This window comes from Bubalus kerabau, chromosome 1, assembly GCF_029407905.1.
Source record: "Bubalus kerabau isolate K-KA32 ecotype Philippines breed swamp buffalo chromosome 1, PCC_UOA_SB_1v2, whole genome shotgun sequence".
NCBI lineage: Eukaryota > Metazoa > Chordata > Mammalia > Artiodactyla > Bovidae > Bubalus > Bubalus kerabau.
This window is the reverse complement of record NC_073624.1, coordinates 102,603,008-102,724,903: the sequence shown is the minus strand read 5'-3', so window position 1 is coordinate 102,724,903 and position 121,896 is coordinate 102,603,008. Positions and strand designations below refer to the sequence as shown.

General features: G+C 39.5%; 1 long non-coding RNA gene across 1 annotated transcript; it reads left to right on the top strand.

The window, feature by feature from the left end:
- The first annotated feature begins 3,261 nt into the window (after positions 1–3,261).
- On the top strand, positions 3,262–70,494 carry LOC129641764 (uncharacterized). The gene is made up of 4 exons (XR_008709419.1): positions 3,262–3,292; positions 62,656–62,773; positions 68,736–68,859; positions 69,606–70,494. It is a non-coding gene; the product is annotated as an uncharacterized LOC129641764 (long non-coding RNA).
- The last annotated feature ends 51,402 nt before the right edge of the window (positions 70,495–121,896 follow it).

The window sequence follows — 121,896 nt, the reverse complement described above, 5'->3', positions numbered from 1 at the left end:
GACAAATAAAAAACTCATTTACCGATGTCTGATATGTAATACAGAGTGTAAAAGACCAGTGACTCCAGCTTGTCACTAAGAGCTGAGTAAAAATTACCTGTCATCGGATTTAAAGCTGTGTTGCTGCTGCTGCTAAGTCACTTCAGTCGTATCCGACTCTGTGCAGCCCCATAGACTGCAGCCCAACAGGCTCTGCCGTCTCTGGGATTCTCCAGGCAAGAACTCTGGAGTGGGTTGCCATTTCCTTCTCCAATGTTTGAAAGTGAAAAGTGAAAGTGAAGTCACTCAGTTGTGTCCGACTCTTTGCGACCCTATGGACTTCAGCCTACCAGGCTCCTCTGTCCATGGGATTTTCCAGGCAAGAGTACTGGAGTGGGGTGCCATTGCCTTCTCCTTAAAGCTGTGTTAGTGTCCAGCTAAATTTATAACCAAGCTATTAAAGCATATGAAAAATGACAACATGCTTGATATTCTTTTATCCCAAACATTCTCCCAGGATTCTTTCATTCTCTTTGTTTCAAAAATGTGCTTACACTGAGAGAACTTTATTCCTTTGTCACTTCTCTATCAATGAGATTCCTGTTTAACAATGTATTGGAATTATAATAGAGTTAATACAAGCTGTCCTGTATATGAGTTACATAATATGCTGAGTAGATCCCTACAAAGCCATATTTATCTAATTATAATGAGACCAACTCCTTGAAGAACACGTTTGTGTCTCATATAACTAATTAATGAAGACTGAAATAATTGATGGCAAATGTAACAGAAGTATACCAGTAGATACTGAAGTTTATCTCCTTTTTCACCATTGGCTCTTTATTGGTAGTGCTAATATTAATTGAATAATGTGACGAAACTATAGCTTCGTTTATATTGTTTATCTAAACGGTGCAACATTCCTACAGGACACAGTATATAAGATTGAATATTTTAAAAAGTAATGAATGGTGGATTACTGTAGAAAATTAAAACTAATATCAAATAGTCATTTTTGAATCAGTTTCTTAAGTTTCCAAATCATGGTGGTCTCTTTTCATGGGTAAGTAGGTGTTGTCTAAGAGTCTAAGCTCAGTTTATTCATTTTTAAATGACTGGACCTTTCACTTTCATTAAGCTTGACACAAAAAGACTGCACTGATTGATCCTTCCAGAAGGGAAACAATCTTCATTTCCACGAAATAAATTCTAAGACCTCCCTTTTGCAGCAACACAATAGCATCAGCTGGTTAACTAGGCCTGTGGATATCTTTGTAAATACAATGTTGGATGAATGAATTTTTAATAAAGTTGAGAATAAGAGATAAAGATAAAAATAAGAAGAATTGAAAAGAATGATACGTTTCATGAATTATGGACCCACCAATGGTAAATAATAAAGCCGAGTTAGCTGAGAGGCAAAATAGGATGGAGATTCCCATAGCTGTAAGGAAATTTTATAAGAATGACATTACAGTTTATGTTCTGAAAAGCAGTGAGAGATAAATATGAATAGTACCAGTATCCAGATCCCCTAGGAAACCACATACAGGTCAAGGGTTTTTGAATGAAATGAGTGTTTGTCCCGCCACATTTTTAATCTTTCCTTTCCCATTCAGTATTGGGATTCCTTTCCAAGTAAATACTCAGCTAATTGAAGTCAAAAAGCTTTTAGCAAAGGTACAACTCTGTTACTGGAAAAAAAATCTAAGAACTTTCCTCAAATAGTTACATATACATCAAGATCTTATATCTTTTTAACTGTGTTAGATTGAGTTTTCGAAATTTGCCCATTTCTTGGAAAAATCTTATTGGATTTATGCAGATAGTTTTCAAAAATAATATACTCCATAGTTCTTTTGTAGTTGTTGGAAGTAATAGGAATTTACCTTTTTCTCATTTTAAGCTACTGTGTATTTTTCCTTCTGAGGGAGATAGAACAGGCTATAGTTATCAATCTTCTTCCTTTTTTTTTTTTTTTTTTTTGCCTCTTTTTGGATGGGTGAAGGGAGAGTTATGTGAGTTTCTGTATATGTCTTTGGCTTATAGCACAGAGATAATGGATCGCCTTTTCTGAGGGCCTGACTCCCACATACATATACATATGTATAGCTTCATCAATACCTGCTTTATTGAGAAGGAGATCTTAATTCATCTCTTAAACTTTTATCAGAATGGCTATGACCCTAGGGAAGATGATTATTGCCAAATACTCATTGTTCAAACAGAAATACTTTCACAATAATATAAGGTAGGAATGAAAAACTTGAACGGTATATAGTTCTTAAAGGAAAACTAGTTTGTAAGCAATGAACAATTTAAACTTACATTTTCAGATTTTATTAAATAGTTTAATAAGAACATTGAAAAGTCACAAGGTATTGCAATTTTTTTCTCTTATTGACGGGTTAAAATAATGCCTCTCTGTGGAGGGAGGCTCAAGAGGGAGGTGATGTGTGTATAATCATGGCTGATTTGCATTGTTGTATGGCAGAAACCAACACAACATTGTAAAGCAATTGTCCTGCAATTAAAAAATAAAGTAAAAAAAAAAGAAAAAAGAAGAAAAAAAATGCAACTCTGAAAACTTGACCTATTTACTTTACAGTCTGAGATGTAGATAACAAACTTCATGAACTTTTGACTCTCTGTCTTTCTCAAATAAGCCACAATTTAATTATGAGTAATTACAAAATTCACACACTCGTGCTGAGTACGAATTATATAAGATTTCTAGAACTAAGTGAATGAACACAAGTACTGTGCACAATCTCATGGTAGGTAAACCGTTAAATTTTCTTTTTTCCAGATCAGTTTACGTAGTGTAACTATAGCTTTGCTTTATCTACCTTTAAACTCAATTCTCCCAACAGTAGAGGATCTGAATTGGTAATACAGTCTAGACAACAGATAAGATCGTGTCACGTGGTACAAATGGAGGCTTCCATTCTCTTTTTTAAAGAAACCTCTTAAGACAGGCACTTGACTTGAAGACATTTTTGCACACCACAAGCCCAAGGCATCGTTTGTAACCTGTGGTGGCAAATCAGATTATTTCAAGCTGAGAAACATTTTCTCCTATAGGATAAAGACAATTTTATTTGTGGACAAAATGCCCTATGGAGAGGCTGTTAATCAGATCACCCATTATCACAATCATCAAATGCATGCAACATCTAAGTCCAATTAGTGGAAGATGGGACCATATGGACGTCTGTCAGAATGGCATGCTAAGAAGATAACGCTTTGTGTCTTCAGTTCAAGTGCTTTGAGTTCAAGCATTAAGCTTCTCAGTACCTTTGTGAACTAGGTAAGCAATTTCCTATGCTCCATTTTCCCTTCGTGCCTCAATATATCCAAGGTAAGGCTGCTGCTGCTGATTATCTTTGAATGTGTAATGATAACTATGAATTTAAAATGTCTAAGTTTCCTCAGGAGGGACCATAGCTCATTCTACGTTTTACGTGATGTCTTAATGAGGAAAAGACCCACATCTCTTCATTATATCACTTCTACTGTGCTTGTTAAAGTGACCTCATTCACACAGCAAGTGCTCAGGCAAAGGCAGCTTTTATCACAGACATACGTGAGGATGCTTTCTGTGAGCTCTCTGCTGAATGTGGGGGAGGTGAAGCACTTTTGACACAAAAGGTCAACTCAGGTGACTTTGCCCTCTCACTTTCTTTCTAGCTGCCTGTCTCTGCCTATCTACTGCTTAGGGAGGAGCTGGGAGCCAGCAAGAACCAGTGGCCATGTGGCCATGATGGTTTTGTACCTGTATGCTCAGGGGTGTCAGCTATATGAAGGGAATATGTTGTAGGGCAGCAAAAGAATGCTTTGCTTAGATGTGTGGCTCAGGTAGTAAAGAATCTGCCTGCAATGCAAGAGACATGGATTCAATCCCTGGGTTGGGAAGAGCCCCTGGAAAAGGGAATGGCTACCCACTCTGGTATTCTCACCTGGAGAATTCCATGGACAGAAGAGCCTGGTGGGCTACAGTCCATGGGGTCTCAAAGAGTCAGAAGTGACTGAGCAGCTAACACGTTCACTTTTTCTCTCATAAATAGGTGAAAATGTTTTTGAGCTTAAAGGGAAGATGCAGGGCACAATGTTGTATAATTCTGTATAGTATCATACAAGTCAGAGAATGCTGAGCCAATGTGGACAGTAGGCATCATGGAATACATTATTTTATGTCTTGATGGCACTGATATGATGTTTATACAACTTATACACATAGTGTCAGTGTTAGTTAAATGAAAGTTTGATTCCTATAGAACATTTGTAGATATTGACTGTGATAATTCTGAAAAATATTACTAGTTTTGAATTATCCTTTACTATTGCCCTATTGACTTCCATAGACACACAATCCAAAAGTTGGGCACATAATATCACTTCTTTTTTGTTGTGAAAATGATATTTAAAACATTGTTGATTCTGTTTCCTCATAAATCTGCTACAATATATGGGTTTTAGAATTTGATACTAGAAAAAATGTTTTTCTCAAAGTCTTGATATAAGAATTATGCAGCTTATCATATTTGCTTTGTTGCCTTGGCTCCCATGCAGCTTAAAGATAAATAATAACTGTGATGATACAGTCTTTACATAATGATAGAATTTATTTTCTCATTTATATAAAAAGTAGTCACTTCAGACAGACTAGAAAGACTTCCAGTTTTTCTTGAATTTAACAAATTGGTTGGCAAATCTTTTGGCATTAATTTGGCTAACCTCCACTTGAAGAAAAATGTAATGACAAAAATATTGAAATTATAGTCTCCTTGTTACTAATAGAAGGCAGCAAAGTGTGTTCATTGGTAGAGAGATTTGAATTCAGAGTCAGACTGACTTGGATTTGAATCACAATTCTACCTTTATTGGTAGGATTGGAGCATATCATTATCATTCCTGAGTTTCAGGATTCTATTTGTGGAATATGTGAAACTCTTAAAATAATGCCTGCTGCTAAGTCGCTTCAGTCGTGCCTGACTCTGTGCGACCCCATAGATGGCAGCCCACCAGGCTCCCCTGTCCCTGGGATTCTCCAGGCAAGAACACTGGAGTGGGTTGCCATTTCCTTCTCCAATGCATGAAAGTAAAAAGTGAAAGTGAAGTCGTTCAGTCGTGTCTGACTCTTTGCGACCCCATGGACTGCAGCCCACCAGGCTCCTCCATCCATGGGATTTTCCAGGCAAGAGTACTGGAGTGGGGTGCCATTGCCTTCTCCAAAATGATGCCTAGCACATGATAAATGATCAATAAATATTGACTACTCTTATCTTTCATGGGGTCACAAAGAGTTGGAAACGACTTAGCGACAGAACAACTGTTCTTTTTAATAATAATTATTGATTAAAATTTTAACTAGATAATACTGATTAAAGTTTAAACAGGATGTTTTTAGATGATTTTGTAAGAGGTGCAAAAGAAATATTGATGAACTAATGAGCATTTTCTATTTGAATATAGAAGTTTCATAAGTAGAGTAGACCCTTGAACAAAAGTTTGAGCTGTGTAATTCCACTTATATACAGATTTTTTTCAATAAATACAGTACTTGAATTTTTATTTTGTTGTTGTTGTTCAGTTGCTAAGTCATGTCCGACTCTTTGTGACCCCATGAATGGCAAGTTTCCCTGTCCTTCACCATCTCCCAGAGTTTGCTCAAATTCATGTCCATTGAGGTGGTGATGCCATCCAACCATCGAATGCTCTGCCACCCCCTTCTCCTTTTGCCTTCAATCCTTCCCAGAATCAGGGTCTCTACAATGAGTTGGCTCTTCCCATCAGGTGGGCAAAGTACTGGAGCTTCAACTTCAACATCAGTCCTTCCAACGAATATTCAGGGTTGATTTCCTTTAGGATCGACTGGTTTGATCTCCTTACAGTCTGAAGGACTCTTAAAAATCTTCTCCAGGACCACAATTTGAAAGCATCAATTCTTTGGCTCTCAGCCTCCTTTATGGTCCATTTCTCACGTCTGTACATGATTACTGGAAAAACCATAGCTTTGATGATATTGACTTTGTCGGCAAAGTGATGTTTTTAATACGCTGTCTAGGTTTGTCATAGCTTTCCTTCCAAGGAGAAAGTGTCTTTTAATTTCATGCTGCAGTCACTGTTTGCAGCGATTTTGGAGCTCAAGAAAATACAGTCTGTCACTGCTTCCATTTCTTCCCTTTCTATTTGCCATGAAGTGATGGGATTGGATGCCATCTTAAATTTTTGATGTTGATGTGATGATCTTAACTTTTTGAATGTTGAGTTTAAGCCAGCTTTTTCACTCTCCTCTCAATAGGCTATTTAGTTCCTCTTCACTTTCTGCCATTAGACTGGTATCATCTGCATATCTGAGGTTGTTGGTATTTCTCCCCCCAATTTTGATTCCAGCTTGTGCTTCATCTAGCCTGGCAGCTGCATGATGTACTCTGCATATAAATTAAATAAGCAGGGTGACAATAGACAGCTTTGACGTACTCCTTTCCTAGTTTTGAACCACTCAGTTTTTCCATGGCCAGTTCTAACTGTTGCTTCTTGACCCACATACAGGTTTCTTAGGAGACAGGTAGGGTGGTCTGGTACTCCCATCTTTTTAAGAATTCTCCACAGTTTGTTGTGATCCACACAGTCAAAGGCTTTAGTATAGTCAATGAAGCAGAAGTAGATGTTTTTCTGGAATTCTCTTGCTTTCTCTATGATCAGTCGAATGTTGGCAATTTCATTTTTATTTTATAGATCTTTTTTTAAATTTTATTTTATTTTTAAACTTTACATAACTGTATTAGATTTGCCAAATATCAAAATGAATCCGCCACAGGTTTACATGTGTTCCCCATCCTGAACCCTCCTCCCTCCTCCCTCCCCATTCCATCCCTCTGGGTCGTCCCAGTGTACCAGCCCCAAGCATCCAGTATCGTGCATCGAACCTGGCGGCAACTCATTTCATACATGATATTTTACATGTTTCAATGCCATTCTCCCAAATCTTCCCACCCTCTCCCTCTCCCACAGAGTCCATAAGACTGTTCTATACATCAGTGTCTCTTTTGCTGTCTCGTACACAGGGTTATTGTTACCATCTTTCTAAATTCCATATATATGCGTTAGTATACTGTATTGGTGTTTTTCTTTCTGGCTTACTTCACTCTGTATAATAGGCTCCAGTTTCATCCACCTCATTAGAACTGATTCAAATGTATTCTTTTTAATGGCTGAATAATACTCCATTGTGTATATGTACCACAGCTTTCTTATCCATTCATCTGCTGATGGACATCTTTAAATTAACTAAGTGTGAGGAAAAGTTTGTGTTTGATTAGAGATGATAATATGTGGAATCAAAAGAACTAGGGTTTGAGTCTTGACTGTATCCACACTGTTTCAGCTTCTTGTCCTTGGGTAAGTCATTTATCAATTACTTTGTTTTTGAGGCTGAGGTGGCAGTATGTGGATTTTCCACAGCTTTGCTTCGTGTCCAAACTCCTGTGTTGTTCATAGGGCAGCTATATTCCATTACATATATTTAAACATTATATGGAATGACTTGATAATATTCTTTATTTTACTTGTATGATATAGTTCACAGACTCACAGATTTAGAGAACAAACTAGTGGTTATGGGTAGGAAGAGAAAAGTGGGAGGGGAAAGATAGGAGGAGGGGATTAAGAGGTAGAAACTATTAGTACTGTGTATAAAATAAATAAGTTACAAGGAGTTATTGTATAGCATAGAACATATAGTCAATATTTTATAATAATGATAAGTGGACTATAAGCTTTAAAAATTGTGAATCACTATGTTGTACACCTGAAAATTATATATTATTGTAAATCTACTATACCTCAATATAAAAAAAGAAAAACTGAGTGCTAAAACTATAGTCATTATTTTAATAGGATGAAATCTAATAAGTTATGATTAAAGAATATCCTAAGGTTTTATAGTTTCCAAAATCCAGAAACTATAGTACTGATATTTGGAGTTTACACGTCTATATGTAGCCCCTACTCACCAATTTACAAATATGTTATTTTCTAAAAGCTTCCTTGTAACTTACTAGTTTAAAACTCAAGATAATTATTGAGCCTTATATAACATTGTTAATATGATATACAATATACATTATATTATCTTAACAGAAAATACATTGTAATACTAACTTGTTTTCAGTTTAGTTCTTCTTTTTAAAGCTGTTTTAATCCCTAATAATAAAGCTAAAGTTTTATGTTTTCAATAAAAGGCAGAAAACAATACTTTGGTCACCTTTTATTCAAAAGCTAATAAAATATATTTAAGCATATGGAATATTCATAAAGCATTTTATTTAAATATTTTCCTATTATGAAACCTCTGATCAAGAAAGACTGAAAAGAAACAATTATAAATTTTATTTGGAATGAATTTAATTAGATGTAGACAATAAGACCAGGGGAACTTTGGTGTATGCCTCAATGGAGAATTCTGAGCCCTTCCAGTGGTTTTTGAAGTTCAATTCAATAAATATATTTTTCAATTGAACCTGCTGTATTGAGACTGTGAAACATATTTTCAATAAAGGGTGACTAAAACATCATCTCTGTACTTCTATACCACTGAAGATCAAGTTCAGCTGCATATTACAGGGAAATGCAAAATGACCTCAGATTAAATGAAAGAGAAGCGTATTTCCCTCCCACTAATAAAGCAGTCTGGAGTGACACAGTTGGAGCTGGTGAAGGACTTTGTTTCTTTCCCCTTCCTTTTCTGGTACAGGTGGCTTATATTACCAAGGCCATCCCATGGTCCATGACGGGCTTAGGAATTTAGCCTTCTTATCTCTGCCTACAGCAGCAGGAAAGAGAAAGGAGGCAGAGACAGGCACAGCCCTCATTAGAAAAAAAAAAAATTAGACTTTTTTCCTTTTTTTGTAAGAGCACGTTTAGGTCCACAGAACAATTGAGTAGAAGGTACAGAGATTTAGCATATATCTCCTGTGCTCACACATGCGTTATCAACATGCTCCGTTGTCTCCTCATTTTTAAGGACATTTTCTGGAAGTCTCAGTCAGCATTTCTGCTTACCTCTCATTTGGTGAGAGCTTAGTTGTATGGGACACTCATATATCTATGGTAGATTGAGAGGTGGTGTGTTTTAGCTGCTGGGTAATGCACCGAGCTAAAGTGGAAGATTCTATAGTAAAAGAAGGGGAGAGTGGCTGCTGAGGGCAACAAGCAGTCTGTACAGAACTCTCAAGGCAGTTTCAACATAGAAGTTGGTTGGCCAGTATAAAGAGAATGATAATAGTAGTCATCATGAGTGAAGGATAATAAGAGAGGTACATACAAAAGACAATGGGCTTCAGAGAGCAAATGCAGTTGGGAGTCCTGAGATGTTTCGGTGACAGGAGCCATATCTGAAGACAACCTGATGGGTGGGCAGTGGGTCAGACCCTATTGCCCACCACAGTTCCTTGTGCTCTCTCATTTCTGGTTGGTAGGCCCTGAATTTGAGGCCCCTGCTAACATGAAGCCCCTCTTAACAAACAGCTTTTCCAAAGAATGGGAAAACTATGTCAGTTGTAACCTAAGCTTCACTAAAGTTGAGAACTGGGGCTTCCCAGTGTTTCCCTGGTGGCTCAGATGGTAAAGAATCAGCCTGCAATGCAGGAGACCTGGGTTCCATCCCTGGGTTGGGAAGATCCCCTGGAGAAGGGCATGGCAACCCACTCCAGTATTCCTGCCTGGAGAATCCCCATCCACAGAGGAGCCTGGCTGCGGCAGTCTATGGGGTTGCAAAGAGCCAGACACAATTGAGTGACTAAGCATGCATGGGGCTTCCCAGGTGGTGCTAGAGGTAAAGAACCCACATGCTAATGCAGGGGAATTAAGAGTTGTGGGTTGGATCCCTGGGTCAGGGAGATCCCCTGGAAGAGGGCATGGCATCCTACTCCAGTATTCTTGCCTGGAGAATCCCATGGACAGAGGAGCCTGGTGGGCTATAGTCCATGGGGTCGCAAAGAGATGGACACGACTGATGTGACTTGGTAACACATGCTGCAGAGCAAGCTGAGAACTAAACATAAAATGAAAATCTTGAAGAGAACCCCAGAGCCTTTTAAAAAACATCTGAAGGATCCAGGGAATCTTGAACTCCAGGTTGAGAAACAGTGGTCTAAGCCCATAAGAAGGAACAAAATATTTTCCTAACTATCAGGGGCAGCATGTTATGGTGCTGAAGAGCTCAGTCTAAGGCCAAACTGTCTACATTTAAATCTTAATCTTGTCTTGACTAACAGCAGGTTTCTGGGCCCAGAGGTAAATGTTTTTATATTTCGTTTTCTTCATCTTTGAAATGAGGATAGTAATAGTACCCATTTCATAGGTTAGTATAAGGATTGAATGAGCTGATATTTATGAACTACCTAGAACAGTGTCTGAGATACATTTTGTGCTACATTATATGTGCTTAGTCGCTAAGCTGTGTCTGACTCTTTGTGACTCCATAAGACTATGGAGGCTCCTTTGTCCATGGGGTTTCCCAGGCAAGAATACTGGAGTAGGTAGCCATTCCCTTCTCCAGGGGATCTTCTGGATCAGGAATTGAACCCACATCTCCAGCATTGCAAGGAGATACTTTGCCCCCTGAGCCATTGGGGAATAAGTGTTAATTAAATATATTAAAAAAAACTTCAGATTGTTTCTCCATCCACAAAATCAGTAATCCTCAACATTTTGTAAAGTCTGGTTTCTTTAATTCATTTCTTATCCTCTTCTCCCTTTGTGTTTTCTGAGAATAGAAGAAGGGACCTTTTGCTGCCTCATTTCCCTTAAGGCCTCACTTCCTCAGTCATACGAAGAGATACTTAGAGACTCTGAGTTTAGCAAAGATTCGACTCAATGCTGAACCACTGCCTCTTGTTCTTCTCAGATTCTGCATTGGGGAAGAGAGGGAGTGGTTCGTTCCTTTTCTTTGAAAAATGAGCAGACCTGGGTTTGAATCCAGGCTCTGCAACTTCTATCTGCAGGTTCCCTGAACCTTCTATATTTTATTTATTTATTTATTTTTTTGAACCTTCTATATTTTAGTTTCTTCGTATGTCAAAGGGAATAGCCAGAACTCATAGGATTTGTGCTGAGAGTTAAATTAAAAATGATTCAAAGGGTGAATAGATAAATAAAATGTGGCACCATCCACAGCATGGAATATTAGTAGGTACTAAACCTAGATAGCATATTGAAAAGCAGAGGCATTACTTTGCCAACAAAGGTCCATCCAGTCAAGGCTATGGTTTTTCCAGTGGTCATGTATGGATGTGAGAGTTGGACTGTGAAGAAAGCTGAGCGCTGAAGAATTGATGTTTTTGAACTGTGGTGTTGGAGAAGACTCTTGAGAGTCCCTTGGACTGCAAGGAGATCCAACTAGTCCATTCTGAAGGAGATCAGCCCTGGGATTTCTTTGGAAGAAACTATGCTAAAGCTGAAACCCCAGTACTTTGGCCACCTCATGTGAAGAGTTGACTCATTGGAAAAGACTCTGATGCTGGGCGGGATTGGGGGCAGGAGGAGAAGGGGACGACAGAGGATGAGATGGCTGGATGGCATCACTTACTCGATGGACGTGAGTCTGAGTGAACTCTGGGAGTTGGTGATGGACAGGGAGGCCTGGTGTGCTGTGAATCGTGGGGTCGCAAAGAGTCGGACACAACTGAGTGACTGAACAGAACTGAACTGAACTGAAAAACAAACAAGCTATCAAGACACAAAAATGTGGAAGAACCTTAAAAGCATATTGCTACGGTTAATTCATGTTGATGTATGACAGAAATCAAACAAAATTGCAAAACAATCATCAGTCTATTTAAAAAAAAACTATGGAGTGATGTCAATTAATTTGTCCTTCCAAATGCTAAGCATACAGTAATGAGTGGGAGCTGGGAAATCACTGAGACGTCAAAGAGAAATCACGGTAGCTGAGAAGATGAGACATTGAGGGAAATCCTGATGACAGGGAGGTGAGTTCTTGGTCAGGGCCTTACAAATCTGCCTTACAAATTGTACACTCTTAACTTGAATACTAAATGTAAAAGGAAAACCAACTGCTATATTTTTTTCCAAAGAGAAGTTTTGAAATTATGCAAAGATCAAAACTGAAATTTGGGAAAAGTGAATTTCTGATCATTTCACGAAGTGGAAACAATTGTCATGATGCATAATATGAGACCTCCATGCAGAAATAACGGACTTTAACAACATATGAAAGTAACGTTTCAACTTCTATCTTGAAATTTCTGGGCAGAAGTGAGAATACCCTCAACATAATAAATTATGTAAGGAAATTAAAAAGGGCAAAACTGTTTTGTGCATAGCTAACGAATTCCTATAATAAACAGATAACTCCGTAATGTGCTTTAGCTTTCTTTCATTATTTTGGATTCACAGATCCTTGTGATATACAAGCAGATACTATTCTCCTTAGTTGAAACCAAATATTGGTCTGCTATTAGATTCAAGCTTTCTTAGATGGCATAGAAGAATTAAAAGTGACACAGTACACCATACTATCTAATTAATATTTTCTTTCTTAAGTTCAGAGGGACTTTTATAGAACCGTATCTTTGGAAACACCTATTGCTGTGATGAAAGGCTGTCACCATGGGATTTCCATCATTCAGGGAAACTGTGCACACAGTAGCCTGAGGTCGAGGCCCATTATTTTCTTTTCTGCTTTTTGATCCATGCCAGAAATTTCTTGAGGGAGGTTTAAATAATATTCAAATTCATTTTGTTGGCAAAGACAAGATGTAATGATTGATACAGAAATGTAGTATATAATTTCTAAAATTTTTTTCCATATTATCTCCTTGAGTTGTTTTTGACAAAGGAAAATTAATACAAAATTTTATTTTCTTATTATTTTATAAAGAGGTGACTCCTAAAACATTACATATTTTTGGTGCAAAAAAGCACATGTGAATTTGCTCTGAGTAGGTGTTGGAGAAGACTCTTGAGAGTCCCTTGGACTGCAAGGAGATCCAACCAGTCCATTCTAAAGGAGATCAGCCCTGGGATTTCTTTGGAAGGAATGATGCTAAAGCTGAAACTCCAGTACTTTGGCCACCTCATGCGAAGAGTTGACTCATTGGAAAAGACTCTGATGCTGGGAGGGATTGGGGGCAGGAGAAGAAGGGGACGACAGAGGATGAGATGGCTGGATGGCATCACTGACTCGATGGACATGAGTTTGGGTAAACTTCGGGAGTTGGTGATGGACAGGGAGGCCTGGCGTGCTGCAGTTCATGGGGTCACAAAGAGTCGGACACGACTGAGCGACTGAACTGAACTGAACTGAACTGAGTACATCTGAACTTATGATGGCATTTGCCCTGCAGAGCACAAAATGCCTAAACTATTCTTAGATCTTTTATTATGCAGCAGACAGACAATGTTAGTGTAAAACACATGGTTAAAGCTGAACAGAAACAGTCAGAATGAACTGTTGTAAACCTTCAATGAACTAAGAAGTAACAATTTCCACCAAGAAATTGCTCTGTTTGGGGCCAAAATGATAGTTTTGTTAAGGAAGAAAGAGTTCACCAGATGGGAGGCTGCTAGAATTTACAACCATATATATCTTTTTCTTCTGAAAGAAAGAGGCATTTGTTTCCTGACACATTATCAGAAAAATTGTTCATTTTTATTCTTCATCTGTCACTCAAAGTTGTCACTACATTTAGTGGCTATTTATTCTGCACATCATGCCTACCTCTAATAGTGCTGTCAGCCTGACTGGTATTCATATGCCAGTAACACATTTCTTTCTACTTCAAACACAACTTCTGGAGAGTAACTTCCTCCTTCTGTTATAAATCCTAAACAAGTCATTGCAAGAAGTTCCAGTCTGTTCACCCTCCTTTCTGTTCCTCATTTTTAATCAAAATAGGAACTAGTGACATTTTCCATGATTAGTGGGGCTTTGTTTTAAATCGTTCTTTGAGTTGAAGTGCTTGATTCAAGCTAATCTTTCCATGCATTTCCACTGAGTCTTCTTTGGGACAAATGACACAAACTCAAATTTGAGTAGTGGAGGCTAAAGGTGCAAACTGATCTGTAATCTTCATATCATAAATGTTTAAATCAACTTAGCCCAATAGAAAATATTAAGAAATGGTAATATCAGCTTTTTTTACTCATTTCTTTCACGTTATCTGAGAGCTCAGAAGCATGCCCTCCTAGGGTGGATGTAGGCTGAACAACAAACTTGGCATTAAAACTAATGCATAGTTTAAAAGCATTTGCTTTGCAAAATAAAAGCAAACAAAACCAAATTCAAACAAAACAAAAAAAAACTGAGTACTGGAATCCTTTCTTTACCACTAGTGTACTGCATGATTACAAATAAGTTAATTAAACTCTCCATTCCAGTAATTCTTTTGTCAATGAAGGGAACACCAAAGTTACTGCATAGAACAAAAATACTTATTAAGATTATTCTTGAGAGAGTTTAAGATTTCCTCATCTAAATGTCTATTATAATAATCTGTTTACCAAGACAAAGTCTTAACATAATTATTTGAAGCAACAATGATAATATTCTGAAATGTATTATCTAAAAGAACTTAAGAGTAAAAAATGCCAGGTGGCTTTAGAATTCCCGTTTCCAAAACGGAATTTTAGTGTTTGATCTTGTCTGCCTCAGAGGACAAGTGTTTCATCATATATTACTGTAGCAATTATTTTCTACCTTATGATTTAGTGAAACTGGTTAGCACAGTCGCTAGATATAGAAAGGCTGAAGTTTGTCCTTAGAAAGACTCTGCCAAAGATGAATTGAGTCCTTCTTATTTACATAATGGTTGCATTGTGTGATGCTGTAAAGAAGCACTGGAATACCAGTCAGGAGATGTAGGATCCAGTCTACTCTTGTCATTACAAAGTCCCTGGACCACTTTAGGTCTCACTTTCTTCATGTGTAAAATGAAAAGGTTGGGCCAGGTAATCCCTAACATCTCTTCTAATCTAGCTGCTGCTGCTAAGTCGCTTCAGTTGTGTCCGACTCTGTGTGACCCCATAGACGGCAGCCCACTGGGCTCCACCGTCCCTGGGATTCTCCAGGCAAGAGTACTGGAGTGGGTTGCCATTTCCTTCTCCAATGCATGAAGGTGAAAAGTGAAAGTGAAGTCGCTCAGTCGAGTCCCGACTCTTAGCGACCCCATGAACTGCAGCCCACCAGGCTCCTCCGTCCATGGGATTTTCCAGGCAAGAGTACTGGAGTGGGGTGCCATTGCCTTCTCCCATCCAATCTAGAGATTTTATGGAAATGGATTTATATTGCATACAAAAATGGAAAATAATAGTAATAATTAATAATACTGTAAAATAGTTAAAATAATAATTTAAATAATTAAGATTATTTAAATAATAATTTTAAAAGTTGAGATGGTAATTTTGAATGTAAGGTGAAGCAAACTGTGTTACAGTGTATTTAGCTAATATGACCGGTATGTAAATGATGGTATTCTCAATCTTAAAAATAAAATCTATACTTTGCCTCAGATAATAAATTGGCAAAAAAAAACCAACCACAAATAACGCAGGCAATGCTGATAATCTGACCTCAGAATAACTTTTTTCCTGAACCAGGATTTCTCAACTTTAGTGCGACTAACATTTTGAAATGGGTACTTCTTTGCTGTGGTTGTCGGGGGAACTCTCCTGTGTTTGGGTGTGTAAGGTGTTTAGGTAGCCTTCCTGGCATCTGTCCAGTACATACCAGTAACATTCCTGACCCCTCAAATTGTGATAACCAAATCTGTCTCCAGATATGTGTCTCTACTCGATAATCACCGCTATAAAGTGAACTAACCTTCTCTGGCTTCCTGTCTCGTCATGTGCTCAAGGTACGAGAGTTGTCAGGATATTTCAAGACCTTAAATAGGTATACATATTTCTATGAACCAGAGCACCAAACACAAGAATTATTACTATTAGTATGGGAGTTATAATACATGGATGCTTACTTGTGCCAGGCACCAATCTTTACTTCTTCAAGCCAGTATCCATTCAGTTAACTCCTCTACTAGATGAAAAATAGAAGCTTTATCCCCAGAGACCTTACTTTATGGCACGGGAGACACACAATCCATGAATATAAAATGGGCCTCAGACCATTTACAAAGTAGGACACTGATGAAGTAAGTGTGACTACAGAGGGTGCTGAGTGAAGGGCTGATAAGAATGGGTGGGAAGGGAGGCGGCCGAGAGCAGTAGAGTGACCCTTCACAGGGAGGTTCCGCTGGAGGCGAGCCTTGCATTTTATTTTCCACGATGGCAGTCCCAGCGTGATTGTGTAGTTTTTCCTTTCTACTCCCACCTCAAAAGGTGATCAGTATGGAAATTTATGAGTCTAACAAGCCTTATACACAACCGTTTCAGAGCAGTTAAATGATTCTGTGACCAAGACTGTGCAGTAACTATGTCTTTGTTGCAGGATGGTGGAAAGTGCCACACTTCTTGCCAAGTAAATGCCAAAGACAGCAAGGCCAGAATTATTCAAAGCAAGAAACCATGCAGAATACTGACCAGAGAACGAATGGTGTGGTCATATGGATTTGGTCTTGAGTCCCGACTCCCATCACGTGCTGTCTGTGATCCTCTATTTTTTCTTCTGTAAAATGGAAATAAGAGGTACACTGAAAGGACTCACAGTATGTTGAAAATATTAGATAAATCAGTTATATATAATTTATAATATAAACCACTTAGCAGAATCTCTGGTGCCTACTAAGGAAACAATAATATAAGCTATATTATTATTCATTTTAAAATGTAAATACTTCTCTTTCAGGGCTCTACATATGTGCCAGAATCCCCTTGAGGCTGCTTTTCACATGTGAATATGTGAATCCACAAAATGAGAAATTTTTAGTATATGTTCTGCTGAAGAGAGCACGAGAAATTTTTAAATAAAAAGAAATTGTATGAGAAGGAAGGTTTCAATTATGCCTGGAGAATAGAAAGTGATCAAAAGGGCTTTCTGGCATAAAGAAAAGGTTAGAGAAAGAATGAGCAGATCAGGTTCTGAGTTCCTGAGAAAGGGTTACCTAGAGAGGACAGGCTGAGGAAAAGCTGATGCATTGGATGTGAGCCCAGGGCACATGTGGGATGGTGCAGTCGTGCTGTGGGGGCCATCTTTTGGAAGGAGTGTTAGCTGAATTCAGGTTCAACTTTTTGCTGCTTGTAAGCCCATCCTCTAGAGACAAGTGTGAGGAGGAAAGGAAAGTCTGCTTTGTTCTGGGGGCCAGCAACCTGGGGAAAGGTGGACTCCTGTACAAGGTCAACTCCCAACTGCTTTTTAAGGGGAATTTCAAGGATTTCCCTGGTAGTCAAGTGGTTAAGACTTCGTGCTTTCAAGGCAAGATGGTGGGGGTTTGATCCCTGGTTGGGGAACTAATATCCCACATGCTGCCTGGTGTGACCAAAAAAAAAAAAAAAAAAAAAAATTAGTAAAGAGGAATTTCAGGGTCAGGGGTGTATAAGTGGAGGGAGAGTGCAACATGAAGAATAGCACAGTCAGCTCCAACAATCATCTTGGTTATGTGGTGGTCTAATCAGCATTATCTTGACTGTTTTAAGTTCAGTTCATCTTTAGTTCTGGGGCTGGTTTGTTTGCATTTCTTTGAGGACAGTTCTTGACATTGTGTAAGATGGAGCACTTGCCATGGCTATAATCTGGTCATCATGTGGTTAACTTCCATCTGGTGGTGCATGCGTGCTAAGCTGCTCCAGTTCTGCCCAACTCTTTGTAACACTATAGATTGTAGCCTGCCAGGCTCCTCTATCCATGGGATTTCCCAGGCAAGAATACTGCAGTGGGTTGCCATGCTGTCCTCCAGGGGATCTTCCTGACCCAGGGATGGAACCCACGTCTCTTACGTCTTCTGTATTGACAGGCAGGTTCTTTACCACTAGCACCACCTGGGAAGTCCCCTCTACTTAGTGGGAATTTCAGTATTTGTAAAACAGCTCAAAGGATATGGCTTAGAATATTATCTATAGCCCTTGACGAGGAACCAAAAGGTCCCTGACTTTGTTTAATGCTAAATGATTATGATTTTCGTTGCTTGACTATTTTCCTTTGTTTCTGCATTTTTTCACTTCTTTGATTAAATTTACTCTTTAAGGTTTTTCTACAGACAAGAGGCAGGTAGAGCAAATGGGGAGTGGGGAGTGTGCCCTGTCCTGGGAAGGCCCCTTAGGGTTCTACTCTGTTACAGGAGCTTTCAGTACTTCTGGGCGTCCCTGAGGGTACTGTTTTCTCCATATTGTTTTCTGAATCCCCTTCTTCCTCAACTCCAAAGGAAACAGAAAGGATTTTGAGCTGCTCAAACATATCTTGCCACTTTCAAACCTGGGAAAGAATGTTCTTGTTTAAAATGAGCTGAGGACATATAAGATGGAAAGGAGTGAGATATCTCTTGCATAAGTGAGGAGGTGGCCTTGGATATGGTAGTTTCAACCAGAAATCCAAGGATTCTATGAAGAATATAACGTAAGTCAAACTTATTAACCAAAAGGGCATCTGACTTGCTGTGAAACTAGAGAATGGGAGGTAGAGTAGATAGGAGAGAAAGAACCAACTCCAAGATCAGAAAAGTTGCTGGTTTCTCAGGGAGTTGAATGAGACGTGCTGTTTTACCAAATCCAGTGCCTTCATCTTTTTAAAAAACTTTTTATTTTGTATTGGGGTATAGCCAATTAACAATGTTGTGGTAGTTTCAGGTGTGAGTTTCAGACTCAGCCATACATATACATGCATCCATTCCCCACGCCCACACCCCCCCACCCCCACCCCCACCCAAACTCCCCTCCCACCTAATGCATTCATCTTAATCTCTTGGATCTATGTCCAAGATGCCAATCTGTGGATCTTGAGTCATCAGGAGGAATAAGCAGTATCCTTCCATTTGAGGCAGGTCTCGTTTCTTCAGTAGTGTCTTATCCTGACCTGATCTCTCGGGTTTCAGGTTCTTTGTCTGACTTTGACTCCACAGTTACTTCTATCTTTTGGTTTTTATATATCTCTGTCTCCAGAATGTCTGTTCAGTGTGTTCTTATAATCTGGTTCCAGCTTCTTCCTTGGTTCCTTTTCTGCTATAGTTTTCCTGGCCCTGGTTTATAATCCTTCATTTCACAATCCGCTGTTGCTCAAGTGTCAGTGAACGAAGAAGGAGGGTCTATGGAACCTCGGAACAGACTCTTCAGTGTTGGACAAAAGAGGAACACAGGCTGATCATCCTGAATACTGAATTTCTTCTATGTGTCCTTAACACTGCTATGACTTAGTTGAGTCCATGAACTGACAGTGTGTGTAGAACTTGTGATGGGGGGAGGCAGTGGAAAAGGGGATCATTCAGGAAAGACCTGATGAGACAGAATTGTGTGGTTCTGAAGGGAAGAAATCTTCCCTACTGTCCTTGCCCTTTCTGCCCACCTTCCTTGCGCTCTTTGATGGTTATGCCGGAGCTCACTTGAGCTCAACCTGGGAATGAGATGGACTCCTTATCTGCTTTATTACTCAGATGTCATCCTGCCATTTGATGTTTATTAAGTATGGCATCTTGTTATTATAGAGGACACTTTCCAGAGACCAAGTGTGACAGCAAAAGTTGGTTCAGGTCTCACATACATCACTATTTTGGAAAGAATATAACCTTTTTCACTGTTTAATTCCTGTCCATTCCTTCAAATGAGTAAACACTCTCTGACTTCCTTAAGATGTTTTTAACTTACTTAGAAGTACAACTGCATTGTTATATTGTCTGACAGCATATAGAGATAACACGATTCCATGCTGGCCCTGTATTCTGAGCTGTTTCCCTTCATCTCTTTCTCCTCATTATCCAGTCTGTAAGTTTATGTCATGTTGGTCAAAATGTTACTTTTCACTAAAATACATCATTCTCATTGGCTAAAGTTCTTCTAAAAGTGAAAAACTATGAGTATAAATATAAAGGAGTAAGAATAGGTAAGGGGTGAAATTCAGTTATTATGCATGTATCTTATGGATAACAGACAACCATTAAAAATCACGATTTCAGAAAATGTTTAGTAGCATGGAAAATGCTTATTACATAATCTAAGAGGAAGAAAACCCAAGGTGCAAAACCACACAAATTGTATAATTTAAAATAGGCAAAAACATAGATTACATATGAAGAAAAACATGGGGAGGAAACACCAAAAGTTAACAGTGTTTATATCTGATAAAACATGAACTGACTGACTTTGTGGCTGAGTTTATGTTTTTAAAAAATTTTTTCAAATTTTAAAATGTGCATTGTATCATAAAAAGCAAGCACAATAAAATTTTCCTTGATCAGGTCTTACTTATAACACCCTTTCAAGTGACAGTTTCTTGCTCTACAATATTCCTGGAAATCTCCTCTCCTTTATATTAATTGCCCTTTATATATTTTAAATAGCCAAGCATTTATGTATATCTAAACAACTTTCACAGTAATATATTTAATGCTATTTCTTTGTGTAAATAGTCTCATGCTTCTTTCGTAGTAAACATTTGCTTGGTATACAGTCATCAGAAGGGCACTTCTGGTTTTTTGTTTGTTTAATCTTGGTGTCTACAAAGCAGAACTGCTAAGGAGGTGCAGGTTTTACCCCGAGTTAGTAGTCAGAAATCAAAATAAAATGCCATGTGGAGAGAGAATGGGTGGTTGTGGGGTGCTCTACACTAGGCCCTTCCATGAGTGACCTCATTTTCTCTTTAGACCTCACTCAATAGGTAGATGTTCGCTCCTAATCACATATGAAGCTCTAAGACTTACACAGGGCACACAGCTAGCAAGGGCTTCCTCTTCCAAGCTTGTTTTCCCGATTGGGCTCTTCCACTTTACCTGGTCATAAACACATCTGTCTAGCAACGTGTGGATACTGAGAGAGCAACCACATAACCGACAATGTAAGTTTGTGAATGCATGACAGGAAAGTATGTGTACATATATTTTTTAAAGCTTGTCATTTCACATCACAGAAATTTATTTTGTGTATGTTGTATATAAGTTCCTTGTTGTCAGAGGACAAATATTTTTGTTCCTTTTTAACTCCCTACAGTTAACAGTATACAATGCCTTCAATCTAGATTCTCAATGGGTGCTTCCACCTAGCTATTAAATACTCATACTCATGGCACACTGCAATTGTGGATCCAGAGATGGTTTGATGAATTTCATTATGTTTGGACTTTATGCAGGTGGATAATAGCTAATGAGACAACAAAGACTTGCAGACAATCAAAACAATTAGTGTGGGAGCAATAGCTACGATCTCACGTGTACCTTCACAAAATTGAGAGAATTAAAACTGGCCAATTTTGTAGCTCATTTTTAGACAAGAATGGTGGAAAAGACATGTGTTATTAATACTACTTATATAACTACTTCCTAGCAAAATGGTTTCTTAAATTAGTGATATTTTTTGAAGTGTTAAAAGGTAGCAATAACCGTTGAGTTTCAGATGTATTGCTGAGATGAGAAGGTTTTGGTAAGGTCCGTAAGCAAAGTTGTAGTAATTAAATCACCACTGACTAATGTACATGATAGCTCTTAGATTCCAATATATTGATGAATCAGAATATGTCAAAGATCAACAAACATGGTAATGTTTAAAATACCACCAACAAAACCAAAGCTACTTGGCTTTCTCTTCCTGAATTTTTACTCCTTTTATTTTTCAACCCTTTATGTGTATCCTAGAATGAATTGATTGATTAGTTAACTAACTGAATGTATGATCATGTCCCGGGTGTTCTGTCAGATATAACTCAAAAATACCAAGATAAAAAAGACAGAGTTCCTGGCATCAAGGATGTTAAAGTCTAGCACATTATTTGTATATCAACGAGGACACAAATAACAGTAAGTGAAGATGGGGAAAGGAGAAGAGGCGATGTGCTCTGAGTATAGAATGTGTCAGTCTAAATGGGTTTTATCAGTTCATCTAGGGGCAGCAAATCATGCTGGCCAGATGATGGTGAAGGTGGTTTTCATAATATTTCACCTTAAGGTGTGTGATGTTTATAAAGCTATGAACCATGCAGTTCTGTCCTGGGGCAGGACTGTACCCTGACAAACTCAGTTACCAAAAGTAATCTCAGAGCGTCTCAAACACTGCACTTGTGTTCCTCAAGTCCTACGAAGGGTACAAATATCTCTCAGAAAAATTTCCTCAAATTTCCCCTTTTCTCTTTCCCACAAGCTGCCATCACACCCCACAGCTATTCTCACTCCTTGCTTCTTTTCTGAGCCATTTCCTCTGCCCCCAGTTTGGGCTGTTTTTATTTTTCTCTCCCCACCCTCTCTGGCTCTTTATCATCATTGACTCAGTTATGTCTTCCTCTCTTCCTACCACCTCACAGACACTGCTCTCTGTTCGTTCTCTGATGATTCTCCATTACCAATGCCCAAAGCATTACTTTCTTTTCACATCTCTTCTCAGAAGATGAAGAAGGGAAAGAAGCAGCACAAAGTCAGAATCTTCTTTAGTGGCCTGAAAAGACTCTTAAACAAGTAGTTTTTGCATTCTTATGGAAGGTCAAAATCTTCTCTAAACCTACCCCATCCGAGGTCCTACACGAGTCCTTTAATCCCTTGCCTATAGAATGGGTTTGTCAGACTGCTGTTGTCGATATCCTTTCATACCTCTGAAGCTGCACATTTCATTGCAGCTGTGATTCACTCAGGAAACAGCCTTCAACTGTAGAAATGTAGGTCAGGATCATACATATGTAGGATGTCATTCATATGGAAGATAAAAGACAAAAATGCCTATTGTAAACTTCCTCTTTCCTTAATTCATGCTGGTATTTTCCAATACTGGATGCCTTGGTACTTTCATTGAACTTTTTCCATTTTTTCAAATGGAAAAAAGAGTGGATTCTTCCATATTAATATTCATAGAACTAAGTGCATGTTATGAAACAATCAATAAACCATCATTAAAAAGATTATTTGTGAAGAAATGACTCATTGGAAAAGACCCTGATACTGGGGAAGATTGAAGGCAGGAGAAGGGGATGACAGAGGATGAGATGGTTGGATGGTATCACCAACTCGATGGACATGAGTTTGAGCAAGCTCCAGGATTTGTGATGGACAGGGAAGCCTGGTGTGCTGCAGTCCATGGGGTGGCAAGGAGCCGGACATGACTGAGCGACTGAACTTAACTGAATTAAAGAGATTATTTACCAAAATGTATTATTTTCCAAAGTTGATCCAATAAGTACTGAATAGTTATGATTTCAGCATATGTATTATAGGAATGAACCTGATAAAGCATTCATGGGTTATGGACGGAGGGATAAATTTACAGTAGTAGAAGGCTCTACTAATGTGCTGATTGACAGATTACTTATATATATATACACATATATATATATATATAAAACACTATATACACACCCAATTGTTTTAATAATGACATGAGGCTGAATAGAAAAATAATTACACATGTATTATAAAGTATTTTATCCAAGTCCTTTTCCATTAAACTCGTCTCCAAACCAGAAACGGAGATATGAGCTTTCCCCAGCTCTTTGTTCCTCTTTTTCTTGCAGGAAGTGTTAATGAACTGAGGGCTTACACAAAATCTAGCACATCGTTGTCACTCAAATTTTTACTGAATGAAAAATGAAAACCCCCAAATCAGAGCACAGAGAATATCAGGTAGGAGGGGGCTGAGTGCATCCTGCTCATGTGTATACTGCATGTGTTCCCTGCATGATCACAGAGTGGCTGAAGATGATTCATCTGAAAGACCTATTTAAGGAAGGAAGTGAAAGTCAGAGGCTAAAAAATGACCCATAATCAGGTGCTGACAGTTGTGTGCTGAAAGGTTCTATGTAAAGCCAAACTTTCCAACCACAAAAAGGGTCCTGTTTTGTTCAACATTTTGGAGTGAGGAAATTAAGGGGAAAGTTGAGGTAAGGTGAAAGGCCTAGAGATCGTTTTAATGTTCTTGCCTGATACAGAGAAAAAAAAGAAATCTACTGAGTAGATTAAACAAATAGATGTTCAATCATGCATTTAATTTGAGGCCTCATGAAAATCTGTAGAATTTGTCAGAAGACTCCAAAGTTTATTTTTGATACAAGGTAGGCCATCTCGTCTGCCTCAAATTGAAAAGCCTTCTAAAACTGTGTACAGATGACTTGACGATTCAGGGCAGAATGTTCAGATCATCTGTCGTTCCCTGCTGCTTCTTTATAAGTTAATGTATGCATTTTTTCACTCATTCATTTATTTCTTTTTTAAAAAAACTCAACAGATAGTTCATACTTCATGCTGAGCATTGCTAGGTTTGGGGGATACAAAAAAATGTGTTTCCCTCTGTTAAAGAACTTACAGTCTGATTTGTAAAACAAGAAAATAGACTGTATAGCTGTACAGTGCTATGAGAGCAGTGACAAAAAATAAGCCCAGAATGTTAATTCAGACTAGGGGATTGAAGAAGCCTTCCAGGAAGTATTAATGCATGAGCTGCGCTTTGAATAAAAATGATTTTAATCAGATGAAGGCAAGGCACTAAAGCATGGGTGCTAAATGCACAGGTTCTACAGCCAAGCTGTCTGGGTTCAAGTCTTAGTTTTGCCAAAAACTAACATGACTTCAGGCAAATGTCCCTCACTTTTCTCCATGAGTGGGGATAACAACTGTATCCACCATCTACTTATCCATCCCAGAGTTGTAAGGATGACTGTATGACTTAACATTCCAAAGCACTCAGAACAGAGCCTGTGTCTCACCGAAGTGTTATGTAAGTGTGTGATGAATAAAGGTGTTAAGTGCCCTAGGTAGTAGGAGAGCTGGTGCAGTGGCCTGAAAGGGCATGCATGCTGCTTTTAGGAAAGAGTTAAGAATAGAGTGTAGGCTCCATACCGAAAAGAGTTGAAAGATAAGGCCAGAGAGATACAAAGAGTCTCTTATTAAAGAATGTGTATATTTATCCTAGACACCATGAAGAATCATGGGATGTACTGATAAGATGAGATTTCTGTTTTAAACAGGTCACTCTGGCAATGCTGTGGAGAGTGGATGGTAAAGTAGGTGGCAACTCTGGTGTATGAGAGGCAGAAAAATGTTTTCCCATATTTCCTGGGGTGCTTTTAAAACATGCCTATTTCCAGGCTGCTTTCTGGGATATTACTACGCAGAAGATCTGGGGCAGGTCTGGTAATCTATATTTTTAACAAGCATAAAAGCATATGCTTCCTGTCTTCAAATGATTTTTGTCTTCACAGAGATTTTGCAGACACTGCATTGGGTAGTAGTTGGAGACTTATAGATGAGGACTAGGGAGGATCTAAACAAAAGTAGTAGAAACAACATCGTTGGAAACCAGCGGGCTGATTTCAAAAGGAAGATGTAATAGGACTTAGTGACTGACAGGATGGAGCCAAGGATGACACTCAGATTTCTGGCTTGGGTGACTGGGCAGATTGTGGAAGAAAAGTAAGTCTGGCAGTGAGGTTAATGGGATCAGATTTGAACAGGTTGAGTATGAGTGTCAGTGGGGAGAAAGTTCAGCCAGAGATTCCATATGTATATGCCTGAAGTAGAGGAGAGAGATTTGGGCTGGAGACAAAACCGGAAGTCATCTGTGCACAGGTAGTAACCAAAGCTTGGCAAAAATCCAACATTTAATTGGTGGGTAGGGGAACAAAATCCTGTTCTATTTGTTCATTCATTCATGGATTCAAGAATTCATTCAAAAAACCATTTAAATGCTTATTTTACACAAGACACCATGCTACACACTTTTTCCACAAAGGAGACTGTGAAGAAATAGCTAAAAAGAGGGCTGTAAGGAAAACAGTAGTGTTATCAAAGCCAGCGGAGAAGATTGTATCAAATGATGCCAAGATGTCAAATGAAATGATGAGTGAAACGGGCTTCCCAGATTTAACAAGAAACAAGTTCATTGGTAACTTAGGAGAGAATAGACTGCTGAGTGATGGGGAAGGAAACTGAACTTCAGGTATGGTTTGAGGCATGAATGGGTAGTGAGGAAGTGGAGGCAATGAAGGAAGAAAAGAGGTGGATGTGCTGGACTGCAGAAACATGGTTACACAATCTTCCCCTACCTGAATGCATGTCCCTTTGCAGTATTTCTTTATCGTTAATCCCATCAGGAGGTGGAGTCTGTTTTTTCACCCCTTCATCTGGGCTTAGTTATGTGACTTGCTATGACTAGCAAACGTGATGCAAATAGAAGCTCAAAAAGTCCTTAAACACTGGGGCTTGCCTCTCTTGCTGCTCGTAAGTACCCTGTGGCTGCAACCAGGTAAATATAAACCTGGAGTGATTCGCTGGAGACCTGTGGCCTGTCATCTTCATCACCCAACTGGGAGCCAACATCAACTGACAACTGGCACCAGCCATCAGATGCTGAGTGAGACACTGAATCAGCCCTTAGCCAATCTACCCACTAACGTTAGCACCAGAGTGAGCCTAGCCAAGCCTAGCAGAATGACCAGCAAATGCTAACTTAAATCACTGATTCACAGAGAAGTGATACTGTTTTAAATCAATTCGTTTTGGGAGTGGTTTCTTACATAGCAGAAACTAACGGATAGAGTAGAATAGTGTCTGAGTATCAGAGATTTCGGAGAAGGCAATGGCAACCCACTCCAGTACTCTTGCCTGGAGAATCCCATGGGCGGAGGAGCCTGGTGAGCTGCAGTCCATGGGGTCATGAAGAGTCGGACATGACTGAGCAACTTCACTTTCACTTTTCACTTTTCATGCATTGGAGGAGGAAATGGCAGCCCACTCCAGTGTTCTTGCCTGGAGAATCCCAGGGACGGGGAAGCCTGGTGGGCTGCCGTCTATGGGGTCGCACAGAGTCGGACATGACTGAAGAGACTTAGCAGCAGCAGCAGCAGCAGCATCAAAGATTTCATGTGTCTGAGCTGGACGGGAGATTAGAAAAGCTCTGATTTTTCTCAGTCACTTTTTTCTCTTCTTAACACACTGTACCAGGCAGAAATAATAAAAGTAGTATATAGGAGCAGAATGGCTAGGTCATGCAGTATTATTGATTCATGCCAAAATATAGACAAATCTTAAAATCATCACACTGAATGAAAAAAGGCAGACCACTGCCTGCCCCCAAGTACATACTGTGTAATTCCATTTTTATAAAATTCTAGAAAATATACACACATCTATAACAACAGAAAGCAGATCAGTGGTTGCCTGGGATGAGATGAGGAGGGAGGGATGGGTTACAAAGGGGCACAAGGAAACTTTTAGGGATAATGGGTATATTAATATTGATTACAGTGATAGATTTATGGCTGTATACTGTATGCCAATGTCAAAACTCATAAAATTGTACACTTTAAAGATGTACAGTTCAATGTACATAAATTATACCGCAATACAGCTGTTAAAGAGAAAAAGAGGAACAAACAAAACCTTCTGTGCTTTCTATTCCTAAAGGAAATTGCAGAATAATGTCCTCCAAAGGTGTTACTTGCTTTATCTCAGGACCTGGGGATGTGAGCATGTGGAAGCGGGTAAGACTATGAATGTTTTACTTTACTTGGCAAGGGAGCTTTGCAGGTGTAATCAAAGGTATGGACCTTGAGGTCAGGAGATTATCTTTGGTTAATCACACAGACACAGTGAATCACGTGAGTCCTAAAAAGGGAAGAAACTTTCCTGGATGAGTCAGAAATATGAAATGGAAGGGGAAGGAGGTGAGATTTGAAGGACTCAACTTGTCCTCGCTGGCTCTGAAGGTCAGGGAGGGGGCCATGATCCGAGGAATGTGGTGGCCTCTAGAAGTTGGGAATGGGCCTCAGTTTACAGGAAGCAAGAAGGCAAGACTTCAGTCCTCCTTCCATCACAGAGAACTAAATTCTGCAAGTAACCCAAATGAGCAAGGAACAGATTTTCCCTTAAAATGTCCAGAAGAGAAATACAGCCTGCAGATACCTGGTTTGTAGTCTGGTAAGACCTACACTGGAATGCTGACTTACTAAACTATGAGATACTTAATTTGTGTTGTTTTATGCTACCAAATTTGTGGTTATTTGTTATAGCAGTAATAAAAACTGAAGGTTTTCATGGGCAGAAAGTCAAACTTATCAGCTAAAGTAGCTGTTTGAATGACCTGTATTTCCCAGCCATAAATCACAATCAAGAGATGATTGTATTTTTGCTTCCATTTACTTCCATTTTACTAACTTTAGACTTATTCCTCTTTTAAAATGCTGCTCTGGACACAAAAGTTTGGGGCCATAGGCTGGTTGTGGAAGCCTAGTTCTCCTGATCCCTGACTCAAGACCATAGCCAGGTGACATTTTAAAACTGTAGTTATATCTTCTCAGTAAACACTGGTCCCATCCAACAACACTGTTGTAAATTGTCATTTTTGTGTGCAGACTTTAAAAGGCAACAGGCTCTAAGGGGAGCTATTATAGATGTTTCCAGACACCTATTTTGCTCTTGAGGCTTTAAAACTTGAAAACAGATTGCCTGGATTTACGTACTGGCGCCACTCTACATCTTACGACTTGGGCAATGGGGGACAGTAGTCGTCTACTGAAAATGAGGCTTAGAGGAGCCTATCCACGTAAGACCCTCTAAACAATGCCTGATATATATAAGCACTCAGGGGGTGTTGGGTTGCTGATATGATGATGATGACCACAATGTCTTTGGGGCCAAAAGGAAAATTTCTGTCTCCGTAGTGGATTTGTATGTCTTGATTTCATAGGTCCTAGGAGAAGAGCGCTCCATTTGTCTTGCTTGTTTGCTTGTCCTGCTAAGAGGCACATCATTTCCTCTGGCTTTCTTGCCCTAAAACTTCCTGTGTCCTTTTTCTTTTGAAGTAGAAGCAGGAAGAAAAAGTCACACAGTGACGTTTGCTGATCACAGTAGAATTCGGTCCCATGGCTTTCCGCCCGCCCCCACCGCCAATTGAAAGGGTGTGCTGCCAGTACAGGGATTATTTTCACGTTCCTTGTCTTTTCAGCCTTTTCCTGGATGGCTTTGATGTCCATATTGAGCCTTTCCTCATCGCTACATGATAACGAGCCAAAAGATTCCTGAAATTCTGTTGTCTCTGAACACAACACAGAACATTCTGACCAAACCGTTTGCAATCTTATTACATACCAGCTTTCCTGTGTGATATTTATTTGAGGAGAGGCCCTCTCTGATATGAGGGGCTTGGTTTTATATAATTAAATCAGACATTAAAATGACGATCTGAGTCAGGAGAAGAAAAAGATACACTATGTGATGGAAGCTATTTTTAATGAGCTTATTTTCATGGCACCAAGCACACAGAGGAGAAAACATATGGATGATATTGCTAATTTAGTTCTGTGTGTGCTTCAGGCTTTCTGCGCAGTTTTCTAGGTGGGCAGCCAACTTTCTCCATTTTTTAATGGAGTGCTGCAAGAGATGCTCCCTGATGTATGGAACAGTCATCTACAAATAAAGTAGCAGGGTTAATGCAGGCAGTTTTTTTCACTGTGGTTACAAGATGACAGGGGCTTCCAAATTTGCACACTGTACATTGAAGTGGAAATGGGTGTTAGATCTCAGCTCTGTGTGGGCACCCCGGACTGTGGGTATTTCAGTTTGAAAATTTTGTTAGTTGCCATAGTAATTGTCATAATCATGTGGTTTCTGTGGTCTTTGTGATACCGAACACCTATTAGGAGCACCCAGCAAGCAGAAGTGGTTTACTTTTTTTTTTCCCTCTTGTGTATACTTATAGAGAAAAATAATGTGTAGTCAGATTTTAAGTTGAATTAAAAGCATAACAAAAAAAAGATCACTTGCGTATCTTTATGTATGTTCATTTCCCAATTATTCTTTTAATTAGTTTTTTCTTCAACAGAGAATTTATCAGGAAGTGATTTTTGTTTTTTCCAAAACAAGGAGTCCCAGAAACCAAGGTTATAAATCTTCATAAAAAGAACAGGAAACTCCTCTCTTGTTATGAATGTGTTGTGTCAGCATGATGCTGCTCAAGTTCAGACTGAAATTTAAGCAGAATCGAAAGTAGCTGGGGGTATGTTACTAATCCCTTTGCAAATGGTGCTCACCATTTGTCGTTCAGTCGCTAAGTCGTGTCCGATTTTTTGCGACCCCATGGACTGCAGCACACCAGGCTTCAGTATATGCTCACCATGGCCATGTATCACTTAGTCCCTGGATGCTAGTCTCAAAGCTAGATTTTGCAGGTGGTTTTTGAAACATTGACAGGCATTATTTGGCTAAACAAAGTATTGAATATTTATATCGTATTGCTATAAAAACTTGAATGCCATGGCTTAATCTTCACAGCCCTTCTCATCTTTACCATAGAATTATTATTTTTATCTATTTGAATATTGATTCTGAAGTTAAAGTACAGATATAATAATGATAAAAATAGGAATGCCTTCTTTTGGTTATTGTATTTTTAAATTTTTTCTTCTAGTTTTGAGATATAATTAACATATAGCACTGTATAAGTCTAAGGTATACAGCATAATGGTTTGACATACATCATGAAATGATAATCACAATAATTTTAGTGAACCCCCATTATCACATATAGATCCATCATCACAATTAAACAAATACAAAATTTGTTTTCCTTGTGATGAGACTACTTAGAATTTATTCTTTTGACAACTTTCATGTATTAAGTATAGCAATGTTAATTAATTTATCATATCATACTTACATCCTAGTACTTATTTACCTTTTAATTGGAAACTTGTACATTTTCACTGCCTTCATCCACTTTCTTCTTGCTCCACCCACCTCCTGCCTCTCGTGATTGCTTTTTTATGAGTTTGTTTGGTTTTGAAGTATAATTGACCTACAATACTATCTTTGTTTGGTACAGATGGAAACTAGACTTATCATGGTGATCATTTTGAAATGTACAGAAATATCAAATCACTATGTTGTGATTTGACTATATATTCTTATTTTAATCAGAAGGGGATAGAACTGGCTCCAGCCTTTGGTTGAGCCATAGGACGTAGGAACTGAAGTGTCTCCACTGACTTGCAGAACTTGTGAGAGGAGAAGGTGGTGCCAGTGGTTTGTTAGGAGCTGGGAAGACAGTGCATGCATGAATGGGGCAGTAGGAATTGACCACCTCTGACTATTTACAACGAAATTTCCTGAACACATTTGGGATGAATGATAAAAATACCATTTCTTACATTTAATACACTAGACATATACACTGAGTAATTAAAAACTGGCAACATATCACAACACGGGAATCTTTGCACAGCTATAGATTTCACTGCCTTTGAACTTTATTGTCAATAGATGTGTTCTAAGTGAGCTTTTATTTATTATTAAAGATACGTTGATCATAAGAATTCTGCCAATCAGAAAAAATGACAAGGAAACTATATATTCAGCAAACCCCTCGAGGGGGGTGAAACATTTACAGTTGAAAAATTATCAGTTTTATAGCCTGGCTCTACTAAGTCCCTTCCTAATGGGAATATTTAGGATTATGGAAATGCTAAAATTTTATTAAAAAGGAAATAGTGTACAGTTAGATGACAATTAGTGCCTTCGAAATTTTATCAATAATTCAAAAAATTAAGAAAATGAATTAAATTTAAAAATTAAGAAATTAAATGAATTAAATTTTGAAAATTAAGTAAAACATAGGACAGTATTAGCTTCGTAACATTTTTTTCCTTTTTTATTTACGTCCTTTACATTTAATTTTGAATAGATAATGCTTCCTTGTGCTTCAGAAAAACGTAAGAAGTTATAAAGTGAAAAGTACCCTTTAGATCTATGTCTTTAATTTTTCAGTTTGCCCTCTAGGTCTAATTCTCTGTATAACAGTTGTTATTAAACCTAGAGTATTCATTTGTTGTTGTTCAGTCCCAAGTCATATCTGATTCTTTGCAACCCCAGGGACTGCAGGAAGCCAGGTTTCCCTGTACTTCACTGTCTCAGAGTTTGCTCAGACTCATGTCCATTGAGTCGGTGATGCTATCCAACCATCTCATTCTCTTTGGCCCCCTTCTCCTCCTGCCCTCAATCTTTCCTAGCATCAGGGTCTTTTCCAATGTGTTGGCTCTTCTCATTAGGTGGCCAAAGTATTGGAGATTCAGCTTCAGCATCAGTCCTTCCAATAAATATTCAAGACTGATTTCTTTTAGGATTGACTGGTTGGATTTCCTTGTAGTCCAAGGGACTCTCAAGAGTCTTCTCCAGCACCATTATTTGAAAGCATCAATTCTTCAGCGCTCAGCCTTCTTTATGGTCCTACTCTCACATCCATACATGACTATTGGAAAAACCATTGCCTTGACTATACTTTGTTGGCAAAGTGATGCCTCTGTTTTTTAATATGCTGTCTAGGTTTGTCATAGCTTTTCTTCCAAGAAGCAACCATCTTTTAACTTCGTGGTTGCAGTTACTGCCGACAGTTATTTTGGAGCCCAAGAAAATAAAATCTATCACTGTTTTGAAACTTTTTCTCCTTCTATTTGCCATGAAGTGATGGGGCTGGATGCCATGATCTTAATTTGAGTTTTAAGCCAGCTTTTCACTCTCCTCTTTCACCCTCATCAAGAGACTCTTTAGCTTCTCTTTGCTTTCTGCCTAATATTAGAGTGGTATTATCTGCATATCAGGCTGTTGATATTTCTGGCAATCTTGATTCCAGCTTGTGATTCATCTAGCCCAGCATTTCGCATGATGTATTCTGCATAGAAGTTAAATAAGCAGGTTGACAATATAAGCCTTGACATACTCCTTTCCCAGTTTTGAACCAGTCCATTGTTCCATGACTGGTTCTAAATGTTGCTTCTTGACCTGCATACATGTTTCTCAGGAGGCAGGTAAGATGGTCTGGTATTCCCATCTCTTTAGGAATTTGCCATAGTTTGTTGTGATCCACATACCAAAGGCTTTAGCATAGTCAATGTAGCAGAAGTAGATGTTTTTCTGGAATTCCTTTGCTTCTTCTATGAGCTAACAGATGTTGGCAATTTGATCTCTGGTTCCTCTGCTTTTTCTAAATCCAGCTTGTATATCTCGAAGTTCTCAATTCATGTACTGTTGAAGACTATCTTGAAGTATTTTGAGCATCATCTTGCCAGCATGTGAAATGAATGCAATTGTATATTAGTTTGAACATTCTTTGGGATTGGGATTAAAGCTGACCTTTTCCAGTCCTGTGGCCACTGCTGAGTTTTCCAAATTTGACTGCAGCACTTTAAAAGCATCATCTTTTAGGATTTGAAATAGCTCAAGTGGGATTCCAACACCTCTACTAGCTTTGTAGTAATGTTACAAATATTTCATTTAAAATTACCTTATGCATATACAAGAAAATATAAATACATTATTTCTCTCCTTTTTACCCAAAAGATGACATACTACACACTCTATTCTCTTTTCACTTAATGAACACTATTCAACTTTTGCTTAATTACACTATTTTCTCCTAATATACCTTGGATAAGACTTGATATTAGTACACAGAGAGTTTTGTTTTCAGTTTTTAATAGCTACCTATCTGGTCCCATCACTTCATGGCAAATAGATGGGGAAACAGGGGAAACAGTGTCAGACTTTATTTTTTTGGGCTCCAAAATCACTGCAGATGGTGACTGCAGCCATGAAATTAAAAGATGCTTACTCCTTGGAAGGAAAGTTATGACCAGCCTAGATAGCATATTCAAAAGCAGAGACATTACTTTGCCAACAAAGGTCCGTCTAGTCAAGGCTATGGTTTTTCCAGTAGTCATGTATGGATGTGAGAGTTGGACCATGAAGAAAGCTGAGCACTGAAGAATTGATGCTTTTGATCTGTGGTGTTGGAGAAGACTTTTGAGAATCCCTTGGACTGCAAGGAGATCCAACCAGTCCATTGGGAAGGAGATCAGTCCTGGGTGTTCTTTGGAAGGAATGATGCTAAAGCTGAAACTCCAGTACTTTGGCCACCTCATGCGAAGAGTTGACTCATTGAAAAAGACTCTGATGCTGGGAGGGATTAGGGGCAGGAGGAGAAGGGGATGACAGAGGATGAGATGGCTGGATGGCATCACCGACTCGATGGATTTGAGTTTGAGTGAACTCCAGGAGTTGGTGATGGACAGGGAGGCTTGGCATGCTGAGATTCATGGGGTTGCAAAAGGTTGGACACGACTGAGCAACTGAACTGAACTGAACTGATAATTCAATTGTATGAACATATCACTATTTAGCTGATTATGTATTAATAGATATTAGTATATTTCCAAAATTTTTGTTGCAAAGACTAATCTTGTACAGGTAGCATTCTATACATCACTAGCAGTATCTGGGTTTTCCTAGCAGTGAAAATGTAAGTTGAATAGATATTAGCACATTGCCCAGTTTATACTCCCATCAGCCAGGCATGAGAAAATGCTTTTCTTCCCCTCAGAGTCTTTGAACAGATTATGTTACCTAACTTTGGATTTTTGCCAACAGAGAGGTAGAAAATGATATTCTGCGTGGTTTTAATTTACATTCTTTTTTACAGGGGAGGTTGATTACCTTGTCACCTAGTTAAGAGCAAATTTCATTTCTTTTTCTATATTTGAAGTGGGTAATGATCTTATCAAATTGTACATTAGAGAATCTAGCCCTTTGTCTGTGACAAGTTATAACTTTTTGCCATAATTCGTTTATTTTTAAACTTTGTTCATACTTTTTTCCTTCTAATTAAAAAAAAATTCTTGTATGTCCAAATTTACCAATAAAATAATTTATGACTTGGGGATTTTGAGTCACAAAAGTTTAGACAGATCTTCCTAACCCTAAACTTAAAAGTAATTGTTCCAACTTTCCTTCTTACTGTTTTATGGTTATGTTAAAAAATTTAAATCTCTGGTACCTTTGGGATATGTTCTGCCATATGAAGCAATATATGGATATTATTTAATTTATCCCTAAGCCATTATTGACCAGTTGCTTTTCTTCCTAAAGACTTGATACAGCATCTTTTTTATACACTTAATTCCTGTATGTATCTGATACTTCTGGAATTTCTGTTTTGCTAATAAACCACTACACTGCTCAATTATTTGGGCTATTAAAAATGTTTTAATGTCTTTGAGGGCTGTTCTCTTCTATGTTTATTTTTCTTATGAAATTTAGCTTCAAACTTTTGGGGTTTCATTGAGATCATGTTACATTTACAGATTAATTTGAAAAAAATTAACACATCTATGATATTGGGGCTTCTTACCCAACACCATGGTCTTCCTATTTATAGAAAGGCTATTTTGTGGCCTTCAGTATTATTTTTAAATTTTTAACAGGTTTCACATTTATGCTGATATTATGTTTATGTATTTTATCTTTTCTGTTGCTGTTATATATGAACTCTTTTCTCCAATTAAATCTTCTAACTGGCTGTTTGAATATATAAAAACGACTGATTTTGCACTTCATTATTGCTGAATTCTCGTATTGCTTGTTACAGCTTTTAATAAAAGTTCTTAAATCTTCTAATCATACTACCATGTCATCTACAATTAGTAATATTTTTAACTCATCTCTTTCAGTTTTTATATTTATGATCTTTTTCTCTTGGATAATGGTATTGACTAAAAGTTCCAGCACAATGTTACGTAGCAGTGATGTTAGTGGATACTAGCCGACACAGTGCAGACATCTCCATAAAAGTCAGAAGCATTATGATGCTTTGTTGTGAAGTAAATACATTTCGCTGTGACAAGATAGCCTCCTGCTTCTATTTCAATATTTTCTTGGTTGTTCTGTCTGTCTGTTGTGTCAGGAAAGGCTGATGAATTTTGTCCAATGCTTTTTCAGCATCTATGGAGATATCCTATAATTTTTTTCTATAGATTGGTCAGCAGAGTTTCTAGTATTGAACCATTCTGATCATTTTGGTAACAATTTTTTGTTTGTTTGTTTTTGCTTTTTAAAGTCAGCTCCTAGACTCGTTTGCTAATATATTACTTAGAGTATCTGCACCATTATCAATAGTGTGACTAGTTTCTAGTTAGTGTGATCAATAAATGTTATTTCTATGATTATATTTTTTAGATTTTATTAAATTTTTCTACTGGACATTTTGGGGAAAAGAACTGTATTCTCTATTTTCAGGTTATGATGCTTATAATATAGCAATCATTTGTATTATATCAATTGTGAAATTTAGGTCATTGTATCCTTAGTAACTTTTTTCCACCTGATTAATCATGCACTGGAGAGATGAATTGGGAGTCTCCCAATATTAGCATGTTTGTGTTTATCTGTCTTTAGAGCTCCTGTAATTTCTGCTCAATGGATGCTGTTATTTCTTGCATAGATATACTTAATTGTAGTATCTTTACTGGAAATTTAACACTTTGGCATTATTAAGTTCTTTTCCTTGTCTTAGTTAAAACTGTTTGTTCTGATTTTCATCTTGTTTGATATTAAGATTTTGATTTCTGCTTTATATTATTATTTTTGTTTGGGAGACCTTAGATTTCACTTTTAACAAAATTTAAGTTTTTTCCTTGTGTCTGGAATGGAGTAAATTAGATTAAATTGTGATTTAATCTGTAAAAATTGAATCAAGACAATTTACATTTATTGATTTGATGGAAGTGTTGGATCTTAGCTTTGTTATTATATCATGTTTTTCTTTTATACCTTTAAAAAAAGTCTATTACTGTGTGATTTTTTTTTGTCTGCTATGTATTTTCAATGTGAAATTTTACAGACATTTAAGGTCTATGTTTTTATCTTAATATTTTCATAATTATATCTTTATATAAAGTCATTGAACTTCCCTGATGGCTCAGATGGTAAAGTGTCTATCTACAATGTGAAAGACCTGGATTCAATCCCTGGGTTGGGAAGATTCCCTGGAGAAGGAAATGGCAACCCACTCCAGTACTCTTGCCTTGAAAATCCTATGGACGGAGGAGCTTGGTGCAGGCTACTATCCATGGGGTCGCAAAGAGTCGGGCACGACTGAGCAACTTCACTTTCACTTTCATAATGTCATTGGTCCTAATCTTCTTCAAATGGACTGCATTAGTTTCCTTTTTGGATGATAAAGATAGTTTTTTTTTTTTTTACTATTATTTTCTTGTTTCTCTCTCTTTCACTGTCTAATTTTAATCAATTATTTTTCTTAATATTCTGCTTTATAGGGTTACATATGCTTAAAAGTCAGTTTTAAATTATAGCATTTGGCTCTTGGCTATTGCAGATGGAAGAGTTTACAATTCTACTCATATTCTTTCCCTCTTCCCATCTATTAAAAAAAAAGTTATTATTTTATTGTCAGGCATATACAATTTGTACTATGTTCCTTCACCATAACCTGCAGCTTGTGTTAGTCTTAACTGTAGAGTTAAACACATTCAATGGTCACTACCGTATTCTCAACCTGCCTTTCGTCTGTGGGAAAACTTTAGCAAAACAGTAAGTTTAAGCAGGGAAGTGAGAAAATGCAGAAACAAAGGAAAACAGCCTAAGGAGATAAAATAATAGTAGTTTAGTCATTAAGCAAAGTCAAGGACCTTTTAGTTCCTCCTCAAGGGCCATAAATAACATTTTGAGCCATAACCTGGGAGCTGTCTTATAGGTACTGAAACCCCCAATAAGTGGAAGAAGCTAACTACATGATGACCAGACTGTAGCCATGACATAAGCTGCCATGATTCCAAGAATTGGCCTCAAAGAAATGGCCCAAAGACTGTTGGGAGAAATATCAATAACATCAGATATGCAGATGACATCACCCTTATGGCAGAAAGTGAAGAAGAACTAAAGAGCCTCTTGATGAAGGTGAAAGAGGAGAGTGAAAAAGGTGGCTTAAAGCTCAACATTCAGAAAACAAAGATCATGGCATTCAGTCCCATCACTTCATGGCAAATAGATGGAGAAACAGTGGAAATAGTGAAAGACTTTATTTTTGGGGGCTCCAAAATCACTGCAGATGGTGACTGAAGCCATGAAATAAAAAGACGCTTACTCCTTGGAAGGAAAGTTATGACCAGCCTAGACAGCATGTTAAAAAGCAGAGACATTACTTTGCCAACAAAGGTTTGTCTAGTCAAGGCTATGATTTTTCCAGTAGTCATGTATGGATGTGAGAGTTGGACTATAAAGAAAGCTGAGTGCTGAAGGATTAATGCTATGGTGTTGGAGAAGACTGTTCAGAGTCCCTTGGACTGCAAAGAGATCCAACCAGTCCATCCTAAAGGAAATCAGTCCTGAATGTTCATTGGAAGGACTGATGTTGAAGCTGATGCTCCAATAATTTGGCCACTTGATGTGAAGAGCTGACTCATTTGAAAAGACCCCGATGCTGGGAAAGATTGAAAGCGGGAGGAGAAGGGGACGGCAGACAATGAGATGGTTGGATGGCATCACCAACTCAATGGACATGAGTTTGAGTAAGCTCCAGGAGTTGGTGATGGACAGGGAGGCCTGGTGTGCTATAGTCCATGGGGTCACAAAGAGTTGGACATGACTGAACAACTTAACCTAACCGAACTGAGATAATCCCAGTGGCTTGGCCACAGTAGTAGTGGTGGAGCTGGTGAGAAGTTGTCAAAGAGCAATTTCTCTTGTCTTTCTTAACATCAGGTAGTTATTGCAGCTAATTAAGCATATTTAAACAGGGTCAGGGTTTCACTGGTGACTCAATTGGTAAAGAATCTGCCTTCAATGCAGGAGACTCTGTTTAGATCCCTGGGTTGGGAAGGAAGTCCCTGGAGAAGGAAATGGCAACCCACTCCAGTATTGTTGCTGGGAAATCCCATGGACAGAGGAGCTTTGTGGGCTATAGTTCACAGTGTTGGAAAGAGGTGGACAGGACTTAGCACCTAAACCACCAGCACCATTTCTACATGCATGTGTATTTATAAGAAACTCTTCTGCTGAAATGCATGTGCCCATTTAGGTAGCACTTATTTGTTTAGCAGACATTTACTGATGACTTAGTGCCAGCACAGCTCTAGGGACTAGCAAAGCAATGATGAAAAACAGATGCAGTCCCTGACCTCAAGGAACATATGTTCTTTCAGGTGAATATGATAATAAAAATAATGGATATAACCGATATTGAGAAAGTACATGTTCTAGGTAATGTTCAGAGCTTTTCTCACCCAATATCTCATTTATTCTTCATAGCTCTGTGAGATCGATCTGATTATTACCCTTATCTTACAGATGAAGATCCCAAGTCCATTGTCTAAGTTCTCAAGCGGGTAAGTGGTGGAGCCAGGTTTAGCCTAAGTTAAATCAGTGAACAAATAAAAATATGAAGAAATGTGTAGGGAAAAAGTGGTAAACAGGGAAAGCATCTCTGAAGAGGTGTGTTTGAGCGGGTGCATGTGCGGGAACTGCACAAGAGCCAGAGTGAAAGCACTCCCAGGCAGGATGAATAACAAGGATGAAGCCTGAGACCAGAAAGAGCTTGAAATGTGAGGAACAGAAAGGAAGTCTGGATGGTTGGAGCATGCGAAAGAGAGAAGAAAATAGCAAAGATGACACTTGAGATCCAGCTATGGATTGCAAGGGCACAGCAAAATGGGAAACACCAGTTAGAAGGTTTTTTATTGCAGGAGTTCATTTGGGTATTGCAGCTCAGATTAGATAATGACAGTGGAGGTGGACAAAAGTGGATGAATCTGTGACATATTCTGGAGGTTAAATTAATATTCCTATTAAAGTTAACAGGAATGATAATGATAACTCAGACTGTATGACCATCAAAATATAAAGTACATATTTCTGGCCCATTACAGAAAAAGTTCACCAAACCCTGATATAGAGAACTAAGGTTTGAGTGTAAACAACAAAGAGAAAAATTGAACTGTTAAAAAAAAGTGTTGTTTTGTATGCCTATCACAAAATAGTCTGAAGCAAAGAAACAAAAAATAAACCTGCTAATTAATTTATTAAGAGGAATATTAGAAAAGAAAGACTAAATTATAATTCTTAGTTTAAATCTGTAAGAATAGCTGAACATAAATTTATTATATGAATTGAATCAAAATAATTCAGACTTAAACATTTGAATTAGTATGATAGGAATGAAGATGGAGCCAGGTGGAGATGAATGAAAAAAAAAAACATTTATTAGTTAAATAGGGGACAGACTTTTCACATATAGAATCTCTTTTTTTGTGTGTGTTTAGTATTCATTCATTCAACAAGTATTTGAATGCTGGGCAATGTCTTAGGTACTGAAGAAGACATAGCAACTGGAGGGGGAGAAACCCAAAAACCTCAGATTATCTGCTCTCACGAAATATACAAACTGGTGGGAGCTTACATTTTCTAACTGTATTAGATATTACAATAATACCTACCTGTAGGTGTTCTTCTTCCTCATTTTTTAGGTGAGGACCCATGACTTCAAGTACATAAGTGATTCATCCAAGGTCATTTGAAGTGCTTTAGTGTCACAGGATCTAGATCTGACTCTGATCTTTATGATTCTAACATTCACATTATTCTTTTACTGTTGAAAATGCAATATCCATATATGGACCTAGATCACTACCCACATAAATCAATGCAGATAAATCTAGGAAATTGAAGTTCTTCTACCGAGTGTGTTTGTATTTTTCTTTCTTCATTCCTGTTTAATTTAAATTTATGTTTAAATTCGGCATTCGCAATTACAAGATGCTGATAACAACCCTCTCAATTAGGACTGAAGAAGTATGTCTAACACTCTGGAAAACACATCTCCCAACCCCCAGAGTGCCTGAGTTGATGTAAAACAGAATTTTTTCACTGTCAGGTTTCCTGCCTCTCACTTCACTCCCGCAGCTGTGCGTCGGAATATTCAAAGCAGGGTTGGAGGTAGGAGTCAATTATTTTAGGAGGGTTACTGTATCTGGACTGTTCACTTTGTGGTACAGGCAAAACATCGTGTAAGTAAAAAGAGTAATTTCGGAAATGTTTTGAGTTACTATTCTGAAACTTCGAGTATGAAATACATTTTTAATGAATTATCTGAGATTTTAAGGCCCCTAAATAATATAGAAAGTACCAGAAGTCATCTCTACAGGTAAATATGACTAGTGTGTAAGTAGAAAAGCTTCTTCAGCTTCTGTCTCCCTCCGGGTTTTCGAACAGCTCTGTGGACCCTTTCCCCCCTAATGTGAAAGCCCATGCGCTTCACTTTCTGACTTCCCCAGTGAGGCTCCTGTGATAAGAGCTGCATTTTGATTCGTCTCTCCTGATAAAAACAAGAGTGCTCCATTCTTTGCTGGCTGTGAAACCTTCCCTGCCATCTGCACATGCTCCTTCGACTCCTAGGAAACCCTTGGAGGAATGAAAAGGACAGGCCCACCACCACAGCAGAGCAAGTCCTGGCTGAATCACCACCGTGGGAGGACGGCTGACACGGATATTGACAGACGCTTCTGGGAATCAGCAGGCAGGTTGCTTGGAAGGCTGGCACGCCCCTACACTGGGTGGAATTTTCTCCTCAACTTGTTCTTCTAGCTGGAATGGAGGCCTCCCTCTCTCCAACCAACTTTTCTGGATGAAGTGGGGTGTGTGGAAGGAGTGGAAGAGAGCCCTCTTGGCCATCTGGGTTCTGAGAGGACCATTGCAGGAACCTGGCCCTGTGGTCTGCTAAGTGCAACCACCCACGCTGGTCTCAACGGCCACACCCGAAGTGGCCTAGTCCCAGGGCAGCTGTTGGAACTGCTTGTGTGGTCATACCAGCCCTTAGGAAGAGATGGCTTGCCAAACCCCGGGGAACTTGGAGCTGAGGTCAACTTAATGCTTTCCCATTAGGCGCTGGGAAGAAAGAAGGCTTCTAATGACACAAGTGCATGACAGTCTGTGTAACTCTGCTTCAAACATCTTCTGCTTAAGCCATATTGGTTTCTGACCAGCTGATTTTTATGAAGATGTATTTTTTGGTATTAAATCTTGGTTTTATCTCTATGACAAAATGAGGTATAAATAATAAGTAAAGAAAGCTTTCTATTGGACAAAGTCTAAAAATCATGTTGTTTATTTAACCAAATAAGGTTAGTATCACTTGACTTTCACATGTGTTTTATACGTGTAGGATGGTTGAAAATAACTAAGCACCTATTTTCTAGTTTGACATGGGTAAGTTAGAGGATGAAGGGTGTGGGTGTGGTCTTTAGATGTCAGACACACCTGCATGTTCAATGCTGGCACTGACCCTAAGATAGCAGACAAGCTACTGAATTTCTCTAAGCCTCAATTTCCTAATCTAAAGAATGGAAATAATCATTATGTAGCACTTGTCACACTGAATTGTTGAGAGGACTAACTGAGATCATGCCAATGAAATGCTTAGCATATTGTCAGCCACATAAAAGGCTGTGAGTGTCAGAAGTGATGTTGTTAATGATGCTGATAACACCACCTGTAATGGGTAATTTTATGTGTCCACTTTGCTAAGGAATGCCCAGTTAGCTGATAAAGCATTACTAGTGGGTGTATCTATGAGGGTGTTTTCAGAAGACATTGGCATTTGAATTGGTAGACTAGGTACACAGGATTGCCCTTAGCAATGTGGGTGGGTATCATACAATCTATTGAAGGTTTGAATAGAACAAAAAGATGAAGGATGGGAGAATCTGTTCTTTCCTTGAGCTTGGACACCTATTTTTCTCCCGCCCTCAGATGTCTTCACTCCTTGTTCTTGAACATATGAACTTAGACCAAAATACACCACAGGTTTTTCTGGGTCTCTTGCTTACTAATGGCAGATTGTGGTGCTTCTTAGGCTCCACAACTGTGTGAGCCACTTCATATGTGTAGGTATGCAGATGGTGACTGCAGCCATGAAATTAAAAGACGCTTACTCCTTGGAAGGAAAGTTATGACCAACCTAGATAGCATATTCAAAAGCAGAGACATTACTTTGCCAACAAAGGTTCGTCTAGTCAAGGCTATGGTTTTTCCTGTGGTCATGTATGGATGTGAGAGTTGGACTGTGAAGAAGGCTGAGCGCCGAAGAATTGATGCTTTTGAAATGTGGTGTTGGAGAAGACTCTTGAGAGTCCTTTGGACTGCAAGGAGACCCAACCAGTCCATTCTGAAGGAGATCAGCCCTGGGATTTCTTTGGAAGGAATAATGCTAAAGCTGAAACTCCAGTACTTTGGCCACCTCATGCGAAGAGTTGACTCATTGGAAAAGACTCTGATGCTGGGAGGGATTGGGGGCAGGAGGAGAAGGGGACGACTGAGGATGAGATGGTGGATGGCATCATTCACTTGATGGACGTGGGTTTGAGTGAACTCCGGGAGTTGGTGATGGACAGGGAGGCCTGGCGTGCTGCGATTCATGGGGTTGCAAAGAGTTGGACACGACTGAGCGACTGAACTGATACATCTATTTGTCTGTCTATCAATCTGTATCTGCTGTTGGTTCTGTTCCCCTGGAGAACCCTAATATACCACCACTATGCTGAGTGTTTCCTTTCTTATATATAGATCCATAACCCTTGAGAGGAGAAGGCAATGGCACCCCACTCCAGTACTCTTGCCTGGAAAATCCCATGGATGGAGGAGCCTAGTGGGCTGTGGTCCATGGGGTCGCTAGGAGTAGGACATGACTGAGCGATTTCACTTTCACTTTTCACTTTCATGCGTTGGAGAAGGCAATGGCAACCCACTCCAGTGTTCTTGCCTGGAGAATCCCAGGGACGGGGAAGCCTGTTGGGCTGCTATCTATGGGGTCGCACAGAGTCGGACACGACTGAAGTGACTTAGCAGCAGCAGCAGCAGCAACCCTTGAGAGAGCACAGACTATTCAATGATTGGGAATATGAGATTTTGGTCATTAGACAAAAAGAAAAAACTAGATCACTGAATACATAAAGTCCTTCACAGACACATTTCTAATGCAAGAAATGAATTTTACCAAAGGTTTGATTAGTGTGCAGGTATCTATTAGTGAAATATTCAAAAATATGAAAATTTCTTCTTTTGTCAGGGTCAACTTAATTTCAATAAACCAAGTGTGTATATGTGTGTGTGTGTGTGTGTGTATTTGCTTTACTCATACTGTGAATACTTTTTCTTGCAACTGATATGGACAAATGACTCTAAAGAAGAGATATGCTGCAAGGAAGGATGCAGTTTTCAGCTATGGGTACTGTATGCTCTGCTTAGTCTCTCAGTTGTGTCTAACTCTTTGCAACCCCATGGAGCCCGCCAGGCTCCTCTGTCCATGGGGGTTCTCCAGGCAAGAATATTGGAGATATTGGAGTGAGTAGCCTAGCCCTTCTCCAGGGGATCTTCCCAACCCATGGATCAAAACCAGGTCTCCTGCATTGCAGGTGGATTCTTCACCAGCTGAGCCACAGGAGAAGCCTCCATTATCAAGGAGTGCCCTCTCATTATTGCCATAATGAACACTGTTGGAACTCAAGAGGAATGTATTAATTTGTATATTGATCAGGGGAAACTCTACTTAGTGTTTACAAATTTAAAGCCATGGTAATTTACCACTTCTTGGGATATCAGATCAACTATTCACTTTTTAAAATTGTTGATATAGGATATTACACAAGTTATAGGGTGTATAGAATAGCGATTCCCAAATTTTAAAGGTCATACTCTATTTATAGTTATTACAGAATATTGTCTGTATTCCATGTGTTGTATGCTGTATCCTTGTAACTTATTTATTCTATACCTAGTAGTTTGTACCTCTTAATCTCCTACTCCTATCTTGCCCCTCCCTCCTTCCCTCTTCCAACTGGTAATCACTAGTTTGCTCTCTATATCTGTGAGTCTGCTTTTTGGCTGCTGCTGCTAAGTCGCTTCAGTTGTGTCCGACTCTGTGTGACCCCATAGATGGCAGCCCACCAGGCTCCCCCATCCCTGGGATTCTCCAGGCAAGAACACTGGAGTGGGTTGCCATTTCCTTCTCCAATGCATGAAAGTGAAAAGTCAAAGTGAAGTTGCTCAGTCATGTCCGACTCTTTGCGACCCCATGGACTGCAGCCCACCAGGCTCCTCTATCCATGGGATTTTCCAGGCAAGAGTACTGGAGTGGGGTGCCATCGCCTTCTCCAATGGTTTTTGCTATATTCACTAATTTGTTGTATTTTTTAGATTCCATGTTAAGTGATATCATACAGTATTTTTCTTTGCCTGACTTATTTCACTTAGCATAATACCCTCCAAATTCATCTATGTTTTTGTAAATAATGAAATTTCATTCTTTATATATATATATGTATGTATGTATGTGTGTATATATATATATATATATATATATATATATATATATATATAGAGAGAGAGAGAGAGAGAGAGAGAGAGCTGGGTATTCCATATAGTATTCCATTGAATATATATACCACATCTTTTTTATCCATTCATCTGTTGATGGACACTGAGGTTGCATCTATATCCTGGCAACTGTAAATAACACTTTATGAACATTGGGGTCCATGTTTTCAGATTAGTGTTTTTTTTTTTCCAGATATGTACCTAGGAGTGGAATTGCTAGGTCATATGATAGTTCTTGGGCTTCCTTGGTGGCTCAGATGGTAAAGATTCTGCTTGCAATGCAGGAGACCCAGGTTCGATCCCTGGGTTGGGAAGATGTCCTGGAGAAGGGAATGACTACCAACTTCAGTATTCTTGCCTGGAAGAGTTCCATGGACAGAGGAGTGTGGTAGGCTACAGTCCACAGGGTTGCAAAGAGTCAGACACAACTGAGCGACTAACACTTTCACTTTTTTCACTTCATGGTAGTTCTATTGTTAGGTTTTTGAGAAAACCTCATACTGTTTTCCATAATGGCTCACTAATTTATCTTCCCTCAAATTGCCTACTTATTAAACTTTACAAGAAAGACTTATCCTAGTCTTTTCTGGGTCCTTCTGTAGATAACGTGATTTCAAATCTTTTGTGAACTTTCAGAATTAGAAAATCAGCCAAAAGAGTAAAAAACTTGCCTCTGAAGGATGGAAAGCTTCTTTGGAAAAGAAATGAAATTAAAGTTATCCAGCATCATTCTTGGTACCACAATTTGCAAGAGCTGATGAAATTCTCTTTCCTTTGGCTGATAAAATTCTCTTTTCCTTTCATCTCTTACTGGTTGTACAATACCAAATTGGTATCTATGAACTATAAAAAAACAAAACCAAACCATCTTAGTTCCCAGTGCTTTACTGGTATCAATCCATTCTGACTTTGGCATGTTACCAACCAGTTTGACAGATGCACAAGTCTGAGTGAACATACTCCAAGAACATTGAGAGATGTTTAAATTGCCTACCATCCATGAGTGGGTATTTCAGAATATCTCCCAACTTTTGATTACTCAAGTATTGCTGACCAAGTCAGGATTAATCATCTGTCACTTTTCAGATACATCACTTACAAATTGAGGATTGTTATTTTATGCTAATACATTATTGGTAAACTTTGCCAGTCACTTTTCTTTCTAATAAATCAAATCTATCTTTTCACTGAAATGACTACTCATAGATGGGAACTACCAACCCACAAACTCTGCCCCCCTAGGAGCTAGTACTTTATCTTTGTCAATGATATCCGGAGCTCTATCTCCTCCCCAAAATTAAGACTTGTCAAGGTGTTTGTTGAGAAGGTTGTGATTCTTCTGGCTCAGTCTGCCCACAAGTACTAGTGTTCTAGTGAGAGTTTCCAGATTTGGGAAACACTAGCCATCAGGCAACAGGGCAAGGGGCCCTTCAAATGAGGGGGCCTTATTGAGTGGAAAGGAATGATCCAGAGAAAATGATATTTTATGACTCTTCTTGCTGTCTTCCATGAACTGAGATTTTTACACAGATGACATCAGATTAGACAATACCTTCAGGCAGCCCAAAACGGGGAGAAGGAGGAATAAATCACATATATGAATGAATGGGATTATTTGATTCTCTATACTCTCATTGGAGAAGGCAATGGCAACCCACTCCAGTACTCTTGCCAGGAAAATCCCATGGATGGAGGAGCCTGGTAGGCTACAGTCCATGGGGTTGGGAAGAGTCAGACATGACTGAACCACTTCACTTTCACTTTTCCCTTTCATGCATTGGAGAAGGAAATGGCAACCTACTCCAGTGTTCTTGCCTGGAGAATCCCAGGGATGGGGGAGCCTGGTGGGCTGCTGTCTATGGGGTTGCACAGAGTCAGACACAACTGAAGTGACTTAGCAGCAGCAGCAGCTATACTCTCATAACCATTTAAGAAACTTGTAGTTACTATAACATATTTGCCTTTATAACTGGGGATGTTTGGATGCTTACCTCTTCTGCTGAGCAGCACTTCAAATTCAAGAAGGTGGAACATGGCCTCTTTTGCTTTTTTATTCTGTATAGTATTCAGCCTTGAGGAGGACATGTCAACCCACTCCAGGATTCTTGCCTGGAGAATCCCTTGGACAGAGGAGCCTGGTGGTCTATAGTCCATAGGGTTGCAAAAAATCGTGACCAAAGTGACTTAGCAGACACGCAAGCATATGGTTCAGCACAGTATCTGGTCAGTGGTACTCAGTAAGGGTTTGTTGACTATGTAGCGGATGAGGGGGCAGTATTATCCTTTTGGCCTTTGCCTTGGTCATGGTAGAAATTAGATGGTTCATGTCAGAGTGACTATAAAAGCTACTACCACATATCTATGGCATCTTTGCATTCTTCATCAGATGTCTCCCCTCTCACTACCCTCTTGAAGTTACTGTCAAGCTGCCATGCCTGTCAAGGCATTTTGAACAATCAGACCAAATCTGTTCACTCAAGTCTGCAATATTTTAGTGAAGCAGAATCCAAGATTCAGGACAAGGAAGAAATCCATGGCTTGTACAAGATAAATTGGTAAAGACCACCTCAGAAGTACAAGGCAAGAGAAGGGGACATTAGCTTTACCAAGAATTGCTTGGTGAAGTGACTAAAAGAAATCAGGTAGAGAGGCACAGAACAGTGGACTCCTGAAACAGAGATGCAAAGACAGAAATGGACATCCAACTACATACACATGCAGACACACAGCAGCATCATAGTTCCAGGGCTGAGTCTGTAAGCATGTTCTTTGACTTGGCCTCTTCATATGCTTTCACACCCCCTCCTGACTTCCAGCCTTTTAAAAAAGAGATATTGCATTTGTGCTTTCTTTTGCAGTAGTTATTAAAAAAAAAAAAAAAAAGCCTTGTAAAACAGGATGAGCTCCTCAAGGACAAATAACAGCTCTCATCTATGAGGTACTCCCTTGAAATCATCCTAAGTGTTAGACAGTGGTAAGAGATAGATGTCTAGATAGAGTCTGGTCACCGATATGCTAAATAAGCAACCTTCAATGGCTAGATGAACTGCTTTTTTATTTTTTTGAGATAGCCCCGCAATTATTTCCTGTGACCCTTTTTCCTTAAAAATTTCTTTATGAAGGAAGTGAGGGTGGGAAAAGATCAGGTCAAGAAAGTAAAAGATTTTTTTTTATGATACAGATTTACACATACTACATCTTTTGATAAAGCTGTTTAAGGATAAAAGAGTCTATGAACATCTGTGAACGTGCGTCTTGCAAAAATGAATAAATAATGACATGTGGCTGCTCTGACTAGGAAATGTAATGGAAAAAGAAATACTATTGTTTGAAAATTGGTTCTTATATGTGATTTTAAAGATTTGTTACTTTTTTTTTTGTAGAAAGAATATGTAAAGTTTCATTTTAGAAATTTTAGTTTGATCAATTTTACAATTGATTAACTTTGTTACAATTAACACATTTTATTGGAATAAAGACAAAGGAATATGTGAGCATATATACAAAAAATAGTAAATTCTGTAGTACAAACTAATGAAAAAGTTACCACTTATTAGTCTTTTCTAGGTGATTTCCAAATAATTTAATCTTAAATGCTTTAAGACTAAATTTCTTTTCAAGTGAATGAGACACTCCTAAATTCTAATTTTGAGTGATCCTTTTACCACTATCAGAAGTAACAAACATCTTCTAAATATCCTCATCAAACATTTGGTGATGCAAGTCAAATGATTTGGGAAGGAGAGGAGCAAGTTGTTAATTTGTGTTAGTTAGAAGAATCTCAACTCTTTGCACGAGGTGGCCAAAGTACTGAAGTTTCAGCTTTAGCATCATTCCTTCCAAAGAAATCCCAGGGCTGATCTCCTTTAGAATGGACTGGTTGGATCTCCTTGCAGTCCAAGGGACTCTCAAGAGTCTTCTCCAACACCACAGTTCAAAAGCATCAATTCTTTGGTGCTCAGATTTCTTCACAGTCCAACTCTCACATCCATACCTGACCACTGGAAAAACCATAGCCTTGACTAGATGGACCTTTGTTGGCAAAGTAATGTCTCTGCTTTTGAATATGCTATTTAGGTTGGACATAACTTTCCTTCCAAGGAGTAAGCGTCTTTTAATGTCATGTCTGCAGTCACCATCTGCAGTGATTTTGGAGGCCCAAAAAATAAAGTCTCTCACTGTTCGCACTGTTTCCCCATCTATTTCCCATGAAGTGATGGGACCGGATGCCATGATCTTCATTTTCTGAATGTTGAGCTTTAAGCCAACTTTTTCACTATCCACTTTCACTTTCATCAAGAGGCTTTTTAGTTCCTCTTCACCTTCTGCCATAAGGGTGGTGTCACCTGCATATCTGAGGTTATTAATATTTCTCCCCGCAATCTTGATTCCAGCTTGTGTTTCTTCCAGTCCAGCGTTTCTCATGATGTACTCTGCATATAAGTTAAATAAGCAGGGTGACAACATACAGCCTTGACATACTCCTTTTCCTATTTGGGAGGGATTGGGGGCAGGAGGAGAAGGGGACGACAGAGGATGAGATGGCTGGATGGCATCATTGACTCGATGGACGTGAGTCTGGGTGAACTCCGGGAGTTGGTGATGGACAGGGAGGCCTGGCGTGCTATGATTTGTGGGGTCGCAAAGAGTCGGACACGACTGAGTGACTGAACTGAACTGAACTGAGAAGAATCTCAACTGGACCATAGGAACTCACAATTTTTAATCGGCTGGGTGTTCTTTGGAAGGAATGATGCTAAAGCTGAAACTCCAGTACTTTGGCCACCTCATGCGAAGAGTTGACTCATTGGAAAAGACTTTGATGCTGGGAGGCGTTGGGGGCAGGAGGAAAAGGGGACGACAGAGAATGAGATGGCTGGATGGCATCACCGACTTGATGAACGTGAGTCTGAGTGAACTCCGGGAGTTGGTGATGGACAGGGAGGCCTGGCGTGCTGCAATTCATGGGGTCACAAAGAGTTGGACACAACTGAGCAACTGAACTGAACTGAACTGATGATGTCTTTGATGAATGGGAAGAAGTAAAATAAGGGATTTTACTATCATCAACAGATGCATGGAACACTTCCTATTTGTTCTAAAAACAATTACAGATATCAGAGTATGTTCCTGAGAATTCATTTTCAGCTTGACTCTTGCTGTATCAACATTTTTGTTACTAATCCATTAATTCATCATAATGATCCAGGCACAGAGGCACTGAGAGGTCCTCAAACACACACACACCCTTATACACACACACCATTACACACACACAAACACACCAGAAGTCATAGGTTCAAGTATTACTAATCCAGCATCCTTTAATTTAGGGTCCAGAGTTTCTTATACGTGAAAATACCACATTATTCTCAGACTATACTTAAATGTATTAAAGACTAATGGTTCTTACAGCTTAGAAAGACTTAACAAACAAAGGTATTTAAATTAAAAAAAAATCCAGATATCCCTCAGTCAATCATAAGCACACAAATATACCAGGACATACCACTTTGCAAGAACTGAGGTTTTATTTGACCTCAATTCAATCTTCTGGTTTGGTTACAAAACAAAACACAAGCAGAAGTAGCAGCTGTATCGTGAGCTACCACTTTTTGGGTATCAGATCATCCTTGTACACGTGCCATGTAATTTTCATAATAGGCCTGTGAAGTTGAGATTATTATTCTGTTTCTAAAGATGGAGTCAGAGATTCAAGAAGGTACAGAGCTGGATTTGCACTGAGTCCATTTCACTGTAAGCCTGTGTTTTGTGGTTTCAGAACTGCGGTTCTAAAACAGCAGAGGCAGTCATGCCCTATTTACTGGGATATTTGCATTTCAGCCAAGTTTGTTATAAAATGCATTTTTTTTCTGAAGGGAACTCTATTTTGCCAATGATTTATATTACACTATTTGAGACTATTTACCAGTATACAAGTCTTATGAGGACTGAGACCATGTCTTTTTATTAATTTTATTGCAGACACAGTGCTTGGCAGATAGGAGATATTCAATAAATATTTGTTAAATAAACTAACCACGGGAAAAAATTTCTTGAATATATAATAAAAGCATAGTTATAAATTCATACATTTTAGTTTTAAAAAATGAATGTTACTCAAATAAGGTTACACATTCAAAGTAGTAGTAAAATTCTTTGCTATATTTTAAATAATAAAGTATTTCTGATAGTCAAATATAACATATATCAGGAATTTGGGTATTATGAATACATGCTTTATGATTTTCTCCCATTATAAAATAGTCAAGCCTTAGAAATTGAGCAGTTTCAATAAGTGATTGACATTGATCAGCCTCAATTTATTTGAACATATATAATTTCAACTTTAGAATAAATTTCTTTACTTTTTGCTATCACTGAAACTTGAATTTTTTTCCATTCTGATAAATTTTATAACCTGCTTTAATTTGCCTAGGTAATCAGTGACTTACACTCTGAATTCCATCTCTTTTTATGCTGTGTTTAAGACATTCTATCACCCCACTCCAGTACTCTTGTCTGGAAAATCCCATGGACAGAGGAGCCTGGTAGGCTGCAGTCCATGGGGTCGCTAGGAGTCAGACATGACTGAGCGACTTCACTTTTACTTTTCACTTTCATGCATTGGAGAAGGAAATGCAACCCACTCCAGTGTTCTTGCCTGGAGAATCCCAGGGACGGGGGAGCCTGGTGGGTTGCCGTCTACGGGGTCACACAGAGTCGGACACGACTGAAGTGACTTAGCTTAGCATAGCATAAGCATCTTAAATTTAGGGACACTATAGTATTCATCATTGTGTCTTTAAGATTCAACATGGATCTACTGTGGAGACTGAAGAAATTCTTGTGGAGAGAAGAGAAGGAGGAGTGTGAGAGATTGGGGTGGGGGGCGGGCGGTGGGGAAGGGCAAGAGAAGGGAGAGGAGACAGAGGAGGAAAAAAGAAAGTAAATTGGTTCTTGGATTAGAAGAGATAAAAAGCCAAGGATCAACAATGTGGAAACCTTGCTTAGAAACAGAGATCTCCTGCAACATCTACCAAGATGTTTATGTCTTAAAAAACCACCCAGAGTCTAACAAAGCCCATGAATAACTGCCACTTTTGAGTAAGACTTGTGTCTTTAAGGATACTTCAAATTGGATTTCTTTATTGAGCCTAAGGAAGTGCTGATCATCTTCTGACATTTCACTACCACCCATAAATTGCAGATTAGTAAAAATCATTCAGGTGACTGTTGCCACAAGAATACATTTATTAATTAGGAGCTATATGCCCTAGATTCTCCAGGTTTTAGGGGGTGTAGTGAATTTTTGACTAGTATTGTTTCACTAATTTTGACTCTCTATCATACACTCACACCACATGCCATTTGTAACACTTTTTTTTAATGTGCATCTTAAGGACTCATATTTCCAGACCTGAACTTGTGTTGCTTCTATTGCTGGTACTAGCAAATATAAGGAGGCTTTTCAGAAAAAAAGGGAATAAAAAGCAGAACACAAATTTTGTGACAACAAATTGTAGAATTTCTCACTAGTAAGAGAACATTTCTTCCCCTCAAAATCAATCAGGCAGCAAGCATTTATTGAAAACCCAAAGAATGAACTGCATACGGCTCTTAAATAACAATCTTCAGGACTATAAATGCCAGCCAAATATTTATTTTCTATGTCACTCAGAAGATGAGTCATATGATGCCTTTCTGAACAGCTGATTAAAACACTTAACATTGATTCACCTTTTATCTAAAGATAAAATGAATTGAATGGGGAATTATTGAAGAGTTCTCAAATTTAGATTATGTAAATGTCTAGTGTTCTTATTCTTACTCTCGGGATGCAAACAAATAAGAAATTATTGAAGGGTTTTTACCTCGAAAAAGTACAAGTACTAAGTAAATTATATATCATTTTAAAATTAGAGTCATATATTTAGTGCCGATTATGTTGAATAGGGATGTGGGACAGGGACACTGCAAATTTCGTAAAAGTATCTGAAGCTCCTGTGAATATGATTTTTACTTTAATAAAATTTTTTAAAAATATTTATTTGGCTGCTTTGAGACTGAGGCATGGCATGCAGATCTTCGATGCATCATGTGGGACCTTTTATTGCGGTGCATAGATTCTCTACTTGCCTTGTGTGGGCTTAGTTGCTCTGCGGCATGTGGGGTTTTAGTTCCCCGTGAAGGGATCGAACCTGCAACCCATGCACTGCAAGGTGGAAAATCCATAGCTTTGACTAGACAGAACTTTGCTGGTAAAGTAATGTTTCTGCTTTTAAATATGCTGTCTAGGTTGGTCAAAGCTTTTCTTGCAAGGAATAAGCATCTTTTAATTTCGTGGCTGCAATCACCATCTGCAGTGATTTTGGAGACCAAAAAAATTAAGTCTGACACTGTTTCCACTGTTTCCCCATCTATTTCCCATGAAGCGATGGGACCAGATGCCATGATCTTTGTTTTCTGAATGTTGAGCTTTAAGCCAACTTTTTCACTCTCCTCTTTCACTGTCATCAAGAGGCTCTTTAGTTCTTCTTCACTTTCTGCCATAAGGGTGGTGTCATCTGCATATCTGAGGTTATTGATATTTCTCCCGGCAATTGTGATTCCAGCTTCTGCTTCATCCAGCCCAGGGTTTATCAAGATGTACTCTGCATATAAGTTAAATAAGCAGGGTGACAATATACAACCTTGACATTTTCCTTTCCCTATTTGAAACCAGTCTGTTGATCCATGACCAGTTCTAACTGTTGCTTCCTGATTTGCATACAGACTTCTCCAGAGGCAGGTCAGGTGGTCTGGTATTTTCATCTCTTAAAGAATTTTCCACAGTGTGTTGTGATCCACACAGTCAAAGGCTTTGCTGTAGTCAATAATGCAGAAGTAGATGTTTTTCTGGAACCCTCTTGCTTTTTCAATGATCCAACTCATGTTGGCCATTTGATCTCTGGTTCCTCTGTATTTTCTAATCCAGCTTGAACATCTGGAAGTTCACAGTTCATGTACTGTTGAAGCCTGACTTGGAGAATTTTGAGCATTACTTTACCAGCATGAGAGATGAGTGCAATTGTCTGGTAGCTTGAGCATTCTTTGGCATTGCCTTTCTTTGGGATTGGAATGAAAACTGACCTTTTCCAGTCCTGTGCTGAGTTTTCCACATTTGTTGGCATATTGAGGGCAGCACTATCACAGCATCATCTTTCAGGATTTGAAATAGCTCAACTGGAATTCCATCACCTCCATTAGCTTTGTTCATAGTGATGCTTCCTAAGGTCCACTTGACTTCACATTCCAGCATATCTGGCTCTAGGTAAAGGATCACCCCATTGTGAGTATCTGGGTCATGAAGATCTTTTTTTGTATAGTTCTTCTGTGTATTCTTGCCACCTCTTCTGCTTCTGTTCAGTTCAGTTCAGTTCAGTCGCTCAGTCATGTCTGACTCTTTGCAACCCCATGAATCGCAGCACGCCAGGCCTCCCTGTCCATCACCAACTCCCGGAGTTCACTCAGACTAACGTCCATCGAGTTAGTGATGCCATCCAGCCATCTCATCCTCTGTTGTCCCTTTCTCCTCCTGCCCCCAATCCCTCCCAGCATCAGGGTCTTTTCCAATGAGTCAACTCTTCGCATGAGGTAGCCAAAGTACTGGAGTTTCAGCTTTAGCATCATTCCTTCCAAAGAAATCCCAGGGCTGATCTCCTTCAGAATGGACTGGTTGGATCTCCTTGCAGTCCAAGGGACTCTCAAGAGTCTTCTCCAACACCACAGTTCAAAAGCATCAATTCTTCGGCGCTCAGCCTTCTTCACAGTCCAACTCTCACATCCATACATGACCACAGGAAAAACCATAGCCTTGACTAGACGGACCTTTGTTGGCAAAGTAATGTCTCTGCTTTTCAATATGCTATCTAGGTTGGTCATAACTTTCCTTCCAAGGAGTAAATGTCTTTTAATTTCATGGCTGCAGTCACCATCTGCAGTGATTGTGAAGCCCAGAAAAATAAAGTCCGACACTGTTTCCACTGTTTCCCCTGTTTCCCCATCTATTTCCCATGAAGTGATGGTACCAGATGCCATGATCTTCGTTTTCTGAATGTTGAGCTTTAAGCCAACCTTTTCACTCTCCACTTTCACTTTCATCAAGAGGCTTTTGAGTTCCTCTTCACTTTCTGCCATAAGGGTGGTGTCATCTGCATATCTGAGGTTATTGATATTTCTCCCGGCAATCTTGATTCCAGCTTGTGTTTCTTCCAGTCCAGTGTTTCTCATGATGTACTCTGCACATAAGTTAAATAAGCAGGATGACAGTATACAGCCTTGACGAACTCCTTTTCCTATTTGGAACCAGTCTGTTGTTCCATGTCCAGTTCTAACTATTGCTTCCTGACCTGCATACAAATTTCTCAAGAGGCAGGTCAGGTGGTCTGGTATTCCCATCTCTTTCAGAATTTTCCACAGTTTATTGTGATCCACACAGTCAATACGATTTCTGTCCTTTATTGAGCTTATCTTTGCATGAAATGTTCCCTTGGTATCTCTAATTTTCTTGAAGAGATCTCTAGTCTTTCCCATTCTATTGTCTTCCTCTATTTCTTTGCATTGATCGCTGAGGAAGACTTTCTTCTCTCTCCTTGTTATTCTTTTGGAACTCTGCATTCAAATGGGTATATCTTTCCTTTTCTCCTTTGCCTTTCGCTTCTCTTCTATTCACAGCTATTTGTAAGGCCTCCTCAGACAACCATTTTGCCTTTTTGCATTTCTTTTCCTTGGGAATGGTCTTTATCCCTGCCTCCTGTACAATGTCATGAACCTCCATCCACAGTTCTTCAGATACTCTATCAGATCTAATCCCTTGAATCTATTTGTCACTTCCACTGTATAATCGTAAGGGATTTGACTTAGGTCTTACCTGAATGGTCTAGTGGTTTTCCCTACTTTCTTCAATTTAAGTCTGAATTTGGCAATAAGGAGTTCATGATCTGAGCCACAGTCAGCTCCTGGTCTTATTTTTGCTGACTGTATAGAACTTCTCCATCTTTGGCTGCAAAGAGTATAATCAATCTGATTTCGGTGTTGACCATCTGGTGATGTCCATGGGTAGAGTTTTCTCTTGTGTTGTTGGAAGAGGGTGTTTGCTGTGACCAGTGCATTCCTTTGGCAAAACTCTCTTAGCCTTTGCCCTGCTTCATTCTGTACTCCAAGGCCAAATTTGCCTGTTACTCCAGGTGTTTCTTGACTCCCTACTTTTGCATTCCAGTCCCTGATAATGAAAAGGACATCTTTTTTGGGTATTAGTTCTAGAAGGTCTTGTAGGTCTTCAGAGAACTATTCCACTTCAGTTTCTTCAGCCTTACGGGTCAGGGCATAGACTTGGATTACTGTGATATTGAATGGTTTGCCTTAGAAATGAACAGAGATCATTCTGTTGTTTTTGAGACTGCATACAAGTACTGCATTTTGGACTCTTTTGTTGACTATGATGGCTACTCCATTTCTTCTAAGGGATTCTTGCCCACAGTAGTAGATACAATGATCATCTGAGTTAAATTCACCCATTCCAGTCCACTTTAATTCACTGATTCCTAAAATGTCAACGTTCACTCTTGCCATCTCCTGTTTGATCACCTCCAATTTGCCTTGATTCATGTTCAGATATTTGGTTAAACATTATTCTAGGTACGTCTGTGAGGGTTTCTGAATGAGATTAGCTTGAGTCAATAGACTGAGCAAAGCAGACTGTGTTCCTCAATGTGAATGGGTTTTGTCCAATTCCTCAGAGGCCTGAGTAGAACAAGAGGGAGGGTACTGGAGAATTCTCTATTTTCAAGCTGAGACACTTGCTTTCTTCTGTACTTGAACTAGAAAACTTACACCGTCAGCTCTTCTGGTTCTCAGGTCTTCAGATTTGAATGGGGTTGTGGAAAAGATGGTCATTACCTGGCAGAAGTTAAGAGAGCTGAGACTCATTTCAGAAGTTGAAGCTGGCAAGTGCAGGGTTGGGAACTGTGATGGAAACCTGGAAAATGAGGATCGTTGCCACTTTAAATAAAGAAGTTCCAAATGGCCTAGCATGACTCATCTTACAGGTTCATTTCCACTTCATTCTGGAAATGAAGTGGAATTTACCAAAATGTTGGCAAATGGCAGAGGAAGGACCAGCAGTCACAGTGAGTACCTCATGATGTGCCATTTAAAGAGATGATGGAGGTCTCCATATCTCCACCCTGGTGCCACCCACTGAGACTTGCTCATCTATAAAGAGGCTCTTTCACTGAGTGGATTTCTTTTCAATGCATCTCTGGAGTACTGCTGAGGTCAAAGTAGTCCCTATACAGTTTTGACAATTCTCTTTCCTTTTTGCCCTAGGAGAGCATCATCTACCAAAATGTACTCAGTGGAATTCATAGTGAAGTGTGAAAGTCACTCAGTTGTGTCCAACTCTTTGTAACCCCATGGACTATACAGTCTATGGAATTCTCCAGGCCAGAATACTGGAGTGGGTAGTCTTTCCCTTCTCCAGGGGATCTTCCAAACCCAGGAATCAAACCCAAGTCTCCTGCATTGCAGGCAGATTCTTTACCAGCTGAGCCACAAGAGATATTCTGTTGGGTAAAAAGGGGTTTTACTGACAGCCAGGTTTAGAAACAGTAGGTTAACAAAGATAAATGAGTTTCTTTATACCAGGTTTTCTCATATCTTTCGATACATCAGTGCACATTGTGAATCTGCTAGAAACGGATATATCTGAAGCATCTTCCAAAAACTTTTGACCCTTGTATTAGTCAGGATACTGTTAGTTTTTAAGTTACAGAGGTCCAGCTTTGATAGGCATAAGCCATACTGGGAACTTATTGGCTCATAGAACCAAGGTTGAATCATAGACATGGTTGAATCTGGAGGCCTCAAATGATGTCACCAGTGTCTGTCTCTTTCCATCCCTTGGCTCAGCTCTTCTCTGGGTTAGCTTTGTTCTCATGAAGTCTGTCTCTGTGCAGCTCCAGGTTCAGTTCAGTTCAGTTCAGTCACTCAGTCGTGTCCGACTCTTTGCGACCCCATGAATTGCAGAACGCCAGGCCTCCCTGTCCACCACCAACTCCCGGAGTTCACTCAAACTCATGTCCATCGAGTCGGTGATGCCATCCACCCATCTCATCCTCTGTCATCCCCTTCTCGTCCTGCCCCTAATCCCTCCCAGCATCAGGGTCTTTTCTAATGAGTCAACTCTTCGCATAAGGTGGCCAAAGTACTGGAGCATCATTTAGCATCATTCCTTCCAAAGAACACCCAGGACTGATCTCCTTTAGAATGGACTGGTTGGATCTCCTTGCAGTCCAAGGGACTCTCAAGAGCCTTCTCCAACACCTAAAGTTACACATTCCACTTTGGAAAAAATTGCCATAGAGAATAGAACTTAAGTGAATTATTTTTTAATTGAGAAGTATTTATACCAGGAGCAATGAATTTATAATTATGAGATATAAAATATAATTTCTGAAGACCTTGTTTTTGCATAAAAATCTTCTTGATGACAGCCTATGGTATTGCTGCATGCTGATACTATGACAGTTCCTGATGGAAGCTGTCCCTCAGAGGAATGAATGTGCTTGTGAACTCAGCAATTGCTTACCAATTCCCTAACAGTCTCACATCCCCAAAATACTGCTTAATAATCTATACAGTGTTTTCTCATTGCTTCCAACATCATTTGGAAACACCTTGGTTTAACAAAGTAGGTTATCAACACATTAAGGTAATCATTTGTTGTTGTTGTGTGTGTGCTGTCAAGCCCAATTCTTTTTGATCCCGTGGACTGTAGCCTGCCAGGAGCCTCTGATGGGATTTTTCAGGCAAGAATACTGGAGTGAGTTGCCATTCTCTCCTCCAGGGGATCTTCCTGACCCAGGGATCAAACCCGTGTCTCCTGCGTCTCCTGCGTTGCAGGTGAGATCTTAACCAGTGAGCCATCAGGGAGGTGACAGTTTAATAACTACACACTACAGTATTTAAAGTGGAACCTTGAAAAAATCTTAAGCTGTTATTCTTATATTACTCTATAATCTCCAACCATGAACCTATTTTAATTGCATTGTTAAACAAAGAAAACAACTACAGAAGATATGCCCATTTGAAAACTTTCATCAGTTGTCAACTTTACTGTAAATTTATGACTAGACTGCAGATATATTCAACTGTGAATCACAGGATTCTTCATTAGTGTCTCAAATTGGCTCTAAATCATAAACATCATATCTTGACACTGGTAGGAATTGCTGAATAGTCAATATGAAAGAAGCTTCTCTTTAATTGGTCAACTAGTAATCATTTTAATTTTGAAGTGCATAATGGTAATGACTCTATTTTTATATATGGAATATTTTGAGGTATTTTGATATTTCTAACCTAAGGAAATTATTTCAGCAAGTTAGAAACTGAATTCCTTGGAGACACTCGTTACTTTTCCTATATATTTACTGTGTCTTTATAGTTAGGTAGGAAGAGCACTATAATGAAGGGAAACCACCTGGAATTTTTATAGCTGGAACCATGAACACTGTTCAGTCTATTCCATGACACTGTTCAATGTTCTCTGGTGACAATATCTTGAGAAATTTGAAGATTCTTTAACAGTTTCTGAATCATCAAAAGAGATCCTAGTATGCCTAACAAAAACCTAACAACTAAATATTATTTATAATATTGCTTGAAAGCTAGTTATCCATATTAGCATCATATGTGTAACTTCTTTGAATTGTTTAATTAAACAGATCACTCTGAAACATAGTAGAGTTTCCAACACAATTCTCTGTCTCGAAGCTTTTGAATAAAAGTTTTATGTGTTCTTCTATATCAAAATATCTTTTTGGGAACATCTAATTTGTTTTTCAGTCATGAAGTTGTGTCTGACTCTTTATGACCCCACGGACTGCAGCACGCCAGGCTTCCCTGTCCTTCACTATCTCCTGGAGCTTGCTCAAACTCATGCCCATTGAGTTGGTGGTGCCATCCAACTATCTTATCTTCTGTTATCCCCTTCTCCTCCTGCCCTCAATCTTTCCCAGCATCAGGGTCTCTTTGTATCATGTGGCTAAAGTATTGGAGCTTCAGCTTTAGCATCAGTCCTTCCAATGAATATTCAGGACTGATTTTCATTAGGATTGACTGGTTTGATCTCTTTGCAGTCCAAAGGACTCTAAAGAGTCTTCTCCAGCACCACAGTTTGAAAGTATCAATTCTTCAGTGCTCAGCCTTCTTTAGGGTCCAACTCTCACATCCGTACATGACTACTTGAAAAAAATTGCTAATTGATAAATAGTTATTAATTGATAAATGCTCTATTCATATAATGTCATTTAATCCTCACAATGACTTAATGAAAAAGGTAAGATTTTGTTTTAAACCTCACTTCACAGAGGAGGAAACTAAGGCACGTGGAAGTTAGTTAAGTGCCTAATGTGACACACTTGCCAGTGGCAGAGTAGGACTAGGGAATTCAACTCCAGAATTAGTGATAGTAACCACGGTTAATATCCTGGTTGATTGCTTTACCTATGAGCAGATTACGTGACAACATGACCCAAGGCACAACTACAATGGGAACATCGAGCTTTGTCTCCAGCGTAGCAGAATCCTAGGCTGAGTGCACCGCACACGTGGCAGGGCCTGCCTGATGGTTCAGCACATTATGGTTATTGCATGGCTTTTGTTTCTTTGACTTCAGTTAAAAAGACTTTAACAAAGCGCCCATAAATAAGAGACCAAGTAAATAAAAATCTCATATTTGTACTGTTACACTAATAAGCTTAATAACAATAATCCACAAACATCTGCAATCATAAAATAAAAACTTCATTACCATTTCAATGCAGTCACTACAAATCCTCAGGTTAGCCAGTACACCAGCTGTGTCCTGGTGCTTCACAACACAAAACAGCAATTCATTCCGAATTACCACTCTCTGTTAGTGACTCTTGCTCTCTGGCTCCCATCCCAAACACTCCTGCTGTTCAGGTCTATTGTTTCTTCTCACTAGAAGCCTTTTATTTCCTGGGAAAGCTTGAAGGATTGTCTTCAAGAAAAACTAGGCCAGTCTTCTAACTTCTGATTTCCCACTATAGGTCCTTCCAATATTCTGGGCACACTTAGCCTTTCTTCCCCTCTATCCAGTTGCCTCTAACACACGTTTCTAGGAATGTGAATAGAATATATTACCCAAAGAATGAAACTGAAGGAGTTAAGAAAGCTTATGCTCTTTTGTGGCTTTGTAAAATGAACTAGTCAAAGATTCAGATAATGAGCTTTAGTCTCTATCAGAGCTTTAGAGTTGAGAAAACTCTCTCTCCATAATTCCTGCCATGGGCCTCGAAGTCATCAAATTCCGTATAAAATTACAGAGGACTTCCCTTTGAGAGTTTATGGCCTTTGAACAGCAGGTTAAAACCAGATTGGGGGAAAATGAAGGACTGTCTTTGAACCACATGTAACTCGTATACCAGCTTATAGAAATTTTATACTGCTTATGAGATCATACTTACTAGGCAGTTTATTGTTATGCTGCAAAATACTTATCTATTCTCTTTTATCTGCAGCTTAAATGTTTTTGCAATCCTGAATACAATTGAAGAGAGGGAATGAAAAGATATCTGATTTTAGCCTTACTGGTGATATATAAGATTTCAGGAAAACACTGTCTTTTGCATTACCTCTTTCAGTGTATAAACATAACTAAGAGATTTGTTTCTGTTAGGATATGGAAATCCAAGTCTACTAACTATCAAAAATAGTGGTCATTTATGATTTCCTGTCAGACATTAGAAAACACTGGAGAATATATTTTTTTGTACTATCTTTTGTTTTGTTATAACCTAGTATCTTGTATAGATGATTTCACATTGTTTTTCTGGGGACCTGGGGATCTGTTTATAAAGCTTTTTAGACCATCATCTGGGAGCTTTTTATGGGACAGGTAGAGATCCTACTGGAGCCATGAGCTGGCTTCAGAGACCATCTTCCCCTTGGAGTATGGGAACTGATTAAAAATGAGATTAATCTAAAGCTTGTACCACACGTATTTCACCTCTTTGGTGATGTGCCTATTTTGACCCCATCAATAAAAGAGAGCTGCTCTGCCTGTTGAAACAGAGTAGAACTCTGCTGAGAAGAAATGTGGCAGCCATTCATAAAACCATACATCCCTTCAGCCTGTTATACAAATGAAATGTCGGTACATGGCAAATCAAAGGCAGAAGGTAAGAGAGTAGAAGAGACCGTCTACAGGGTTCCATTGTACATTATAGGGATAGATAGTGGAGAAAAATTGGTAATAGACATGGCAATGGACTCATTTTCATGTGAGCTCGTTAATCTTCTCTAGGGCTGCCTTTAAATCTTGACCACAAATTTTCCACGAAGAAGTAGAGGCAATGTGATATGAAGAATGGAGTAAATGGGATGCTCTGAAAAGTTGATTCATTTTGAACACCAAGCTAAGGGTAGGCTAACCTATTTCTTATTACTTCTATGTAATCTCTCTGGTAGCTAGCACATGGTACTTGACATATTTGTCAAGATAGAGAAATAAAGCAACATCTGTTTGCAGAGTTCACTGGCAGATCCACACGTTGTGGGCCGTTTTGACAATTGGTTTCTAAAAATAGATTGAGGACAAATGTAGGCATTCTTTGGCCTGGTTAGAGTCATCACAGAATGCCTGCATGAGCTACTCCTGGCACCTAAATACCTATTTTTAGGAGGCCTCAAGGACTGAGTTGTAGTTACTGTGTAGACATCTATGAAGTTCCCCGTAATTCTTAGATGATGGATTTCAATTCTGAACTTTCAGAAATAAGATTCAAGTTAAAGGACTGAAAACACTTATTAAGCACTACCTTGAACATTGTTTCACCATTGCAAGATATTGTATTATAACATACCATTTCAAATTTCTGTGATTGTGGTTTTCAGTCTGTCTGCCCTCTGATAGAGAAGGACAAGAGGCTTTAGGAAGCTTCCTGATGGGCGAGACTGACTGAGGGGGAAACTGGGTCTTGTTTTGATGGGTGGGGCCATGCTCAGTAAATCTTTAATCCAATTTTATGTTGATGGATGGAGTTGTGTTCCCTCCCTGCTATTTACCTAGGGCCAAACTAGAGGCTTCCTTGTTAGCTCAGACTGATAAAGTGTGCAAACAATGTGGGAGACACAGGTTCAATCCCTAGGTTGGGAACATCCCCTGGAGAAGGAAATGGCAACCCACTCCAGTACTCTTGCACTCCATGGCATTGCAAAGAGTCGGACACAACTGAGCAACTTCACTCACTTCACTTAAACTATAGGTGAAGGTAATGAAGATCTAATCACATGGATCACAGCCTTGTCTAACTTAATGAAACTATGAGCCATGCTGTGTAGGGCCACCCAAGATGGACAGGTCATGGTGGAGAGTTCTGACAAAATGTGGTCCACTGGAGGACAGAATGGCAAACCACTTCAGTATTCTTGCCTTGAGAACCCCATGAACAGTATGAAAAGGCAAAAAGATAGGACACTGATAATTGAATACCCCAGGTCGGTAGGTGCCCAATATGCTACTGGAGAAGAGTGGAGAAATAACTCCAAAAAGAATGAAGACACAGAGAGAAAGCAAAAACAACACCCAGTTTTGGATACGATTGGTGATGGAAGCAAGGTCTGATGCTGTAAAGAGCAATATTGAATAGGATCCTGGAACATTAGGTCCATGAATCAAGGCAAATTGGAGGTGATCAAACAGAAGATGGCAAGAGTGAACGTTGACATTTTAGGAATCAGCGAACTAAAATGGACTGGAATTGGGTGAATTTAACTCAGATGACCATTATATCTACTACTGTGGGCAAGAATCCCTTAGAAGAAATGGAGTAGCCATCATAGTCAACAAAAGAGTCCAAAATGCAATACTTGGATGCAACTCAAAAATGACAGAATGATCTCTGTTCATTTCAAGGCAAACCATTCAACATCACAGTAATCCAACTCTATGCCCTGACCAGTAAGGCTGAAGAAACTGAAGTGGAATGGTTCTTTGAAGACCTACAAGACCTTCTAGAACTAATACCCAAAAAAGATGTCCTTTTCATTATCAGGGACTGGAATGCAAAAGTAGGGAGTCAAGAAACACCTGGAATAACAGGCAAATTTGGCCTTGGAGTACAGAATGAAGCAGGGCAAAGGTTAAGAGAGTTTTGCCAAAGGAATGCACTGGTCACAGCAAACACCCTCTTCCAACAACACAAGAGAAGACTCTATACATGGACATCACCAGATAGTCAACACCGAAATCAGATTGATTATATTCTTTGCAGCCAAAAATGCAGATGCTCTATACAGCAAAACAACACCAGGAGCTGACTGTGGCAAAGACCATGAGCTCCTTATTGCCAAATTCAGACTTAAATTGAAGAAAGTAGGGAAAACCACTAGACCATTCAGGTATGACCTAAATCAAATCCCTTCTGATTATACAGTGGCAGTGAGAAATAGATTTAAGGGCCTAGATCTGATAGAGTGCCTGATGAACTATGGATGGAGGTTCATGACATTGTACAGGAGACAGGGATCAAGACTATCCCCAAGCAAAAGAAATACAAAAAAACAAAATGGTTGTCTGAGGAGGCCTTACAAAGAACTGTGAATAGAAAAGATGTGGAAGGCAAAGGAGAAAAGGAAAGATATATCCATTTGAATGCAGTTTCAAAGAATAGCAAGGAGAGATAAGAAAGCCTTCCTCAGTGATCAATGCAGAGAAATAGAGGAAAACAATAGAATGGAAAACACTTAGAGATCTCTTCCAGAAAATTAGAGATATCAAGTAAACATTTCATGTGAAGATGGGCTCAGTAAAGGACAGAAATGGTATGGACCTAACAGAAGCAGAAGATATTAAGAAGAGGTGGCAAGAATACACAGAAGAACTATACAAAAAAGATATTCATGACCCAGATATTCACGATGGGGTGATCACTCACCTAGAGCCAGACATCCTGGAATGCGAAGTCAAGTGGGCCTTAGGAAGCATCACTACGAACAAAGCTAATGGAGGTGATGGAATTCCAGTTGAGCTATTTCAAATCCTCAAAGATGATGCTGTGAAAGTGCTGCATTCAACATGCCAGCAAATTTGGAAAACTCAGCAGTGGCCACAGGACTGGAAAAGATCAGTTTTCATTCCAATCCCAAAGAAAGGCAATGCCAAAGAATGATCAAACTACCATAAAATTGCACTCATCTCACACGCTAGAAAAGTAATGCTCAAAATTCTCCAAGCCAGGCTTCAACAATATGTGAACCACAAACTTCCAGATGTTCAAGCTGGTTTTAGAAAAGGCAGAGGAACCAGAGATCAAATGGCAAACAGTCATTGGGTCATCAATTGAGAGAGTTCCAGAAAAACATCTACTTCTGCCTTTCACTGTGTGGATCACCACAAACAGAAAGATGGGAATACCAGACCACCTGACCTGCCTCTTGAGAAACCTGTATGCTGGTCAGGAAGCAACAGCTAGAACTGGACATGGAACAGCAGACTGGTTCCAAATAGGGAAAGGAGTATGTCAAGGCTGTGTATTGTTACTCTGCTTATTTAACTTATATGCAGAATACATCATGAGAAACGCTGGGATGGATGAAGCACAAGTTGGAATCACAATTGCTGGGAGAAATATCAATAACCTCAGATATGCAGATGACACCACCCTTATGGCAGAAAGTGAAGAACTAAAGAGCCTCTTGATGAAAGTGAAAGAGGAGAGTGAAAAAGTTGGCTTAAAACTCAACATTCAGAAAACAAAGATCATGGAATCTAGTCCCATCACTTCATGGCAAATAGATGGGGAAACAGTGATAGACTTTATTTTTTGGGGCTTATTAAAAAGCAGAGGCATTAGTTTGTCAACCAAGGTCTGTCTAGACAAGGCTATGGTTTTTCCAGTAGTCATGTATGGATGTGAGAGTTGGACTATAAAGAAAGCTGAGTGCTGAAGAACTGATGCTTTTGAACTGTGGTGTTGGAGAAGACTCTTGGGAGTCTCTTGGACTGCAAGGAGATCCAACCAGTCCATACTAAAGGAAATCGGTCCTAAATATTCATTGCAAGGACTGATGTTGAAGCTGAAACTCCAGTACTTTGGCCACCTGATGCGAAGAGCTGACTCATTTGAAAAGACCCTGATGCTGGGAAAGATTGAAGGCAGGAGGAGAAGGGGACAACAGAAGATGAGATGGTTGGATGGCATCACTGACTCAATGGACATGAGTTTGAGTAAATTCCAGGACTTGGTGATGGATAGGGAGGCCTGGCATGTTGCAGTCCATGGCATTGCAAAGAGTCAGACAGGACTGCGTGACTGAACTGAACTGATTGAAAATTCAGTAGACTCACATGTGCAGTTTGTATAGGCTGGGTTCAAAGTACACTATTTTGCAAAGGGACTTGGAAATTTAACTGACTTTGAATATCACCGGTCAGGTGGCAGGGCATGTACCTGTGTCAGTATATGACAGGAGAAGTCAGATTCTGGGAGGCAAGACAACTTTGAATAGCGATTCAGTCACTTATTTGATAGTTCCACCTTGTTACAGGGTATGACATTCAGCACCTTTTGTAGACACAGATAGAGTGGACAGCTGGATAACTTTTCTGGAATGTTTAGAATACTGAATTAAAAGCTGGAAGACCCTTAAAGGAGACACAACCCTCAAACACTCTTAACCAGGAAATATACTATGTGCTAAGTTGCTTCAGTCATGTCTGACTCTTTGCAACCCCATGGACTGTAGCCTGCCAGGCTTCTCTGTTCATGGGATTCTCCAGGCAAGAATACTGGAGTGGGTTACCATGCCCTCCTCCAGGGGATCTTCCCGACCCAGTGATTGAAGCTGTGTCTCTTACATCTGCTGCATTGGCAGGTGGGTTCTTTACCACTAGCGCCACCTGAGAAGCTCAGATATACTATAAATACATACACACACACACACCATGTGCAATATTTTTTGTTTAGAAAATATTCATATATTTGAGGTAAATTTAATATCTTCATGCACTTGGCAATCACCTAGGAATAATACATAATAAACCTAGCAAATAAAATCCATATTAATCAGAATATATGGTTTAGTTTAGAGGACAGGATACTGTTAAACGCAAAAGTGAGACAACAGAATTCTTTATGAAGAAAAGCTTGATTCAAGTAAGCAAATAATGTTAATGTTTTATCCAAGATAAGATTAGGTTCAAATTTCTTGTTTTTGTGATAACCTCTAACAAGTCTTTCTATAATTTGATATTTTATTCATCCTTTTCTCTCTTCACATGTTATCTTGACTTATATCCTGATATTGGGGATAAATACCCTTTCAATGCTTCCATTCTGTCTTCTTGATCAATAGATTTCTTTAATATAAGAAATTTTCCAAAGGCCGGGTAAGTCATCCTGTCATTAAAATGTATTTTGATTTCTAAAGATGATTCATCCTAATTTGAAAATCCTTCTCAACTTCTCAGAAACTCAAGGGTAGACTAAATTGGCAGTAACTGAAGAAAAAAAAATGTGTGAATATTAAACTCAGCTAAAGACAATCTGGGATTTAGGGGTGAAGGCAGAACTGGAAGTGGGGGCAGAGGAAGGGGATAATTAAAACCACTTTGATTAAATTTAGCATATTGAAATATTTCAACAAAATGAGAATGATCATTCATGCCCCGAGGGAAAATTGCCATTCCATTCTGGATGGAATTCCTATTTTTGAGAACTGCAAATTTGCTAAAGTAGTAGGTTCATCCAAAATTAGCTTGTAAAATGCTTGCAATAAGCAACATCTCCAAATCATGGTTGAATGGCATTTTGTTCAGATATTTCATGATGAAATATCTCACGTAGGTTAAAGCACAATTATGAAAATGTCTTCTATTTCTTCACAGTTTTATTACCACATTTTGTAAATTAATATCATATACCATGCTAATATTAGCCAAAAATAATATACCTCTAGGCCTGGCAAGGATATGCAGCTTCTTTACTTGAGAACCAAGGGAGGCTGTCCCTAAAAATGTGTGAGATTTTTCATCCAGTGAAACTTTGCTAACGTCATGGTTGGTCACCAGCCTCATAACTTATCTCAGCAAGTCAAATGAGAACTATTTATTAAATGATGGTAGTGTGCAAAATCCTGTATGATAATGATTGAATGACACAATATTAGTTTAATAAAAAAGAAAAGAAAAAAAATTGTAGTACGGGGTGACGTGTAATAAGCGCTCAATAATGATTAATTCCTTTCTTTATTTTTAATGGGGAAGGGGGGTTAGGATAAAGAGAAGTAGGAAGAAGTTAAGTGGCATTCAAGGAAAGGCCCCGTGGTTTGAGGTGTTCTCAGGGTCAAGGAAGGGGTTACACTGATCTGCACTCTTCCTTTCAGATCTATTGGTAAATCAAGGTGCTGCTGCTGCTAAGTCACTTCAATTGTGTCCTACTCTGTGTGACCCCATAGATGACAGCCCACCAGGCTCCCCTACCCCTGGGATTCTCCAGGCAAGAACACTGTGAGTGGGTTGCCATTTCCTTCTCCAATGCATGAAAGTGAAAAGTGAAAGTGAAGTCGCTCAGTCGTGTCCGACCCTCAGCGACCCACGGACTGCAGCCCACCAGGCTCCTCCGTCTGTGGGATTTTCCAGGCAAGAGTGCTGGAGTAGGGTGCCATGGCCTTCTCTGAATCAAGGTGCAGGTTTTCACTGTGGCCAGTTTGCCTTAGAGGTATAGTGAAAACAGAGATTGACCTTTCTCATGGGAACTGAATCCACAATCTTGTCCTCTCTAGTCATCATTCCAGTAAAATATAAGAGCAATATCAATGAGTGGTGGATTTAGAAATCATGTTTAACTTTAACCCTTTGACAGAGACATCAATCCTCTCTCTCTTAACAACTATACCTAAGTGACTCACAATTCTTTCATTTGGAAGAATCTGTTGGAAAATTATTTATGTTATTTTGACATTTATATAGTTAAAGGTAAATCCCCGGTAGGGTTATAAACCACAGGTATTTTCAAACCTACATAGCCCCCTGATCTTTAAATAGTCCCAAGGCACCCTAGGCCACCTTGAAGTTAGAATCCAACCTGAGCATCTGATAAGTTCTCACTCTTTTCCTGCTTTGAAGAAGATCCAAAAGCAGGGAGTCAGGTCCTCTGGTTTCTAGTGGGATTGAATCTACTGAGGGAAGCGGCTTTGTAAACAATGGAATTAGTGCCCCAACAATAAAAACTTTGATTTATTTCTCCTCTATAGATCTGATGAATTTGGTACTGTGATGGATCATGAAAAGAGAGCCTTTCCCCCTTCTCCTTGAATTGAGTTCATCTTGATATATTTTGGTGACAGAATGTGGTGGAAGTGATGCTGTGTAATGATACCTCTTGGAACTCTATAAGAAGCCCAAGAAACATGAAGAGATCTTGTGGAGGAGAACCCAGGTGCTCAGTCACAGACCCCAGCTGAGCCTCCAGCGGTGTGTGAGTGAGCCATCTTGGATTCCAGCCCAGGCCAGTCCCTGGAGAGCAGCCCCAGCTGACAGCATGTGGAGTGGAGGAACCGCTTAGCTGAGGCAATTAACTCACAGTATCTTTAAGGAGAAAATGATGACTGTGGTTGTTCTAAACACTGAGTTTGGAGTGCTCTGTTATGTATCAAACCCCATAGAGACATGAATACTCTACAAGTTTGCTTTGCATCCAATGGCATTGATTTGTAAGATGGCTGGCAGCGGAATAGCTATGTTTCTGAAATATTTTTTCTTAAATGTAATTGCTGAGAGTGGATAAAAATCAAAGTTGCGGCCATGATGGGAAGAGCTCCATGCATACTTAAATCACTGGAAAACGGGTGAAGAAGAATGCTGTGGAGACAGTGAGTGGTGCTGGGGAAGAGGTGTCTGTGTGGGGGAGGGCTGCGGCAGTATTACGTGGTCACTGTCGTGGCTAGTATGCCTGGGCGAAGTTCCTGGACTTCCAACTTCTGCCCAGATTTTTTGAGTTGCCTGAGTAGATCTTCATTCTTTTATTATTTTCATATTGAATTTGAAGCTCTTTTACATAAACGTAATTTTCTTCAGCATCTGTTGATTTTTTTGGACCGTGAAATTTAGCAGGATATTAAAAGCATGAAGACTTACATGGCATAATGCTGAGTTATGCAAGTTTGAAATAAAACTTTATCTAATTCTATCACAGAAGTCTGTGTTTTAGAAGCATAAGGCCTGCCAAACTCACATAACTTACATTTACATTTGTGAATGCCACCTCATTCTCCTCCCAAGATGCTTCTTTGTGCACCAGTGTGGTGGGCCAGTAGAAAATGCATTTGCCAAGAGCCTGGGTCAGGTGCCAGCTGCTTTTGGGCTCCTCTGATAGCCATGTCCCTTCTGGAGAGGACAGGTTGCCAAGGAAGTAGCAGAAGTCAGAACCGAGTCAAGGTCAGGAGACAATGGACATGGAATCAACTCTAGTGGAAACGAGCAGAGTTCACCATGGGATGCAGACATTAGGTACAAGGCCAAGAATTTGACCAGAACCATTCAGGCTGGTATTGAATTTTAGGGCTCTGAGTTTCCTATTTATCCTATGATGAAGCAGTTAAATTCTGGGGGAAGAAATGGGCTAGAAAGTGTAGGATGTTATTTTTGTGCCTGCTTAGAAGTAAAAGGGTGCTTGGCTTTTGAGCATTGAGCCAAGAGGACTGATGCTAAAGTACTGGGTGGATAAAACAGGTAATAAAGGGAGGTGTGATGTGTCAGACAGAAGAAAGCAGGCAGAAAGCAAGAATGTAACCAGTCATGAAGGAAGGGCAATAGAGAGAGTTCAGTTTTGGGTAGCAGAACTTAGAAAGATTCCTGGATGCAAATTGGTACAAATCCTGGAAGATTTTAAAATATTATCTATAGTCAAATCATGTGGGAAAGCAAGGAGCAACAATAAGCATCAGAAAGATTACTGGATTGAGAATCAAAAAAGCTGTAATATAAACCTAGTATAGAAGCTGACTAGCTTACTGACCTTTAGTAGGTCATTTTGTACCAAGAAATCAATGGCAGAATGAAAGGATTGGTACAATCAAATAGTTGCATAACAACTGACTTTGAGTACCCATTTACTATTAGAATCTGTGCTGTGCTCCCCAAGGATGAGCTTCTGGGATGAATAGACTATAGATCGCATATTCAGATTCTAAACAGAGTCCCATCTTTGCTGTTACTGACATCTTCCTATATCTAAAACCCCATTTAGCTATGCGTCTACATGCTTCCCTGGTAGCTCAGATGGGAGAGAATCTGCTTGCAGTACGGGAGACCCAGGTTCAGTCTCTGGGTCGGGAAGATCCCCTGGAGAAGGAAATGGCAACCCACTCCAGTATTCTTGCCCGGAAAATTCCATGGACAGAGGAGCCTGGCGGGCTACAGTCCATGGAATCACAACCACTGATGACGTCTACATGCTTATTTATTTATTCATTTTTAGTGTTGAACTTAGAAGTCAGAGTTTATTTTCATGATTGATTTGACTGTCAACCTTCAGTCTATAGGAAACAGTCTAATGTTATTGGCATTAGAAATGTGGAAACAACTCTTGTCCTCACTCAAGACCAGGATTCTTAAGTGTGGGTTAGAATCTGGGCATAGAGTCCTTGAACCATCCTTTATGAACCAAAACGAGGGAGGGCTGCCATGAGTGTGGGTCAGAGGGGTGAGATCTACCAAAACTGGGGGATCTGAGTATATGAACCTCAACTCTGTCTCTTGGCAGTCAGCATGTAGGGACTTGTTTGAGGGTAAAGGATTGTGGATCTTTAGCTAAAAGACACATGTTATCTGTAGGACAGAGGTCCTGATCCATCAGAGTTCTTTAGTAGTTCCCTTGAGACAGACAGGGAACACAAAGGGCAACTGTTTTATATAGATTAAGAAATATATTGTCCTATGTACTGGTTGCTACTTGTTTTCCAAGAGACAAAAACGTATTCTACTTTTCTCTCCCAAATTGTGCATAAGAGTGTTCTGAGACGTGTATTGAAATAGTGGCCTCAGTTTCCTCTTCTCATTCATGGAGAAGATGGAACAACAGGCCCTGGACACAGACTAAACTTTGCTTTTATAGTTAACAAATATACCATCAGTTTTACCAATATATGCTGCTGCTGCTGCTGCTGCTGCTAAGTCACTTCAGTCGTGTCCGACTCTCGTGCGACCCCATAGACGGCAGCCCACCAGGCTCCCCTGTCCCTGGGATTCTCCAGGCAAGAACACTGGAGTGGGTTGCCATTTCCTTCTCCAATGCATGAAAGTGAAAAGTCAAAGTGAAGTTGCTCAGTCATGTCTGACTCAACGATCCCATGAACTGCAGCCTACCAGGCTCCTCCGTCCATGGGATTTTCCAGGCAAGAACACTGGAGTGGGTTGCCATTGCCTTCTCCGTTACCAATATATACTTCTAAGTAAATTACTAAGGATCATTCTAATTATGGTCAGCAACATGACTGCAATTCCAAACTAAAGGTGCTTACTCCACACCAGGCACTATACCAAGTACCAGCGTCATGTAACTCACTGAATGCGCCCAAGAATGTGATGCCATTGGTATTATAATCCCTTTTCTCATATATGAAGATTTGGTGGATGGGAAAATGCAAATTATTTAACAACTAGTCCCACCAGATCAGTGACAGATCTGAAGTGGTACACAGATATCCTAGTGTTAACAGGTTGAAAATTAGACCTCTCTTCTTCTCGACTCTCTTCCCAGTTAAGTTAAAATTCTTTTTTTGAGTCTCAGTTTAACTGTTACTTCTTCAAAAGGTTCCCGTCCACTGAGGGCCTGGCTAGTGTTCTCTCTGAATGTCCTCATAATACTGTCCCTGTGAGTGAAGCCCATCATGTCCCTAACAGCTTAGGGGCTGTCACCCTCATCAGAACAATATCCTTTTAATTACGTTCCTCATCCTACCTCTTCTTTGATGAATGGATGTATTCTTTGGGGGGGGTGTCTATCAGTTTTTATCATGATTAGTTAAATTTTGTATTTTCGTATGATTATAACCATACACACATACATATGCAGATATGTGTGTGTATATATATATATATATATTTCCAATTATGTTGACAACAAATAATGGCCCTTGAGTTGACATGGGTTAATGACAGTAGAAGAGAGGTGATCACAACATGTACATCCCAATATTTGTGCCAAGTAATGATCAAATAGCTTCACATTTATGCCACCTAAAGATTCATAGGTGTTCATGCAGAGAGCATGTGTGGGAAAGAGCACACTTGTTTATGGTGCTGGAGCCCACTTGAGTCACTCCTGGTTTCAAAAGAGTGGCTCTTAGGGTACTCACTGATACTAATTTGAATTTTACTGGTGTTGAAATTCTGCCTCCATTAATGTTGTAATTTTGATGTATTTTTGTAAATGCATGAGTCAGGAGCAAAATGCATTCATATCTGGTTTTATATTTATATATTTTTATACAACATTGTAATGTAATTAATTTAAATCAACACTAGGTGTCTGGAAGGATTTATTTTTACCCATAAAAAGGAGATCTTTATGTTTTCCAAATCTGAAAAACACTGGATAAGACAGTAATTTCCATGAAGTCAGAACTTCTGTTTTTCTCTTGTTCACAGCTTTATTTCTACATCTAGTAGTCTGTGCCCACTACTAAAAACGTGTGTGCATACATGCTTCAGCCATGTCTGATTCTGTGTAACTCTATGGACTGTAGCCTGCCAGGCTCCTCTGTCCATGGGATTCTCCAGGCAAGAATACTGGAGTGGGTTGCCATGCCCTCCTTCAGGGGACTTTTCCAACCCAGGGATTGAACCTGAGTCTCTTAGGGCTCTACACTGGCAGGCAGGTTCTTTACTGCTAGTGCCACCTGGGACGCCCACTAAAAACACAGTATGTTCTTAATAAGTACTTGATGAATAAATAGAGGCTAGATCTTTCATCTTACTGATGAATTCCTTCTTTTCCTTATCTGTCCTCTTGTGTGAGGTCCATTCTCTGGGCTTCACAAGGAACGAGCATTGGCTTATCTGACTTTCTTTTTCTGCTAACCTGATGCCATGCCCTGTATTGTATCTGCTTCTGACAACACCCTCGGTAATCCCCACACTGCTGTCAGTCTTGCAGAACCTCTCAGAAAAAAAACAGGACATATTGCTTTATAAAATCAGTGATCACCAGTCTCCTTTTCATACCAAACATTTTTAGAGCACTTTGTAATATGATCCAGTTTTCTGAAAGTTTTCAAAAACTTTCAAAGAGCATATCTTTGCATGACCATATTTAGAACACTATATCTGGTGAAAACTGAGCATAATAACACAGGAGATTTCTTTGACATGAAGTCATTGAAGCCCCCAAATAAGAGACAGGACAAAATAGGCTTACTCTCTTTTAAATGTATTAATAGTGAGACACATATCAAAAATATTTTACAAGTATACAAAATATTAGGAGACACATAATAAAAATATGTTTATAAAAAATGTTCTCTTCTCCACCAAATTTCTAAATAATCTGCATTGAAATAATCGGGTATCTTGTTCTTGTCTGTCTTCTAGGGATAAAAGAATGTAGAGACAGAAGTTGGGTGAACTTGCATTAAGTATTGATGTACCAGTTATTTCTAGACACTGAGTTTCTTTGGGTCTCTTATTTAATTTTCACGGGGTTATTGTGAGACGATATATATATGAAAGATTTTTTTTTTTCTCCTGGAAAAGACTATATTTATTATAAATGTTTTGAAAACAACTGAAGTTATTTGATTAGCTAGCTTGTAACGAGACCTGCTACTAACTGGTTCCTTTAAAACTAACCACTTAAATTACTCTCCTACCTCCTTTAAATGGGTTTAATAATTATACCCGGCCTGCATGACTGTCACAGAGGTGGCCAGAAGGTGAAGCGCATTGTGGTGTCCATTTCACAGGGCTTTATCGTTGAGTTGAAGTATTGCATGTAGAGTTGTGCCCCTGTCTATTTGGCATCCATTAAAATTGTTTTGGAGTTATTATTGTATGACACCATCTAGATTATACAGTTATTAAAAATGCAGATTAAAGTGTCTATAAAGTAAGGCAACAGAACATATCACATAGAAGGAATTTTTTCTAGAATGTGTTATTTCTCCTTCTCTCTGAATGAGGTCTGTGACAGATGGGAGATGATAAGGGTCATCTGGTGGTGGGAAGCTGCCATTATGACAAACACCTGTTCTGGGGTGTTACCCTCCCCTTCCTCTTCATAGTGGTAGAGAAATCAGTTCAAAGGAAATATTTCAAAAGAAAAACACAAACAACTACAAAAGAAACAATGGAATTCTTTGTTGCATTTTTATGTGGTTCTTATACTGCCTGAATCACTGCTATGGGGCAATGAGACCAATGGGATCTTTTGACAAAATGGAGTCAAAAGAATTGTGTTCTGGACCACTCTGCCATTTACTATCAGAGATCTTAGGCAATCACCTAATTTTTCTATATCTCAGTGTTCTTAATCCTATGTCAAAGGTTGGCTGAAAAAATGCATATACATTTTCTGAAGTGATAAAAATTCTAAACTTTCTAAAAGTTTTCTAAAGCAATGTACAAAACCATCAAAGTTAAAGAAGTGTATTGAAGCAGAATTCCCTAGAATGTGTCATATGCTCGCAATGTGTATTATGCAAATCAAAGAGAACTAGCATTGAACATTTCTCAAACTTATTTGTGGAGGGAACTTTTTCATATATTAATATAATTGTGTTCAACTGAGACTACAGATCAAAATCACCTGAGACGGCATGCTGGGCTTGCCTAGACCCTCCCCACATTTCTTAAGGCAATGTGGCTAGTGCAGAGGTAGTGGGGGGCAAGCCTCCCCTGGATGGGAAGAGTGCTTCAGTGGTTGGAGGGCATTGAGCTATAAAGGGATGACTGAACAAGAATTAAGAGAAAGTCCTACACAGAGTTTTCTATTTTGACATTTTTGCGCCACCTGGCTCCTTAATAATTCTAATGGGAAGAGTTTTGAATAATGTTGAATTTACTATAATACAATCAGTTTTTCAGTTCAGTTCAGTAGCTCAGTCGTGTCCGACTCTTTGCGACCCCATGAATCGCAGCACATTAGGCCTCCTTGTCCATCACCACCTCCTGGAGTTCACCCAGACTCACGTTCATCGAGTCAGTGATGCCATCCAGCCATCTCATCCTCTGTCGTCCCCTTCTCCTCCTGCCCCCAATCCCTCCCAGCATCAGAGTCTTTTCCAATGAGTCAACTCTTTGCATGAGGTGGCCAAACTATTAGAGTTTCAGCTTTAGCATCATTCCTCCCAAAGAACACCCAGGACTGATCTCCTTTAGAATGGACTGATTGGATCTCCTTGCAGTCCAAGGCACTCTCAAGAGTCTTCTCCAACACCACAGTTCAAAAGCATCATATATAATTTTTAAATTTTGAAAAAAAATTTAAAAAAGACGTAAAAATACTGAAGTGGTCTGTGTAGCGCCTTTTTCCTGAGAATCCATGTTTTTCTTTTCAGGTTTTAAATGATTAACATTTATGGATGTGGGTTTATAACAGAATTCTGTGGCTCCCTTTCCTATTAATACCTTTCAAGGTAGTGAGAATTCAGATTTATTTCTGTGTATGTGCACATCTCATTGATTCTTCATCCATTTTCCAGATTTTGCTATAGTTTTTAAAATTTTAGGTTTTTAAATGTATGTTACTATAAAGTAGGTGCCGTAATCAGTGCCATGTGCCTCTGAGTGTATAGTTTCAAAACCTTATGGAAATGCCCACAGACAGTTCCATCTTGATATTATTTAGAAGCAAATGTTTAATTTTCAGAAACATTTAACAAGACTGAAATTAAACACACTTGTTTAAGGATATTTTAAGTACTCAGCATTTTCAGAGGAATTAATAAATTTAGTTATTTGATATGAGATTGTTTATAATGAATTCTCAGAGTTTACAGAGTAACCAAATGCATGAAGAAATACGAAATGGTTAAAATAGTGATTCAGCCGTGAAGATGACTCAAGTGTTTACTTTTAGCTTTGAGTGACTCCATTGATCTGGACATTCAAATTTGTAGGAGAGAACCTCCATTTTAAGCAGCCCTTCCCTGGCTTCAGACTTCCCTTGTGGCTCAGATGGTAAGGAGTCTGCCTGCAATGCAGGAGACCTGGGTTCAATCCCTGGGTTGGGAAGATCCCCTGGAGAAGGAAATGGCAACCCACTCCAGTATTCTTGCCTGGAAAATCCCATGGATGGAAGAGCCTGGTCGGCTACAGTCCATGGGGTCAAAAAGAGTCAGACACAACTGAGTGGCTTCTCTTCCCCATTACTCTTCACCCGCAGACTGTCAGCTGCTCCTCTCTTTTCCCCCATCTTCCTTTGGGTCTTAGGTTTATTCTCTGATCACTGAGTGGCCAGAAATGATAAACAGTGTTGGCAAGCAAAATGCTATGCCACTTCCATCAGGAAATGTCCCTAATAAACAGAGCGGATGGCTAAGTAAATACTGGATGTCTTAATGAACACTACGTTTTAAATGTCAAGTATTTACAAGTATTTACAGGGAGAAGAGACCAAAGAATGGAGTGTTTTCAGTGGTAGAAGGATTCAACCACAAACACTGATAATGATTTAGTTTTTGGAAACTAGACCCAAGCTCCCTTTTGGTCATTCTCTCTAATCCTCATCCCTTCCCCTGCTTCTAATTCTGCTGGGTCCCCTCCCCTAGAAAAAAATGTGTTGTCCAATCCCCCCAAAAGGACTGGATCAAAATGAGTGAATCTGTGACTCCCTGAAGTCACAGGTTCATTAGGAAAGGATCATCTCACAGATGGCCTCTGCAGGAGCCCTGAGTGCTATTTTCATGAGTTGTTTAGACCTAGTTCTATTTATATCGGTTATGTGGTCTGTGTAGTGTTTGGAAAACATTAGTGGAACCTGCCAGGCCCACCATTATTAGAAATGTGAAGGACTGGAAAAATTAGGTTATTTTTTAAACTGTTTTTTTCATTTCTAAGGATTCCCCATGCGAATATTTTCCAATTTGGGGGCGGAGGAAAGGAAAAATGTAGAAATTTTCCTGACATATTTTTACCCAATCTTTGGGTCACTAATCATAATATGGATCGTGTAGCAGTAACACCCCTCAAAATTTCCAGGGTAAATGTCTTCAGTGTGTTTGCCGTTTTTGTTTAAGGATGGCAATGTTAGCTTAGGTCTGCGGTTTCAGGGCAAAAAGCTGTTTTTAGAAAACACCAGATTCAGCCTTTATATTGGTTGATAGGAAATATGCTTGGAGATTCTGTTACTTCTGACAAAACAGCTGGCTACAGCTGTAGCCTAATTTATATAGATACGACAAGTCCAGCTGAGAAACTGCCAAACGTAATAGATTGAGCCCTGCTAAAAACTAAGGCAAGGCACTGCAGGAAAAATTCTCTGTTCACTGGGTGACCTTGTTCAAGTCACTTTTTAGAGGACACACTGATTTTCTCTCTGGTTACTGATCTTCCATTGCTACTGATAAATATCGATTAAAGTCCACAAATTTCTTCTTGACGTTTTACTCCACTTTCTGACTTCTCTGTCTTTACTTATTTGTGTTACATTAATTATATGAAGGCTTAAGACTGAGAGGAGGCTTATTTTTTTAGGCTCCAAAATCACTGCAGATGGTGACTGCAGCCATGAAATTAAAAGATGCTTGCTCCTTAGAAAAAAGCTATGACCCACAGCATATTAAAAAGCAGAGACATCATTTTGCCAAAAAAGGTCCATCTAGTCAAAGCTATGGTTTTTCCAGTAGTCATGCATGGATGTGAGAGTTGGACCCTAAAGAAGGCTGAGCACTGAAGAATTGATGCTTTTAAGAACTGTGGTGTTGGAAAAGACTCTTGAGAGTCCCTTGGACTGCAAGAAGATCCAACCAGTCCATCCTAAAGGAAATCAGTCCTGAATATTCATTGGAAGGACTGACGCTGAAGCTGAAGCTCCAATACTTTGGCTACCTGATGTGAAGAGCTGACTTGTTAGAAAAGACCCTGAGGCTGGGAAAGATTGAAGGCAGGAGGCGAAGGGGATGTTTCGCCTGGGTGAGATGTTTGCATGGCATCACTGACTCAACGCACATGAGTTTGAGCAAGCTCCGGGAGATGGTGAAGGACAGGGAAGCCTGGCGTGCTGCAGTCCATGGAGTCGCAAAGAGCGACTGAACAACAGTTCTAACGCATGTGTGCTCAGTTGTGTCTGACTCTTTCTGACCCCACAGACTGTATTCCACCAGGCTCCTCTGTCCATGGGATTTTCCAGGCAAGAGTACTGGAGTGGGTTGCCATTTCTCTCTCCAGGCTCTAGTCTAGTACCTGGACTTTAACAAGAGAAAACTAGGCCTAAGAATGCTCAGTGACTTGTCCAACGTCACAGAGTTAGTTTGTGGAAGAAGCAGGACTCCTCTCTGAAATGGACCTTTGTCTCACACGGAAAAGCCCTCCCCACGCAGAGACAGTGGCACAGTTCAACTGTGCATCCTCCAGCTCTGTTTTCATCACATTTGCTGCCGGGGAGGCAGATACCAGAGAGAGCACACAGCGTGAATGTGAAAGGAGGGAGGAAGATAAGGAACAAGGCGATTGCTGTTTACCCAACTGTAACAAGGGCTACCTTTTCTTATCAGTCTTAACGAAAGAACAAAGGTTTCTTTCAGTGGGAGTTATTTATGGCACTCCGAAGGCTTTGCCAGTCAGAAGGGGATTTCAGAATTGAGTCTCCCTCTCCCTTCCTGCTTTCCTCTGAATTCTAAAACTGGGTTCTATGTACATAATATGTTAATTCATATGACTCCAGTGTGGGTGTGGAGTTGATAGAAAGGTGGGAGATGCAAGCCTGAAGCAAAGGTACTAAGAGAAATGTAGATGGCTCATATCAGGTACACAGCTCTCTCCAGGGAGTTTCTGCTAGAACCTAAGGTCCCTGGGTGTACAGACTGTTAGCTGCTATATCCCCTAGTACGTATGGATGTTAATAAATATTTGTTGAGTGAATGAATTAAAGAAATGGCCTAGGTGTAAGGATATTCACATACACACTGCTAAACAAACCCCAAACAACCCAGAACATATACTTCTTCCCCACTGCACTCCTTTCCTCTTTCTTTCAACTACTCAGGCAATCATATGATGACAGTGAGAATCAAGAGCATGCATTCTTTGGTCACTGAGATGCCTTCAGTTTCTCTGGAGCCATGCTTCTCTGCTGACATTTTAATTAAAAAATTATAATTCCTCTCGAGTGGAATTGCAGTGACAGCAAATGAAGGCCTGCCTTTCATCAGGAAGGTCTGACACTCTACCCTCCACTGATGTTCTTTCCGTGGGATCATTATTCCATGGCTTTCCTCGGAAGCTTTATTTTCAGTTCTATGTCCAACAGAAAAATGCAGAGTGACTGTCTTTCCATTTTAATTTTGGTTAGGAAACGAGTTCATGCTTGGGGGAGGTGTGCTGTGAGTAGGATGATTTTGAGAGTAACCACCAGAAAACATGTATATTTCAGCTGACATTTAACAAAGTTCTAGTAAAGTAAGAAAGAGGCATTACTTTCATTACCAGCATGTCAGTATTGGGGATATTAATTATGCATATGTAGAGCAACACAAAGGTACTTTTCTATTTGTGAATTAGAAATACTTTTACCCCTACAAGGAATAGGTATTATGGGAGTTGCCAGAAGCCAAGAAAGAGCATAAACACTTCTGACTAGTGAGCAAACAAGCTCAGAGATGGGATGTATTCCTGGGGTGAGCTGGCAAGCTTGGTTAACTTTCATAGTATCACCTCTTCCTCTTCACCAGGTTTCTTGAGAATGCAGAACTGGTACCCACAAGTATGTTACAGCATAAATCCTCCATTCCTTTTTATAGGAGAGTCAAAAAAGCAATCTGAAGTGCCCTTTAGCAGACTGTTCCTGGCATCAAAGCCACAGAAACATGTTTTTAGATGAATGAGAGTTGGGAGTCCTTTTCTAGATTAGTAGAAATAGAAATATGTGAGCCAAATATACAATTTAAAATTTTCTAATAACCACATAAAAAGTAAAAAACAGGGGAAATGATGTTAGCAATGTATTTTATTTAACCTATGATAGCCAAAATACTCTCAACATGTGTGCTTAGTCACTCAGTCGTGTCCGACTCTTTTCGACTCTGTGGACTGTTGCCCACCAGGCTCCTCTGTCCATGGAATTCTCCAGGCAAGAATACTGGAGTGGGTAGCCATGCCCTCCTCCAAGGGATCTTCCTAACTCAGGGATAGAACCCAGTTCTCCTGCATTGCAGGCAGATTCTTTTCTGTCTGAGCCACCAGGGAAGCTGACTCTCAAGATATTTTCATCATAAAAAGTATTAAAGAGATATTCTGCATTCCTTTTTTCATACTAAGTCTTTGAGATCTGGTGTGCATTTTACACACTAAATTTTACACATCTCCTTTGGGACCAGTCATATTTCAAGAGCTCAATAGCACGTGGCTGCCATATTGGACGGTGCAATGCTAGATAGTCCAGGTTCAGTATGGCTGATGTAAAATACATAATCATTTGACATCCACACGCAGCTCTCTCTTTTACTCCACTTGAATGTACACCAACTCTGAAAGTGGTTTTATAAACTAAGAAACTGAGTTTAGAGACATCAGTGAATTCCCCAAATCCTGGAGGTGACTTTTCTCTTCAGTTATGCTGCCTTCTGACTACTCATGTTCAAGAGAACTGCCACATCATCTTAGAAACTCTGGCATGATAAGGCACTGTAGATAATAAGTGACGTTAAGACTACTGACAGGTAAAGATCAGCTTTACATCTGTCAGTTGTTGGACACGGTAACAAAGGGCAGGTATTAACGGTCAGTAACCCATGGGAACAAGCAGACCTAGTTAGGAAAGGTGGAATGTGGGTTCTGTAAGAGGAGGACATAATCTGCTAATATTTGGGAAATATCAGCCTGAGGACAAGGAAATAGCAACGAAAATAATTTCACTTATTTGTAGAACATGTCAGCCACAAAATGACAGATTTTGTGCTGGACACACAAATTATCCAGTTTACTGATGCTGATCACTAAATAAATAGTTGTACACAAACTCAGCACATTTCGTCACCCACAGGTATGAACTAGATTCCATGGGAGCATAGACGAGAAAGTCCTTTGCTTAGAAAAAGGGAGGAGATATATTTGAATTGAATCTTAAAGATGATACATTTTACTAAGTGAACATGGTGGGAGAAGGTTTTTTCAGTCAGAGGCAACAGCAAGTATTAATGAAGCGAACACATTTCCAGTGCTTATATGTTCCAGGCACTATTCTAAGCTCTTTACAAATATAATCTAATTTTATTCTCAAAACAACCCTATTAAACATTTAATTCTAAGTGCAGTAGGAAGCAAGTGGGTGATTCTGAATATGCTCTCCTTTATATTAAAAGAAAAAAAAAGATTACTCTGGTTGCTGTGTAGAGACCAGGCTGAAAGTGGTTCGCAAGAATGAAACAGGAGACACATGAGTGTGAGTTTCAGAGGTTGAGGCAAGAGATGATGACTTTTGGATAAGGGGTTTTCAGAACATCTAGGTTTGCTTTTTTGAGTAGGAAAATCTGAAGTCAATAGTACACTGCATAGTCTAATATAAGGGGGAAGGAAAAGTGGTGGGTAAGTTTCAATGTTGGCTGAACAAAGTATTTTAATAAACCAGGGGCAGAATCACTTAAATTCTTCTAAGATTTTGAGCTACCACCTGTGTCCGAGACAAAGAGTTAAAAGAGAATACACTGTTCTTTGATGTTCCCTAAAGCCCATATTGGAAGGACTGATGCTGAAGCTGAAACTCCAATACTTTGGCAACCTCATGAGAAGAGCTGACTCATTGGAAAAGACTCTGATGCTGGGAGGGATTGGGGACAGGAGGAGAAGGGGACGACAGAGGATGAGATGGCTGGATGGCATCACCGACTCGATGGACGTGAGTTTGAGTGAACTCCGGGAGTTGGTGATGGACAGGGAGGCCTGGCGTGCTGCGATTCGTGGGGTCGCAAAGAGTCGGACATGACTGAGTGACTGAACTGAACTGAAAGCCCATATGATGAAAAGAATTTGAAAAAAACAAAAACATATACACAGTATTATATTTAAAGTAGATAACCAAAAAGGACCTACTGTATAGCACATGGAACTCTATTCAATAACTTGTAAAAACCTAAATGGGAAAAGTATTTGAAAAAGAATAGATACATGTATATGTATAACTGAATCACTTTGCTGTACACCTGAAACTAACATAATATTAAAAATCAACTATACTTCAGAATGGGAGAAAATAATAGCAAATGAAGCAACTGACAAACAACTTATCTCAAAAATATACAAGCAACTCCTACAGCTCAATTCCAGAAAAATAAATGACCCAATCAAAAAATGGGCCAAAGAACTAAATAGACATGTCTCCAAAGAAGACATACAGATGGCTAACAAACACATGAAAAGATGCTCAACATCACTCATTATCAGAGAAATGCAAATCAAAACCACTATGAGGTACCATTTCACACCAGTCAGAATGGCTGCGATCCAAAAGTCTACAAGCAATAAATGCTGGAGAGGGTGTGGAGAAAAGGGAACTCTCTTACACTGTTGGTGGGAATGCAAACTAGTACAGCCACTATGGAGAACAGTGTGGAGATTCCTTAAAAAACTGGAACTAGAACTGCCTTATGATCCAGCAATCTCACTGCTGGGCATACACACTGAGGAAACCAGAAGGGAAAGAGACACGTGTACCCCAATGTTCATCACAGCACTGTTTATAATAGCCAGAACATGGAAGCAACCTAGATGTCCATCAGCAGATGAATGGATAAGCAAGCTGTGGTACATATACACAATGGAGTATTACTCAGCCATTAAAAAGAATACATTTGAATCAGTTCTAATGAGGTGGATGAAACTGGAGCCTATTATACAGAGTGAAGTAAGCCAGAAAGAAAAACACCAATACAGTATACTAACACATATATATGGAATTTAGAAAGATGGTAACAATAACCCTGTATATGAGACAGCAAAAGAGACACTGATATATAGAACAGTCTTTTGGACTCTGTTGGAGAGGGAGAGGGTGGGATGATTTGGGAGAATGGCATTGAAACATGTATAATATCATATATGAAACGAGTCGCCAGTCCAGGTTCGATGCATGATACCGGATGCTTGGGGCTGGTGCACTGGGATGACCCAGAGGGATGGTATGGGGAGGGAGGAGGGAGGAGGGCTCAGGATGGAGAATACATGTATACCTGTGGCGGATTCATTTTGATATATGGCAAAACCAATACAATATTGTAAAGTTAAAAAATAAAATTAAATTAAAAAAAAATAAAGAAACCACAACCACACACACAAAACAAAAACACTTGTATTTTGTTTTAAATGGCCACAATAAATTTGCTGTAGAAATAAACTGTGTAGTTTGGATTGCTAAAACATTACATCTCCCAGTTATTTGTCAGACAACAGCAGTCTTATTTCTGTCATGCTTCCTGTTGAAAGTATCAGCAGATCTGATTTAAATGGGCTCATGAAATGGAAACTTTCAGAGGCAGATTAGCTTTAGGAAAGGCTTAATTTAGTGATCTATCAAGGTGACCAGTGGCCTGGCTTCTTTGGCTTTCTGTCTAGAGATGTCCACCAGCAGGTTCCAAGACCATTTGCTTTCTTGTTTACATCCAAATCCTCCATGTCCAGGATTTTCAATAAAATCTTAAGGTTCAGCAGACCTTCTTTATCTCTGGACTCATCACAGAGGCAGGAAGATGCAGTCCTCTGAAATTAGGTCTGGGTCAATCTTACGATTCATATGGTTGAAAATGAGTGAAATGAGGGATTGATTTCTCCTAGGAAGTTTGGAATTCTCTTCCCAGAAGGTAGAAGAATAAACACTGGGCAACCAACAAGCGTCCACTGATCCAAATGATGTCTTTTTATCACCATCGTACTTTGCCTCTCTACATTATGTTAGCCTGTCTCCTCTTCTTTGAAAGAATCTTGTTCCTTGATTTAATCACACCCATCATTCCTATTTCTTGCTACTTTTATGACTGTTATGCTCATCCTTTAGAAGAGATCCTCTGTCTGCCTCTTAAACACTGACACTCCCCCAAGTTCTCTTCTTAGTCTACTTATCTTCCTACTCTGCCCCTGAGTGGAGAGATGTAACCCAAGACCCTCACTGGTGTGGAGAATCTTGATCTGGGTTCTGGAAACTCTTAAAGGTAAGAATAAACTTAAACTCTAAAGTAAGACTTTAAGAGGATAACTGTATGTGCATATTGTATATGTACACATACTGGGAAAAACTGATAGTTTTCATTAGTTTTTTTTTCTTTTTAATCATGAATAAAAGTTTAAAAATCATGCTTATTTTTGCCATTATCACCCCAAAATACTATCTCTGTTTAGATCGCTCACCACAGCTCTAATTCTGCCTTTCCTACTATCTCCTTCCTGATGTCCAGCAGGCACCTTAGTTCACATCAACACACATTTTTTATTAAATTGTTTTTTAAAGACGGGCCAGTCATTTACTTTTTTAGGTTATTGAGGGCTAAGAAATGGTCCTTGCTGTCTGGTAGTTTTTAGTTTAGCAAATCACACTGATTTACTTTAAACTCAATATTCACTTTCTTAAACCTCTTTTCTGGTATTCTCTGTATTATTTAAGAACCACAATTGACCTTTCTGCTCAGATCTAGAAACCCAGGAGCTCTTTAAGCACACTGATTCTAGTGAGGACAGTGGGAGTTTATAGTCTCTCTAGGTTATTCTATAGATGAATATTTCTATTTTACAATAAAATGCAAATTTATATTTGAAAATCCTATTGTTTTGTAATAAAAAATATAAATAAAATTTGACAAAATATTTCCTGGTCAGTAGGAAAAAACTAAAAATTTGATTTTTAAGTGGTTGGGTGGGGCATATTCCACTAGCTGCTGCTGCTGCTGCTAAGTCGCTTCAGTCGTGTCCGACTCTGTGTGACCCCATAGACGGTAGCCCACCAGGCTCCACCGTCCCTGGGATTCTCCAGGCAAGAACACTGGAGTGGGTTGCCATTTCCTTCTCCAATGCATGAAAGTGAAAAGTGAAAGTGAAGTCGCTCAGTTGTGTCCTGACTCTTAGCGACCCCATGGACTGCAGCCCACCAGGCTGCTCCATCCATGGGATTTTCTAAGCAAGAGTACTGGAGTGGGTTGCCATTGCCTAGGGGTACATAAAAATTTTGCTGGGGGGGAATGTAAGGTTTTTCTATTTATGAAAAAGGGATCATGAATTAAAATGGAGAGTCAGTCTTCTATAATATCCCTTTAAGAACATAAGTAACTTAAAACTTGTCCTTCCTACATTCCAGATATTTCTTTTTCATTGCTGCTGCTTGAGTCCCGGGTCCCTCTGCAGCGTAATTTCCCTGGTCTGTGGTACTACCCTGCTCTTTTTTTGGGATCCAGTCTCATCCATTTCCTTCCCTTCCCTTCTCTCCACTCTACAGAGAAGTTGAGAAAGATCATTGTTAATCAGAAATCTAATTTGCTGTTATGCTGGTCACTCTAGTATAAAATCACTTTGTTGTTTTTTAGTCACTCAGGTGAGTCTGACTCTGTGACCCCATGGACTGCAGCACACCAGGCTTCCTCATCCTTCACTATGTCCTGGAGTTTGCTCAAACTCATGTCCATTGAGTCAGTAATGCCATCGAACCATCACATCCTCTGCCACTCCCTTCTCCTTTCGCCTTCAATCTTTCCCAGCATCAGGGTGTTTTCCAATAAAGTCGACTCTTCGCATCAGGTGGCCAAAGTAATGGAGCTTCAGCTTCAGCATCAGTCCTTCCAATGAATTATCAGGGTTGATTTCCTTTAGGATGGACTGGTTTGATCTTCTTCCTGTTCAAGAGACTCTCAAGAGTCTTTTCCAGGACCACAGTCTGAAAGCATCAATTCTTTGGTGCTCAGCCTTCTTTAAGGTCCAACTCTCATATCCATACATGATTACTGGAAAAACCATAGCTTTGACTACCCATTTTCTACAGGAAAATAGTCACATTCTTTAGCACATTGGATCTCTTTATAAAGTTATAATCTGGTTTATTTTCACCTTTCCAGCTTCCTCATCTCTTGTCTTTCCTTCCCCATTTAATATATATTCCTGAGCTTTTGAGAGGCTCTTTTCAAAGGCAGCCATGGCCTCCAAAACTTAATGCGTTGTCTTGTCCTCTATCCATGATAGGATCTCCTCGTTTTTCACATTATCAGTACAGAAAATCAAACACAACATCGTCCTTGCCAGTGGTGATCTAGCAGCAATACACTCATACCAGAGAGAACATGATCAATTCCCTCATTCACAGAGGTCCTCTCTGGGCACTCATCTTCTAACTATACGATGTGTCCTTACTGTTTCTGATTTGCATAATGAGTACAGGACATAGCATTTTTTTTCTTTCATTAGTAACAAATTTCTGCATCCTGAAATTTGAAAGAGAACTACAGAACATTAATATTTAACTGACACCAGATATTTTTTCCTTCTCATTAATCTTAAACTCTGAAGGATTTACTGAAGTCTCCTATCCCTTGATCTCACACTTTAAGAGTTAGGGACAGCCACAAAAAACGACAGCTGGGAGATAAGATGCAGATTAAAAGAACCATTAACTCACAATGGCATTAGAAAACCATAAGTGTTGAATTCAATTTGGATGCGGTTCAAAGCACCAAGTAAAGTGGGAGGCGGAGGCTGTAAATAGTTTTTAGTGTCCTGGAACTCAACTTTTTCCCTTGGAGCAGCAACAGAGGAATCGCATTGCTAAAGATTAGGTAATTTGTTAGCCACTCTCTCCTTCTTCATGAACCACTAAATTTCTGTTGCTTTATTCAGAGAGGCCGTATGTCTAGCAGATAGGAGTGCATCCTTGGAACTCTACTGCTAAATTGGAATTCCTGTATCATGACCTCAGTGCAAGACCTCAGGCAGGCACTTAACACTCTTGTGCCTCACCTTTAAGTGGGGATCATAGCACCTGCCTCAGGTGGTGCTGAGAAGTTTTAATAGACAATGTGTTTAGAGTCCTGAGGACAACACCTCTCATACAGGTGCTGTACATGTTTATTGTTGTTCAGCCACTAAGTCGTGTCCAGCTTTTTGCAACCCTATGGACTGCAGCATGCAAGGCTTCCCTGTCTTTCACTATTTCCTGGAGTTTGCTCAAACTCATGTCCATTGAGTTGGTGATGCTATCTAACCATCTTATCCTCTGCCTCCCCCTTCACTTCCTGCCCTCAATCTTTCCCAGGACCTTTTCCAATGAGTTAGCTCTTCACATTAGGTAGCCAAAGTATTGGAGTTTCAGCTTTAGCATCAGTCCTTCCAATGAATATTCAGATATACATTTAGTTATTATAACTTCTGAATGAGGATTATGTCTTTTCAAGGGAATTTGTCAATTATATTTATTTCCCCAGAGTTGTGAGGATATACTAATAATAGTAAATGCTTATGAAGATTTCCCATGTACCAGGCACTGTCCTAAGCACTTACATATATACCCCCGTCTCAGATATGAATAAACTGAAGCGCACGGAGGCTAAACAAAACAAACTTGCTCAAGGGGATACAACTTTGAACCTGACTATGGAGTCCATGCTCTTAACCACTGCAGGAGGGAAATGCTGGAAAGGCAGTTTGCATAAGAAGGAGTAAAATTGTGAGCAGGTCTCTCTGTTCTCATTATTTCATTATGTCTGATTCCTCCTCTTAAACACTGCAATCCAGGCAACTGGACCCAAGCTGGGTAGATTATCTTGGCCATGGTCTCAGGTTACAGTTACTGACAAGCTGCACCCAACTAGGGTACTCTGTAGACCAGTGTGCACCCCGGATGGTAAACACTAGACCTACTAGTAGTAGTACACTAGTTGTAGACCTACTACTCAGAAGAAAAAGATTCCTTCCAAAATATTACTGCTCATTGATGGTGCACCTTGTCACCCAAGGGCTCTCATGGAGATACAGAATAGATTAATGTTGGTTTCATGGCTGCTAACACAACATTCATTCTGCAGCTCATAGATCAAGCAATAATTTTGAATTTCAAGTCTTATTATTTAAGAAATAGATTTCATAAGGCTACAGCTTCCATAGATAGTGATTCTGAAGAACCAAAGCCAGATGGAGCATTTAGCTGTCTCATTAGCTTGAAAGGTTAAGGGGTGGGAAGATGCTCTACAGCAGGGCGCAGTGGCAGAGGTGGGCAGTGGAGCCTGGAATAAGGCCCTGGGCCGGTAGAAGGTGGTACTGTCATTTATTATGCAGTGGCATTGGCAGGGAGCAGAGAGAAACCCAGGAGGGACAGGGATTTGGCATGAAAAAAATATTCCTGAGTCTGCGCAAAACAAAATGCAGCCATAAATGTTCTTATATTTTTGAGTCATAGTACTAGCTCTCTGGGGATAAAGAAAAATCACTGTTTCTTAATATCCACAAAGATAAAAATGCAGGAAAAAATGAAAAAAAAAAGACACATGCACAAAAATTATCATTATAGCATTATTCAGCAAAAGAGTGGAAAAAATAGAAACTGCCTAAAAATTCAATAATAATGGAAATAACCAGTAAAATAAGAAAGTACCAGGTGATTTAATATTATGCAGCCATAAAAGTGGTAATTATACAGACTATAGAATAGCAGAGAAGCATGCTTAAAAATATTTTAAGTGAAAGAAGCAGGGCATAATATGCATCCTTGTAACCTTTACATGGTTAGGTTATTCATAATTTTTTCTTATGCTTATGATTTGAGCTTTTATTAGTACATGTAGACCTCATTTTATCACACTTTGCTTTATTGCACTTTGCACATACTGCATTTTTTACAAATTGGTTTGTGGCAACTTTGCCTTGAACAAGTCTAGCAGTGCCATTTTCCAACAGCATTTGCTCACTTCTTGTCTCTGTGTCACATTTGGGTTATTTTTGTAATATTTCAAACTTTGTCATTATTCTGATATTTATTATGGAGCCGTGGCTGTGCAGGCGCAGGAGGGCCTAGAGGAGCTATCCCACGTTGAAGGTCAGGAAGGGCAGTGGTGTGGAGATAACCCTCGTCCAAGGTAAGGAGCAATGGCTGCGCTTTGCTGGAGCAGCCGTGAAGAGATACCCCACGCCCAAGGTAAGAGAAACCCAAGTAAGACGGTAGGTGTTGCAAGAGGGCATCAGAGGGCAAACACACTGAAACCATACTCACAGAAAACTAGTCAATCTAATCACACTAGGACCACAGCCTTGTCTAACTCAATGAAACTAAGCCATGCCCATGGGGCAGCCCAAGACGGGCAGGTCATGGTGGAGAGATTTGACAGAATGTAGTCCACTGGAGAAGGGAATGGCAAACCACTTCAGTATTCTTGCCTTGAGAACCCCATGAACAGTATGAAAAGGCAAAATGATCGGATACTGAAAGAGAAACTCCCCAGGTCAGTAGGTGCCCAATATGCTACTGGAGATCAGTGGAGAAATAACTCCAGAAAGAATGAAGGGATGCAGCCAAAGCAAAAAGAATACCCAGCTGTGGATGTGACTGGTGATAGAAGCAAGGTCCGATGCTATAAAGAGCAATATTGCATAGGAACCTGGAATGTCAGGCCCATGAATCAAGGCAAATTGGAAGTGGTCAAACAAGAGATGGCAAGAGTGAATGTCAACATTCTAGGACTCAGCGAACTGAAATGGACTGGAATGGGTGAATTTAACTCAGATGACCATTATATCTACTACTGAGGGCAGGAGTGGCCATCATGGTCAACAAAAGAGTCCGGAATGCAGTACTTGAATGCAATCTCAAAAACGACAGAATGATCTCTGTTCGTTTCCAAGGCAAACCATTGAATATCACAGTAATCCAAGTCTATGCCCCAACCAGTAACGCTGAAGAAGTTGAAGTTGAACGGTTCTATGAAGACCTACAAGACCTTTTAGAGCTAACACCCCAAAAAGATGTCCTTTTCATTATAGGGGACTGGAATGCAAAAGTAGGAAGTCAAGAAACACCTGGAGTAACAGGCAAATTTGGCCTTGGAATACGGAATGAAGCAGGGCAAAGACTGATAGAGTTTTGCCAAGAAAATGCACTGGTCATAACAAGCACCCTCTTCCAACAACACAAGAGAAGACTCTACACATGGACATCACCAGGTGGTCAACATCAAAATCAGATTGATTATATTCTTTGCAGCCAAAGATGGAGAAGCTCTATACAGTCAGCAAAAACAAGACCAGGAGCTGACTGTGACTCAGACCATGAACTCCTTATTGCCAAATTCAGACTTAAATTGAAGAAAGTAGGGAAAACCACTAGACCATTCAGGTTGACCTAAATCAAATCCCTTATGATTATACAGTGGAAGTGAGAAATAGATTTAAGGGCCTAGATCTGATAGATAGAGTGCCTGATAAACTATGGAATGAGGTTCATGACATTGTACAGGAAACAGGGATCAAGACCATTCCCATAGAAAAGAAATGCAAAAAAGCAAAATGGCTGTCTGGGGAGGCCTTACAAATTGCTGTGAAAAGAAGAGAAGTGAAAAGCAAAGGAGAAAAGGAAAGATATAAACATCTGAATGCAGAGTTCCAAAGCATAGCAAGAAGAGATAAGAAAGCCTTCTTCAGCAATCAATGCAAAGCAATAGAGGAAAACAACAGAATGGGAAAGACTAGGGATCCCTTCAAGAAAATCAGAGATACCAAAGGAACATTTCATGCAAAGATGAGCTCAATAAAGGACAGAAATGGTATGGACCTAACAGAAGCAGAAGATATTAAGAAGAGATGGCAAGAATACACAGAAGAACTGTACAAAAAAGATCTTCACGACCCAGATAATTGCGATGGTATGATCACTGACCTAAAGCCAGACATCCTGGAATGTGAAGTCAAGTGGGCCTTACAAAGCATCACTATGAACAAAGCTAGTGGAGATGATGGAATTCCAGTTGAGCTATTCCAAATCCTGAAAGATGATGCTATGAAAGTGCTGCACTCAATATGCCAGCAAATTTGGAAAACTCAGCAGTGGCCACAGGACTGGAAAAGGTCAGTTTTCATTCCAATCCCAAAGAAAGGCAATGCCAAAGAAGGCTCAAACTACCACACAATTGCACTCATCGCACATGCTAGTAAAGTAATGCTCAAAATCCTCCAAGCCAGGCTTCAGCAATATGTGAACCGTGAACTTCCAGATGTTCAAGCTGGTTTTAGAAAAGGCAGAGGAACCAGAGATCAAATTGCCAACATCCTCTGGATCATGGAAAAAGCAAAAGAGCTCCAGAAAAACATCTATTTCTGCTTTATTGATTATGCCAAAGCCTTTGACTGTGTGGATCACAATAAACTGTGGAAAATTCTGAAAGAGATGGGAATACCAGACCACCTGACCTGCCTCTTGAGAAACCTGTATGCAGGTCAGGAAGCAACAGTTAGAACTGGACATGGAACAACAGACTGGTTCCAAATAGGAAAAGGAGTTCGTCAAGGCTGTATATTGTCACCCTGCTTATTTAACTTATATGCAGAGTACATCATGAGAAACGCTGGACTGGAAGAAACACAAGCTGGAATCAAGATTGCTGGGAGAAATATCAATAATCTCAGATATGTAGATGACAGAAAAGTGAAGAACTAAAGAGCCTCTTGATGAAAGTGAAAGAGGAGAGTGAAAAGTTGGCCTAAAGCTCAACATTCAGAAAACTAAGATCATGGCATCTGGTCCCATCACTTCAAGGCAAATAGATAGAGAAACAGTGGAAACAGTGGCAGACTTTATTTTTTGGGGCTCCAAAATCACTGAGATGGTGACGGCAGACATGACATTAAAAGATGCTTACTCCTTGTAAGGAAAGTTATGACCAGCCTAGACAGCATATTAAAAAGCAGAGACATTACTTTGCCAACAAAGGTCCATCTAGTCAAGACTATGGTTTTTCCAATAGTCATGTATGGATATGAGCGTTGGACTGTAAAGAAAGCTGAGTGCTGAAGAATTGATGCTTTTCAACTGTGGTATTGGAGAAGACTCTTGAGAGACCCTTGGACTGCAAGGAGATCCAATCAGTCCATCCTTAAGGAAATCAGTCCTGAATATTCATGGGAAGGACTGATGTTGAAACTCAAACTCCAAAATTTGGCCACCTGATGTGAAGAGCTGACTCATTTGAAAAGACCCTGACGCTGGAAAAGATTGAAGGTGGGAGGAGAAGGGGACGACAGAGGATGAAATAGTTGGATGGCATTACCGACTCAATGGACATGAGTTTGAGTAAACTCCGTGAGTTGGTGATGGACAGGGAGGCCTGATGTGCTTCAGTTCATGCGGTTGCAAAAAGTCGGACACGACTGAGCAACTAAACTGAACTGAACACAACATTCATTCTGCAGCTCATGGATTAAGCAGTAATTTTAAATTTTACGTCTTATTATTTAAGAAATACATTTCATAAGGCTATGGCTTCCATAGATACTGATTCCTTTGATGGATCTGGGCAAAGTAAATTGAAATCCTGTTTAAAAGGACTCACCATCTTTTCACCTATCCTGTCCTATTCACCTATTGCCATCCTACTCTGGATGCCATTAGGCATGTTTGTGATTCACGGGAAAATGTGAAAAGATCAACATTAAAAGGAGTTTGGAAGGCTTTGATTCCAACCCTCTTGGGTGACTTTGAGGGAATCTAGATTTCAGTAGAAGAAAGAACTGCAGATATGGAAATAGCAAGAGAAGGAGAATTAGAAGTGAAGTCTGAAGATGTGACTGGACTGCTGCAAACTCATGATAAAAACACAGATGAGGAGTTGTTTCTTATGAATGAGCAAAGAAAGTGATTTCTTGAGATGGAAGCTGCTCCTGGTGAATATGATGTGAAGACGGTTGAAATGACAAGACAGAATTTAGACTATTTCATAAACTTAGTTGATGAAGCAGCAGCAGGGCCTGAGAGGATAGACTCAAATTGGAAAGAAGTTGTACTGCGGTAAAGTGTTATCAAACAGCACTGCATACAACAGAGAAATTGTTTGTGAAAGGAACAGTCAGTCAATGCTGTAAACATCATTTGCTATTGTATTTAAAGACATTGCCAAGCCACCCCAACCTTCAGCAACCACCGCTCTGATCAGTCAGCAGCCAACAACACTGAGGCAAGACCTTTCATCAGCAAAAGAATTATGACTCATTGAAGGCTCAGATGATCGTTAGCATTTTTCAGCAGTAAAGTACTTTTTAATTAAAGTATGTACATTGTTTTTTAGATATAATGCTATCGCACACTTAAAAGACTACACAGTGTAGTTTAAAAGTAAGTTTTACAGGCACTGGGAAACCAAAAAATTCCTGTGACTTGCTTTATTGTGATGTTTGCTTTATTGCAATGGTCTGGAACTGAACCGGCAGTATCTCTGAGGTGTGCCTACATAAAACAGGGAAGGAGGAGGTAGAATTCCAAGTAGAACATATAACAGAAATATAGGAGCCCAAAGTTGTAAGAGAAGTAGAGTGGAGTGTAATGCGAAATTAGCATGTTCCAGTCTGAACTCTTCTTTTCCCTAAGATATCGTCAAAGATACAGTCACCTAAGGTGCAAAGCCGGGAATCATCCTAGACACTTTCATTATCTACATCTAATCAGACACTTAGTGATGATTCTACTCTGCAACTTCCTGGATGTCAGTCCTTCGGTCTTGGCTATTGCCCTTAGTGAAGTCCACATCAGTCCTTGTCATACTTTTTATCTCTGCCTCCAACAATCCTCAACTCTTATCCAGTCTTTTAAATGTTTGCATCTGAGACTTGCCAAATACAAATTGGATTTCATTACTTTCTTGAAGTCCTCAGTGACTTCTTGGGCTAGTAGAGAAATGAACAACTCTCCAGCTAAAGGTCTCCCCTGGTATGCCTCTGCTTTCCCTCCCCAGGTAATAAAGCTATAACAAGTCATGATGACCAGTCATGCCTCACCACTCCCTCTGACTAGAATGTGGTCCCCATCCTTTTCATGGCTTCATATACCCACCTTCCTACACTTGATTAATAGGATTCCAGGTTGGACATTTCCCCCTTAAAACTTTGAAGGCATTGATACAAATTCTTCTCACTTTTAAAGATACAGTTGAGAAGTCTGATGCCATTTTGATTTCTGATTCCTTGTATATGATCTGATTTCCCACCCCCCGCCCTCCACTCTCTCTGAAAGCTTTTAAGGTCTTTATACTTGATGATCTAAAATCTCACAGTTATATATCCTTGTATGGGTCTGTTTCATTCATTTTTCTGGAGATAAATGGTGGATTCTTTTGATCAAGAAATTCATTTCCTTTGGATACGAGGAATTTTCTTTTATGATTTCTTTACTAACTTCTTTTCATTCATTTTCTCTAGTCATTTTTTCTTAAATTTCTACTCTATGGATGTCATATTCCCTAAATTGCTATTCTAATCTTTTCCTTATTTTCCTATTTCCCTGGTATTTACTTTCTCTTTTCTAGGTTTCCTTGATGTACCTTCTAAATATTAATTGACTTTAAACATTTTAAATTATATTTTTAATTTCTAAGAGTGATTTATAACTCTCTTAAGGCTTCATTAAAAATTCTATCTTCTTTTAATTTATGGATGGAATGGCTCTCTGAGAATATTAAGGACAGTTTTACTTTTCTTATTTTAGTTTTTCCTCATATTGCTTGTACTATCTCTGTTTCCTCTAGCTTTTTAAAATTTATTTTATTTTTTTCTATTTGTCTGTCTTGGGTTCTCTGTTCCAGGTTAGAGGCTTTGCACCTTTAAAGTATGTTCCTATCTTAGAGTGAGGCACCATGAAGGACTGATTAGAGGCTTTGTGATTGTTTGTTGGTGTGTGTGTTTTGGGAGAGGGCTGGATTTGATCCCTGGGTGGGGAAGATCCCCTGGAGAAGGGAAAGGCTACACCTTCCAGTATTCTGGCCTAAAGAATTCTATGGACTCCATAGTCCATGGGGTTGCAAAGAGTCGGACACGATTGAGTGACTTTCACTTTAGGGACTTTCCTGGTGTCTCAGACGGTAAAAGTGTCTGCCTACAATGTGGGAGACCAGGGTCCGATCCCTGGGTCAGGAAGGTCCCTGGAGAAGGCAATGGCACCCCACTCCAGTACTCTTGCCTGGAAAATCCCATGGACGGAGGAGCCTGGTAGGGTACAGTCCATGGGGTCTCAAAGAGTCGGACAGGACTGAGAGACTTCATTTTCACAAGGCTTAGCTCTCTCATCTCTTTTGGTATATATTTTCAAAAGGTTGTTGTGAATGAAGAGTGAAGCAATGTATCCATGTGTGAATACCTGTGCTTGTTAAATGGGGAGCTTTGATGCAGGATGATTGGATCAGTCCAATATCAGTACCCTTAGGTTTTTTTTCCTTTTTGCAGAGAGGAATATTCCATTCTTATATTCTGGAGATAAAAGGTGATACCTGGCAATATAATGCCTGGTGCCAGCAAACTGGTAGATGATGAAAGGAAAGCGTTTAGAGAATCTCATCTTTTCTAATATGAAATTTCCCTGGATTCCCTTGGAGTCTGTACAATGCCTAACCCTCACTCTCAGCTTGCAGATTCCTGAGCGGTAATTGATACCTCCTTTCCTGAGCTTTTCTGGGGTTTGGCCTACTCATTACTATTCTCCTGCCTAAGCACTTTTAACTTTTCTTTGATCTGCAGTGTCAGCTAACTCATATTTATCTCTCTCCATTTTCCAAGATTTTGCAGATAAGTCTTATCAACTATTGTCTTTATTTTTCTTCGTCCTTGTGGTTTTCTGTTTTTGATTTTAACTCAAAAAAATGTCTTTACTGTCACTCTAGATGGGTTTGGGTGGTGATGGTGATACATATGTGTATTCAACTCGCAATGCCCTAACAACAGAGGTCAATACGTCTCTTGCAGGCCATGGTCAAGTCTGACATAAGCCTGATAATGCAGTTAGTGAAAGTCGCTCAGTGGTGTCTGACTCTTTGCGACCCCGTGGACTATACAGTCCATGGAATTCTCCAGGCCAGAATACTGGACTGGGTAGCCTTTCCCTTCTCCAGGGGATCTTCCCAACTCAGGGATCAAACCCAGGTCTCCCGCACTGCAGGTGAATTCTTTACCATCTGAGTCACAAGGGAAGCTTGATAATGCAGTTAGGAGGTACATAATTGTGGTCCATCAAGAATTTCTTGTATGGTTAATGAATTCATGGGTGATGATACAGTCCCTTCTATTGCCTAAACGTTTGGACATTTGAGACCATGGGGTGTGGGCTCATCTGGGGCCTTGCAGTTTCTTTTTACTTAGCACAGTGAAGTTTAGAACTTCTTAAGAAATAAGCAATTCATTTGAAGCAGTCTCTACTTATCTGTACCCTTGATTTTTTGCATATTATTGCACTCTAGTTGGAAGTTCTGGGAGCTAATCAAAGGGAAAGCAACCTTAAATTAAGTCTCCATCTCCATTATTAGCTTTTTGTCTCTGACCTAACTTAACCTCCCAGTTCTAGGAAAAAGAATTGGCTGCTATATTTTTTCTTCGCTTTCTGCCTTGGTATGCTCTGTTCAAAATTTCTAACATTTAAAAATGTATTCGTTTTCATGTATTTTCTCTGTCTACCAGACTGTAATCTCCTTGAAGGCAGGACTAAATCATATTCACTATCATTCCCAGTGACATCCTTGGCACATAATAGATGCTCAGTATTTATTTGTTACATGAATGAATACAGAGATTAATGACATGTCAGATGAAATGCATAAAATTAGCTCAGTTGTTCTGGTCATCGGCAAAGACTTAACAGAGAGATGAGTATTTATGGTCCTTATTAGGAAAGCAAGTCATCTTCAAAGATGAAATAGCATTTTTTAATCCTTTCATTAAGAATTAAAGTCTCTGCTTCTATTTTTTGGCAGCATGTTGTTTCTATATCTGTGTTAAAATGTATTTTATTCTGCTTAGTGTTACCGTTCGGCTATTCAACTACTTTCCTAAGATTATAATTTACTTGAGGGCAGAAGTTGTACCCATAATGTCTGCCTTCCCATAGTGCAAAGAACAATGAACAGATACAATGAGCTTAATTCTTACTTGCAGCTGAGTTGTCACACTGTCCTGAATCTGTCACACATGCAAAGGTGAAATATGTGCTGATGAGGGTGTGAGGCTATCAATGAATAAGGGAAGAAAATTAGCAGAGATTTGCTGTTCACTTGAATCATTATACCTCGAGAAATAGATTTACTGAGCAGACTCATACTATCCTCTCCAACCTATCGCTTACTTTTTCTCCCACAAAGAACCTTCTTGATGGCTCCATATGACAAACACTTGACACTTAAGTCAGCGATACATCAATATACCCTGTAAAAATAGTCCCCACCAAAGCAGCCAATGATTTGAATAATTTTATCCTCTTACATATTCTCAGACTTACATAGAATTGATTTTATTTAATTTAGGACAATACCATGAGAAAATCCCATTTTCCCTCCCACTTTCTTCTCAAAAGAAAGGAGCATATTGTGTAGAGCGAGTGGTGCTGATTCCTTGAAAATACTGAAGGCCGAGGGAAATGTATTAACTCTAGAGTGAGGTAAGGATCACCTGCAATGATCAGTCTATGTGTCTGAAAACTCAGCCAAGTGGGTGGCATGATTCAGCTCTCAAGTATAAGAGTTGAGTAACCCGCTCCATGTTACATAAACACAGAGTCTAGGATGTGGATAGTTGTTTCTGGAAGAATGTTATTAAGTTTCTTCAAACGTCTAGAAAGTGTATTTATTTTAATCACTGTAATCATAACAGGAATGTATGTAGATGCTTAAGATAATACAAACGCTATCTATATGACACAAGTCATACAAGTCACTGAACAGTACCTGTGGCGGATTCATTTCGATATTTGGCAAAACCAATACAATCTTGTAAAGTTTAAAAATAAAATAAAATTAAAAAAAGAAATTAATTAAGGAAGTTAAAAATGTTAAATAGTTTACTGGACTTCAGATGTAATTCATTAAAAGCCAACTTCAATAGCAAAAAATAAATGCAATCAACATTTTTTACCTTAAAAAAAAAAAAAAAGAAAATGGTTTCCCAAATTGCAAAGATCCAGGATAACAAATATATTTTATGTTGAAAATCTGGGTTCGTTTTATACCAAGGAACAATTTAATGGTGACGGCAAAAAAAAAAAATTTTTTTTAAATATAGGGCCCAAGGTTTAATTGATTTCTGAAAATAGTTTATAATACTATCTTTAAAGTGTGTGTGTATGTGTGTGTGTGTGCGTGTGTATATAAATATAAGTAAATATAAATTTTGGATCAGGTATAAGCTTCTTTGAAAAAACATGTAACAGGATAATTAATAAATTGAATACTTAAATTTAAAGGCCCCTGGAAGGTGTAATGGCTAAAGATTTAGGACAATCCAGTTCAAGACTCTGGGGAAGTGAGCCAGCCCCTGGGCTAGGAGTAGAGCAAGTGAGAGCACCGGCGTGCCATGGTCCCAAGGCCATGAAGGTCATTCAGGTGCTAGACTGACTTTCCTCCTTTCTCAAGGCTGTGTTCCCTGCTGTACCTAACCATGGCTTGTTATTTGGGGCAGTCTGCCTGGAGCCTCCTCTAACTTCATACATTTGCTCACTTCAGTTGTGTTTTCCGTGCCTGTTACCTGACCCAAATCATGATCACTTGCTTTATTGGGTGGGTTTACCTTGGATTATACTTTAAGCTCATGAAATCTTTAGTGACTCAAGAGGACAGGTTAATTCTTTCCCTGGATGGTCCAAAGATTGCAGAATTTTTTATTTTGTCATTGAGGATAAATGGGGTAATTTGAATAAATATGGAGTAAGGATAGAGCTGGAGTCTCTGGGGAAAGTTTAGCCAGATAAAATGCAATGCTTCTTTCGGAGTTTTTTAAATCCTCAGTTATTAGAATAAAAAATACTTTCTATTTCTTCTAGGACTCTGTTGAGCTGTGAAAATTGATAGAAATAGGGTTGTTTTATAACTTTCATTTTCCTAACAAACGGTGAAAAATAAATAGAATTTTCTGCCTTCATCTTCCTGACACTTCCCAGGTCTGGCCTCCTTTCTTGCTTTTCATGATCCTTTGTGTCCTTAATTCTTTCATAACTCCAGGTACTTATTTCTACTGCCTACTGAATATCCTTATGTCTATATTCACCTATATTCAAAACTCAGCATTTCTTTATAAATTCAACATTGTCTCACTAAATAGTCACTATCGTTTCTAGTCATCTTTGACCACACTCTCTCCTTCAGCCTATTTAAATATAGTAGTTTCTACTAATTTTCATCTCCACAGTAATTTATGTATATGTTCTAATTTTTAAAATCATCATTGTTCGCATTTACTGTTTGGATACTACTACTAGTCTGATTCATGTAGGACAGACATGGTGAATGCTTGCTCCTTTACCATTATTTATCATCTTCATTGCCTATTACCTGGATTATTCTAGTACCATTCTAACTGACCTTCCTGCTTACCTCTCTTTCACTCCCCTAATTTACACTATAGATAGCTGCCAGCTTACTCTTTTTTTCTTTCTTTTTTGCTCACACCATGTGGCTCATGGGATCTTGGTTCTCTGACCAGAGATCTTGGACCCGGGTAGTGAGAGCACGCAGTTCTAACCACTGGACTGCTAGGGAATTCCCTGGATTACTCTTCTTAATGCACTGGCCTGACCAATAGCTATTATCTAATTATACCCAAAGCAGGCAAGGCTTTGAGCACATATGATTCTACCTTTCAGCTGAAATTCCGAAAGTACTTTTAAGATACATTTCTGAAGGCAACAAAAATTGTTTTCTTCAATTTTTGTTTATATATATAAATAATGATAAATAGAATGAGTGGACCATATCTTACAATTAAGAGCCAAACTTCTAATACCCACAGATGGCATAACCAGTTGAGTCCCATTCTACAATTAAACCTTAACAAGGCTTTTTTCTTTCTGGGCACACCATATCATTTATACTGGGTAAGAATGTAATTTGTTAATTACCAAATGGACTCAAGAATTTTAACAGCTTAGATAATCAATTTTTATTCAGATGGTTCTATCTTCCTAGAGTACTAGCAACAAAAACAACGTAATATGTGATTAAATTAAAGAATACATCATTAACTTTTTGGTAGAAAAATCTGTTTTGCTAATAGTTTTTTTTTTTTTCTAACAGAAGTAATATTTATTGTAAGAATTCTAACAATACAGAAGTGTGGAAAGTTAAATGTGAAAGTTTCCTCCCTCCAATCTTACAGCCCATAGTTAATAGTTGAGCTTAAATCTGTTAACATTTTTTCTATACACATACGAGCATTTTAAACAAATGAGCATTCATATTGTGTATATTATTTCTGTTACAGAACTAGGAACACACTAGTAAACATACTGTCTGCCCACCAGATCCCTTTGGAGCCTGTTTACCAGCTCTGCCCATCCTTTTGCCTGGGTTTCTTTTCTGTAGGCTGTCCTTGGGCTACTAGAGGGGCTTAGTGGTACAAAGGGATGGAAGTATTTGGGACCTGATGACCCACTAGATCAGGCTGTAGCCAAGGACTGGTGAAGGAGTAATTTACCTTCAGAGCTCCTTCTGGGATCACACTGAGGCTGAGACCACCTAAATTTATGCCCTATTTGCCTCTTCCGGGCCTTCTTGCTCTACTCCCTGTGAGTTTCTGCTGGAACCCTTCCTTAATGTGTCATTTGCATGTAAAGCCTCATTTCCGGGGACTGTGGCCCAGAGAACCCAGTCTAGAGCAATCGGATATGTCAAATCAACCTTTCTGCTTTGTCAGTCAGGAGTATTAAGCAAGTCTTTCAGGAATCTTTCTAGGTTCTCTGCTCAACGTCTTCATGCACTTTATGAGCTCACTTTCCAAATGTGAGAAAAGTGCTACAGACCTAGCATTTTTCTTTTGTTTTTAGAAAAGTGGTCATAAAATTACAAATGTACATCAGCATTTTCTCTCACACATTAACTAAACATTGAGCCAGGAACAGGGGTAAAGTAAACAGAGATCTGAACACAACTGACCCATGTGAGGGAGCATTTGTGACTGTCTCCACAGTCTCTAACCAAACGATCTCAGGCCTTATGTGGGGCCAGTGAAATTTCAGGATCAGAGATGAGGTTAAATTTATAAGACCCTTAAAATTTTAAAAAGAGATTTTAGATTATGATAATTAAGATAACATCAAACATAACATATAGCCTTGCAACTGTTTTGTTCTCTGACTTGCAGAGAAACAACTAAAACAAAGCCGCTTCTTGTTGTCAAGATCCTCCAACTGCTTGTGATCCAGGAGGAGGCGAGTTTACAAAATAAGAGGGCTAAAAACACAACACACGCTGGTCTGTAATCAGATTCACATGGTCCATGTTGTAGACATTTAGAGAAGCACATAACTACTCTGTAGAAAAGCTTTATGATAAAAATGATGTTAGAATTGACTCTCGCAAGTGCTTAGGTAATGGAAGGTCAAGCATTCCTGGTGGGAATTCATGGCTAAATGCTAAGTCTAGAATGAGCATGCTGAATGTGCTTTGAGGAGAAGGAAGCATTAGAGGAAATTCTGACTGAAGCAAAAGATACAGACTCACGAATCATGTTCTAGTGGGGATTTACATAGCTGTATAGGCAAGGTGAGGTCAGATAAGAGAAAATCTCAAATGCTGGGCTAAGGAGTTTGGACTTGATTAGAAAGGCCATAGTGGAAGAGTATAGATTTATAAGCAAGTAAATGGAATGATATCAAAGGTTTTATAAAGATTAACTTAGCTTTGGCATATCAGAGAATTTATTGTAGGGTTTAGTATATTAGAAAGTTTACTATTAAAAATTTGTTGAAGACTGCAACTCTGTATGAAGATAAAGGCCTAGATTTGAAGAAATGGAAAGTGAAAGTGAAGTCGCTCAGTCCTGTCCGACTCTTTGCGACCCCATGGACTGTAGCCTATCAGGCTCCTCTGTCCATGGGATTTTCCAGGCAATAGTACTGGAGTGGATTGCCATTTCCTTCTCCAGGGGATCTTCTCAACCCAGGGATCGAACCCTGGTCTCCTGCATTGTAGACAGACGCTTTACCATCTGAGCCACCTGGAAGGTAGGGATAAATATGTCTGTGCGTGCTCCATGGCTTCAGATGATCTCTGGGTCATGAAGATTCCCTGGAGAAGGAAATGGCAACCCATTTCAGTAGTCTTGGCCTGGGAAATTCCATGGACAGGGGAGCTTGTCGGCTACAGTTCACAGTGTCACAAAGAGTTAAGAGATCATAAAAGAACGTGATGCCAGAAATGGGCAGTTGACGGTTAGGGGTTGGGTAGAGAAAAGACTGGTCTTCCCTGGTGGCTCAGTTGTAATGAATCTGCCTGCAGTTGCAGAAGTCCTGGTTCTGATCCCTGGGTTGGGAAGATACCCTGGAGGAAGGCATGGCAATTGATTCCAGTCTTCTTGCCTAGGGAATTCCATGGACAGAGGAGCCTGGTGGGTTGCACAGAGTTGGACACAACTGAAGAGAAGCAGCAGCAGCAGAGAAAAGACTAGAAGATGAGTCTACATCTTAGGCTTTTGAGTACTTTGGAAAATGTGGTGGGGGAGAATGAAGCTGCATGTGGAAGCTCACTCAGGTGTAGTGAAGTCGCTCAGTCATGTCTGACTCTTTGCGACCCCGTGGACTCTAGCCTACCAGGCTCCTCCATCCATGGGATTTTCCAGGGAAGCCTTCCAGGTGGCTCAGACCGTAAAGCATCTGTCTACAATGCGGGAGACCGGGGTTCGATCCCTGAGTTGGGAAGATCCCCTGGAGAAGGAAATGGCAATCCACTTCAGTACTATTGCCTGGAAAATCCCATGGACAGAGGAGCCTGGTAGGCTACAGTCTATGGGGTCACAAAGAGTCGGACACGACTGAGCGAATTCACTTCACTTACTCAGGTGTGGGCGTGCTTTAATTTGATTTTTAGACACTTGGGGTTAGAGCAGAATGGTCTGGTAGAAGTGTCCTGTTGGCATTTTATTTCCTGGAAATAAACATGGAATTAAAGCTTGACTGAAAAATTAGTGTTGGAGATATAAAATCTGTGTTCAGCAGGGTAGAGATGAGAATTTACGCTTTGGATAGAAGTGGATACATTTCTAAGAATGGGAAAGCATAGAGGAAACAGCTGAAAATGGAAAAATGAGGTCTATTAATGGCCCACTTGAGTAATGCTTAGAGATGTCATTACCTCTGAATGGTCACTGGAGGTATATGCTAATTTAGCAAAAGACATAACCTATTTTGTTAGTTTATAATATATATGAAGCCAAGAACTGCAACCTTCTCCACAGTTCCCTTCTGCTTTGGCTGTTTAGAATTCTCTCATTCCTCCTTTGGGGAATATGGAATAGGAAAAGCAGAGGGGAGAAGGGTAGGACACATCTATATTTACTCATTCTCCCACCTCATCGTCATACTCTGTTCTGCACACAATTGGATCTAGAATGAATCCTCATTTTAGTCAATATGTCAAGAACTGAGGTCTCTTTCTTGGGGTAGTATGTGACTTTAGAAAACACACTCCCCTACTTCTGCTTTTTGCTTTTTTAAATCTGATTACTGAAGACAGCACCCCTGCTTCTGCTTCACAGGGACCTAGTAAGCACTAATGACAAAAACTCGGGAGTGCCCAGGATATGCATAGCAATGGATATTTCACAGTGCGTTCAGGCACCTTATTGTCTTTAGTTCCAGTAACAATAGCCTATTGGGAATAAGTTCAAAGTCTATAGAATCTGGGGTTAATATAACATGACTCTTGATGTTGCAAAGGAATATGCTTTTAAAAGCCTCTCCAGAACTCAGATGTTTCATGAATATGATGATGATAATAAAGCTAATAATTATAAATAATGATTCTGTGTTAAAAAAGGATCTCCCTCATGGTACAATTGTTCCCATGCTATTCCCCTAAATTTTAATTAGAACATGCTGCTTCTTTAAATTGGATAGAGGCAGTAGTCTGATAAGACAACACATATCTAAACCGTCTTCACACTTTCTTGGTTACAACCACTGTGTCATTGGCTTTCTTCTCTTCTTGTTCCGAATCTGACTGATTTTCAAGAGAGAAATTTCCCAGGTAGCTCTTGGACCCAAAAAGAAACCAGCAACTGATAAGACTCCTGTTGCAACTTCTGTTGTGATTTCAGCACAATCCTCTCAGAAAGGTTTTACCATATGTGAGAATACAGTGACCCACAGGAAAATTTCAAAAAATTAGACCACTCTGATATAACAAAGCCTTTTCAATCCTGTAATCAGTGGCTATTTAAAAAGAACAAGTGCCCAATTTAGATTGTCATTCAAGGACTAAAATACCAAGGAAGGGATTTTAGATTTGCAATGTCTCTCCATAAATTATATAATAACTCAAAAAAATCTGATGCAGAATATATTTTTTACTTCTCCAGAGCAAGAACATAGTGAATCAAGAAGTACAGTTATTAATAAGGTACAGACAAAAATTTAGCATGTAGAAAGCTGTGGTTTAGTTGCTCAGTCATGTCCGACTCTTTTGCAACCCCATAGACTATAGCCTGCCAGGATCCTCTGCCGGTGGAATTTCCCAGGCAAGAATCCTGGAGTGGATTGCCATTTCCTTTTCCAGGGGATCTTCCTGACCCAGGGATCGAACCTGTATCTTCCACATTGCGGGCGGATTCTTTATCGCTTTAGAGCCACTGGGGAAGCTGAGCATTTAGAGTAACATCTATGTTTTGAATTTTTTATTCAAATATCTTATATTGATGAAAACCTGAGCTTACAAGTTAGTCCTGGATTCAGATTCCCACTTGGCCATTTTCTGGTTGAGTGCCTTTGAATAAAATATCGAATCTTTTTTCATTCTTATTATTTCTTAATCTGTAAAGAAAGAAAGTGAAGTAGCTCAGTCGTGTCCGATTCTTTGCAACCCTGTGGACTGTTGCCTACCAGGCTCCTCCCTCCATGGGATTCTCCAAGCAAGAATACTGTAAAATGGGGACTAGTAATGGCTTACTTAACAAGATTTATGCAGACTAACTAAATGTGCCTGGCACATAGTAGGTGCCTAGTTAAAAAAAAAAGTATTCCTTTGCTTAGATATATGAAAATTCATAATGATAGTGTTGTGTGGTTTTTTCTCTTACTAAATCCCCATTTTTTATAAGCTCAGGTAGTGAAGCCATCCAAGGATCAAAGAGCTGGATAAAAAGTCAATGTTTATTTTGTTTGAATAGCTGCAATATCACCCAGCGAATGCATTTTTAGTAAATTTTGGTAAGCTGATCTGTAAAAAATGATAATGGGAAGATATAAACCACTCCAAAGTCTTCCCATATGTGGCTACTTAGTTTTTGAGCTGGGTTCTAAGTTATCTGAGTTATCACAGGAAACATTCTGACATTCAAGATTTTTGTATTAGCCACACAAATTCTTGGTCAATTTACAGGTGGGTACCTGCCCACACTGTGCATACTCAACAGAAAGTTTTCTTCCTCCTTAGCCCCTTGCTCTTCCCTCGCATCTTTTCAAACTAATTACAGTTCATGTTCAGGAAAGAACATTTCTGTTCCTTTCTGTTATTATTTAGGTCATATACAGCAAGGCATACAGATGCTTTACTACTAATTAAGTAATTGATCTTTATCTTTTGGGGCTTTAATTGCCTCATTGTTATTAGGTCATGCCTGCATGTGTGCTAAGTTGCTTCAGTTGTGTCTGACTGTTTGTGACCCTATGGGCTGTAGCCTGCTAGGCTCCTCTGTCCATGGGATTCTCTAGGCAAGAATAACGGAGTGGGTTGTCATGCCCTCTTCTGGGAGATCTTCCCAACCTGGGGATCAAACCCGTGTCTCATGTCTCTTGCATTGGCAGCCGGATTCTTTACCACTAGTACCACCTGGGAAGCCCTGGTATTAGGTCAATGGCTCTCAAATGCTGGTCCTGGGACTTAGACTTCCTTAGAATCAGCTGGGATATGTGTTCAAAATGCACATCTCAGTCTTCTGACTCTCTAGGGCTGGGGTCAGGAGTCAATAGTTAACAAGCTCCCCAGGTTATTCTATGTGTGGCTAGGTTTAGGAACCAGTAAAGTCTTTCCCTGTCTTTCCTGCTTGTAGATTTTACATCCATCCAATTCTTGATTTTCCAACTAGGCTTTAACTATTCAGTTCAGTTCAGTCACTCAGTCATATCTGACTCTTTGCGACCCCATGAACCGCAGCACACCAGGCCTCCCTGTCCATCACCAACTCCCAGAGTCCACCCAAACCCATGTCCATTGAGTCGGTGATGCCATCCAACCATCTCATCCTCTGTCGTCCCCTTCTCCTCCCACCCTCAATCTTTCCCGGCATCAGGGTCTTTTCCAATGAGTCAGCTCTTCGCATCAGGTGGCCAAAGTATTGGAGTTTCAGCTTCAACATCAGTCCCTCCAATGAACACCCAGGACTGATCTCCTTTAGGATGGACTGGTTGGATCTCCTTGCAGTCCAAGGGACTCTCAAGAGTCTTCTCCAACACCACAGTTCAAAAGCATCAATTCTTCGGCAATCAGCTTTCTTTATAGTCCAACTCTCACATCCATACATGACCACTGGAAAAACCATAGTCTTGACTAGACGGACCTTTGTTGGCAAAGTAATGTCTCTGCTTTTCAATATGCTGTCTCGGTTGGTCATAACTTTCCTTCCAAGGAGTAAGCGTCTTTTAATTTCATAGCTGCAGTCACCATCTGCAGTGATTTTGGAGCCCAGAAAAATAAACATGTTTATTCTCTTTGCCTCTGAGGGAGGCTGAGAGGCCTGGTACAGTTCTTACAGGAGTTGTTCAGCACAGAGTAGGCCACAGGAGAAAACTCTGTGAATCAAGCTGGGATGGCATTCTCTCTGGTTGGCCCTTAACTTTTTCATGTATAAGTTTTCCCTCAGTTCTTAAGAGAGATGAATTAGCTTTAAAGAATTATGGCTTGAGGTTTTCTTGAATATATAAATATTGACGGTACGTGAAGGTCTTCACACTGATTTCATCATTTCTATTAATGATATGGGAACTTTACTTGATTTAGTGCTAGTTTCAGTCATACGTAGGGAAGCCACAGGTGGCTCAGTGGTAAAGAATCAGCCTGCAATGCAGGAGACACATGAGACACAGGTTCAGTCCCTGGGTAGGGAAGATCCCCTGAAGAAGGAAATGGCTACCCACTCCACTATACTTGCCTGAAAAATCCCATGGACAGAGGAGCCTGGTGGGCTACAGTCCATGGGGTCACAAAAAGTTGGACATGATTGAGCACACACACACACACCAGTAATACATATTAAAATACATGTAAAATTTGCTTTTGGTTGGAAATAGAAGGGCTTATTTGGGGAACAGATTCTTCCTTGTGAACCTCTGATACGTCTGGTATTAATTTTTTCAGTTATAAACATGAAAGGAACATAGATACATTGTAGAACATTCAGAAAGTATAGAGAATTATAAGGAGAAACACTCAAGAGTTTGATGCATGTTTTTCAATTTGTGTTTGCACACAGAAGTATGCAAAGATAAATTTTGGGGATATTTGCCAAATATGTGGTTTTAATACTTTTCTCCCTGCTTATTATTTTATATTGAACATTTTCTTATATCATTTAATGTTCTTCAAAAACAAACATAATTTAATGGCTGTATACTGTTTTCACAATATGAGTATATCATAATTTATGCAATAACCTCATTTTTATGTGTAAATTTTTTCTAACTTACTGTTTTTATAATCATTCTATAATGAGCATTTTTACCAATACTTACTTGAATTTCTTATTATTTCTTTAGCATTTTCTCCTAGACAAGAATTACTAAAATAATCTGAATTTTTAAAGGTTCTTGATATATATTACAAACTACTTTTCGGCAATACCGTTGGTTTTTTTAGGTGTCCTTTGTTAGAGATGTAGTTCTAGAACATGTATTCATATTGTTCTGCTCAGCCTTATGTTATTACCAGATGACAATAAATGCTATGGGACTGTTAGAAAAAAAAAAAAACCCAACACCAGGACTGTATGAGCGGAGAAGGCAATGACACCCCACTCCAGTACTCTTGCCTGGAAAATCCCATGGACGGAGGAGCCTGGTGGGCTGCAGTCCATGGGGTCGCTAAGAGTCGGACACCACTGAGCGACTTCACTTTCACTTTTCACTTTCATGCATTGGAGAAGGAAATGGCAACCCACTCCAGTGTTCTTGCCTGGAGAATCCCAGGGACGGGGGAGCCTGGAGGGCTGCGGTCTATGGGGTTGCACAGAATCGGACACGACTGAAGCGACTTAGTAGTAGTAGTAGGACTGTATGAGAGTGTCCATTTTCACAGTATCCTTAAGGAGAGGTTTTATCATTAAACATTTTTTGCTAACTGAAATCCTTATTTTAACTTGTTTTTCTTTAAATGTTAAGAGGATTTGAATGTTTTCCATAGGCTTTTTGACCCAGTTTTTTTCTTGCTCTACACAGTGTCTTATGTTCTCCCCCCACCTCTTTTTTTTAAATTAGGGTTAATGCTTTTCCTAAATAATTTCTCTACATTAATTATACTGACTTTCAATGCCTTATTGTTTGCAAATATTTCATGGTTGGCTGGTAGACTTTTAATCTATTTGTGATGATAACACAATGTAGAATGGTGTGAGTAATCCTAAGTTAGTACATAGTGCTCAGTCACTCATCCGTCTGACTCCGCGATCTCGTGCTCTGTAGCCCTCCAGGCTCCTCTTTTCGGGATTTCCCAGGCAAGAATACTGGAGTGGGTTGCCATTTCCTTCTCCAGGGGATCTTCCCTACCCAGGGATCGAACTTGCCTCTCCTGCATCTCCTGCACTGCAGGCGGATTCTTTATCGCTGAGCCACCCGGGAAGCCCATAAATGAGGACTTATTCATAGAAAACGTAGCTCAGTTGGTAAAGAATCCGCCTACAATGCAGGAGTCCGCCTGCAACACAGGACACCCGGTTTCGATTCCTGGGTTCGGAAGATCCCCTGGCGACGGAAATGGCAACCCACTCCAGTATTCTTGCCTGGAAAATCCCACGGACTGAGGAGCCTGGCAGGCTACAGTCCATGGGGTCGCAAGAATCGGACACAACTTAGTGACTAAACAACCACCATGGAAAATATCTAAGTGGAAAATCTAGACAGTATGGATCTTTGCTACATTTAAGAAGTGTCTGTGTAATGCACATGGCCTGGCTTTTTATAAACATATGCATCACAGAGCTAGAAGAGTCTTCATGAACTGTCTCATCTCCTCCTCCCCATTTGGTGAGGTAAAGTAAGGCAATGCTCTGTCTTTACATGTTACACATTATTTTGTGTTTCATGTTCCAGAGAAAGAAAAATAGAGACATTATGTCCTTCCTCTGATTATGAATCTAATGAAACTTCTAATTCTTGGCTCCCATCACAATCCTATTGAATCAGAATCTCAGGAGCTGGAGCTTGAAATCTGCATTTTAACAAGTTCTGCTGGTGATTTGTAAGCATTCCAGAGTCTTAAAACTACTGGTGTTGGGGGAGCTCAGAGGATCAGTGGTGAGTTTGCTCTCATGTTAATAGCTGCTTCAATTTTCTTCCCCTCAGTGCTCAGGTACTCAATTTGCACTATGTTGGACTGTACTCCTTATATGTTGGTTTGAAAAAGTTTTTAAGTGTGTGCCAGGAATCTGAAGCTGGAGTTAAATTCATACAAGGCAGGAGATGAAAAACCACTGCCCCCACTTTTTAAATCTCTTTTTAGACCACTTTGCATAATGCTGCAAAAGTTATTGACTCATAGGGATTCAAAATGCCAAGGAAATGGAGACATTCTAATATTAAAAAAATAAGCCTCTTCTTTATATTAGGAAATGGAGGCAAAGCTTTAAATGTCTTTCAAAATGTGTCAGGTTGCATGGTTTTTGATTTATTACTGTGTGTGTGTATGTGTGTATGTTAGCTTGTGGATAATGAATCTTGACTTATACTACTCCAGTGATATTTTTAAAAGTGTTTTCATAAGTAATTTTAGAGACACCCTTTTTGTAGTAGTGAGATATGAGATAACAAATTAGAATCTCGATTCTGTGTAGTTCAGCAAGAATTTACTGAGAAGAGTACTTAATCATAGAAAATCAAGAAAACACTTTGCATTATTTTCCATTGTGTCCATCTCTGTTCTCCAAACTCTGGATCTTTACTGTGGGATGGGGCACAACCCTGTCCTCGAAGGACTTCAACTTAATTTTTAGTATTGTTTTATTGTATATAATTTCAAATAATTTTATTCTCTGGAATTATATGTAGCATAATTATGTTTTAGAAACCCTCATGTTGCTCTTATTTTAGTAATACTAATACTGATTTACATTTCTACCTAATTTTATGATCTTTCCAAACCATATTTACATACATGGTCTTAGAGCTTAAAGAACTGACTGTAATATGCGCTTAGTCGCTCAGTCATGCCCGACTCTTTGCAACCCCATAGACTGTAGCCAGCCAGGTTCCTCTGTCCATGGGGATTCTTCAGGCAAGAATACTGGAGTGGTTTGCCATGCCCTCCTCCAGGGGATCTTCCCTTCTATCCTACTAGGGATAGAACCCAGGTCTCCAGCCTTGCAGGCAGATGCTTTACTGTCTGAGCCACCAGGGAATCCAAATATAATAAGTAATATTTATTGAGTGTATCAGATCAGATCAGATCAGTCACTCAGTCGTGTCAGACTCTTTGCGACCCCATGAATCTCAACACGCTGGGCCTCCCTGTCCATCTCCAACTCCTGGAGTTCACTCAGACTCACGTCCATCGAGTCAGTGATGCCACCCAGCCATTTCATCCTCTGTCATCCCCTTCTCCTCTTGCCCCCAATCCCTCCCATCATCAGAGTCTTTTCCAATGAGTCAACTCTTTGCATGAGGTGGCCAAAGTACTGGAGTTTCAGCTGTAGCATCATTCCTTCCAAAGAAATCCCAGGGCTGATCTCCTTCAGAATGGACTGGTTGGATCTCCTTGCAGTCCAAGGGACTCTCAAGAGTCTTCTCCAACACCACAGTTCAAAAGCATCAATTCTTCGGCACTCAGCCTTCTTCACAGTCCAACTCTCACATCCATACATGACCACAGGAAAAACCATAGCCTTGACTAGACAGATTTTTGTTGGCAAAGTAATGTCTCTGCTTTTGAATATGCTATCTAGGTTGGTCATAACTTTCCTTCCAAGGAGTAAGCGTCTTTTAATTTCATGGCTGCAGTCACCATCTGCAGTGATTTTGGAGCCCAGAAAAATAAAGTCTGACACTGTTTCCACTGTTTCCCCATCTATTTCCCATGAAGTGATGGTACCGGATGCCATGATCTTCGTTTTCTGAATGTTGAGCTTTAAGCCAACTTTTTCACTCTCCACTTTCACTTTCATCAAGAGGCTTTTTAGTTCCTCTTCACTTTCTGCCATAAGGGTGGTGTCATCTGCATTGAGTGTATACATTTATTGAATGTATACTACATTCCTAACTCCAAGTTTTCTATGGATCCCTGTACTGGATTGTCACAAAATGCTATGAGGCATTCTGCATTATCTCCAATATATTAGGAATAAAAACAGAGCTGAATGAAGTTAAGTAATTTATGCAACAGGACCAGATTTTAGAAACCAGGCAGTCTGACTTAAGAGCCCATAGTCTTAACCATTAGACACACTGATTCTCCAGTGCATAGGTAATTATAAAATAATCGGACAGATACGGACATTCTTGTCAAACTACTTATACTGCTCAGGTAGAAGGGAGCATACAGCTGAACCTTCTTGCACTGCTTAGCAGACTTAAGAAATCATGTTCCCTGAGAGCTATATAATAAATTTGCACATTAAGAAGCTAATATCTCTTGAATCAAAGAGAAAATAAAAACAAAAATTACGAACTATCTTCAGGGCAGCAAAAAATGAGACATAGAACTCAAAATTTATGGAACATAGAATTACACTCAGATGAAGTTTATAGCTTTATGTGGCATCACTGTTAACTGATGATTAAAAATGAAGGTACCATGTAGTCATTCTAAGAAATTAAGATATATATGAAATAAAACAGAATACACTAATAAATACATAATCTAAAATTTATGAATAGAAAATAAACAAAAAATCTGCTGCTGCTGCTGCTAAGTCGCTTCAGTCATGTCTGACTCTGTGTGACCCCATAGACGGAAGCCCACCAGGCTCCTCTGTCCCTGGGATTCTCCAGGCAAGAACACTGGAGTGGGTTGCCATTTCCTTCTCCAATGCATGAAAGGGAAAAGTGAAAGTGAAGTCGCTCAGTCGTGTCTGACTCTTTGCGACCTCATGGACTGCAGCCCACCAGGCTCCTCTGTCCATGGGATTTTCCAGGCAAGAGTACAAAAAAGCTAGAGAAGTTAAATAAATAAACATCGATGTGAAAGCAAAAGTGAAAGCCGCTCAGTTGTGTCTGACTCTTTGCGACCCCATGGACTGCAGCCTACCAGGCTCCTCCGTCCATGGGATTTTCCAGGCAAGAGTACTGGAGTGGGGTGCATTGCCTTCTCTGAAACTGAACATAGCATTACATAAAAAAAACACAAAATACAATACACTATTACTGTCCAAAATACAATACACATATACAGTCCATGGAATTCTCCAGGCCAGAATACTGGAGTGGGTAGCCTTTCCCTTCTCCAGGGGATCTTCCCAGTCCAGGGATGGAACCCAGGTCTCCTGCATTGCAGGAGGATTCTTGACCAGCTGAGCCACGAGGGGAGCAAATAAACATGGAACCCAGCTATTTAAATAGGTTAATAAAATAAACAAATCTCGTATAAGCCTGATTAAAGGAAAAAGAGAAGGAGCAAAATATAAAAGATGAGAAAGAAGAGAGGAGTCATAACTATAGCTGTGGAAGAGACTAAAAGACCTAAGAAAATGTGTGGTAACACATTTGATAACTCAGAGGAAACTGATATTATAACAAATGTAAATCAGTAAACTTGATCCAAAAGGAGGTCAATTTTAGTATACTTACTGCTTTAGAAAATATTAGAAAGGTGGATAAAAAGAAGCCTTTAAAGAAGTTAATAGGACAGATGCCTTTGTGGCTAAGTTGAATCACATCCTTAAAAATCATCCAGCCAAGTATTTAAACTATTCTACATCATAGGAAAAGTTGTAAATCTTCCCATAGTTCATAAAACCAGCTTAATCTTAACACCTGCTAAAGATAGTGCAGGTGAAACAATGCAATTCAACATCTTATAAATACAATAGCAAAAAATCTTTTAATCAGACTGAACATACTGCTGCTGATGCTGCTGCTAAGTCGCTTCAGTCGTGTCTGACTCTGCGACCCCATGGACTGCAGCCCACCAGGCTCCTCCATCCATGGGATTTTCCAGGCAAGAGTACTGGAGTGGGGTGCCATTGCCTTCTCCGAAACTGAACATAGCATTACATAAAAAAACACAAAATACAATACACTATTACTGAGTAGAATTAATCCCAAAAATGCAAGAATAGTTCAAAACTATTAAAATTATTAGTGTAATTTTAGATCATACTTTATTATCAGTTTATTTTGGAAACTTCCTGATACTCTTCAGAAATAAGAGTAAATATAATTTGTTGCTGGTTTTCATGACATGCCTTGCACATAGTAGGAATTCAATACAAAATTTGTTGAACAGGATTATATTGCACTTTTTCTGAGTGCTTTCCAATTGAGATAAATCACCGATGGCTAATAAACAAGAAATCCTAATCCCAATGTACCCAGCATTCCTTCCTTCTTTCTCTACATGTAGGAAAAAAAGAAAGAAAGAAAGAAAATTAATCGCACAATCATGTCCAACTCTTCGCAATCCCATGGATTGTAGCCTGCCAGGCTCCTTCCTCTGTCCATGGAATTCTCTAGGCAAGAGTACTGGAGTGGGTTGCTATTTCTTTCTCTAGGGTGCTTCCCGACCCAGGGATCAAACCCAGGTCTTCTGTATTGTAGGCAGATTCTTTACCAACTGAGCTACTAGGGAAAGTAGCTCTTACATGTAGGAGATAGGCTTTTTAGTTCTGTAAGGGACAAAGATCTGATGGGTTTCCCTAGTAGCTCAGATGGTAAAGAATCTGCCTGCTAACACAGGCAACCCAGGTTTGACCTGGGGTCAGGAAGATCCCCTGGAGAAGGAAATGGCAACCCACTGCAGTATTCTTGCTTAGAAAATCCCATGGACATAAGGGCCTGGTGGGCTACAGTACATAGGATTGCAAAGAGTCAGACATGACTGAGCGACTAACTCACTCACAAAATCTGCAAGTGCAGGACATAAGTCACAATGAATAATACCAATTCTACCTTCTCTCAAGTGTGTATTTGGCCAGTAACAGGTGACTGAACCTATCACTGTATTACTTTGCTAACTGGAGGTGCTTACCATATTCTGCTGGTTTCTAAGGCAACTGATTGAAGAATTTAAGAACTGAGGCCTCATTTAGGCTGATGCCCTTGGAAAGGTAGAATTTCTTTTCCAGGAGGCTGTACTGGGAGACAAGGCTTATTTGTTTTAATGTTTTCCATTTCCCTGAATTTCACAACACAAGGTACTCAGATACCTTTTGGTAGAAGCTACTGGAAAATGTTACCAATATAAACATGTACAGCTCAGTTTTGCCAATCCAAAAAACCCTCAGTGGGATTACTGGTAAATAGGAGGCAACTCAATGAAGAGACTGTTTTCTTTTTTAGCTTCACTTTTTATTTACTTCTTTGCAGCACAAGCTGTAAACAGTGATATTGATGATGTTGGGCCAACACCTCTGTGAAGGGCTCTGCTTTGCAAAACCCATGGCTTTGGATTGGTCTAATACACACAGGCATTTCATGCAGTTATGCTGTTTAGCCTTAACACCCTCTGTGATAAACTGCCATTGAGATAAATTCAGTGTTCTCTGGCATGAGTTTTTTTGGCTTACAAAATGGTCTCCAGTGAGAGTCAGGGCTTGCTTCCAATGGGAGGGTAAGAGGATTTCTGCCCACCCCTCCACCACTCCTCCGCCCCTTTTAATCAAGAGGCATACCTAGTCTGAGATCTAACCAGCAAATTGTTTATGTACTTCCATAGAGCTTCCAGCCTTGGCCACAGCCTTGCTTTCTCTTTGTGGATTAATTGCCCAAATCTCTGAAATGAAATGATTTTTTTTTTTCATTAACTCACTGAGGTATAACATGAACACTTCATTGCCACATAAAAGTTACTACCTTTTTTCTTTTCTTTTGCAAAAGAAATACTAAATTGTAGTTATTGGATGTAAAAGGCAGTGCTTGCTATTCTTTGATGCAAGAATAATGCTGATCACATTTCCATACATTTTGGAGGTAATGTTATAATAGTCCAAGTCTTAAGATAACTTCAAAATCACAATAAATCCACACATCTTATGGAATGACTCTAGCATGTAAGGTTCACACTAGAATATAAAGTCTTAGATCTTACCTCTTGGGCTCACCACTATATCCCTGTGCCTTTTACGGGTGCCTGGTCACTCAGCAATGGAGAACTTCCCTCGTATTAAATCCCTCTCACCTTCTGAATTTCTCTGGCTTGCTGCAACTCTCTGCTTTGAAAGGGCCCATGTGCTTAGAATAGGACAATTTGAACAATCTCCCTATTTCAGCGTAACTGATCCCTAAACTTAATCGCACTGCAAAGTAACCCCCTTTTCTCCATGTAAAGTAACTTGAGCATGGGCATGATATCCCAGCATATCATGCCCCTGGGAAACAGTCCTGGGGAATAGAGACGAAACCGTGGGGAGGCTGTCTTAGAATCCAGCCCAGCATGCGAGGGAGCCATTATGACTAGAATAAAGCCAACAGTGGGGACGCCAAGATCCAGTGTGTTGAACTCTTGAAATTTCCCCGGCTTTAGGTCAGATAGAGTGAACTATGGATTTAGGGTTGGCTGTGACTAAACCAAATCACCTACTCTGACTCATTCTGGGCCTCTTGCAGAAAGATCACTGGCAAGGTGGCTTCGGGGAGTGAGGAGAAAGCAGCGCCAGCATTTATACATGACGAGCTCATTAGATCCTGACATCCTTGAGAGATAGTACAAGAGATGTGTGAGTACCCTTGACATAGAGAATTTTGCTGGCAGAGGGAGGTGTATGATAATGATGAGAACGTCTATGTCATCTTTGGCCTTCGCTGAAACCCGTACCTGTTCATGGAAAAAAAAAGAATGTTTTTGCCCAGAGGCTTCTTCATCTGTTCCCAGTTGTCATTTTAGCATCAGGAAACAGGCAGGGGACTCTTGCCTGCAGAGTGAACAGCCCTCACATGACAATTGGCTACAAACTAGACATCCTGACATTGAGGAATGATAATTTATGAGGCCTTTGCTATTTTTATTTCTTTATGTGGCAGAAAAAGAAAACTCCAATTTTTTAGAATAAATCCCCTCCCTCCGTTTAGGCAGAGAACTTTTGCCAAAGGCAACAACTAAAAATAAAATCTTTTCATGTCTGTATTCCTGGGCTTCCTCACTTAATCAGAAGATTCTACAGGGACAGTGAAATAGACCATGAGCCTAGAATATTTTAGAATCACTGAATTCCCTAGCTAGTGCAAAAACTGCATTGTACTGAGCACCCTAGCTCACCTATTTGTAATAGATGGCTTAAAAAGCTGTTTGAACGAGACAATTTAATATTCTTGACAGAATGAAATGTCAGCATCAAGCGTCGAGCAGAATTCAGATTTCCTTCCTCCCACCTTCAAAACATGTTTTATTTTTGTTTTTAGAGAAGAGTTAAACTCTGCATTTTCACTCATAATCAAATGGAATAGATTTGGCTGGTCAGTTCCTCAGAATAATTGCTAGGCTCTTTAAACAAGCAGCCTCCCCAATTAACCTGTAGCGGATGGATGTCAGACGACGGGCCTGGTTCTCTGGGCAGACAGCAAGTTAATAGGGATAGTTCTTCATACTCTCTATTTGCATATCTGACAGTGAGAACATATATTGCTTTTCTTTGCCCTGTTATTTAATTTCCACCAGTAAACTAATGGGACTAATAAACCTTCTTTGTATTATGTAAGACTGTGTTGATTAAAAAAACAGCTGCAATACCTAGGTTGGGATAATGATTTGGGTTTACAAATCCACTATTTTAATATTTCATCTTCAGGACAACAAGGCAGGGCTATATCTCAGAAAGGTGTTCTGGCACAATTTCCTTCGTGAGGTCCTGGTTTTCCCAAGCAAATGTTGCTTTGTAATGAAATATATGAACTGTATGTAATTTAATGACAGATCAAACTGTCCCATAAAGTTTGTGAAACTGATAGGCCTTAAGTACAAAGCTAAGTGGTGGTCAGCACTTGGACTTTTAGGTACTAACATCACATTTGAAATGAATGGGTGCTGCAGCTTTTAACAGCATGTTTCATTTTGTTTCGACCTGGGTTCGATCCCTGGATCGGGAAGATCCCCTGCAGAAGGGAATGGCTACCCACTTCAGTATTCTTGCCTGGAGAAGCCCATTGCACAGAGGTGCCTGGAAGGCTACAGTCCATGGGGTTGCAAAGAGTCAGACACGACTGAGCGACTTTCACTTTTCACTTTCACTTTTAATAGGTTGGAGAGCTTGCGTCCCTGCCAGCCCATTTTTGGCTTGCATGGCCACGCCCCTCGTGATGCCACTCCAGGTGTTGGGACTCTGCTCAGGGAAGGATTGATGGGTATTCCTTGGGGCCTCAGGACATGCCCCCAAACTGTACCACTGCTAGCGTGCCAGCCAAGACGGATGGAAGTCCTCTTTCTCCTCTGATAGGATTAGAGGAGACATGGCTGTGTCAAGGATACAGACAATTTCACTCACTGTATTAGTTTCCTAGAGTTGCCTTTACAAAGTGCCACAAGCTGAGAGGCTCAGTACAACAGAAATGGCTACAATGCTGAAACTGGGGCGTCAGCATGGCCACACTTGCTCAAAAGTCTGGGTAGAATTCAGTCTTTGCTTCTTGCTAGTGGCTGGTGGTGGCTGTCAATCCTTTGGGTTCCCAGGCTTGCAGCTGTAGCATCCCAGTCTCTTCTTCCTTCATCACATGGTTCTTCAGTGTCCGTGGCAGGGCCTTCTCCCTGTGCATGTTATGTATCCAAATTTTCTCTCTTCTTATATAGACATCAGTCATATTGGGTCATGGCCCACCAAACTGACCTCATCCTAACTTGATTAAATCAAATGCCCCATTTTCATATTTGGTCACATTCACAGGTTCTGGGCTTTAAGACTTCAGTACGTCTTTTGGGGAGGTGCACAATTCAACCCATAACATTAACTCTTTTCCTACTTTGATGTAAATTAAAGTGAGACAGGAATGGTGAGAAAATGTAAAATCTGCTCTTTGAATAGAGAACCTCTACCTTCTTCCCCACGGTGTCTCTGGAAGACAGGAGCAAAGCTAATTTGCTTTTTTTTTTTAAAAAAAATACATTTTCTATAAACCAGTGTTTCTATGTAAAGACTTGCTCAATAAGAGGAAAAAAAAACTTCTTTCAATTCTACATTTGCAATGAGAAAATTAGTGTTTAAAGGAATTCATATGAGCACTCCCATTTTTATAGATGAGAAAACTGAGACTCAGGTAACTTTAAACACATTGGTGACGCCTATGTTTAGACTTGGTGTTTCTATTTAGTTTATTTAAGGAGACAGCTAGTAGCCATGTAAGTTCCCTGAGTTCATATACCTACGGCAGAGAAGAATGCAGGTCTTTGGACTTCTCATCCACTGGTTTGGGCCTACACACTATCATTTTTGACCCTGTAGTAAGAATATGTTTCTAAGGCTGTAATTGCTGTTATACTCTTCTCTGCATTGACTTCTTCAACCTGTAATGGAATTCTTTCTTTCTGAAAAGCCCTACTTTATGGTAAACTAAATACTCAAAATTTGACAATTGTCATTATTTGTCATCTTTTATCTTCATAGTCACCTAGGGACTGGATTGAGCAGATTCCCAGCTCCTACCCATTGGAAAATCTAGGTATGTGATTGGGGCCCAAGTCTTCAGTTTTTAGGAGACTTCTCAGGTGTTTTTTTTTTTTTTTTGACCAGAGGAAGATTATTTTATTATTATTTTTTAACATGATCAAGTTTAATGAGTTTGAATTTATTTTTTATTTATTGTTTCAAACAATTATTTTGTTTTCCCCCATATATACAATGAACTATTACTCAGCCATAAAAAAGAATGAAATAATGCCATTTGTAGCAACATGGATGGACTTAGAGATTATCATACTAAGTGAAGTAAATCAGGCAGAGAAAGACAAATATCATATGATATAACTTATATGAAGAATCTAAAAAAATGATACAAATGAGTTGATCAACAAAACAGAAGCAGACTCACAGACTTAGAGAACAAACTATAGTTACAGAGGGAAGGGATGAGGGAGAGAGAGAATGGGAGTTTGGGACGGACATGTACACATTGCTGTATTAAATATAGATAATCAACAAGGACCCACTTTATAGCACAGGAAACTTCTTAATATTCTCTAATAACCTAAATGGAGAAAGAATTTGAAAAAGAATAGAAAAAATTTAAAACAAACAAAAATCCCAAATAATTGTTTCATATGTTTTTGATGGCAACTGGATTTAGGAATTACTGGACCAGTCGCCTGTACCATACCGTCCATCTCCAAGCACTTATAATGTCTTCTCTTTGGATCCTGCTTCTGTCCTCTGCCTAAGCTATAAAGTACTCTAATTTCCACCAGAAAAATGGAGAGCGCCTTCTGGCTCCACAGCCCTATAAAAATTCTGGTTGAAGCACATCAGAGGCAGCAGGTTAACATACTTTTGGCTCATCTTGCTCTGCATCTTCTAGAAATCAATACACACAAACACACACACACACACCCTGCACAGAGGCCTTTGGCCCTCACTGAGACTTCCGAAAGGAGCAGAAGGCTTTTCCTTCCAGAGCTGAACCGCATCAGCTTTCCCACCAAGAATCGGAATTCAGACACAGTATCATCTACACAGGAAAATGAATTTTTGTTTTGTTTTGTTTTTTACAATGCTTCTTTGGAAGTGTTTAGTTAAGAAAATGACATGATAGTTGAAATAAGCAAGATGGCTTATTTTCCTCTCCATAGAAGGTCTTTGTTTGGATTATTTTGGCAAACAAAATGGCATTTTAAGGGTATTTCAATTGTATACATCTGGGTATTTGGATGTTTCCATGCA